At 45.4% G+C, this 144,179-nt stretch overlaps 1 protein-coding gene across 2 annotated transcripts; it reads left to right on the top strand.

The window, feature by feature from the left end:
- The first annotated feature begins 23,431 nt into the window (after positions 1–23,431).
- GHRH (growth hormone releasing hormone) lies at positions 23,432–121,500 on the top strand. Of its 2 annotated transcripts, none has more exons than XM_086928978.1 (5): positions 23,432–23,511; positions 103,395–103,520; positions 109,037–109,141; positions 121,209–121,340; positions 121,431–121,500. In XM_086928978.1, exons 1-5 carry the CDS (start codon positions 23,432–23,434, stop codon positions 121,498–121,500), a joined length of 513 nt encoding a protein of 170 aa, XP_086785104.1. The 2 variants fall into 2 exon arrangements, with proteins under 2 accessions (XP_086785104.1, XP_086785103.1); XM_086928977.1 differs by having other exon boundaries at positions 121,206–121,340.
- The last annotated feature ends 22,679 nt before the right edge of the window (positions 121,501–144,179 follow it).

Genomic DNA, 144,179 nt, shown 5'->3' with positions numbered 1-144,179 from the left:
ACCCCACTCATCAGTACACTCATCCAGCCACTCTGACTCATCCATCTGTTTACTCATCCATCCAGCCATTTACCCTTTCACCCATCCAGCCATCCATTCACTTATTCACCCATCCACCCAAGCATTTATCTTTCCTCCCATTCACCCTTTCAGTCATTCATCCTCCTGTTCTCTCTCCATCCCCCTTTCACTTATCCATCCTTCCTTCCACCCACCCACCCATCTACTCATCCATTTATGAATCCATCCATTGACCCTATCACTCATCTATCCCTTTACTCATCTATCCATCCGTGCTCTCATCCATCCACCCTTTTACTTCTTCACTCGTTTATCCATCTTTCTGTCCATCTACCCCCTTTCACTCACTCATCAATACTTACATCCACCGGTTTACTCATCCATCCATCCATTCACTCTTTCACCTATCAATTCATCAATCCATCCATCCTTTCACTCATCTATCCACCCATCCACTCACCCATCATCTACCCTTTTGCTCATCCATCCATACTTTCACTCACCCATCCACACTTTTACTCATCCATCTACCCTTCCACCCATACATCCATCTATCCATCTATTTACCTTTTCTCTCATCCATCCTTCCACTCACTCACTCATCCATCCGTCCTTTCTTTCATTATCTATCCATTCATCCTTTCATTCATCCATTCTTCCTTTCACTAATCCATCCAGCCATTCACACATTCCTTCACTTATTTACTCACCCACCTTTTCACATTTTTTTTTTAAAGAAATTTTTATTGAGTTTTAGCAAAAACACAAACAAAGCCATACAATAATGTAAGTGATTATAATAATTTAAGACAGGAGACAGTCAAGTTAATAAAAAATAAAAAAACCTTTTCACATTATGAGCTGAGCCTTTGTCTGCAGGGTTGCAGACAGAAGAGGCCCATCAAGAACTTCACCTTGATGTAGTTCCTAAAGGGGTGCGGGAGGATTACGAGAGCTTTAAGTGGGGTCAAAAAACTGGGGGGTCTCTTCAAAGGGGGTGTTCGAAGTAATTATGGGCGTTGCTTTAAACACCTAGGCAAAAAATCTGTGCTTAGCTTAGTGTTCTGCCCAACTGGTATTATGTTGTTTCTGTCATTGCATCCAGATATATAATACAGCAAGTATCAGTACACCAACAACACGCCAGGACTACTGGCTTTGTCAATGGTTGTTAGTTGCTTAAAATACAAAAGCAGCAACCATGGCTTTGTTGAATATAATATTGAAAATGAGTCAGTTCTAAAATGATGAGACAGTGAAAGAAGTATAACCCGTTCTTTTTAACTTGTTTCACAGGCTTCTTTATATAAACAGTTTCTCACATTGCAGCATGGGCGTTTTACCTTTTATCCATCTAACAGAATGCCCTGCTGTACACTGAGGCAGGAGGAGGCCACCACATGCTGTAAGAGCCTAAACAGGCCCATTTTCATTCTGTATGTGGCAATTAGCCTCAGACAGAATGAAAATGGGCAGGTTGGGACTGCTCTTGTGCTCGAGGAGGAGTGCGAGGCGGCCCCATCAGTGAGCTGAGGCTTCATGCAGGGAACAGTGCTGCTCCCTGTGATGGCCATAATTACGGACAAAAGGCGTCCGTAAAAGGGATCCTCACTGACAACGGATGTGAGGTCCAAATTACAGATGGTCCGTGAAATTTACGGAAGGTTGGTCACCCTAGCCACATTATCTCACCGTCTGGTGGCGACGGAGTCCCCGGTCAGGCTGGCGAGTGCTCTTTAATTGGTTTGGGTGTTTTCGTCGGTAGCTAAAGACGACTTCAAAGACCGTGTTCAAGAAAAGCCAGTAGCGAATTGAGAAACAGACATGATTTATTAATTCCAAGATAAACTCTGCAGGGACCCAACCGAATAAAAAATATATTCATATTTGCATATTCTTAAATGTGTATCCAGGTCATTAAAACTGTTACTGAAGAACACAAGTTTATCAGGAAACTTACTCAATTTCAAAGCGACGTGCCCATTCCCAGTGCGATTAAAAAAAGACTCTACCGTTAAAATTCGTCAGGTCAAGCCACTGGAATTTAGGAGGAAAAGCGCCAGATAATTTTCTAAAGATGGAGCTTTTTCGTGTGGTAATGCCAAATCTGCATGTTGTTAGCCCAAAACTCCTAATATGTGTTGACTATTGCACCTGATAACTTTCTAACACCTCAGTGTTGGCTTTTATTAATGAGAAAAATATTGCATCCAGGGACAGGCCACTCGAAATGAGTGCTTAGTGGCCCTCATTTAATCGACAAGATGTCTCACTGACTTAACTATCTCCGCTAACATTTTTTGTCTTGTCTGCACATCTTGATAAGACAACCCCATGTCCCAGTCTTCAACGGACGGTAATTTGAGTACCATACAATTGCATATAAGCGACACATGAATTTTACTAGCAAGAGAAACCTCAGACGTGCCATATAGAATCACGCTAATTTTTGTTTAATAATAATAATAACAATAATAACAACAAAAATAATAATAATAATAATAATAATAATAATAATAATATTAATAATAATAATAATAATAATAATAAAATTAAACCGAAAGGCTATCAATTGTTGTTCCCTTTGCAATGTTCAGTTTAGGAGCTGTAGGTGCTTGTGCATAGGTGTATCCTCTGGAACCCCTGGTTAAAACAGTGCTGCTACAGACATGTCCATCTAATGAGTCTACAGGACAAGATCCTCAAGTACAGGTCACATTCAATGGGAAGCTTCACAAATGAGAGGGCAACATTACCTGGTCTACACAGAGTGGAGTGACAAAGTCCAGACATAACTGGATCCCAGAATACTGATAAATAAAGATTACACCTCAAAAGATAACTTGATTCGATTCCCTGGGCTTAAATTGTGCCAGTAGTTGTAGGTGATTCGCACCAGCACTCATTTTTGGGGACCAGGGCATATTTTTCATCATCATTTGAAAAAGACCAAGAGGGTGAAAGGAAGAAAGAGGGGGGAGAGAAAGATAGGAAAAAGAGACAAAGGGAGAAAGCAAGGATGACAAAGAACCAGGCAAAGTGTGTATTGTGGTGGATGAAAGAGGCATGTGGTGAATTCAAGACTAGGCAGCCATGGTTATTGCCAACCCTGTCATTCAGCAGCACTAGCAGTGAGCAGCTAAAAAGACCATTTTTTTATGTTTTAAAAATTAGGCACTAGAATCCTTTCTGCAACTTGTGTCAAAACATCACAAGACAGATCAAAGTATACTTTGCAATACACCAATAAAGTATAAGATTAGTTTCACATTTTGATTTTGGGAAGAATCTTTCATTGTGATCCATCTAGCCAGTGCTCTCGTAGCCTGTACCTCCTGTTTTCAAAGTTTCACTTTTGCTCTCTTGTAGAAAGGGACATGCTCAGTGGCGGCCGGCATGGTTTGCGGTTGGCAGGGTGGGGTCCCGATGAGGGGGAAACGGTGTGCAATGTAATAAAATATTAATAAAATAAACACTTACTTCACTGCGCCGGGTCCTGCTTCTCTGCTCCTGCTCTCCGCGTCGGACTGAGGCACAGAAAGCAAAGCCAGGCTCCCCTGACCAATCATAACACTGCTATGCAGTGTTGTGATTGGTCAGCACCTAGTCTCCCCTGATGAATCACACTGCTGCAATGCTTGCAATGGTTTTGAGCATCCTGGGAATGGGGGTTTGGGCATGTTCTCCACGCAAGCTGTATTGGAGCCTGAATTGAGAACAGGGAAAGTGCGCATGATTGGTTTGGGCGGCCAGAGAGGGCTGACCAAACATTCATTGTGCACTTAGTAGTGGGCAAACCACTCCTCCCCTGCCCTGCTCCGAGAGCAGAGCAGTCCCGCGCACCCACCTGCCCGCAAAGGTAACATAATATGATAATAACCATGGGCCCGATTCACAGAACTAACTTAAGACAAAATACTAAACTTACTACTTTTGGTATTCACAGAAGTTAGGATTTTGTCTTAAATTTGTCTTAAGACAGACTTAAGACAAACTTAAGACAAAATCCTAACTTAAGTCTGTCTTAAGTCTGCTTTAAGACAAATTTAAGACAAAATCCTAACTTCTGTGAATACCAAAAGTAGTAAGTTTAGGATTTTGTCGTAAGTTAGTTCTGTGAATCGGGCCCAAAGTTCTTATCATTTTATGTTTCATTTACTTTGCAGTGCACTGCTTAAAAGCAGTGGAGTGACGCTCCAACGCCATTCTGGAGGAGCCAACCCTGGACAAGCTGCAGTAGATGTTTTTGTCCCATAATATTGACCTACCAAAAAATTCAGGCCAGAAGGTTGAGTAGGTAAATATCTTGAAGAAGTTTATATATACGTTACCTCCTTTAGATTCACAGATATGTAGCTTGATGATATATATATACCTAAAAGATATGTAGATGTGGACTAAATAACAAGAAGTGTAAACTTACCTTTAGATACTTACATTCATAATATTGTGGTACTCCGTATTTGACCACGATGTTATGGCAGGTCTATCATTTTGTTATAAATATTCTGAAATAAAGCCACTATAGGTGCTCTTGTCTACCCTAACATTTCTTTCTGATATACATCCACTTTATAATGTCATACTTGCCAACATTCTGTGCGCAAAAAGAGGTAGGATTTTCAGGTGTCAAAATATCTATATAGCATACTAATAACACAACCGTAAATACCATCTCAAGACCACTGTGCAACAATGCTCTGAGAGGAAATCGAATGACATGAAATCGGATCTAGATCAGGGAATGATCATGTGATTTCAAATAAAAATGATATCACAAAAAATAAATGATGAGCCATAAATCAGCTGTGATCCTCGTGAAGAGCCTGTATTTTCATAAGGCTGGTTCAGTTAGTAACTAGGCAACAACTGCAAGACTGCCACATTGGTCTCTGCATTCCTAAATATTCAGAAAAAAATCCTTCCTAGCGAAGGTTTTGAAAGCTGAAACATTTTTCCAATTTTCTTTTTGAAGGCAGTAATGGGAAACATTCAGAAGCAGAGATAAAATCATAACTGTAATATGGCATGAAAAAAGACTATTTTAAATAAAAAGGCCTCTCTTTTTTTGCAGCTGAAAGGAGCTCACAGCACAGGCATGTAAGACAATATTATCTGATCTAATCGTAGACTGGTAGAAGCATTAAAATCCTGAAGGATTGTCTTGAATAAACAGTAGGATAACACTTCAATCAGTATGAATGGCTAGGATGTGGACCTCTGGGCTTCCGTGAAGCCTACTCAGGGGGGCCAGCGATATTACCAGAATGATAAAGTACATATGAATTAATCCCTCCGCCGCGGGAATTCTGCGCCTGTGCGGCACATTCCGATCGCGGGCGTGGTCATGACGGCCCCCAGCTTTCATCAGCACACGCTCATCGTGATGCATTACGACCGGGGGCCGCCATCAGCATGGAAGGGGTTAAATAAAGTAGAATTTGAAATTGGGAGCTAAAAAATTAAGTTGGTACTCGTATCTTGATTCGTGGGAGCAGCACAAGTGCAGCAAACCATCTAGCAAAGCCGACTGGTGGCCTCAATTGAAGCACCCCAGGCATGCACCGACAAAAAGAGAGAATATATTTGGAGCAAAAAACCAAAACTAAATGCCAGAATTTACCATATTGCTTCGTCGTTTATCAATAAAACATGCTGCATAATTCTCATTAAAATTAAAGTTTAGATTTTTCCGTATTTTTTGTTTATACATTTTTTAAAAAAATCATCATTTTGAATGTTTGATGCGTATTTGTTTCTGTATTTTTGTGTATTGTTTTGAGGTTCGAATAGTAGACATTTCTTAGACTGGGGTCCCCAGTTTCCTGTACTTACTTAGTGGGGTCCTCAGAAGTCAAAAGATTAAGAACCGCTGTTCTAGAGCCTACATCCGTTGTTCCATTTGATAATGTATTCTTGGTTCTTTCTTCTTGAAACATAACTTAATAATAAAAAGTAAAATCATTATTTAAGCATCTCCAATCTGAAATGGTTGCAGTGCCAACTGTATTTGCATAACTTGCTGCTTCTCGAATAAATATTCAAGGTAGATAAGTTTATCTTCCAAAGCTATTCTATTAATGAAGTTGAGAGAGACTCTTATATTTTTAATTTTATTTTCTTGAACTCGTTCTATCTCTGTTTTCTGTAATGTGATTAAATCAGCCATGTGCACAGAGCCATGAGGCTGGCCTCTGTTCCATGTTGTCAGGAATTCACATGTGCATTCTAGGGCAGTGAGCCGTTTAAGCCTCATTTAATGTCTGAATCATTTCAATTACATTAGCTCAGTACCCAGAGCTCCATTTCTGAAGTCTCTGAAATGAATTTTTTATCACAATCTTCTCTTTTCTGTTTAAATACTGTGACAGCTTCATTCAAATGAGAAAACGTAACATTATGTATTATTATCCAATCTACCAGCTTTGAAATCCTGAATGAGGGTGAGGTGAACTAAAACATTTTTTGCTACATTTATAAAAACCACCGATCCTTCCTAGTTCCCTGCAGTGTGATCTGTCAGTATAACCCTTTTTGACTAGAGAAAACCTCACTTTTAAATATTAGTAAATCACCCCTTTGTAGGTCTTTTAGCCCACAAGCCAGGGTTCGTGGTATTTAAAAGTGGGACATGAAAAAAATGTATGTTACCATGTCCGTACAATGAAAAAACCCAAAAGCTTATTTCACTGTGGCAGGCCTAGTTGTCCTATGTAAAAAACTAGAGTGCATAATAAAGTACCAATTCAGATAATTTGGGAAAGGGAACAGATAGAAAAATAATTAAACCTCTATTTTTAATAGTTATAACAAATGCAATTCAATGGTGAAGTCAGATTGATAATAAATATTAAGGAAAAGTATTTTTAAGAAAGCCACCCTTTGGGGGCGTGGCCTGAGGCGTCAAGATGGCGGTCACACTCTAAATGTGCTCCGGACCCCTCCGTCATCTGCCTCCTATCCGCCCGTTTGTAGCTGCCATCCGATCCTCCTACCTGCCCGCGGAATTTCCTGTCCCACCACCACTGCTCCGATCTCCTTCGTTGTTGGTTCTGGGCTCTCGCCGCCCTGTTTGGCCTTCTCCTCTCAAAGCCTGGAGACTGAAAAATGGCGGCCTCCACTGCGTCCCGTCTCCGGGCCTGATGTCTCTGCCTTGACAGCCCGCTGCCCTGCTCTCCTCTCTGCTGCGGGATAGCGGTCGTGCCTAGCCTGGGTCCGCTTGCTACCCCTCTGTCTGCGATCCATCCTGGGGTTGGGCCCCAGGACATCACCTGCCTGCGGCACGTCGGCACCCGGGACCGCGACTGGGGGGCATGAGGGCCTGCTCCTCTTCCTGACTGGTCCGGAGAGAGATGGGATGTGGATGTGACTCCCTCCTGGCCCCAGCAGAGACTTCAACGACCATCTGGTGACTCCGGGCGGGGACTGGCTCCGGACCTAAGTGGCAATGTCCGCCCGTTGAGTGGGGCTGTGCCGGGTTTGGCTACCATTGTCGGGTAGCGGCGCGAGGGGTCGAGCACCTGCCCCCCTCCCCCTCAATGAATTTGTGCCCTCCACCCTTGTGCTGAGACAACCCATTCCCCTATGGCTGGGGTTGAGGAGTCACCCTTGCCCTCCCAGAAGCTGCGTCCTGCCTTCCACTGTGCTGGGGTGGTGGACTCGGCACTCACAGCGGCCTCTCATTTCACCTGAGGCCCCCCTCACATTGCTGGCGCCACACTACTTACATGAAGACAGCGAGCCCGGCCCTGCCTGGGCCCCTACTCTTTATCGGCTGCAGCGGTGCTCCAGCCTCACCCCGGCTCCTAAGCTCCACCGGCTCCTCAGGACAACAGGGGGCGCCTGTGGCCTCCATCTGCAAGCTCTCGGTGAGTGGGGTTGGAGTTGGGGATCGGATGCCGTGTCGGGTGGCGGTGCGGAGGGACGATGCTGGCATTCCCGGCCCCCTCTCCCTCCTCACTGACCTACCCTGCCTCCCCCTACGCCATGTATCCTGCCTGGGGACGCTTCTCTGCTTATGTCTATCTCGATCTGTGGGCTTGAGGCGGGCCTGCCTGACAATCCCTGCCTCATGCTGGCCCCCTGCCAATGCTGGGCTCCGCATGGGGCTTGGGTCTTGCCCTGCGGCCTCGCACCCCCAATATCTAGAGTTGCCTTCCTCCCCACCCCCTTGAACTTCTGCACTGATCGACTGTCGGACGGTGAAGGACCTTGATATCAGTCTCCCCTCCCACTACCCACCCACTTGAGTCCTGTCCCTGCTCCACCCTGGTGATCAGAGCCTGGTGTCCGCCTTCGGCCACAACCATCGAGCGGCGCCAGACCCCTGCACTTTGCAGGTTCGGGGTGGTGGGAATAGATCTTGGCTGATTGCAATGGGGAGTGAAGGACTGGTTCCCCCTGCTCCCCCCCATTGATCCACTAACACCCATTTCGGGCCGAGGGGTGGTGCTTCCCTACCACCGACCGTCACATCGGACGGAAGAGAGAAGGAGGTACCCAGATTAGTGCTGGTTGGTCACTCTGGATCGGGGGACCTGGGAGGAGCGACCTCGGGCGCCTGGGCCCGAGTATTGACAGCTTGGGTGCTGACCCCCTCCCGGCCTGAGACTGTTGATCGCCCCCCGCCCTATTAGACACCAAGGGCCTGTGTTCACGGTCGAGATGGGTAGGGATCGTTCCCCGAAGACACCTGCCCCACAGACCCAAACCAAAATAGACCAATACACCATCAGTGACTGGAATCCCGGAGGGGGGTATTGGGTGCCCCCGCTTTCGCTATGGGGGACCTCTCCACTATTCTCCAGGCAATTGGCGCCTCTCAGGCCTCGGTGGAGAACAAGATTGGCGAGGTGCGGGTGGACATGGCCCTTATTTGCCAGGACCTGCGGTAATGCCACAGCCCGGATCTCGGAGGCAGAATCGCGCATCTCCACAGCCGAGGACGAGATAGGCCAACTTAAGACCCATGTGGCCCGGCTGCAGACTCAGACCTGAGAACTACACTGACGGGCCAAAGATGCAGAAAACAGGTCAAGAAGGAATAACCTGTGCCTCATCGGCTTTCCCAAGGGGGTTGAACAGGGCTGAGCAGAAACATTTGTGGAAACCTGGGTGAGATCCTGGATACCTAAAGAGGCCCTCTTTCCATGGTTTGCGGTCGGGAGCGCCCATCGCTCCCTAGCCCCCCAGCCTCCTCCTGGGGGTCCATCCCGGCCCATCACCATGAGGATCCTCAACTTCTGTGACAGGGACGCCATCCTTAGGGCCGTTGGCTTCTGGTTGTTCCTTACATTTGGCCTTGCTCGGGCCACTGTTTTTTATTTTCCATGACAGCTTATTGCACACATACGCCACTACCAATGACAAGAGACCTACCACAACACACGAGCCATACCCTTACAATCAGACTCTGATGTGTCACCTTCTCTGGGACCCGGGACCCTCCACACTTGTCCCCCCATACACCACCCACTCCTTTGATGCTACCTATTAGTAGACCCCTCCACATTCTGTCGTGGAATGTCAATGGCTTATTAGACTGTATAAAACGAACCGCAGACCTTCGTAGTGCCCAACCCCATGCACCCGATATTCTCTTCCTACAAGAAACACACCTCCCGGGACCTCACTGCACCTTTCTCGCCCGGTACAGGTTTGATAGGATCTGGCACTCTGGTTTCACACGAGGCTCCCGAGGAGCGGCCATACTGATCCGTACAGGTCTCCCCTTCACTCTGGTATATGTAGAGACTGACACACAGGGAGGATACGTGGCCTTAACTGGTAGGCTTGAGGGTCACTCCTCTGTGCATAGATCCCACATGCCACACTGTCCTCTTCTCTTATGAGCCTCACAATGTTAATTTCTATTTTCCCTCAGGGTCTTATGGTCATTAAGGGCGACTTCAACGCAGTTATGCAGCCTTCTCTTGACACAAAAGGTGTTCCCTCTAACACCTGCCTTGCCTCTGCTAAGCGCCTTTCTGATTGGTCCTCTGCCCTAGATCTCTGCGATCCTTGGAGGGTCTGGAACACACACACACCTCCGTGGCTCACCATACCCACTCCCACATTGATTTGGTCCTGTTGCCGGCAACTGATTGCCAGTTGGTATCTGGCGTCACTATCCTTCCCCGAGGTATCTCCGATCACTCCCCTATCTCCCTCCATCAGGGGCGTGACCCCGATGAAGTGCACACGATTTGGTGAATGAACGCACGGTTCTTACGAGATGCGGAGTTCGTCGAGTCTCTCGGGCAGGAACTGAAGCAATACTTACTGATCAACAAGGGATCGGTTCCCTACCTGGGCACACTGTGGGAAGCTGGCAAGGCTAAAATGCGGGGCATGGCTAGAGGTCTGGTCCAGGCAAAGCGAGCAGCCCAGACCGGGCGCCTGATACAGCTCGAGGCTCAGGCCGCACAGTTGGAATCAACTCCTGCCACTGCAGAGGGCGCTCGCTTTCCGTCACACTGGCGGGCGCATAGGGAATCTGCAACATTGCGGCGGGCGGTGCAGAGAGCACATCCCCGCCACAATGCCACAGAGGCAGGTTGTGCATTTCAATGCACAACGTGACAGGCACTGCGCGGTGCCTGCCACGTTGTTCTTTGAAAGGTAGGGGGGTACCATAGGCACCCCCCATGCGCACCCCCCACCCCCCCAGAGTCCCCGGGGGCCAGCAAAGGGCCCTCCAAGCAGACTCTGCATGCCTTTCCAAAGGCATTTCCAGGGTCACATTCTAATATGGCTGCCGGTGTCTTTCAGACACCTCCACAATATTGAACCCTTTTCCGCCCGGCCGACATGTCGACCGGGCGGAAAAGCAGCGGATGGTCTTTCCGTCTGCCGCGGACCCCCCAGCCATTGTAATATGGTGGGGGGTCATTTCTGCAAGGATGGCGGGCGGATCACCCCCGCCATCCTAATGGGGCCCTTAGACTTAATTCCACCCATAACCAATACTTTCTGTTTCCTTGTCTTAATCTTGCAAGTTCTTTTTTATTCCCCATTTCTCCCATTACCACTGCTGTAGTGCCTTTTTCTTAGTCCGTCTATCTGCCTTTTCCAACGTTATCTCTTTTGTTCCAAGGCCACATTCTAATATGGCTGCCGGTGTCTTTCAGACACCGCCACCTTATTGAACCCTTTTTCGCCCGGTCGACATATAGACCAGGTGGAATAGCAGCGGACAGTCTATCCGTCCGCCGCGGACCCCCCAGCCATTGTAATATGGTGGGGGGCCATTTCTGCAAGGATGGCGGGCGGATCGCCCCGCCGGGCCGGCGGTGACTACATCCGGCCCAGCGGGGGCGATGCACCCGCCATCCTAATGGGGCCCTTAGACTTAATTCCACCCATAACCAATAATTTCTGTTTCCTTGTCTTACTCTTGCAAGTTCTTTTTTATTCCCCATTTCTCCCATTACCACTGCGTTAGTGCCTTTTTCTTAGTCCGTCTATCTGCCTTTTCCAACGTTATCTCTTTCGTTCCAAGGCCACATTCTAATATGGCTGCCGGTGTCTTTCAGACACTGCCGCCATATTGAACCCTTTTTCGCCCGGTCGACATGTCGACCGGGCGGAATAGCAGCGGACAGTCTATCCGTCTGCCGCGGACCTCCCAGCCATCGTAATATGGTGGGGGGTCATTTCTGCAAGGATGGCGGGTGGATCGCCCCCGCCGGGCCGGCGGTGACTACCGCCGGCCCGGCGGGGGCGATCCACCCGCCATCCTAATGGGGCCCTTAGTCTTAATTCCACCCATAACCAATATTTCTGTTTCCTTGTCTTACTCTTGCAAGTTATTTTTTATTCCCCAGTTCTCCCATTACCACTGCGTTAGAGCCTTTTTCTTAGTTCGTCTATCTGCCTTTTCCAACGTTATCTCTTTCGTTCTGGGTCCAAGTCAGACTGATGGACAGTAAGGCCCGGCCCCAAAAATGCCTGCCGGTACAGCATAGGAACATGAGGCCCGTTAACCCATTTAATAGAAACGGTCTGATAAACAATAGATGAACTAAAATATGCAATAAATTATGCATAAGAATGTTCATTGATGGTCTTCATGAATGCCCAGTTGTGACAATATTACAGATCCTATGGGACCATTTAGATTAGTTCTAGTCTCCACATCAAACATAGAATAATTAATTTCTTGCAGGATAGTGTCTTATTCAGAACCGGTAGAGAATACTGAGTGGCATATTTACAAGACAATGATGCAGCGCGGTGCTGCAAGCCATCTTGCTGCGCCGAGCTGCGTCATTAGGAATGTGCAGGGATGTGTAGTATTTACAACAATATGATACATCCCTGTGCTTTCCTCTGCTCTGGCGCACAATTTGCTGCCTATCGCTAATGCAGGCACCCTTGCATCCCAATGCAAGGGTGCCTGTGTTGCAGGGATGATTGTTTTTGTTCAGGAAGGGACATCTTCCTCCACAAAAACAATCACTGATGGTGTTTTCATTTTTCTATGTGTGCTGCACAATGCAGCACACATGTAGGAACAAACTAGGAGAAATAAAAGTATTTCTCCTCATTGCACCAGTTTTACGCTTCCCCTGGGGAGGTGTTAGATTTTGATTCATTCTCAGGGTTACAAAACATTGTAAATCTGCGAATACATCAGAATCCATGGGTGTTGCATGGGAATACCCAATGCAACACCCATGGAACGCCCTTTTCATGCAGTGTAATGCGTAAAGAAGGTCATATTTATAAAGCCATTAAAAGCCAGGTAGGGTGGATCTTCATTTCCTTGTAAATATCCAGTGGGGTGAGAGAAATGTTACACAAAAGTCTGTTCCATCTACCAGGGTATACCAGGCCTGAGCTTGTCATGGTGCAGGCCTCATGCAGCTCTTTCTGAGCCTCTATTAGCTAATAAGGCTTCTCCCGCCATTTTGTGCACCACCGTGACACCACTTACTGCTAACAACAAAGGACTGATCAAAAAGTATTCAAAAAGTTTAAGAAGCTTTGATAGTCTTATGTTGATTCATTCCATTCATGCCCCAATGCTGGCACACCAAACACCCCAAATAAACGGACGATTAGGCTGCAGTCCCTCTGTGTCCTGATTAGCAGCTCTTTCCAATGGCCTTTGGGCGCTATGTGTTCTATATAAAGAACCAATAACACAACATGCGTGTCTGCTATTGCAGGAAAGGTGCCTGCAGTGTTGCTTTTTACACCTCTTACCCTGTCTTTCTGCCATTGTGGCTGTGACTCACCTGCACGCCTCCTGCTTTCTGCTGGGGCCCAGAGGCCTTTTACAGTCTATCAGGCGATTCACTGTCAATCGAAATGAACATGTAATTTAATGGTGACATCAATGTAGGGCACACTGTGATATCAATTACCTTTACACACCTGGAGTGACTCACCCACTTAACAAGCAGCCCCCAGGGGATCACTGCTTTAAATGTTTTCCATGAAAAGACCAAGGAGAATGACACGTGTATGAAATCAAAGTGTACGAGGGAATCACTTAAGAAGTTTGGAGCTCTTTTTGTATAGAAATGCACCTGATACGAGGGATGATAGTGAAAAAATAGCTTTTATTTTGAGACTGTCAGAGATGGGTAACCAATGTGATGTCTCAGAATGCGTATAGGTATGAATGTATGCTCACTTCAGGCAATGGTTGCAAAGGAAAGCATATCTGCTTACTGTCCCTGAGAACCTGTGTGCTATTGAGAAGTGTCAGTACTCTCCCACTGAAAGTATTAAAACCCTGCTAAGAAGTGCTGGTACTCTCCCTTTTAAAATTAAGGACGGCATATACATAGGACCCTATTTACGAGAAACTAACCCAGGACGGTGCCGCAAGTCATTTTGCTGAGTCGTGCTGCCCCTTTTTTCGAGGCACAGGCATTCAACATATTTACGACAACATGTCACCTCTATGTGCTTTTCCCTGCGCTGGTGCACAAACTGCTGCCATGCGCCGGCACCCTTGCTCCATGGTGCAAGGATGCCTGCGTAGTGGGGAGATTGTTTTTGTGCAGGAAGGGGCACCTTCCGGCACAAAAACAATCAATTGAGGTGATTTCCTCTTCCAATGCGTGCTGTAGAATGCAGCACACATTGAAAGAGGAAAAATACGAGGAGAAATGAAAACATTTCTCCTTGTTGCACCTCGTAACGTTACCGCTGGGGGTGGCGTAGCATTGTGACGCATTTCCAGGTTTACGATTGCTCGTAAATCTAGAAATGCATTAGTGGAGATGGGTGTTGCGTGCAAACACCCACAGCAACACCCATGCCACGACCCTAACACGCAAAGTGTTGCCTGAAAAGGGGCAATATTTACAAGCACATGTGAAGCCATGCAGGGTGGCTTTACGCGTGCTAGTAAATATCACGCAGCAGGTTGCGCCACGGGTTAGTCACGCACCGTGATGCACCGGCGGCGCAAGGGGCTTTTAAATAAGCCCATGGTACCTATGAGTCCCGCCTCTTTAAAGCACTGACTTCAGGTGGAAATCAAAAAGCGTACATACTAACTTATATTCTGGACAGAAATTAAAACATGATCATGTCACCGATCTTTGACATTGGCAGCCATTTAGTACCACAAGGCTATAATGATAGCAGGTGCTCAAACCACACACATTGACCACCACTCCAGTAGGCTACCAGTAGTGTCATGGTTACAGCAATAAGATTGTTGCACCGCTCTGAGCCTCACACACCCCATCAACTCTTCTCACTAGGCACTATACATATGTCTGATAACATAACATTTAGATAGAGTGCAAACCTAGCTGGCAGGCAGCAGCATGATGCAGGTAGTGAAGAAGGAGGACAGAGGGTTTTGAGATATGACTATGGATCTTCTTTACAGTTTCGAAACAGGATAGTCCACCACAAATGTGGCAGATATCCCGTCCGCTGTATTACAAATGCTTTAATCCTCATATTACATGTAATATGGCGGATCTGCCATCCGCCATTTTTGGATGAAGTATTGCATCCTACAAACTCTAAATAAGGCCTATAACTCTTTACATGCTTTGTGGTCCCACTAAGAGAAGTAACAGAAGTATGAGTGAATGGGAAGTGTTTGTCCCCTTGCAAACATTGTACCCAGACACAGGCAAATTCCAATCTGCCATCCTATGTCAAGATCATAAATGGTGACTCAATATAGGCCACAAAGTTATAATATGAAACCCACTGTATTTGGTGCAGTAGAGCTGGTTGTGGGTTTATTGGGGAATAGGGTGGGAAGTAATTTAATTGTAATTAAGTAATTATTGAAATTCTTTTTGTGTATTGATAATTAATGTATTGTTAATTAATTATTAATTGATATTTATTTAATACTTATTACATTTTTGGTATTGAAAATAAATTTGTTGTTAATGAATTAACAATATGTCATTCATTTTTAATACATAATATTAATTCGGATTTATAATGTATTATTTATTACATATTTGGTAATTGGTAATTCATTTCAACTAAGTTTTGTATTGTTATTGATAATTATTCTATTTTTATTTAAATATTAAATCATTACTTTCCCTACTGTTGCACTCTCTGGAGTGGGAATAGTAATTTTTACCCCTACGCTATCCAACGCTTTCCCTACTGTTGCACTCTCAGGAGTGGGAATAGCAATTTTTACCCTCCTTCTTTCCTACGCTTTCCCTACTGTTGCATTCTCTGGAGTGGGAATAGTAATTTTTACCCTCTCGCTATCCAACGTTTTTCCTATTGTGGAACTCTCTGGAGTGGGAATAGTAATTTTTACCCCTACGCTATCCAAAGCTTTCCCTACTATTGCACTCTCTGGAGTGGGAATAGTAATTTTTATCCTTACGCTATCCAACGCTTTCCCCATTGTTGCACTCACTGGAGTGGGAATAGTAAATTTTACCCCTACGCTATCTAAAGCTCTCCCTACTCTTGCACTCACTGGAGTGGGAATTGTAATTTTTACCCTCCCTGTATCCAACGCTTTCTCTACTGATGCACTCACTGGAGTGGGAATAGTAAATTTTACCCTCCCACTATCCTATGATAAAAATATTGAATATTTTTTTTAAATATTAAATTAATATATATATGTATTAAAAAAGAAAAATGCATGTTCATTTATTCTAACTTACATTAATTATTTATTAATTTTAAGGTTAAGTATGTTTTATTCAATTATATTTATTATTTTATTAATTTTACATTACTTTTAATACATTTAACAAATTCGATACTTTAACAAACTATATTATTTACAACAGTATTTTGGATTCGATATTTTTGTACTTACCTGTTTGTAAATAGGAATTCAATATTTTCGCATTCTATATTTTGTCCACGATATTTTGGCAGGTCGATATTTTCTTCCTCGATATTCTGTCAGTGATCCGCCGGAGTAGGTTGCAAAAGAGATTGGAGTCCTTTAGCCTAACCTATATCGCAAAGCGAAGATAACGCTAACTTTCTTCTGAATTCCCTAGTCTAAGCTTCTGTTCCATAGTTAAAAAAAAACAGGACCATGCTAACATTATTGAATTTTTTTAAGTGATGTCTATGTCTAGATACAACTAACGTCATTAAATAACCACTCGACCTCGTTGGCCTCTGTTCAGCATCATACAATCCGATTCTCTAAAGCATGGGTGATCGCAAACATTTGCCCAGGGGCAACAAAGTAGAGTGGAGCAAGGCCCGTACTGATGCCAGCAGAGTGTCGGGAGATGGTCTGGACGGCTTAGGTATTGTGTAAGAAGGTCTAAAAAAATATGTTAAATAAAGGGGCAAGCATGTATTTGCATGTACACTAAAGTTAAGTGGTGCAGGACACCATCGTAGTTACCTCATTACTTCATTTAACCGTATAAATAAATGCCAGTTTATTTAACATTTTAATGAATATTAGTGCAGCTCCTGTAAAGATCAAGAGGGCCACAAGCGTCCCCGGGCCATACTTTGAGTACCACTGCTCTAGAGCCATTCACCTATGGGTGTAGTTCACATGCTGCCCTGAGGTAGTGTTCTACCCCAGACATGCTGAACATGATGTCTCCTCCTTGACCATCATCAATAATCAATTAATTACTTAAAGCTACCAAACCCACCAAGGCAACCAGGCACTTCAGAAGATGGCATGGAATCAGACGAGCTGAGGCGATCAGTCAATCCCTGTCAGCTGTAAAGAGTTCCTTCTCGCATTCCTCGCTGTGCTGGAGACAGGAATTGGCACAAGCCACACCCCCTCCCTCGTCTAGTCCCTCCCCCAAGCGCCCCCAGTGTTCAGCCTTTGGCTCTGCTGCCACTGGGCTGTTTCCATTCCCTTCCCCTTCATTTCAGGCTAAGGTCATGTTTATAAGTGAGCTGATACATTCTGACATCTGTTAGTGCACATATCGGAATTTTGAGTTTTGCGTTAAATATTTACAGGCCAAACCTGCCAATGTTTAATAGTGATAAACTGTCCGCTATCTACTGAAACATGAGGAGTTGGGTTCTGTAAGCATCAGAGTGTGTATTTTATTCCCCCAAAACTTGTAATAGGCGATAATTATAGCCCCTGATAAATAGGGAACACCTCAGTGTGATTTAATGTAATAAATATCAGGTGCAATAATGGACAACTCTTAATGGGGGCATTGGGCAACTGAACCCAAGCAAAACGGTAGACAAAGTCAAAATACTGTGGAAGAATCCATGGACCAAACAGCCACGCCACTCAGTTGTAGCCCAGTGGCGTAACGAAACTTGAAGGGGCCCCCCTGCAAAATACATGGAGGGGGCCCCCCTCCCATCCTCCGTGCCAGTCTAGAGCTCTCAGGCCAGCGACCCGCCATACTGCGGGGGATGCGGGCGATTGTTACGCCACTGTCACCAATCCAGCCGTTATAAGTAAAACTGGATGGTGGAGTTAAAGGTTGGGCTTAGTCTGCCAGCAGGCTATCATAGGTGGTGGTCCATTCATTACAGGGCCCTGCCATCAGTATGCCGGGGAAGTTTTCCCAATTCTAGGTGGGTTTCCTGATGCAGACTCCTGTCATGATATAAAACAGCCGGCCCACTCATCGTTCAGTTTTGACAAAAGTGCATCCACTACTCCTTTTCATTTCCGTTTTAAAACATTAGACAATGCGACAATGCAGTATTTCAAAAGCAGATGTAACTACAAAGAGCAAATTTTGATAATAATTTTTTATTAGTAGACAATAGCAATCTTAAGAGGCATTGCATAGCTTCATACACACCGTGACCCCAATTCCATCACAGTCTCTCTCTCAGTGAGTCAGTTTCTCTATCAGTCAGTCAGTCTCTCTCTCTCTCTCTCTCTCTCTGTCATTCAGTCTCTCAGTCAGTCAGTCTCTCTCAGTCAGTCAGTCAGTCTGTCAGTTAGTCAGTCAGTCTCTCTTTCTGTCAGTCTGTCAGTCAGTCAGTCTCTCTCTCTCTCTCAGTTAGTCATTCAGTCTCTCTCTCTCTCTCTGTCATTTTCTCAGCCAGTCAGTCTCTCAGTCAGTCAGTCTTCAGTCTCTGAGTCAGTCAGTCTCGTCTCTCTCTCCACTCTCTCTCTCTCCATTCTATCTCTCAACTCTGTCAACTCTATCTCTACTCTCTCTCTCTCCACTCTCTCTCTACTGTCTCTCCCTCCACTGTCTCCATCTCCACTTTCTCTCTCTCTATTCTCTCTCCACTCTCTCACTCTCCCTCTCTCTCTCTCCACTCTCTCTCCACTCTCGCTCCACTCTCTATTCTCTCTCTTCACTGTCTCCCTCCACTCTATCTCTCCACTCTCTCTCCACTCTCTATTCACTCTCTCTCTCTCCCTCCACTCTCTCTCTCCACTGTCTCTCTCTACACTCTCCACACTCTCTCCACTCTCTCCCTCCACTCTCTCTACTATCTCGCCACTCTCTCTCCACTGTCTCTTTCTCCACTCTCTCTCTTTCCACTCTCTCCCTCTCCACTCTCTCTCCACTGTCTCCCTACACTCTCTCTCCACTCTCTCTCCACTTTCTCTCCACTGTCTCTCTCTCTCCACTGTCTATCTCCACCCTCTTTCTCTACTCTCTTTCTCTCTCCACTCTCTTTCTCCACTCTCTCTCTACTCTCTCTCTCACTCCACTCTCTCTCCCACTCTCTCTCACACAGTAGTGTGTGTTGCCATGGGCGTACGCAGAAATATTTCCGAGGGGGGGGGCACATTTTTAACGTCATCACCACCCCCCTTGCACCCTTCTCCCCTCTGCCTTACACCCTTCTCGCCCTCCCCCTTGCATCCTTCTCCCCCTTCCCCTTGCACCCTTCTCCCCCTCTGCCTTGCACCCTTTTCTACCTTGCACCATTCTCGCCTCTGCCTTGCACCATTCTCCCCTCTGCCATGCACCCTTTTCCCATCTGCCTTGCACCCTTCTCCCCTCCCCATTGCACTCTTCTCTCCTCTGCCTTGCACCCTTCTCCTCTGTACCTTGCACCTTTCTCTCCTCTGCCTTGCACCCTTCGGCCTTGTACCCTTCTCCCCTCTGCCTTGCACCCTGCTCCCCTCTGCCTTGCACCCTGCTCAACTCTGCCTTGCACCCTGCTTCCCTTCTCCCCTCCGCCTTGCACCCTTCTCCCCTCCGCTTTGCACCCTTCTCCTCTCTGCCTTACACCCATCTCCTCTCTGCCTTGCACCCTTCTCCCCTCTGCCTTGCACCCTTCTCCCCTCCCCCTTGCACCCTTCTGCCCTTCTCCCCTCCGCTTTGCACCCTTCTCCTCTCTGCTTGCACCCTTCTCCCCTCTGCCTTGCACCGATCTCCTCTCTACCTTGCGCCCATCTCCCCTCTGCCTTGCACCCTTCTCCCCTCTGCCTTGCACCCTTCTCCCCTCCACCTTGCACCCTTCTCCTCTCTGCCTTGCACCCTTATCCCCTCTGCCTTGCACCCTTCTTCCCTCCCCCTTGCACTCTTCTCCCTTCTGCCTTGCACCCTTCTCCTCTCTGCCTTGCACCCTTCTCCCCTCTGCCTTGAACCCTTCTCCCCTCCCCCTTCACTCTTCTCCCCTCTGCCTTGCACCCTTCTCCTCTCTACCTTGCACCCTTCTCCCCTCTACCTTGCACCCGTCTCCCCTCTGCCTTGCACCATCTCCTCTCCGCCTTGCACCCATCTCCTCTCCGCCTTGCACTCTTCTCCCCTGTGCCTTGCACCCTTCTCCTCTCTACCTTGCACCCTTCTCCCCTCTACCTTGCACCCGTCTCCCCTCTGCCTTGCACCATCTCCTCTCCGCCTTGCACCCATCTCCTCTCCGCCTTGCACTCTTCTCCCCTGTGCCTTGCACCCTTCTCCTCTCTACCTTGCACCCTTTTCCCCTCTGCCTTGCACCCATCTCCTGTCCGCCGTGCACCCTTCTCTCCTCCGCCTTGCACCCTTCTCCCCTCCACCTTGCACCCTTCTCCCCTCCACCTTGCACCCTTCTCCCCTCCGCCCTGCTTCCCTTCTCCCCTCTACCATGCACCCAACTCCCCTCTGCCTTACACCATTCTCCCCTCTACCTTGCACCCTTCTCCCATCTACCTTGCACCCATCTCCTCTCTGCCTTGCACCCTTCTCCTCTCTGCCTTGCACCCTTCTCCCCTCTGCCTTGCACCCTTCTCCCCTCCCCCTTGCACCCTTCTGCCCTTCTCCCCTCCGCTTTGCACCCTTCTCCTCTCTGCTTGCACCCTTCTCCCCTCTGCCTTGCACCGATCTCCTCTCTACCTTGCGCCCATCTCCCCTCTGCCTTGCACCCTTCTCCCCTCTGCCTTGCACCCTTCTCCCCTCCACCTTGCACCCTTCTCCTCTCTGCCTTGCACCCTTATCCCCTCTGCCTTGCACCCTTCTTCCCTCCCCCTTGCACTCTTCTCCCTTCTGCCTTGCACCCTTCTCCTCTCTGCCTTGCACCCTTCTCCCCTCTGCCTTGAACCCTTCTCCCCTCCCCCTTCACTCTTCTCCCCTCTGCCTTGCACCCTTCTCCTCTCTACCTTGCACCCTTCTCCCCTCTACCTTGCACCCGTCTCCCCTCTGCCTTGCACCATCTCCTCTCCGCCTTGCACCCATCTCCTCTCCGCCTTGCACTCTTCTCCCCTGTGCCTTGCACCCTTCTCCTCTCTACCTTGCACCCTTTTCCCCTCTGCCTTGCACCCATCTCCTGTCCGCCGTGCACCCTTCTCTCCTCCGCCTTGCACCCTTCTCCCCTCCACCTTGCACCCTTCTCCCCTCCACCTTGCACCCTTCTCCCCTCCGCCTTGCACCCTTCTCCCCTCTGCCTTGCACCCATCTCCTCTCTGCCTTGCACCCTTCTCCTCTCTACCTTGCACCCTTCTCCCCTCCGCCTTGCACCCTTCTCCCCTCCGCCTTGCACCCATCTTCTCTTTGCCTTGCACCCTTCTCTTCTCTACCTTGCACCCTTCTCCCTTCCCCCTTGCACCCTTCTCCCCTCCGCCTTGCACCCATCTCCTCTCTGCCTTCCACCCTTCTCCTCTCTACCTTGCACCCTTCTCCCCTCCCCCTTGCATCCTTCTCACAAGACCTGGAACCCATCTCCTCTCTGCCTTGCACCCTTCTCCTCTCTGCCTTGCACTCATCTCCTCTATACCTTGCACCCTTTTCCCCTCTGCCTTGCACCCTTCTCAGCCCTCCCTTACGAACCCCCCTGCGGACGCCCACATGGTGCGTTCTAACAAGAGTGCTTACCTGAGGGCACCATTTTGCTGCCTCCATCCCTTATCATATGAGCTTTGCCCTTGAGCATGCTGACAGTCTGACTCTGAGGGCCCCCATTCCCAAAGGGTATACCGACTCAAGACATACTCCACCTTTCTCACAGTTTAAATTCAGAGAAACAATATACTGATGTTATAGAGGCAAATTCACTAAAGAATACAAACTTTCCACACCACCTTCACCAGAAAGCTCGAAAATATCCAACCCAAAGATTTCCTATAGGAATCAAGCTATTGTTTAAAATACTTCACACTGGAGAGCTACAGCTAAAGGTGCGGTGTTACATGACAACCAAAGTTGTGAAATAGTACTACAATATTTGACAACATTGAGAAGATAGGATCTTGAAACCATTAATTCAAAACATAGTCTTGTGAGTGTGTGGGACAGCGTGTTACCCGTCTGCCCATTCTTCCTTAGGAAATGGCAACCAGTTCATGAATAACATGCATATTTGCATCCATACTCTTGTCATGAGCGTGGTATGTGCCTTCAAAACTGGGAAGAACACCATCTCCATTTCCCTTCTCACAACTAGGTAGACCTGACCTAATGACTTGTTCTGCGTCTTAATTGCTCTGTGCTGCCTCCTGCTCGGGGCCCCCACCCACCCCATCCTCTTTCTGCTCGCTCTGACTGAAGAGAAGCATTGCAACTTGTTACTTTGTTTCTCTTCAGTCAGAGGGAGGGGGCAAGGGGCGAGGGGCTCGGAGCAGGCTGCAGACAGCCTGCACCTGCTTTAGAGGGAGAGAGGCTTGCTTCAGCGCAAGCCTCTCTCACAGCTCTCTGAAGAGCTGAGGGGCTAGGGGCCCCCTTCGTTTACTGAAGAGAGTGGGGCCCCCACGCACTGCAGGGGCTGCGGGGGTGTTTGTTACGCCCCTGTTGTAGCCGAAAACCTGTATTGGAATTCGTAGAAGCGGTACAGAATTCAGGCCATATAAAATGGTGTGTGCCTGTGCATAGATTACCGTGTGTATTAAGAACATATCACGGGTGTAGTCGCTGAATGTAAGTTTCACGTGGGTTCAGGGGCAGACTGCTGTAAGTGTAAAGGACATGCTGGTGACCAAAGGTAGCTTTAAGGAGCAAGTAAGCTATCACGGGCATGCAAAACGTGCTTCTGGGGTCCACGACACCCACAAATGTTAAGCTAAGATTGTCTTAAAAGGTTTTATCGCAAAGGCCTTACAAGAGAAATGTTCCTGTTCGTCATGTTTTTCACAAAATAACAATGTGAGCATTTTCCAAGGCCAGGCCAATGTAACTGTCACCTTAAAGGTGTGCTGTCCAACTCACAGAAGGACATGGGCATCTCTGTGTCCAACCTTAAATTACTCTCAATTAAACTGAGGTGTCTGCCCCCACCAGAGTGGAGTGAAGGAAAGTCCAACAGGTCTAAAGGCTGGCAAGAAGGTCGAAATATGACATTTTACAAATTGATTGTAAAAAAGTTAATTGAAGATTTTTGATTTTGGGGGCGGAGGTGACCAATTGTTTTTTTTCTTCATTTTTTTAAACTCAAAGGCATAAAAGCCTAAAGAGCTTATCATAGGTGCGGGAGGGGGCGGGGGGGGGGGGGGGGGGGGGGGTCACATCTGCCACCATTGCCCCAGAATGCTTTATCTAATTTGTATTTTTTTTGTTTGTTTGTTTTGGTTCCTAGCGTTGACGGCAGACAGACTGAGCGAAGGATGCCGGACAGGTGGCTTTGGCTGGGGCTTTTTCTTCTGGTGACAAGCTCTAACTGTTCCCCGCTCTACCCAGCATTCAGGTGAGACCATCAACCTTTTTCCTACCGCTCTTCTCATATCTCTCTCATCAGGTACCTCCTGCCATTGGGAGGACCAGGACCATTTTCCTATGCAAGTGTTAAAAGAAGGAAGTGGATTTATAGACCAAAATATCATAAAGGGTTTGTATTTCTTATAGAGATAAACTTCTAGAGAAGTCTGTAGAAGGGGGTGCTGTGAGTCCAAGTGGCAGTCACTATTGTTTATTGGTCAATACTGTGTCTTACCTTGAACAGTCGGGATTGCCGTGCCTAACTTGCAATAAATAAATTAGGGCAGGGACTTAAAAAGGTTTTCTTAGAAATCGAAGGCTACAAAGTTTTCATTCACCGCACGCTTCTTTCTTCCACCTCCCTACATTTTCTGTCTCTTTACCTCATTCTTGTAGGTTCTTTTTCACCTCTGCTTTCTGCTTTCCTATCTTTCTCTATCTCATGCACTCTCCCTTCCCTGCCATTTTTTCTCTTGACCTGGGTTAAAGTCTGATGATGAAATATAAGTTCCGGTCCCATCTGGCTGCTATCACCAGCATAAATTAAGCACTAGAGATTTGTGGCCTGTATTTTAGAGCTGGCCATTTGTGGGGATGCTGCATCATTCATTCTCCACATTCACTATGGTAAGCATAGCATTAGATAGAGCAGTGGTACCCAATGAGCACTGAGCAAGGCATGAACTAAAGTCATCAAGAGGGACAGTGTGGCTCAGGGGTTAGAGGCGGCAGACCCGGAAGCTGAGATCGGCCCTGGACCAGGGTTCAATTCCCCGCCTCGGCGGGTCTTGGGCTAAAAAATTCCACGGTCTCGATAATTCTCGCTCCGGTGCCTTCTCGACTCACGGGTTCACGCTCTGCGACTCTGGGCAATAGCTTGCTTAATCTCCACAACGGCCCCTCGCGGCGGGATGCCTGGCTTTCACCTTGTGGATACCCTGCCGGGGCCTCTCACAGGGGAATACCAGGACGGGTTCCCTAGGCAAGCGCCAGGATGCCCTTTGTGGTGACAGGTCGCGCTATATAAGTATACCTACATTTACATTTACATTTACAGCAACACTCCACATATCCACTTGAGTGATGGCTGCCTGGGTCTCTGTGAGAACTATGGTGAAGCACCAGCATGACAAAGTGAGTGCTGAACCAGAGTACATTGCTCTACCTTGCACATGTGCAGCAAGTAGAAACCTTGGTTCAAAAGTCTTTCATACAATGAAGGTGTCACAGATGCTGCTCCTTTGTCACCGGACTATGATAGACAGCCCAGGGCATCACCTTATTCTGCCTAACTCGACCTTATTTGTAATTAGGGTTCCCAGTTTACCGTTTTTACTGATTTTTACAGATAAATACAGACAGAAAACTATTTATTTTCCTGTCTGTATTTTGTTTTAAATAATGAAAAATACGAAAAATAGGCTTTCTTTGGGTGATTTATTTCCAATGTCAATCATGAGAGCCAGGGCAGTAGCTGTACAGATTGAGAGAGGTAGGGGAGCTGAAAAAAGACGATAGATTTCCCGATTAAGCTTAATTAAGTGCAGATCTACAGTAATTTATGCTATTCTACACGGCAGATAACGCTAATGCACTGTATAACGCTGAAACCATTAGGACATTTAAATGCGAGCATACATTTATCATTTGAATAAATGTGGAAAAATACCCATTACAGCTTCATTTATATAGTAAACACAAAATAAAAATGGATAAATACAGACAAAATTAGCAAGCAATAAATATGGATAGATACAAACGGAAATGTTGAAAAATAAGTACCATAAAACCGGGAACCCTATTTGTAATTAATGGTGGTAGTAGAATACAATCTGATTTAGTTCAATTTATAACACTATTTCAACAACATGTTTTCAAGAAAGTCTTATTAACAAGATTTTGTAATATTTCTTCACTGTTATCTTCACCCATTGAAGCCGGTATGGCACATCCCGTGGTTAGCGCTGGTTTGAGTGCAGTCATAGCCAACTTCCTTTTTGGTAAGAAGGCAACTCCCTTGAGAAAGTTCCCATAAAGGCAGTATGTTGATGTATACTTTAGAGACATTCCCTTGATACTTCAAATCCTTTCAATTTCACTAACCACATTAAAGGAATAACCCTTATGATGCCAGAATGTGTAGCTGAATAGCTTTAAACTCCAGAATCCTCCTTTATAAAGAATTAAATAGTCTTCTGTTGGTCGCAGACGCTTCTGGAATAAGCCTGCTTGTCTCCAGACTGATCGTAGATCCTGTGACTTTGACATAAAAGTGTAAGTCTGTTGTAAACTTGAAGATGCAGGTACCTGGAATCCTGTAATGGCCTGCTTGTTAGCTGTGATTCCAAACTCATCTGTTAGTGAGGTGGAAGAAACCATAAACTGAGAACTGATGGTCACTGAGGTGGACTCGACAGCAGCAAAGTTCTCTAAATCCCACTGACTTTAGTTCAAGGTTCCACGTGCCTAGAATGATACAGGGAAAACTGCATGTTTGGACTGACTTCAAGGTTTTCTGCATACACCACCTGAAAGCACTCTCTGAAGATGACTGTCCAGTCTATCTGTTCATTCTAGAGTACCTCACCACTGGATAATGAACCAAGGGTGAGCAATCATAGGTAATCAAAAGATTTGATCCTAGACCTTATTAACTCTTCACTTTCTTCAGGGGTAGTGCTCCTTTGTGGAAGGAAGCTATGGTAAAGGCTCTGATAAAAAAAATCAAGCCTTGACCCTTTAGATCTGGGAAAATATCACCCTATTTCGTTGCTCCCCGGAGTTAGTAAAATTACAGAAAAATATTTTAATCTAATACTATCATCGCACCTAGAGACCCATAATCTTCTCCACCGGACTCAGACCGGCTTCCGCCCATTACAAGGAACGAAGCTGGCCCTTCTTTCTGTGGTGGAAGAGTCAAGAAGGATAGTGGACGCTGGTGGCACTGCTGTGGTCCTCCTTCTGGACCTCAGCGCGTCCTTTGATACCGTTAACCATCAGATTCTGATCCATAGGCTCTGTAAATTAGGTATCACTGGAAGTGCCCTGGCTTGGCTAAAGTCTTTTTTGAACAACAGATCCTTCCAAGTTTTTGACAAAGAAATCACGTCCAAACAGACACCCCTCCGCCGTGGAGTGCCGCATGGATCTTCTTTAAGTCCCACTTTGTTTAATGTTTATACCCGTACTCTTGCGGAGGCAGTTTTACCTTCAGGAGTCCACATAGTCACCTATGCCGATGCCGATGATACACAATTGGTGATTGGGCTCAACAAAACTGATAGCTCGTCTTTGCATGGAAGAAATTACAAGATGGATGAGCGATTTCTTCCTAAAATTGAATGGGGGAAAGAGTGAAATCATGATTCTGGGTAACCATTCCCCCTTGATCTGACCGTAATTTGTCCTATTTCCATGGGCCCTCAACCCACCCCTAAAACTCAGTTAAAGAGTCTGGGCGTTTGGTTGGACCATGACCTTACATTTAAATCTCAGGCTCGGAAGATATCTGCCTCATGTTACTGGATCCTCAAAATGATCCGGAAAGTCCTTCCTCTCCTCCCTTTCCAGGCCAGAAAAATAATGGTCCAAGCGCTGGTGTTGTCCAGATTGGACTATGCTAATGCCCTTTACCTGGCCCCCCTGCTGCCACTATTTCCAAATTACAGACGATTCAAAACTGGGCAGCAAGACTTCTTGTGGGCATTCCCAACCATCACTCGGCCAAACCTGCCCTCAAATCACTCCACTGGCTGCCAGTCCAGGAGAGAGTTAAGTTCAAAGACCTGTGTATCGCTCATAAGTCCATGTTTAAAACCGGGACACTGTCCTTCAGGGCATCATTCAGCCCTATGAGCCCAATAGATCCCGCCGCTCCAAAACTAAGAACTTGGCCACTATTCCTAGAATTAGGAAGGCAAGAAGCGGAGGTCAATCCTTCTCATTTAACGCTGCCAGACTCTGGAACTCCCTCCCTCTTCATCTCCGCACAGAATCCAACCACCTTTCCTTCCGTAGATCCCTAAAAACATTCCTCTTTCCAATCTGAATTGAGTAACAACTCCCACTTGCCACTGTAAGCGCTGGGATGCCTCCGGGTAGCCATGCGCTATATAAATGTTCTTACAATTACAATTTAAAATGTACACCTTTTTCAAACAATCAAAGTAACTGCGAAGGCCAAGAATTTCACATCAACATGAGGTTAGAGAATCCGTCTGATTTAGGCTTAAGATCACTGAAAAAACATGGGTCTCCTTTGAGCCATGGATCAAATGGGCGAATGGTCTTGGAGTTCCACCTTCCACAGCAGTAAGGTCAAGACAGTGGAAGTAACCATGAACACAAAACTGCCTTTCATCTGGCAACGTATCTTCCCTTATTCTCGAGACCCTCCCAGATGTCCTGATATTCAGGCCTTCTTTCTGTCTATATCAAGAACTTTTAATCTTGCACTTCCCCCCCTAGCCTGTGCCAATGTCATGAAGTCGGGAACGTTCCTTTCTTCTTGCATTCTCCAATGGAGCTCGATTACAAAAGCTAGGCTGCTTCTTCACCTCTGGCTATGAGCCCACACCAGCATGCCAGAAGTTGTTGCGGGGTTCAGACTTTTTGTGAACATACACTACAACTGAGATTTCATTATATCTTAGGTACACAAGACCCCGATTAATCCCCCATTCAGACAGAGGCCCCGGTCCTTCCAAATTATATGTAAGTCAAATCTTTATTTGTTCGTAGGTGATTGCGAGAGAATGAGAACAATGTTGGTTTTCCCTAGTGCTAAGTTCTAATGCATTGACTGTACTTTCCTTACAGTGTGTGACGGAATCTTTTGAGACATACACAAATGTAGACAGGTAAGAGATGTTTTAGATTAGAAGAGAGGGGTAGAAGGCTCACATGAACATTGGTACTAATTAGGTCACTATTCCCTCTTCCTACAGCTTGTCCTTTTGGTCCTGATGAGAACTCTATAAGCCAGCTAGAGTTCGAAACGCGTAGACCAGTCTTTCTACAGCCATAAGAGTGAAAAACTTGAAACCCAAAAATATTCTTGAAAATTAAATTGTATTGGATTTATTATTGTTCTATGGCTTTGGAATAAGATTTGTTTTTTAAAAAACTGACTATTGTAAATATATTGGTTGTTGTATGTGGTGAATGTGTTGAGTGGGTACGATTGAAGATGTGAAAAATCCGGACTTTGGAGTGTATGTAAATGTATTGATTGTTTTGAATTTGTAGATTTATGTGTTTTTAATGGTGCAATTTTGTGAAAAATGGAAAACACAAAAAATTGAACAAGAAAAACATGATACTTGAATAAATATAATTTCATTTTGATAAATTCAGACAGAAAAAGGAGTCAACGTCACTTTTTGTTTTGTGTCATTTAGTGTACAGTTATTAAGAAAAGGAACTATTGTACAGTATTGGCAGTTATTTTGCTATTTAGTTCTTAGAGGCTTTGCCTTGCTGTTGGGAGCCCAACCCAGTGGTGTTATTGTAGTTCATAGCAGGCATTGGTCTGCGAGGTTACCCTCTCAAGTAGTGATTTTTCTAGAGTTGGTCTAAAAAGGTTTGTCTGCCAGGTGTCAGTACTTGTCCCGCGACGCGAGAGTAACGTTAGGTTGAATTGCATAGTTTGACTGTTTTGTTGATTGTTTGTCGAATGAGAGAATGTCAGAGAAGGGTACTTTTTCATACAGCGAAGAGCATATTTAAAAATTGATAGCAGCCCCCCCCCCCCTATTCGCGTCTGCATCTCTAAGCCTTACAGCCCAAAACCAAAACGAAACAGATAAATTGATCAGATTAAAAAAGAAGCAAATAAGAACTGACCTGCATGGCCATTTCTTAATCCAACACCTAAGAGCGGGCACAATTCCAGGAGGACTCCAGATAAAAAACGTTCCAGTGATTTTCACTGAAGACCCTATTTATAAGAAAGGGTACAGTTTTATAGAAACAAAGTGCAGTAGGGACCTGATGGTCCTTACTGTTGAAACAGTTCAAAGATTGTCAACAATTAGAGGAGATTCAAATTCTGGAAAAAGCAATCTCGACAAATCAATTAATAACAGGCGCTAAAACATTACTTGATAAAGTCGAAAAATAAATCGCTGATTTTAAGGGTTATACCATCACTCAGAAGGGAAATCAATTTGAAAAAGATAAAAAAAACTTCAACTTAGATAAAGTTTATCCCTATCTACAGTCAGATTTCTATCAAAGACCAGAATCAAGGAGACACCTTCAGGAATATCAAGGAAGGTAAAAAAACAACTGTTTAACCTTCTCGGAAACTTCATCATCAGAGAGTAATAGCGAAGGAGAAAATGTAATGTAATGTAATGTAATGTAATGTAAAATGTTATTTATATCGCGCAGCAATCGCTCCAATGGAGCATCTAGGCGCTACCTCCGGCAAATTACCAGATGACAAAGTGACTCAGAGTTGGACCAAAAACAGAGGCAAGCATCAAACTAGAGTTCTGGCCATGCTATCTTGCAGTTTAAATATCCAAGTTTTTAATTCTTTGCGGAACTCTGTTTCTTTATCCAGAGTTCTCAGGGCAAGAGGCAGAGTATTCCAAGCCTTTGCACCCAGTACTGCCAGGGACTTTCCTCCACGGGTTTTTAAACGAAACCTAGGAATCACCAGAGTATTGGAATTTGATGATCGTAGGCTTCTGGTTGGGCAGTATCTCTTGAATTTTTTCTGTAGATATAATGGTCCTGTTTTGTGCATTGCTCGAAATGTTATAATCAAAACCTTGAACAGGATCCTTTTTACAATGGGAAGCCAATGAAGAGCTTTTAATGCCCCTGAGGCTGATGATCTTTTTGGCCATTTTAGCACCAATCTGGCAGCAGCGCTTTGCACTAGCTGAAGCCTGTAAGTTACTTCTTTATTTGTGCCAGCATACAAACTGTTGCAATAATCTAAGCGCGACGTTACCAACGCTACTGCAACAGTGAAATAATGAAAAATACGAAAAATAGGCTTTCTTTGGGTGATTTATTTCCAATGTCAATCATGAGAGCCAGGGCAGTAGCTGTACAGATTGAGAGAGGTAGGGGAGCTGAAAAAAGACGATAGATTTCCCGATTAAGCTTAATTAAGTGCAGATCTACAGTAATTTATGCTATTCTACACGGCAGATAACGCTAATGCACTGTATAACGCTGAAACCATTAGGACATTTAAATGCGAGCATACATTTATCATTTGAATAAATGTGGAAAAATACCCATTACAGCTTCATTTATATAGTAAACACAAAATAAAAATGGATAAATACAGACAAAATTAGCAAGCAATAAATATGGATAGATACAAACGGAAATGTTGAAAAATAAGTACCATAAAACCGGGAACCCTATTTGTAATTAATGGTGGTAGTAGAATACAATCTGATTTAGTTCAATTTATAACACTATTTCAACAACATGTTTTCAAGAAAGTCTTATTAACAAGATTTTGTAATATTTCTTCACTGTTATCTTCACCCATTGAAGCCGGTATGGCACATCCCGTGGTTAGCGCTGGTTTGAGTGCAGTCATAGCCAACTTCCTTTTTGGTAAGAAGGCAACTCCCTTGAGAAAGTTCCCATAAAGGCAGTATGTTGATGTATACTTTAGAGACATTCCCTTGATACTTCAAATCCTTTCAATTTCACTAACCACATTAAAGGAATAACCCTTATGATGCCAGAATGTGTAGCTGAATAGCTTTAAACTCCAGAATCCTCCTTTATAAAGAATTAAATAGTCTTCTGTTGGTCGCAGACGCTTCTGGAATAAGCCTGCTTGTCTCCAGACTGATCGTAGATCCTGTGACTTTGACATAAAAGTGTAAGTCTGTTGTAAACTTGAAGATGCAGGTACCTGGAATCCTGTAATGGCCTGCTTGTTAGCTGTGATTCCAAACTCATCTGTTAGTGAGGTGGAAGAAACCATAAACTGAGAACTGATGGTCACTGAGGTGGACTCGACAGCAGCAAAGTTCTCTAAATCCCACTGACTTTAGTTCAAGGTTCCACGTGCCTAGAATGATACAGGGAAAACTGCATGTTTGGACTGACTTCAAGGTTTTCTGCATACACCACCTGAAAGCACTCTCTGAAGATGACTGTCCAGTCTATCTGTTCATTCTAGAGTACCTCACCACTGGATAATGAACCAAGGGTGAGCAATCATAGGTAATCAAAAGATTTGATCCTAGACCTTATTAACTCTTCACTTTCTTCAGGGGTAGTGCTCCTTTGTGGAAGGAAGCTATGGTAAAGGCTCTGATAAAAAAAATCAAGCCTTGACCCTTTAGATCTGGGAAAATATCACCCTATTTCGTTGCTCCCCGGAGTTAGTAAAATTACAGAAAAATATTTTAATCTAATACTATCATCGCACCTAGAGACCCATAATCTTCTCCACCGGACTCAGACCGGCTTCCGCCCATTACAAGGAACGAAGCTGGCCCTTCTTTCTGTGGTGGAAGAGTCAAGAAGGATAGTGGACGCTGGTGGCACTGCTGTGGTCCTCCTTCTGGACCTCAGCGCGTCCTTTGATACCGTTAACCATCAGATTCTGATCCATAGGCTCTGTAAATTAGGTATCACTGGAAGTGCCCTGGCTTGGCTAAAGTCTTTTTTGAACAACAGATCCTTCCAAGTTTTTGACAAAGAAATCACGTCCAAACAGACACCCCTCCGCCGTGGAGTGCCGCATGGATCTTCTTTAAGTCCCACTTTGTTTAATGTTTATACCCGTACTCTTGCGGAGGCAGTTTTACCTTCAGGAGTCCACATAGTCACCTATGCCGATGCCGATGATACACAATTGGTGATTGGGCTCAACAAAACTGATAGCTCGTCTTTGCATGGAAGAAATTACAAGATGGATGAGCGATTTCTTCCTAAAATTGAATGGGGGAAAGAGTGAAATCATGATTCTGGGTAACCATTCCCCCTTGATCTGACCGTAATTTGTCCTATTTCCATGGGCCCTCAACCCACCCCTAAAACTCAGTTAAAGAGTCTGGGCGTTTGGTTGGACCATGACCTTACATTTAAATCTCAGGCTCGGAAGATATCTGCCTCATGTTACTGGATCCTCAAAATGATCCGGAAAGTCCTTCCTCTCCTCCCTTTCCAGGCCAGAAAAATAATGGTCCAAGCGCTGGTGTTGTCCAGATTGGACTATGCTAATGCCCTTTACCTGGCCCCCCTGCTGCCACTATTTCCAAATTACAGACGATTCAAAACTGGGCAGCAAGACTTCTTGTGGGCATTCCCAACCATCACTCGGCCAAACCTGCCCTCAAATCACTCCACTGGCTGCCAGTCCAGGAGAGAGTTAAGTTCAAAGACCTGTGTATCGCTCATAAGTCCATGTTTAAAACCGGGACACTGTCCTTCAGGGCATCATTCAGCCCTATGAGCCCAATAGATCCCGCCGCTCCAAAACTAAGAACTTGGCCACTATTCCTAGAATTAGGAAGGCAAGAAGCGGAGGTCAATCCTTCTCATTTAACGCTGCCAGACTCTGGAACTCCCTCCCTCTTCATCTCCGCACAGAATCCAACCACCTTTCCTTCCGTAGATCCCTAAAAACATTCCTCTTTCCAATCTGAATTGAGTAACAACTCCCACTTGCCACTGTAAGCGCTGGGATGCCTCCGGGTAGCCATGCGCTATATAAATGTTCTTACAATTACAATTTAAAATGTACACCTTTTTCAAACAATCAAAGTAACTGCGAAGGCCAAGAATTTCACATCAACATGAGGTTAGAGAATCCGTCTGATTTAGGCTTAAGATCACTGAAAAAACATGGGTCTCCTTTGAGCCATGGATCAAATGGGCGAATGGTCTTGGAGTTCCACCTTCCACAGCAGTAAGGTCAAGACAGTGGAAGTAACCATGAACACAAAACTGCCTTTCATCTGGCAACGTATCTTCCCTTATTCTCGAGACCCTCCCAGATGTCCTGATATTCAGGCCTTCTTTCTGTCTATATCAAGAACTTTTAATCTTGCACTTCCCCCCCTAGCCTGTGCCAATGTCATGAAGTCGGGAACGTTCCTTTCTTCTTGCATTCTCCAATGGAGCTCGATTACAAAAGCTAGGCTGCTTCTTCACCTCTGGCTATGAGCCCACACCAGCATGCCAGAAGTTGTTGCGGGGTTCAGACTTTTTGTGAACATACACTACAACTGAGATTTCATTATATCTTAGGTACACAAGACCCCGATTAATCCCCCATTCAGACAGAGGCCCCGGTCCTTCCAAATTATATGTAAGTCAAATCTTTATTTGTTCGTAGGTGATTGCGAGAGAATGAGAACAATGTTGGTTTTCCCTAGTGCTAAGTTCTAATGCATTGACTGTACTTTCCTTACAGTGTGTGACGGAATCTTTTGAGACATACACAAATGTAGACAGGTAAGAGATGTTTTAGATTAGAAGAGAGGGGTAGAAGGCTCACATGAACATTGGTACTAATTAGGTCACTATTCCCTCTTCCTACAGCTTGTCCTTTTGGTCCTGATGAGAACTCTATAAGCCAGCTAGAGTTCGAAACGCGTAGACCAGTCTTTCTACAGCCATAAGAGTGAAAAACTTGAAACCCAAAAATATTCTTGAAAATTAAATTGTATTGGATTTATTATTGTTCTATGGCTTTGGAATAAGATTTGTTTTTTAAAAAACTGACTATTGTAAATATATTGGTTGTTGTATGTGGTGAATGTGTTGAGTGGGTACGATTGAAGATGTGAAAAATCCGGACTTTGGAGTGTATGTAAATGTATTGATTGTTTTGAATTTGTAGATTTATGTGTTTTTAATGGTGCAATTTTGTGAAAAATGGAAAACACAAAAAATTGAACAAGAAAAACATGATACTTGAATAAATATAATTTCATTTTGATAAATTCAGACAGAAAAAGGAGTCAACGTCACTTTTTGTTTTGTGTCATTTAGTGTACAGTTATTAAGAAAAGGAACTATTGTACAGTATTGGCAGTTATTTTGCTATTTAGTTCTTAGAGGCTTTGCCTTGCTGTTGGGAGCCCAACCCAGTGGTGTTATTGTAGTTCATAGCAGGCATTGGTCTGCGAGGTTACCCTCTCAAGTAGTGATTTTTCTAGAGTTGGTCTAAAAAGGTTTGTCTGCCAGGTGTCAGTACTTGTCCCGCGACGCGAGAGTAACGTTAGGTTGAATTGCATAGTTTGACTGTTTTGTTGATTGTTTGTCGAATGAGAGAATGTCAGAGAAGGGTACTTTTTCATACAGCGAAGAGCATATTTAAAAATTGATAGCAGCCCCCCCCCCTATTCGCGTCTGCATCTCTAAGCCTTACAGCCCAAAACCAAAACGAAACAGATAAATTGATCAGATTAAAAAAGAAGCAAATAAGAACTGACCTGCATGGCCATTTCTTAATCCAACACCTAAGAGCGGGCACAATTCCAGGAGGACTCCAGATAAAAAACGTTCCAGTGATTTTCACTGAAGACCCTATTTATAAGAAAGGGTACAGTTTTATAGAAACAAAGTGCAGTAGGGACCTGATGGTCCTTACTGTTGAAACAGTTCAAAGATTGTCAACAATTAGAGGAGATTCAAATTCTGGAAAAAGCAATCTCGACAAATCAATTAATAACAGGCGCTAAAACATTACTTGATAAAGTCGAAAAATAAATCGCTGATTTTAAGGGTTATACCATCACTCAGAAGGGAAATCAATTTGAAAAAGATAAAAAAAACTTCAACTTAGATAAAGTTTATCCCTATCTACAGTCAGATTTCTATCAAAGACCAGAATCAAGGAGACACCTTCAGGAATATCAAGGAAGGTAAAAAAACAACTGTTTAACCTTCTCGGAAACTTCATCATCAGAGAGTAATAGCGAAGGAGAAAATGTAATGTAATGTAATGTAATGTAATGTAAAATGTTATTTATATCGCGCAGCAATCGCTCCAATGGAGCATCTAGGCGCTACCTCCGGCAAATTACCAGATGACAAAGTGACTCAGAGTTGGACCAAAAACAGAGGCAAGCATCAAACTAGAGTTCTGGCCATGCTATCTTGCAGTTTAAATATCCAAGTTTTTAATTCTTTGCGGAACTCTGTTTCTTTATCCAGAGTTCTCAGGGCAAGAGGCAGAGTATTCCAAGCCTTTGCACCCAGTACTGCCAGGGACTTTCCTCCACGGGTTTTTAAACGAAACCTAGGAATCACCAGAGTATTGGAATTTGATGATCGTAGGCTTCTGGTTGGGCAGTATCTCTTGAATTTTTTCTGTAGATATAATGGTCCTGTTTTGTGCATTGCTCGAAATGTTATAATCAAAACCTTGAACAGGATCCTTTTTACAATGGGAAGCCAATGAAGAGCTTTTAATGCCCCTGAGGCTGATGATCTTTTTGGCCATTTTAGCACCAATCTGGCAGCAGCGCTTTGCCAGCGCTTTGCACTAGCTGAAGCCTGTAAGTTACTTCTTTATTTGTGCCAGCATACAAACTGTTGCAATAATCTAAGCGCGACGTTACCAACGCTACTGCAACAGTTTTCCTCGCCTCCAAAGGGAGTAAATCAAAGAATTTCCTCAGGCTTTTGATTAAGCCAAAGCACATTCCTGCCACTTTTATTGCCTGCTGCTTGAAGGCGAGATTGGAATCAAACGTGACCCCCAGGTTCCGAGCAACTATGGTTGTATGAGGCGGTATTTCTGCCCTTTCTGGCCTCCATTGCCTGGGAATAAAGTCATTATTTGGGCCTAGCGGAATGATCTCTGTTTTTCCTGTATTACATTTTAGGTGATTCTTCCGCATCCAATCAAAGGTGGCAGTTAAACATTCCTTGAATGTTTCTTCCCATGACTGGTTGTCCCTATCCGTAACCAGTATTAACTGCGTATCATCGGCATATGCTACTACCTCTATGCCAAAAGATGATATTAGTTTAATCAGAGGCGCAGTGTAGACATTGAATAATGTCGGGCTGAGGCTGGACCCCTGGGGTACTCCCATCGTCTGATGTTTTTCCGTGGAGGTAAATTCCCCCAGGGTTATCACCTGTCTCCTGTCCCTTAGGTAGTTATCCAACCACTCTAGTACCGTCCCCTTCACGCCCGATGTTTTTAGCCGATCTAATAGGATGGCATGAGAGACCGTGTTGAAGGCCGCCGACAGGTCTAATAAAATCAGGACGGCCTTCTTTCCTTGGTCTAGGGCAGTACGAATGGTGTCTGTCGTGTACAGTAGAGCCGATTCTGTTGAATGCTGGGCTCTAAACCCCGCCTGATTGGGATGCCATATCTCGTTGACTTCCAAGAACATGGTCAGCTGTTTGTTAACCAGTGATTCAGCGATCTTACATAATGCTGGGAGAAGTGAGATAGGTCGCAGATTGGAAAGAGTCGCAGGGTCAGGAAGGGGTTTTTTCTGTAAGGGTTTCACTGCCGCAAGTTTCCATTCCAGTGGCACATTGGCCGTGGAAAGTGAATGATTTACGATTTCGTTAATCATAGGGTTTACTTCATCTACCATGAGATGCAGGAGTCTTATGGGACAGGGGTCAAATGGGGACCCAGATTTTGTGGTTAAGATTGACTGCCTTGTTTCTTCCAGGCTAATTGGGCGGAATGTTGCTAACTGGTTCACAATTTCATCAGCACTTCCACCTTCTCTACTGGGTTCCAGAGAGGGAATTTCAAAATCTTTGGTTAGACCCTGTACTTTGTCCTCAAAATAATCAGCTATATTTTCGCAGAGGTCTTTTGAGGGTGGAATTTCCTGTGTTAAAAATGTGGGTTTATTAAAATCATTTACAATGTTAAAAATACATTTTTGTTTGTTTTTTGCAGCAACTATGGCTGATTCGTAGAATTTCCTTTTTGTTGATTTAATTCGCGCATGGTAGGTGCTTATAGCCCTTTTATATTTACCCCGCTCTTCCGTGCTATAGTTTTTTCTCCATCTGCGTTCTGCTCTACGGAGCTCCCCCTGTGCTATTTTTAATTCTTGATTGTACCATGGAGCTGATTTTTTCTTAGTATTCTGTTTTCGAGTCCTGTTTTGCCGCCCTGTCATATTTTTTAATTCAACCATCCATTCTCTGAAAGTGCTGGGGTCTGAAAACCCTGAGCCTGACCCGGTAGGCTTACAATCCCTAGCCATCTCAATCAGATTTGGATTTGCCATTAAGGCCCTCCATTCTTGTAGGTCAGCCTGGTCGTACTTAACCTTATTGTTACATTCCTTAGGGCTCTGAATGGGGAACATGAATGGTACTAGAGCATGGTCTGTCCATGTTTGAGGTATTGGGCAGTTTGTCTTAAGCGATTGCAGATTGGTAGCTATGCAGTCAAGGGCATGACCTGCGTCATGGGTAGCTTGAACTGTCCCAATCTCTAGTCCGAGGACTTCCATTAATTCTTTAAAAGAGACAGCTGCGGTATCGGTGGTAGACTCCAAGTGTATATTCACATCTCCCAATAGTGTAAAGTTGGAGTATCTGAGCACCAGAGGACTCAGTGCCTCTCCTATATTTTCCAGGAAGTCTTTACATGTACCAGGTGGTCGGTAAATGAGGGCCCCCGCAAATGTCATGGTCTCGCTGATTTTAATGCAAAAACCCATCCCCTCCGCCTCCTTTAATTCAGGGAGTTCAATCACCGAACATATATATGCCTCCTTGTGAATTATAGCTATTCCTCCTCCTCGTTTATCTCCTCCTCTGTCTCTCCTTTGCATACTGAAACCTGGTGGCAAGGAGTGTACCATATCTGGGACACAGCACGGATTTAGCCATGTCTCCGTAATAAATAAACAGTCCAAGTTGTCCTCAACCAATAGATCGAAGACATGCTGGGCGTGTCTAGGTAGAGACCTAGCATTAAGAAGACCTCCTTTAAAAGTATCATTTAATGCAGGTCTGGGAATAATCTGTGACCAAAGGAAAGTATGGCCACAGAAAATACCGATTCACGAAGAAATACAAACAGGAGAGGCTCATATCAACAACAAAATCAGAAAACTCCTTTTTTAGGGAGAGGTCAATTAAACCAGAGCACGAATAAAGTTCAACCAACCATGGGAGATGTCAACATGTCGCCACAACTACAAGAATTAACAGTGTCCCCCTTATTTAACTTGTCTAACAAAATCCTAACCAAAGAAGAAGAAAGCATTTTGAAAAAGGCTTAACTTATGTACATCTAAGCACACGGATTTGGTTAAATTAAAGATGGAGGCGATAGGATTCTGCCGAAAAATCAGATTAAAAACCTTCTTCGCTAACAACCCATTGGAAATGCCATTCGAAACAACTGGCCTAAGGAATAAATCAACCTTTTTCCCGCCAACCAAACAAAATATCAAAAGAAGTGGCCACTTTTGAAAAAACCATTCTGTCAGCAATCACTGAAATGGAAAAGAAAAAACAAAGGATTAAATATAACACTTCGAAATTGGAAATGGAGGCCTTGAATAACCTTAAAAAAGATACGTCTGTTATAATAAAACAAGCAGACAAAGGGGGTTCGATTGTTATATGGGACAAATCCAAATACATCACTGAAGTTTTGAGACAACTAGAGGACAACACATGCTACAAAAAAAATCAATAAAGATCCGTTATTGGAACTCAAAAATGAACTGTATTCCATCCTTGATGAAGGGAAAACTCAAGGTATTATTAGCAAAAAAGAATTTGAATACCTGAAAATGAAATGTCCACGCACCCCTTTATTTTACGTACTCCCTAAGGTACATAAAGATGAAACCACCCCACCGGGACGTCCAATTGTGTCTGGCTGCAAGTCGCTAATGGAGCCTATTTCCAAATTCTTTGATTTCTTCCTGAAACCATTTCTACCTGAGGTACAATCTTTTATAAGAGACACAACAGACTTCATCAACAAGTTGACTACTCTAGAATTTGACAAGAACACACACTTCCTAGTGACTCTTGATGTGGTGTCTTTATATTTCTAGATACCCCAAGACGAAGGATTAAAGGTGACTGAATCCTTCTTGGAGACACGTGAGAAACCAACGAGGGTCCCCACAGACTTTATTGTGAGCATGGCAAAATTCGCATTGAGGAAGAATTATTTCAATTTCAATGGCGATTATTATTTTCAGGTTGGCGGAGTAGCCATGGGCTGTCCATTTGCCCCGGAGCTGGCTATACTATTTATGGCAAAATACGAAGAAAAGTTCATATATTAGAACAACCTGTTTGGACAATCTATAAAAAATTGGTGTTGTTATATTGACGACGTTTTTTTAGTGTGGACAGGCACTGAAGAAGATTTAATCTTATTTCATCAATGGTTAAATAACCGGACACAGGAGATACAGTTCACCCTGAATTACTCCAAAAGGAGAATGCCTTTCCATGATGTGGAGGTGTACCCATCAGATGGGGGTTTAGTCACAACATTGTATAAAAAAAAAGACAGACAGGAATAAGGCTCTACGCTGTGCTAGCAACCACCCTCGGAGTTTGAAGGAGAATCTTCCCTTCGGGCAATACCTCCGAATTAGACGTAACTGCCATTTTAAAGATGAATATTTATTACATGCAGAACAACTATCAAAAAATTTCCAAGAACGTGGCTATCTCAAGAAACTGTTAAAGAAAGCTATGAAACACGCATGGTGGACACCACGCGAATGTCTTTTGGATAAGGGCCCCTAAAAAGAAACTGACAGGATTGTTTGCGTATCAACATTCGGTCCAAACTCCAATATGCTGAAAAAGTCATAATGTAAAATTGGCATCTGGTTAAAAACTTAGATTCAACTCTGAATAAAGCCCCAATTTTTGCTTTTAAAAAAGACTGCAGCGTGCTAATCATTTAGTCCGAGCTGGACTACCTCAAACAAACCCTATGACAGTGAGAACATTTGTCGGACTACCACCGGTCCAAGGACATCGAAAATGCGGAACGTGTTTGTGTTGCTCTACTACAAAAGAAGGGAATATTTTCGAACATCAGAACATCTTTAGGAAACACGACACGTTCACCAACTGCAAATCCAGATATATGGTATATGGGATCATATGCCCCTGCAAGATGTTGTATATTGGTAAAACCAACCAAGAGGTTCGGTCACGCATCATACAGCATAAGTCAAGGATTAAAAATAATGTTCAAACAGCACCGCTGGTCAATCACTGGCGTCTGAATGAGCATAACGAAAAGACTTGGTGTGGACTGTCAAACTGCTTTTAAAATTGTATTGTGCTTACTTGTGTTTTAGATAAGCTAATTTGCACGTTGCTCATCCGATTGCTCTGTCTCACTGCTCAGCCGAGTGAGGCGCTGAAGCAGCCAGCAGGCAACCGCCGCGACCTCCCGGGCTCCGCCCACCGAGTTAGGCCACGCCCCCTTGTCTATTTCAAGGCGCGTTTTGGTGACAGCGCTGGTTAGACTCGAGCTCTTGAGGCGGAAAGCCGAGAGCGAGGGAAACCTCTGGAAAACTGCTTTTAAAATTGTATTGTGCTTACTTGTGTTTTAGATAAGCTAATTTGCACGTTGCTCATCCGATTGCTCTGTCTCACTGCTCAGCCGAGTGAGGCGCTGAAGCAGCCAGCAGGCAACCGCCGCGACCTCCCGGGCTCCGCCCACCGAGTTAGGCCACGCCCCCTTGTCTATTTCAAGGCGCGCTTTGGTGACAGCGCTGGTTAGACTCGAGCTCTTGAGGCGGAAAGCCGAGAGCGAGGGAAACCTCTGGAAAACTGCTTTTAAAATTGTATTGTGCTTACTTGTGTTTTAGATAAGCTAATTTGCACGTTGCTCATCCGATTGCTCTGTCTCACTGCTCAGCCGAGTGAGGCGCTGAAGCAGCCAGCAGGCAACCGCCGCGACCTCCCGGGCTCCGCCCACCGAGTTAGGCCACGCCCCCTTGTCTATTTCAAGGCGCGCTTTGGTGACAGCGCTGGTTAGACTCGAGCTCTTGAGGCGGAAAGCCGAGAGCGAGGGAAACCTCTGGAAAACTGCTTTTAAAATTGTATTGTGCTTACTTGTGTTTTAGATAAGCTAATTTGCACGTTGCTCATCCGATTGCTCTGTCTCACTGCTCAGCCGAGTGAGGCGCTGAAGCAGCCAGCAGGCAACCGCCGCGACCTCCCGGGCTCCGCCCACCGAGTTAGGCCACGCCCCCTTGTCTATTTCAAGGCGCGCTTTGGTGACAGCGCTGGTTAGACTCGAGCTCTTGAGGCGGAAAGCCGAGAGCGAGGGAAACCTCTGGAAAACTGCTTTTAAAATTGTATTGTGCTTACTTGTGTTTTAGATAAGCTAATTTGCACGTTGCTCATCCGATTGCTCTGTCTCACTGCTCAGCCGAGTGAGGCGCTGAAGCAGCCAGCAGGCAACCGCCGCGACCTCCCGGGCTCCGCCCACCGAGTTAGGCCACGCCCCCTTGTCTATTTCAAGGCGCGCTTTGGTGACAGCGCTGGTTAGACTCGAGCTCTTGAGACGGAAAGCCGAGAGCGAGGGAAACCTCTGGAAAACTGCTTTTAAAATTGTATTGTGCTTACTTGTGTTTTAGATAAGCTAATTTGCACGTTGCTCATCCGATTGCTCTGTCTCACTGCTCAGCCGAGTGAGGCGCTGAAGCAGCCAGCAGGCAACCGCCGCGACCTCCCGGGCTCCGCCCACCGAGTTAGGCCACGCCCTTCCTTCCGGATATTTAAGAATGTGCTGCTTCCGGAGGCGCAGCGGACGGGCGCAGCGGGCGCGCCGGCGGTGCGCCGAAGGCGCGCCAAAGGCAAGCCCGTCTGCGCCCGTCCGCGACCTGACGGGACCAGGGGCCACAATCCCTGGTGCACCGACCTCCCAGGGCAGGCCATACAGCTCGGCAGCCCTACATAGTATAGGAAGAAAGGTCGCTGCTCAGTGTATGCATATATATGCTCCCACAGAACTTCCCCTCAGTTGTCCAGACTGTAAACATCCCTTCCGGAACAACCCCACGGTTATTGTTCCTAAATACTGTATGTATGCACTGAATTGCCGATCACTGCCCAAGCACTGTACACAAATCGCCATGCTACTTGAGGAGCACAAGCCAGATGCACTCTTTTTAACAGAGACATGGCTTACGGCCCAATCGGAGCCCGATATTGTTACAGCCTTACCAGCTAGCTATCACATCTGTAGGCTCGACAGACCAGAAGGGAGAGGGGGTGGGTTGGCCATCATCATAAAGGACCAGTATCACTGCCGCACTATAACATCGACCATCCCTGGCTGTGAGAGTCTGGAATTCTGTATAGAGTTTAACGCCAACCACTCCTTCTCTGGTACACTGATCTATCGCCCCCCTGAATCCGCAAAACCATTCCTTCGAGCACTACCAGAGATCGTAGCAAAAAGATCCCTATCGGCGGCTAGCTATACAGTATTGGGAGATCTCAATCTACACTTTAATTCGCCGTCCGACTGCTCTGCGAAAGAGTTAGCTGATGACCTCGAAGCCCTTCAACTGACCCAGTTGGTTACATCCCCAACCCACGAAAAAGGGAACCTTCTCGATCCTATTTTTAGCAACAGTATGGACTTAATAACTGCCCAACCTATCCCCCTCTTATGGTCTGACCACTACCTGGTGCCGTTTACCTGGTCCACCCATAAAGCCCCCCACTTATCCCCCCAAATCTTGCTGAGAAGAAACTGGAGAAAACTCCCCGGCGACCTCTGGAGAGGTGAGTTAGACGCTACCCGTCCGCCATCCTGCTCGGACCCTAATCTGGCATATGGAAACTATGTTAGCTGGATTACCAATTCTTTGGACTCTCTCTTGCCTCTTTGCAAAACATCCTCTAAGCGAGTGCAGACATCAGCTCCCTGGTTTTCTGACTCACTGAGAGAGCTAAAACGTCGATGTAGGCAACATGAGAGAGCCTGGCGCGTAGACTTTCTTCCAGAAAAGAAGGCAGCTTATAGAGAGACGATCAAAAGCTACAAAGAAGGGATCAAGGCAGCCCAGGCAACTTATTATTCCGGCAAAATCTTGGAAGCCAGATCAAAACCTAAAGAAATTTTTAACATAGTAAAGCAATGCGCGAGTGCCCCCACTGCTCCCCTCTTACCCAAGACCAAGGAGCAATGCAATGAATTGGCGGATTTTTTTCATGACAAAGTGCTGAACATATACTCCACCTTTCCAGCCATGGCTCTGAATCATGAGGCGTCCGACCCATCCAACTCGGAAAATTCTCCCTGTTTAGACCTGCCTACTACTGAGTTGACTCTGGATCACTTCCCTCTCCTGGATCTTGTCACCTTAGAGAAAGTGGCCCGCCAGGTCAAGTCGGGATCCCCTCGAGACCCAGCCCCCCCAGAAATCCTGATGCAGGCAGGCGATGTCATCCTCCCTGTAGTCCTGGAACTGCTAAATTCATCTCTGTCCACTTGTACAGTGCCCACTGCCTGGAAGCAAGCCTCGGTGCGGGCGCTTTTAAAAAAATCTAATTTGGACCCTAACGACCATTCCAACTATCGCCCCATCTCACTGCTTCCATGGACTGGTAAGGTGCTGGAAAAACACATAAACGCCTTTCTGGTCCAGTTTTTGGAGAATCACTCCCTACTGCACACCTCCCAGACAGGCTTCAGACCTGGCCACGGGACTGAAACCGCCTTGCTAGCAGTGACTGAAGAGTCTCGAAGGATACTGGATCAGGGGGGATCAGTGGCAGTGATCCTCCTTGATCTGAGTGCCGCCTTCGACACGGTCAGCCATATCACTCTGCTGAACCGTCTCCAGAACATCGGAGTTTCGGGAAACGCACTGAGGTGGCTTAGGTCCTTTCTGGCTGATAGATCCTTCCAGATCTTTGATGGTAACACAACATCTACCACCAAGCCTCTCAGCTGTGGAGTGCCGCAGGGCTCATCGCTGAGCCCTGTACTGTTTAACGTCTATATGAAACCGCTAGCTGGGGTAGTAGAACCGTACGGCATTAAAATCGTGTCGTACGCCGACGATACCCAGCTGGTGGTTTCACTGGCCCAGGAGAACGGTGGGCAAGCCTTGGCTGGCCTGCTGAAATGCCTGGAGAGCGTGAGGGAGTGGATGACTAACTCCTCCCTCAAACTGAACGGTGGGAAAACTGAACTCATGCTCTTAGGCCCACCCTCACCACTACCTTTCTCTTCCTTGTGGCCTGCTGGTCTAGGGGCACCTCCCACCCCTAAGGACAATGTCAAGAGTTTGGGAGTCTGGTTAGACCATAAACTCTCTTTTTCCACTCAGGCCACTAAGTTGTCTGCCACCTGTTTTGGCCTCTTAAGAACACTGAGGAAGGTCCTTTCACTTTTACCTCTGGATGCCAAGAAGGTGGCAGTACAAGGCCTTATCCAGTCCCGTCTAGACTCAAACAACGCCCTATATCTGGGGGCGCCTGAGATGACTCTTCGAAAGCTGCAGGTGGTACAAAATTGTGCAGCACGTACCATACTCCAAATCCCACGGTCTCAGTCCGTTAGACAGGGACTGAAAAGCCTACACTGGTTACCGGTGAGACAGAGAGTGGCTTTTAAGGCTCTGTGCATCACACATCGAGCTTTTTGGAAGACTGGATCAGCAATCAACACCAGCCTTGTTATCCCTTACCACCCTAACAGGAACCTCCGGTCTTCCGGTACTTTTCTGGCAGTGGTGCCCAGAGTAAGGAGAGCTAGGTCGGGGGGCAGGATGTTCTCACTGAACGCCGCCAAGCTGTGGAATTCACTTCCCTTTGATCTTCGATCCACACCCGACCTACTCCCTTTTCGCAGGAAACTGAAAACCATACTATTTAGGAAGCCTTTTTAGTTCCTCCTGTGCTCCGTCTCGGCTCTGTCTAATCTTAGCGCTTGGACGCCCCTGGGCAGCAACCGCGCTTAACAAATCGAAAAATAATATAATAATCTCAAAATTTGAGAAGGACCAACGAGGAGGCGACTTAGATCAAAAATTATCAAGAAGAGAGGCCATGTTAATCGTGAAGTACAATAATGCAGTAGATGGACTCAATGAACTTTCCGAGATTTACAACCTCATATGAATCTGAAAGAACGAAGGAACCCCTGTCGCCTAATATCTGCAGTTGGTGATATATCGATTGAGCACTTCAGTAACATAGGGCATTCAACTTGATTAATCTCCCATACATAGCCTTACGAAGAAACCACTACAATAGGTGTTCCCTTCCTAATAGCGACCACAAAGCTATGTACCAATGTTTTGCAACCGCATTTACAAAACACTCACAAATTACCACCTCCCTCAAATAGGTGGTAAAGCATTCGCAAATGGGAAGTGGTTCCCAGGGGACCCCTTCCTCTTTGCAAATGGATACAACCTGCCCTTAAAAAACTAAAAGAAAACGTTTAATTTTTATTTTTTTTAATGCATCCCATTTCCATTTAAGGAAAACTGGCTGCATTAAAAAAAAATAAGCTGCTTTATTTAAAAGCAGTTCCAGACATGGTGGTCTGCTGAGCTCAGCAGGCCACCATCTCTGGGAGGGCCTGTCTTTCCCAATGGGCTCGCAAACTGCGAGAGGCTCATTAATATTCATGAGCCTCGCAATTTGCAACCCCATTGGGAATTGCAAACAGTGCTAAACACACTGTTGTACATGCCAAATAGCGCCTCGCAAATTGCAATGCAACGCTATTTGCGAGGAACTATTTGGCAGGTCGTACATCTGGCCCTTAGTGCAGAGAATGTATAGGTTACTCTTTTGTGACCCGGTAACACCCACTCAGCTTTTCCCCTGTTGGTGGTCAATAAACTAAGCACCATCAAATTAAGTAATATTAATACGAGTTATTAACAGCGCCATAAAACTGTAAAACTGAGGGAGCAAGTGCTGTATTAAAAACACTTTTCATTAAATGAAAAAAATGAATGCCCAAAATCACTACCTCTATGAAAATGCAAACTATGGCCTGTATGGTTGAAAGAGGATGTGTGCTCCTTATATCTGACGTGTGAAAAAGTCACAACTTTAAATGCAAACCCTGGGAGACCCAATGCTGGAAGAGATGGTCCCCAATTAGACAACACTGTTATTCTACAAAGGGAATAATTTAGGCCTTTGTATAGTAATTGTAATTCTACATTGTATTCATATAGGGCTTTCTATCCCCGACAGGGCATTGACGCGCTTTACTGCGAGTATCTAGCACGCGGTAGTGGACATCTTCGTTCGAGTGCATGGCGATTCTGGGCAAAAAGAAGGGACACAGATACTCAGGTGATTGTTTCTGGAGTCTCTTCATATAAGAGGCCTCAGTTAATCGCTGCAGTCCCTACTCATTATTAAGGCTCCCAGTTTTACTGATTTTTACAGATAAATACAGACAGAAAACAATGTGTTTTCTGCCTGCTTTTTCTTTTAAATGCAAAAAAATACAGAAACAATTGCTTTTGGTGAGTGACTTTCGACACTGGTCTTCACGAATTTCAAGCCAACATCTGAGCAGCTAGAGAGCCTGGGAACTGAAGAAACAGGATAAGATTTTATTAAATACACATTCTTAACGTATAGGTATATATAATGCTAATATTTACATGTGGGTGTAGTGTTTTGCTATATTGGCTGCTTAATTTGCTAAAACATCAGAGTATGCGTGCATATTTATCACTTAAATAAATGTGAAAATGTACCATGTTACCACTCCATTTGTTCTTGAACCACAAAATAAATATGGATAAATACTAATAAGATGGCAAAAAAATAAATATGGATAAATACAGAAGTGTAAAAAAATGAAATACCATAAAACCGAGAGCCCTACTCGAGATGTGAGAGAAAGGCAATTCAGTGTTGGCATTCTCCCGAGTGTGGGCAAGGCGGTTGGAAAACCACCAGTAAGAAGTGACTGAAGAACTACTATCAGCACTTCACTGTTTCTTCTAAAACTCCTCTTCAGAAAATAATGACCGACGCACCAGCTTCAGAGCTGAGACAATGGTTGAAAGGAAGCACTTGAGTTCACTCTGTGGTGAGGTCTTTGAAGATGTTAGTGCCCGAGGTCTCTTGGGGTCAGCTCCCTCTTTGATGTAGCAGGTGACTCAGAGTGTGCCTACCTTTGCCAGGCTCCATTTGCAGACCCTGGTTTCAAACCCCCTATTCTCACAGGTATCTCATCCCTGTGATACAGGGAGTCAACAGATGCCCAATTCCTAGGCTTGGCTGCTTCTCTGCTTTCTTTTCTTCGGAAGGCTGATTTTGTGAGGACCTCTGATGAGGACGTGAAGAACCACGTATGTGCAGCACGACATGGCCTGGAGCAGGGGTCTCCAACCATTTCTGTAATAAGAACTACTTATTATTCTCAATGAAATTCCTTCAGAGCTACTAACGTTATTAGAGATCTAACAGTAACCACATCAGAAAAGGTAGCATTAGCGGTCATCATTTTCAAAATTAAAAGCAGTGATCACCTCAGTGCATCAGGCAGTGTTACTAGCAATAATTTTACAAATAAGGTAGAGGAGTTGGCCTAAGGGCTAGGGCGATCAACCTCAAATCTGGGGAACTATGTTCTAATCTCGGCAAGGACGAGTGACATCCTGTGATTCTGGGCAAATCACTTAATCTCCCTGTGCCTAGCAAAGATGAATGTGTCCTCATGTAATGCAACTGGTGCTTGTGTAAAGCCCTCTGATACCCGATACCTTCAGGTCCAGTTCGCCCTATATAAAAGTCCGTAAAAAAAACCACAATGATTTGTCAATGTAAAATGCCTCTGTATGGATAGTAAATAACAGCCACAGCTGCAGTACCCCCAGCACCAAGTTAATAATATTAGTTATGCATCATTTTATATCACTCAAACATCAGCTTTAACTATAGATTGGAAATTCAACAATTTTTCTCCAAACTTCATTTTATGAGTTCTGAAATTACACACATTTCATCTCAAATCAATGCTTTTCAATTTTGGTATACAGATATTCATTCAACAAAGCAAAAGCTTTTGATTTAGTTCAAAGGCTGCACAAAGGAAAGAGATCTACAGGCAGTGGAAGAACTACAAAAAGCTCACAAGCTACTCGTCGGACAAGCCCGGTCTGGAGTGAGGTTGAGGTGCAATGCAGCAAATGCTGGAAACATCTCCTGCGACTTCTTAGGGCTGATGCCTCTCCGGTTTTTGTACACACCTGTAGTGTCCTGCTTTACACGTTCTAGTTGTTTTAATTTGTAACCCACACTGATACACCCACCCACCACCAGCGTCACGAGTCAGGTGACCTGGTTAATAAAGGGGGCCGAGCGCACGTGCTCAAGGCCGGTTAGCAGACTATCTACCCTGTGTCAGCGTCCCTCATTAACCGTCATGTGGGCCTGAGGCCCAACACCACACTGGCGGTGAGGCGGGTCGCTAACCCCGCATGCCTGCCGCCACTCTCTTTTGTCTCTCGTGGGGGAAGACATGAGCCGAACGGGTGGCAACCGCCACTGCTGTCCATGGACACCAATAGTCGCAGTGGTGATCGAGTGCGACACCACTCTCCAGAGAGGCAGCCAAGCCTAGCCGCATCTCTCCCCCACACCCCCATACCAGTAACGGAGGAGGGTGAACGGGCGATCCTGATGTAAGCGAGAACAACCGAACATTGGCCATTCTTCTCGCCAGTTCAGCGGACCATCCGCTGCCGCCTCCTGGACCCCAGAGATATCGGCAACTCTCACGAGTGCATAACCGGCCCGACAGCCAAAGTCGTGCCAAGGAGGAGAGAGGCCGCCCGGTGACCCTACTGTCACCCCGGGCGCCACTACAGCACTGCTGCCACATCCCTGGAATCGGCCGGCCTAGCTACGTAAGGTCAGTGGGGGAAACTGCAAAAGCGCTTCTGCTGGCGCCGTCCCGGAGGCCGCTGCGACTCCGCCCACTGGAGCACCCCGCCACGGGACCTCCACAGACTGTCCCGCCTGCCGTCCCTGCACCAGGCGAAGAGAAGAGGAGTCCTCCCGCCTCCCCTCGGCATGCCACAGAGCCGCCCCCCCTTACTCCGGTCTGACACAGCTGTCCATGGACCTGGGTGTCTCCCTGCAACCACCCGCATGCACATGTTCCGCGATCTCCTACCGGCCAGAGCCCCGCAAGGATACGGCAGTCGGTGAGCAGCCACAGCGCGTAAGGACACAGCCCCTGCCTGTGGCGCTCAGTGGACTAGGATCGCCCCAGTCAAACAGGAAGAAGAGAAACTCCTACCTTGCCCCTGCGGCTCTCTGCACGGCACTCCTCCCCGCCAGCCTTCAGACCCGCAAGAGCGGCCCAGAAAAGACTGCAAGCACCATTTGCCACTGTCATAATACAGCGCGCCACCTGGTGGCCTGACGACGCAGCGCACCAGCAATACTACGATCGGTGATCCCCGAGGGAGCCGGCAGCTCGGCGAAAGAAGGCATCCACGTGGGAGGACAACGGCACCACCTAGCTGCTGCGCTGTGCACCACGCCACGTACAGAGACTGCCATGGGCATGCACAAGCGGTCCAGACAGAGCGTGAACAGACACACACCAAGGGACCCAACTAGAGGCCACCAAGGCTGCCACCAGCCCAGTCTACATGCAACGGGTGCACTCTGTCTCTCTCGCCATCTCCCAGAGCCAGCACACAAGGCTGATCAAAGTCGGGCTGCACAGAAATGCCCAGGGCCCCCCTTCCCAGCACCAAAGGACTTACCAGGCACCCTCGAAGCCTGCAACCAGGACACAGCACCACCTGCACGTTGCCCGCTGCACCCAGCACACCGGCAGAGCCAGAGTGGCTGCAGCACCACCTGCACCCACGCAGCACACAGCCCAGCACCAGCAGCTTCATCAGACGGAGCTGAGGAAAGCTCTAGGAAAGCACAAAACGACATGGACTGCCAACAAAACCATACAATGCTGCCATCTAGTGGCTGTTTGTAAAAAGTGCAGAGGAGGAAGCAGCAAACAAGCATTGGGCAAGCCAATCACAGAACTCAACCTATAGCAAGCCTGCAGCAACACAGACGGAGGACTACAACTACCACAGCCACTACACAGTGACGTAAGGCATCACAGACGGGTTGAGAAATCTGAGGACAGCACAACACTGTGCAGCAATGCGCCAGGAACGCAAGAAACACGCCCGAATGGCGCCAAGTCGCCATCCAGCCCTTAAGGACAAAGGGGGGCGGTGCACGAACCCGCCAGAAACGTGAGGAATGCGCCAGGAGTGAAGGAACTCCCCACAGAACACTTAAGAGTACGCAAAACAAGTGCGCCCAAGAAAAGCAAAAGCACCGCAAGCAGCAAAGTACAAGAACCACACAGCGCCCGCTAACTGATCGGCAACTGCAGCCAGCAGATCTCAGAGGACGCCCGCCATCACTAGGAAGACTGCCTGCTCACGCCCAGTAGCTGAAACGGACTGCACACAGGACACGCAGCAGAACGCACAGCAAAGTGCGCCCAAGGAATCCAAAGCGCGCCAACGCTAAAGCATTGCAACGGAATTAAGTGACAATCCCAAGGATCACGGACAGCATGAAGACGCAAGACCACGCAAAGCCAGAAGCACACAGGAGGTCGCGCCAGTGAACCTGACTGCAGTCGGCACCCAGGAAAACCTCTCCACACAGAAACACTGCTGAACGCAGGTCGGAGAGCATACACATCTCCACCGCCACAGCGAAGCCCTACAGAAGGCCGAAGGCCACCCACGGTGTCCTCCCTCACACTGCCTCAAGACGGAGTCAGCCACGACCCAAGATCGGCAAGAGAGGAGTCGCACACCCCACGTGGCAGGCCGCCACAGCACCATGTGCTCCAACGAACAACGACACAAGACTGGATGTCATGTCGCCCAGCAAACAAGAACATCACCAAGTGACTAGCCAGCCAAGCACGCCAGAGCAAAAGTAGAAGTCGGCACCACGACAGCGCCGATTCGAGGTCCAAACGCAACGCCCTCGAAGAAAAGAAGAGTGACAGCTCTGTCACCCCGAAGACCGGATGAGCACAGGTGGGCTGAACAAGCCAACAAAGGGAGACGACCGAGGACGCACAGCCAGCCAAGAAGCACACCCTGACACGCCAGTCAGCCACCAAGGCGGACCGATGTCCCAGGACACAGCCCCACGGATGAACCAAACATAAGCCGCTGCAAGCGCAGTCCACGTCTCATCCCAACGCTTCCCCAGGCGACCGTCCATCCCAGAGCGTCGGCAGTGTGAGTCAGTCGGCATCCCTGCTCCTGTCCGCAGATGCCACCGGTGAAGATCGGCACTGAGCGGCCGCCCTTTCACCGCCTCAAGATGGAGTCGGCAGTGGCCCCACAACGAGCAAGAGAGGAACCGTACACTCTTCGTGTCAAGCCGCCATCCAAGGTAAACATCAACAAAGTGGAAGCACATGGCTGCCAAATCTCTCCAAACATCCAACACTCCCAGCGAGTCACCAACACCTATCATCCCGAGTCTTTACATGGCTGGCAACCACCATCACCCCAGCCATCAGCACCTGCGCCAAACAACACCACTGCCAGAGACCGGCAGTGCGGACCGGCAAGAGGTCCGAAAAGTTCAAGTCAGACGAGTTCCGCGAACAGGGACCTACGTACTTCAACATACTCAAGAACCAGAAGTAAAACCATCAACAGGAGAAGGTCGCGGCGACTGGTCCAGTCACAGAGTGAAAAAAAAACAGTGTCCTAGAGCCAGGACAAGACCAGAGGGAAACGAGTGGAGTGCACGCCGCTCGGAGAAGCCTGGTCAGGGGACAAGAGCGGCAAGATGACCGGACCGCGTCACGAAGAAGAAAAGAGGATGGAGAACGAGTGGCGCAATGCCACGAAAGGAAGGAGAAAGGTGAGGAGAGGTGTGACGAGTCTGCACACCCACCAGAAGAGAAGGTGACACGCACCACAACATCGAATACAAGAGCCTACAAGTCCAGGGGAACATTGGTAGCACTAGGTGAAGAACAGGCCCCTACCTACAAGTCCTCTGACAACCCGTCGACTGCAGCAATGAACAGGCTGGACCATTGGCAACACCCACCTTTGGGATTGAGCGGATGTCTGGATGGGGAGAATGCTCAGACGCCCGGCAGAGGAAGAACTGACCACCCCACACCAGCCCGTGGATATCCAAGGGGCAAAGGCCTCAGGGACACCGGTGGCAGAGGGTCCCGACACGAGAGATGGATCCGTCACCGTCTACCCTGCACGTCCCAGGAAGAAGAGGAACTTGTGCGCAAAGGAAAGAGTCAACAACCACCCTCCAGGCGGAGCTACGAATGCATGGTAGTAATCTCATTGCCTCCTCCATTCACACCGGCTTGTGGAGTTGGAGCAACGCTGCAGAGAACACCCTGCCCAGCGGAAACCTGAAGAAGAGGGCCTCCGGGACATCTCGTGTGAGGAGAACACCCGCGAGAGGGGCGTCCCAGTGAGAGGGATACCCTTCAGCCACTCCCTCCTTTGCAATGTGAAGCCAAGAAATCAGACGGACTAGTAGAAGATAACATCCCTCAAGGCTACCATCTGGCATCCTGTGCGGTGTCACCCCTAAAGCAAGATCTCAATGGACTGAAGAGCACACTGCCAGGGCGCAAGTTCAGAAGAGCACACCCACCGAGAACCAGGACGTCGAGCCCAGGAGGATTAGCATTTCAGCAGCAATTTCCACCGTCGTCGTCTAGCAAGCAGCTGAAGAGACTCCTATTAAATTTACGATGATTGCATATTTATGTTTTTCCTCCCACAGGTTCGGACTGTTGTTTAGTCTCAACTTTTATTAAAGTTGGGGAGGAATGTAGTGTCCTGCTGGACACGTTCTAGTTGTTTTAATTTGTAACCCACACTGATACACCCACCCACCACCAGCGTCACGAGTCAGGTGACCTGGTTAATAAAGGGGGCCGAGCGAACATGCTCAAGGCCGGTTAGCAGACTATCTACCCTGTGTCAGCGTCCCTCATTAACCGTCATGCGGGCCTGAGGCCCAACACCACAACACCTATGAGCGGACTCCCGGCCGTGCAGAGTGATATATCCACTGAAGATACCAGTAACATTACTAGTTTACCAGGGGCATATTTGCACCCAGTAAGAATGCCCTCATTCCTACTCACAAATTTCACTTGCTGAAATTCGGGGAATACTGTGGGTTTTTTAAAGGTTTGGAAAAAACAACACTAGTTCATATAAAATTCTGTGTTACAATCAAGCTTTAGGAAATACTGGCACAGAACAGAAACAAATACAACAAAGTAGGGAGTGAAACGTCATTATTCTTTTTCAGCTGGTGTAGTCAATTTCTTGTGATGTAAATTGATACTTGTGTAGCGCACTACTCACCCGCAAGGGTCTTAAGGCGCTTGTACGAATACCACTGTGGAACCCGTCCTGGCTTTACCTGTGAGGCATCCACTCCTGGGCACCGCCAGGGTGAAGGCCAGGCATCCTTAGCGTTGTGGGGGCCGTTGTGGAGATTAAGCAAGCTATTGCCCAGAGTTGCAGAGTGGGACTCCATGATTAGAATAGGCACCGAGGCGAGAATTATCAGGTCCATGGAATTTTGAGCCCAAGAGGGAATTGAACCCTGGTCCCGGGCTAGACCTCGGCATCAGGTTCTGCCGCTCTAACCATTGAGCCACACTTCTACTGATGTGCAGCTGACACATGTTTCCTCCTTTATTGGTGTGCAGGCCTGGGGCTTTTTCAAGGCAAGAGTTGGTATTAAGATCTGTATGCTGGTTATTTCATGTTTTTGAGAAAGCGTGCTAATATCTTTCCTAGAAAGTCTGCCGGGATACCCCCATTGGTGTTCGAGTGTGTAAAATGATGGTTCCTGGAAGGCATTGGTCGGCCTCCAAACGAACCTTGGAAGTGTCTGCTTGTTCCCCAATGGGTGAATGGTGCTCTGCGGTATGAGCCAGATTCAGAATTTAGGAGTTCTGCCTGTTTATTTTGAGGACTGCATGTTATTCCCCTTTCAGAGCCTGATCATATATAATTTCCCAATACAGAGGCGGGAATTCCAACTAGAAAATGTAATTGCGGCCGTAGTTTTCCCATCCCCCTATTCTGTGCCACTCGGAACTCACTTGGTATGAACCAGCTTCATCAGCATAGACCTAATCCTTAAATTCAAATCCACTGTTGATTTGAATGAATCGATGGTTGATTATTTACAGTAATTAAGTATTTTTATGGTCATTGGTTTTAAACTTTTACAAAGCATTTTTTAAATACATTTTAAATGCAATCTTATTGCGTTAATGGCATATTGTAAGGTCCCCTTCCCCTAGAATTGAAATACTCTGGATTTTACGGAAATAAAATGAAAATAATGAAAGACGTACGGATTTTAATACGTTTTCACAATATCTTTACTGTTTTATTGCATATTTTGTGCAGTACTCTTTCCTTGCAATTTTAAAAAACTTTTGACCTCATTGGATCCATATCCCAAAGATCAGCAGCACCCTTCCTTTACCCTCTCCAACACCCTAAGACCACAGTGGCTCTTCTGCTGTTAAGCACTTTACCCATCCAGTAGGGAGCTTAAAATTTGGTTCATATCACAGTGTAAGAGGGAGGATGGAGGTAGGTATACGTAATGTTTTATGAAAATATAGGGAATGAGTTAGTAAAATACCCTTTATTATGCAAAGTACCCTGTTGAATTTTACTTGTTGCGGATGTCATCCAAGCCCTCCTTTTATTTCAAGCGTGAGAGAGAATTAGTCACATGTGTGTCTAGGCTTTCCTCGATCATTGCTTGCTCCGAGACAACCAACCACTGGGTTGGACGAGAACAGAAAATAGGCCCTGTCATTAAAATAATAGTGGCCTCCGTTAGCGAATCAGATAGCTAAAAAAGTGACCCATAATTGAAAATCGGGAGAGTTTTGACTTGTAAAGACACGCTGTATAGGTGTTTTGCAGGGTACTCATTTGTGATGGCATTGTTTGTGGCCAAGTGAGCGAAATAACAAGTAAATACGGCCCACACAGACCATAAACAGGCCCACTACCAGCCCAATAAATGGTCCAAACACTGCCATGTCAGACCAGGCCCTTGGTACTGCCAGATTTCCCTATAGGCCAGTCCGACCCCAGCCAACCACTGTCAAAGGTGACAGTGCCGGTGTTCCCCACCAACACGGACCTTGACTATTCGTTCTGTGAAAAGAAATCTGGCCTACCAATCCTCATTCACTCTCCAGCTAGACGTGGGTGAACAATCCTGGCTTGGGGCTAAGGGGCGTATCAATTTTTGAAAAGAGGCAACCCTTTCATGCAACTTAAAAATATGTTAAAATACGTCTACACATTCTCAATATAAATTAAGTTGAAATATAGTTTTTTTTAAAGCACACACTGAAAAAACACAGTAAAACAAAATGAAATAGCCTCGGTATTGGCTTCCATATAGACTTTTTGTTAGAGATGGGGTCTCTAGCTTGGCACAGTATCCAAGTAGGGGCCCTCACTTTCGTCCGGGTAAGAGAGTCACACAGTTAAGATAACCCCCGCTCACTCCCTTGGTAGATTGGCATGAACAGTCAGGCTTATCTCAGAAGCATTTATACATACACACACATAGCACAGTGAAAACACTACAAAAGTAGTCCACAACAGTTTAGAAAAATAGCCAATATTTATCTGAATAAATTAAGACCAAAATGCCAATAATCGAACATACACAAGTCAGGATATCACTTTTCGAAGATTAAGTAAATTTAGTCCATAGAAATCAATGGATGTGCTTCTTTTAGCACAAAGTACCTTGGATGCGTCAAATAGACAAAGCAGGTGCAGGGGAGGTGAGGCGCTAGAAAAGCAAAGCAATGCATTGGTTCTTTAATCCACAGGGGAGGTGATGTATCGATTCCGTACTGTCAAGGAGGGACGTGATGCGCTGGTTCCTTATTGGAAGGGGAGGTGATGTGAGGTGATGTGCCTAGACAGGCAGCCTCAGTTCCTTACTGGGGTGCAACACCGGTGAATAGTCAGCATTGAAGGACGATTCGTCAAGCGTCAATGCGATGGCAGCGATGCAGGTGCTGCGTTAATTTCCCAGCCGCAAAGCTCCGACTGCGCTGATTCTTCAGCGGTAAAGCAGGGGCTACACCAAAGTCGGAGTGGGTGCCACAGATGTCGGTGCAAAAATGGAGTCTGGTCCTGGGACGGGGGGCAGCTGGACCAATTATTGCAAGTGAACAGAAAAAATTGCTGGCCCTCCCACTAGTTGAGTCTCTCTTTACTTTGCGACTACAAATACAAACCGAGTCAATTTGTTTGTATGGGTAATTTTATTTAACCCTTTTACTATTTCTTTTGATCAGATTTATCTTTTTCATAGGCCAGAAGAACACTTTATATACACCTATACACAATACAAAAGACATTTATACATATTTACAACTACTGTACAAATAACACATATACAATGAATCAAACGGTTTATCCACAAACTTCTTTTGTAAAAAATATAGCAATCCTCTATCCACAAATAATTAATCTTTGTGAGATAATTGAACCACTAATGAACCCATAAGGTAAGAAAAAGGCAACAGAAATTGAGTTCAATTCACAAACAATTCCAACGACATGAATGCACCCATCAAGGGCAGATATTTTGTGGTGTCTGCTTGCCGCTTTGCCAAACGGCAAACAGACACCACATGGGTTGAACTTATGGGTTCATTAGTGGTTCAATTATCTCACAAAGATTAATTATTTGTGGATAGAGGATTGCTATATTTTTTACAAAAGAAGTTTGTGGATAAACCGTTTGATTAATTGTATATGTGTTATTTGTACAGTAGTTGTAAATATGTATAAATGTCTTTTGTATTGTGTATAGGTGTATATAAAGTGTTCTTCTGGCCTATGAAAAAGATAAATCTGATCAAAAGAAATAGTAAAAGGGTTAAATAAAATTACCCATACAAACAAATTTACTCGGTTTGTATTTGTAGTCTCAAAGTAAAGAGAGACTCAACTAGTGGGAGGGCCAGCAATTTTTTCTGTTCACTTACAGATGTCGGTGGCAGGGTGCCTCGGAATCAAGCTGCTGCAATTCTTCAGCCGCAAAGCAAGTGCTGCATCGAGAAAACAGGCGCTGAGAGTCGATGCATGGATTTTCTCACCAGGTTACACTTCCAAGGTCCCAAGTACTGGATTTGGCAGCACTTAGTAAGTCAGGGCTCTCAGCAGAAGAGCCCAGGCCCTGGTAGGTGAAGTCTTTGATGGCCCAGAGACTTCTCAACAGGAGACAGGCACACACAATTCCTTAGAGAACCTTGGATGCAGGATGTGGAGGGCAAAGTCCAGTCCTTTCACTCCCAGGATAGAAGCAGTAAGCAACAGGCCAGCACAACAAAGCAACAGCCAGAGTGGAAGTCCATCCTACAGCATCCAGCTCTTCTTCCTGGAAGAATGTCCTCAGTCCAGATATGTTTTGATTTTGGGGTGTCAGAGGTCCAATACGTATACCCCTTTCTGCCTTATAAGTAGGCAAACTTCAAAGGAAAGTCTTTAAAGAGCACAAGAACCTGCCTCTTCCTGAACTGGCTCCAGGCACACTACAGGGGGGTGGAGACCGTTTTGTGTGAGGACAGGCACAGCCCTATTCAGATGTCAGTGACAACTCTTTCCACCACTCTAGCTCAGGAAGGCCCATCAGCCTGGTAATGGCCCATTAGGGTATACAAGGCACACCTCAGCTTCCTTTGTGCGACTGTCTAGAGTGAATGCGCAAGAACTCAACTGTCAGCCAACCCAGACGCGCATTCGACAGACAGGCAGATGCACAGAATTGTTAGGTAAGAAAAGTCCCACTTTCGAAAAGTGGCATTTTCAAACATGCAATTTAAAAATCAACCGCACCAAAAGCTGTATTTTTAAATTGTGAGCCCAGAGACCCCAAACTCTAAATCTCTATCTACTGCCAATAGGAAATTACACTTAAAAGATATTTCAAGGCAATCCCCATGTTACCCTAAGAGAGAAATAGTCCTTGCAAATAGTGAACAAACAAAATTTGCAGTATTTCACTATTACGACATGTAAAACACAACAATACATATCCTACCTCTAACACTTACAGCAAACTTGATCGGGATCCAACACCAGAAATGGTATCACTTTTGGATCAAATCTTAGACAAAGCACTTGACATTCAGTGGATTTCCACCAATACTCGAAGTTTTTTTACAAGTTAAACATCCATAGCGACCAAGCCTTTATATGTTGCTCAAAGTGCACAAAACTTTAGACAACTCTCCCTTCAGACCCATTGATCCAATCCAATCCAATCCAAAAATTCTTTATTTCGGCCATTTGAGACCATAAAAGAGTCATTAAAACATTTAAAACACATCAAACGCACAATAAAAACATGGCAGGGTGCATTTCAAAAGTAGTTCATTTCCCTGTGGAGTCTGGGCTTGAGGAGGCGATTAACTCTTCTATTTCATAACAGTTCATAACACTTTTGCAGAAAATCAATCTTTTAGTATTTTCTCCTTATCTGCCAAATAGCCATTAGAAACTTAGCAACTGCAAAAACTATATGGGTCAGGGTAGTTGTATTCAGAATTCTGTATGAGTGTAAATAGTTTCTTATGCCCAAATTCCTACACAATGGCACTAGCCTGTATTTCCTCGGTCTAGTGTAGGTAGGGCAAAAAAACAACACGTGTGTATCGTCCTCGTCATTCTTGTTGCACCCGGGACAGATTTTATCATCCCACACTGTCCATTTGCAAGTGAAAGTTTTGAGGGGCAGGGTGCCTAGCCTCCATTGAATGAACAGTTTCCTTGCTAATATGGGAAATATAATGTCCATAAAACCTTCAAAATGGTAAGAATTTTTGGTGTCCAGGAATTTTTCAGTTAAGGTGCCGACTTTGGCTGCACACACAAGAGAACCTAGACTTTTCTCCTTGAATATTTCCACGAGCCTTTTGCGTGGCACCCTTTGGCATCCTCTTTCAGGAACCTCCCACAACTCGGGAAGTCCCAGGCGATAAAATTCTCTTTTGATGTAAGCCAACCACGGGATTCTGTCACGCTGGTTAAGATTCATGACGTGCTTAAGGTCTTCCCTGTAGTGGTCATGGATACTTCCTTTTATGAAACCAAAGTCTCTGAACATCTACAGGACTCTAACACTTACAGCAAACTTGATTGGGATCCAACACCAGAAATTGTATCACTTTTGGATCAAATTTTAGACAAAGCACTTGACATTCAGTGGATTTCCACGAATACTCGAAGTTTTTTACAAGGTAAACATCCATAGCGACCAAGCCTATATATGTTGCTCAAAGTGCACAAAACTTTAGACAACTCTCCCTTCAGACCCATTGTGTCTGGGTGTGTTTCTGTCTTCGAACCTGCTGGCAAATATGTTGATCACTTTCTACATGCTTTTGTTCAGAACTGGAAGAGTTATATAAAATACACAACTCATTTTCTTCAATTGTTAAATGAGGTTGACACTAAACACCATGAAGATTGACTTCTTTGTTCCATTGATGTTACAGCATTGTACACCTTGATACCTTTACAAGAAGGTTTAGATGCCTGCGAGTGAGCTGTGCTCCAAATGCCTGAGATAGGAGTGAACACGATATTAATTTTGGAACTATTGCATATCTGCCTCCAACATAGGGATTTGGAGTGGAAAATCAATTTTTCTTGCAAATAAGTGGGACATCAATGGGCTTTTCTGAGGCACCAGCCCATGTGAATATCTTTATGGCCAAATTTCAACAAGATCACATTTTCTCCAATGCACAATGGCATCCAAATTTAATTTTCTATGGTAGATTCATAGATGGCATTTTCTTAATTTGGAATGACTCATCGGCCCAATTGGAACAACGAATTCAAGAGCTGAATCAGAAGAATCCACGCATCCAGTTTACCCATTCCATCAGCACTACCAGCATACCGTTTCTGGATGTGTTAATAACCAATGGCCTTAACAGATTGGAAACCACTGTGTTAAAAAAATTGACCTACTTGAACAATTTGTTACTAGTTTCAAGCTGCCACCCACATCCTTTGTGACAGAATTTACCATTCTCCCAGATGTTGAGAACCAAGAGAATAGCATCTACTGAAGAAGCACTCTCTGTAGCCATGAACAGCCATTTTGTTAATTTTCAACAGAGGGGGTACCCAGTCTCTATTTTGTCAAAAGCAGTGGCAAAAGTCACCAATATGCTAAGACAGGATTTACTTTCAACTAAAACCAAGTCCTCTCACAATCAGATGGTCTTTGTTTCTAAATACTCAACAAAATCAGAGGCAATCCAGATAATTATCAAGTCAAGATGGGAGCTTTTGAGGACTGAACCAAATTTCAATGGAGTATTGAAAAGTCTTTTTACCATCTCATCTCTCAGATATGATGGGAGGTAATTGAATTTTGGGGACCTAAAAACACAACTAACATCCAACACAGATCTGAACACAATAAATGTGTTCAAAAACCCTATGAGTTGCTCCGGGAAGTTTTTATATCCTAAAGACCCTGAAAACAACAAAACACGGGGCGTGGCCTAGCGGGCGAAGATGGTGGACGCAGCTTACTAGAGCTCCCACCGGCCCGACATTTATCCGAGTCAATTATCCTGGCTCCCGGACCCACAAGACGGTACACTGGCCTTGACTTGTGGCGGAAGGTGTGCGGTACCATCCGGTGTGCCTGACGGAGCTCCTGTGCCGCCTGGAACTGAGAAAACGGCCGCAGCTCTTCGAGGCCTAGTCCCGGCGTGCGCAGCCGGGGCCTTAATTTTGGTGGTGACCGAGACGGGTGTCCCTGGAGCGGACCTTCGGCGATTGCATCTGGTGCCGCCTGGCTCGGCGCCGGAGTGGGAGTCAGAGACCTCAATACACCCCCCTGCCTCCTAAGTGGCTGTGCGAGAGGTGGGGGCACAGGGAGGCGGCGGTGGCCTGAGCGGAGGCCTAGAGACCGGGGACTGGATTTCCGCGCTCCCCGGCCGCGAGTGGTGGGACCCGGACCGGCCCGGACAACGGCCTGGGCGGCCCTGCTTGCGGTCTTGGGGCGACGCTGACGCACTGATTGTGCTCCCTGCCCGGTGGCCGACAGTGGGTTCTGCTGGAGTGGTATCTGGGTCCCTGGAAGAGCTGTGGGACGGCGGCTGAGGTGTCGTGGCGCAAACTGTGAGTACCCACGGGCCCAGTGGGGGTGAACATTAGACTCAGGTGCAGGTGCGGGACATGAGTTGTGGCGTGCTGGGATTCCCCCTGCTGAGGAGCCTGGACGTGACTGACCACTCCGGCCAGGGACTTGACCCGGAGCAGAAGGGGCCTAGTGCCTGGGTCCTGGATTACATTGATTCCCAACTGTGTGTGTTGAGGCCTGGGCTGACCCGGACGCTCTGGAGCACTGGCTGGAGGGGTAGGGGACCCCTGGAACCCGGAGTGGACTCTTGGGAAGGGTATGGCCAGCGACGAAACAGTGCACCCAGTATAGCGGAGCCGAGTGGAACTACTGCCGCCTCTCTTGATGCGCCCTCGGAGTTGAGCTTGGGTCCGGTGCGCTCCGAATAGTGGTGAAGGACCCCATTGTGGACCTATTTACTCTGGGGTAGGGACATCAGCGTGGGGACGTGGACCAACTGGATCCGGGCTATCCTGCTGCTAACTGAGAAGAGCTCTGCTGGCTGCTGGTGGGGGACTGCCCCCCCTGAGTGACCCAGCCATGACCAGGGGCGGAGGAGGGAGCGGGTCCACCAAGCAGGGGCCCATCGACAAATTTACCGGGCCTAGTGGAGGGCCTGTGCTTCCGGAGGTGGCCAAAGTGCAGGACCCGATAATGCGGCATTGATGGCGGCGATTACCCAATCTAGGGACATGCTGGACGCCAAAATAGGAGGGGTGGGGGCTGATGTCACTTTACTGCGACAGGATCTTCGCAATGCTGTGGCCCGCCTCACGGAGGCAGAGACTAGGATCACTGGAGTGGAAGGCGATGTGGGGACACTGAAACAGAAGGTGGCGGCAATAGAAAGAATCCAAAAGGGCCTGGCGCTCCGGGTGGAAGACGCAGAAGGGCGGGCGTGCAGAAACAACCTGCGCTTCGTGGGCTTTCCGGAGGATTGCGAGAAAGGACACATGGACCGCTTTTTGACACAATGGCTGGAGAGCTGGCTCCCCCCGGACGCCCTGTCACGATGCTTTGTGGTAGAGCGCGCTCACAGAGCCCTGACGCAGAAGCCACCCGCCGGAGAACGACCTCGACCGGTCATAGCCAGACTATTGAATTTCCATGACAGAGACGTCATTTTACGGGAAGCAAGAGCCAAGGAGACACTCATGTTTGAAAGTCATAAAATCATAATCTTCCCTGACTATACTAAACTTGTGCAGCAGCAACGCCACTCCTTCATGGCAGCGAAAGCTAAGCTGCGTGGCCTGAAGATACAGTACTCCCTGCTCTATCCGGCCCGTCTCCGGCTCATCTTTCAGTCGAAGACTCACTTCTTTGATACTCCGGAAGAGGTTTTCAGATGGACTGATGAGACAGTCAGGGTCCGGCCGCACGCCCAGCCGGGCTTGGGCTCTGGCCCATTGCGTGGATCCTCGCAGGAGAGGGGCGACCCTGCTACCAGGAGTAAGCGACACAAGAAATCCAGGTCACGGAAGCGATCCTTCTCTCGTAGCGGCCAGCCTGATGAGACACAACTCGATACCGATCAGTCTGGGAAAGAAAACACTTACCTTGAGAGTACAAGTGTCTACTAGTTCCGAGGACTCACCGAGGGGATAGCTCGAAGATGGTTTGTGCCTACCTGGCCAGCTGAACATTGAGCGCATGGTGCCGAAGCACATCATGGATAATGGCCAGGGCCTTCCCCGGCTTGTGACAATGAAACTGAGTTGCCATGATGTCACGGGCTAATGCTGAGGGGAGGTGGTGGTGTGGGGTTCGGGGTGCTGGTTTTATGGGGCTGCCTAATTCCCCCACGGGTGGGGGTTGGCCCTGAGGGGAGGGTTCTTAGTTAGAGGGAATAGTTGGGATTCATTGGCATGGTTGGCCTTGGGCGCTCCGTTTTGAGCCTGAGGTTCCCCATACCGCGACAGATGCTTCAGAGTTCCGTGAAGTATAGGGGTGGGGGTGGGCTCCAGGGGTTGGGATGTTGGAGAGATGGTGTTGGGGGGGGGTCTGGGGTGGTCAGAGGGGTTTGCACGTGATTCCTAATGCCTTACAGTTACTTGAGCGGTGTGCCTGGACCGGGTGCTGGGGTCCTCAGGGTCCTTTCCACTTTGACTATGGTTGATTTACCACCTTCGGGACTCCCTAGAGAGTCCATGCGAATATTAAGCTGGAATGTCAGGGGGATGTTGGACAAAATTAAGAGAGGAGCGATCTTGCGATGGGGTAAACGGGAAGCCGCAGATGTTTTGCTGCTGCAGGAGACGCACATGATGGGGACAAAGGTGCTTAGCCTGCAGAGATTTGGCTACTAACAGGTGTTTCATGCTGGGTTCTCCAGGGGCTCGAGGGGTGTTGCTAATCTGGTTCACCGTAGGCTGGCCTACATTCATGAGCGACAATGGCTTGACCCGCAGGGCCGTTATGTCTTTATCAAAGGTAAGATTGGTGCTGAACCGGTGGTGTTTGGGAGTGTGTATGCTCCTCCCCCGCTGCAGTGGTCCCTGGCTGAGAGGCTATTTGAAGTGTGGGCGGACATCCCGGAATCCCTGGCTGTTTTGGGAGGTGACTGGAACGATGTTATGGACGTGTACATGGACCGTAAGAGGCTGCAGGGTACGATGGCGGCTGCTGCCCCTACCAGATTGAGTGCGGCGGTGGAAGGGTTGGGCTGGGTGGATGTGTGGAGACACATGCATGCCACAGTGAGAGAGTACACGTATATATCTGCCGTGCATGGCTCCTTTTCTCGACTGGATTAAGTTTTCATGCCGGGAGCATTCCTTGATAGGGTGAGGGAGGCCAGAATTCTGCCTAGAGGACTGTCCGATCATTCTCCTGTCACAGTAAGGATAGAATTACATAGGAAACGTCAACCGTTCCGATGGAGGATGTCCTCGTGGCACCTTCAACAGGCAGACTATGTTCAGCACATGCGCGGAGCGATAGCCCATTACTGGCAGGAAAATCTGGTCGAGGATGTAGACGCAGTGGCGATATGGGAGGCCATGAAGCCTACACTGAGAGGCGTAGACATAGCGTGGTGCGCGGCTGCCCGTCGTCGTCGCCGGGAGGCTCTTGTTGCGGCAGCGGCGCAGGTTGAGCAACTAGAACAGCGGTGCCAGAGAGGAGGAGACGGGGTGGCGGTGCGGCTGCTCCTGCAGGCACAACAGTCCTACGCATCTGTTTTGATGGACGAGGCTCGGCAAGCATGGCTGGCCACGCGGAGCAGGATATATCAGTGGGGAGATAAGTCCTGTACTATGCTCCATAGGTTATGTCAGCACATCATGCAACCAATCACATTGCCGGGTCTCATGGACGGGGAGGGAGTTGCTATCACAGATCCATCCGCTCTGGCGGCGAGTTTTGCCCATTATTATGCAAACCAATATGCTCAACGGGACTGCCTCCCAGCTGATGCAATCGACAAATTCATTGCGGACCTGCCCCCCCCCGGGCAGTTTCCGATGAAGCAAGGAAGTCTCTGGACCTCCCCCTCACAGCGGAGGAGCTGGGTGAGGCATTGGGGCAACTCAACACGGGGAAGGCACCCGGACCAAGTGGCTTTCCTTGTGAATTTTATAAAAAATTTCATCTTCAACTGGGGTCCCATTATAGGAAGGCGCTGGAGTCGGCACGGGAATGGGGTTGCTTGCCAGCTGACTGGCGACACGCCGAGGTTGTGGTTTTTCAGAAGCCAGGTAGACCCCCGGACCGACACGAATTATATCGCCCCATATCCTTACTCAATTTTGAGGCTAAATTGCTGGCCAAGGCACTGGCGAATCGCCTCCTCCCATATGTGGCTGATCTAGTACACCGAGATCAGGCGGGCTTCATGCCGCATAGGGCAACACGACACAACATCAGGCGAGCGCAGATGGCCATCGACGCCATAGGGGCCTCAGGGGAGCGGGCGGCCTTATTGTTAGCGGACATCGACAGGGCATTTGACTCGGTCAGCTGGACATACCTATTTGCTCTCATACCTCGCCTCAACCTGGGCCCGGTGTTTATCTCGTATGTCAAACTACTATACACAGATATAACTGCATCCGTGGGATTGTCCGGGGCGATCTCGGAGAAATTCTCGGTTGGCCGGGGGTCCCGGCAGGGGTGCCCATTTTCCCCCTATCTTTTTGCGTTGGCCATGGAGCCCCTGGCCTCTTGGGTGCGTATCGACGCGCAGCTTCGCGGATTTGTGTGGGGTAGGGGGCTCTCCGATAGAATCGCACTCTATGCGGATGACGTTCTCTTCTTCCTTACAGATCTTAACCGGTCCGGCCCCCGTATCCTAGAGATTATGCGCATATTTGGTGAGGTGTCGGGGCTCTTTCTCAACCCGCGTATGTCAACCCTTTGGGTGCTGGGCGGGGGAGCAGGTGTGTACCCCTGGGCGTCGGCCTTGCAGGTAGCAGTTGGGGGACTGAAATATCTGGGAGTCTTCCTGTCCGAATCCGCTGACATAGCGTGGGAGCGCAACGTGTTGCCGGTATGGGAGAAGGTTCAGGCAGACATCAAGACGTGGTCCCGGATGCCTCTTACTATCTTTGGTAGGTCTGCGATTTTCAAAATGGTCGCACTCCCGCACATGTTGTACCAATTGCAGAATCACCCACATAGGATTGAACCACAGTGGTTTTTGTCGGGTCAACTCGGTGTTGGGCCGTTTCCTGTGGGCTGGGGGCACCGCCAGGGTGGCACTACGGGCATGTTTCCTGTCCACGTATTGTGGGGGTCTGGCCACATCAGATCTCTTGTCTTACTATCAGGCCTCGCACCTCTTAGTTCTTAACGAATGGTGGTATGGAGACAGAGGAGACCCTGCATACGCCCTCGAGCGCTCGTTGATGGGAGACACCACGCTACACACACAACTGTATTCGGCCAGGCTGCGGAAGGGGCTGCCTCGGGCCACACAGGTGGTCTTCATGATTTGGCGCCAGGCGCTGCGTCGCATGGGATGGTGAGGTAGATTGACAGCGGAGACCCCACTGTGGAAGAACGGACTGCTTCCCGCTTTGTCCTTGCTGACGGGGTTTGGGGGCTGGGATTCAATTGGAATCTCTTCACTTGGACACGTTCTGACCGGGGTCACTCTCAAGTCCTTCCAGGACCTTAGCACAGAATTTCATATGCCTAAGTCCCAATTCTTCCAGTACTTACAATTTCGCCATGCGCTTGCGCCTAGCTTGGTTGGCTTGGAACAACTACCAGAGTTTAGCCCAGTAGAAGCAGAAATCTTTATGGGAGACCTTGGGGACAAGAAGGTGTCCCGAATTTATCAAACCCTAGTCACTCACTGCTCCGCTTCTTTACTCCCGCTGAAAGACACCTGGGAAAAGGATGTTGGCTTCTTGGACGAGGACGACTGGAGGGAGGCCTTGGAATCCCCACGTGGGGCTGCAATCGCAGTGCGTCTCCGATTGATCCAGTTTAAATATTTGCACAGGGCATACTATACCCGAGAGAGATTGTGGAGGGCGGGCCTGATTGCATCCCCAGAGTGCCTGCGCTGTGGGACTGAGAGAGGAACTCTGTTGCATATGGTGTGGTCTTGTGTTGGTCTGACCCGGTTCTGGAATGGGGTTTGGAGCTGTTTGTCGGAGGTACTGGGGTGGGATCTCCCCCGCACTCCCCGGCTGAGACTTCTACATGTTTTGGAGAATGTAGGTGGGAACATCTACAAGCGTCACCTCCTACTGTTGGGTCTGGTGGTAGCCAAGCGGGACCTGGCGAGGGCTTGGAAGGGTGAACGGGCTCCTCCACTGGGGGCCTGGAAGGCAGGCCTTGACTACTTCATGGGATTGGAGCGACCTGTGTTTGAGGCCAGAGGATGCCCATGGAAACATTTTAAAATCTGGAAACGGTGGGCGGATTACAGGGGCTTGACTCTGGAGCCTCCAGCAGCCCCGGACGATGGGTTGCCTACAGTGGAGGACCTCCAGGCCTAGGGTGGCACTCGACGATTGTTGTACTATGTTCAATTGCTGGGGCTATTGTGATCACGTGCACCGGGTTAGGGTGGGATAAGGGGTGGGTAGTTGGGTCACTGGGTAGTTGGGGTGGCTGGGGGGGGCAGGAGGGGTATGTCCTTTAATTGATTGGGTTGTAAGAATATCGACATGTGCCTTGCCTCTTGACAGTACCTTCCTGATTGTGGAAAACTGTATTTATGCCTTGCCTAATCGATCAATAAAACCAGTTGTGAAAACAACAAAACACAATCAAAGAAAACAAGCTCCTAGGTTGAATGCAGAACTAAAAAATATAAAACACCAAATTGCAAAGCTTGAACGCACTCAAAAGTAACAATATTCAACAAAAACTTTGCCCACTCAAACATAACAGGGTGTACAAGTCATCTATCCAAAACAGCTTTAAAAAGCTACTTTTCAAACAGAATTCACAATGGTAAATGTGCCATGAAGAATTTCATAAAAATCTCATAACATTTCATAAATCTAAATGCACAGAAGGAACCCATCGCATTTTGCAAGAATTTTCTAACAAACTGTCAAATCATTACACAAACAAAGGAGGAATGTTGGGTTCTTATTTAAAACAAACATAAACCCCCAGCATTGACCTATTTCTAACAATCAACCATAATGGTAGGTTAATACAGCCTCTGCAATCCTTCAAACATGGATCTTATTAAAATAAGCAGGACAGCTGGCTGCCCCTCTGAGCCTTGTCCACCACAAATCTTCAAGAACATACCTTTAACAATCCTCATCAGGTCACCTCATTCACTCCCTCAAGTAGAGACTTACTCGACTATTGGCATGCTTGGAAGCTTGGGAGAAGAATGGAAGTAACCACCTAACAGGAAGTTCAAATCGTAAACACAGCATTGGTCGGAGGTAGGGTCTCTCAGCAACTTCATTTGCTTTAGAGGAAAGAACCTTTTTTTTTAAAACTATCATTCGGGGAAAACGTCTTTTGAAGGGCATGAAAGGTACATGAAAATGTTGTACTCAATGAGAAGATGGATACTTCAAGTAGGATAGATTAAGTTACTTTATTTAAGTTAGTTAGTTAAGATAGAAAGGAAACCCCATCAGGAGCAGCTGTCCTGCTGCTCAGCCCTCACTCAACTGACATTCACAGCACAGCAACATTCCAATCATCCAACAATCCATATGACATACATACCAGCTGAGCAGCAGGGAAACACAAGTTATAACATATCTCACTTCGTTATGGGTACAATTGCAAATAGGCAATAAAATGGTTGTCAATAGAATGCACTCTAGTACAAATAGTCAGTAATATTAACACAATGCACCAAAGTACAAATTAACAACACATACAATAAATTTTAACACATCCCGCACCGCATTACTTCCTGAAATGAACAACTATCTTCATCCTACATCCTTATGCCACTAATTATACAAGCTGGCCAGACCAGTATAACAAGCACGACACAAAGGAACCAACTTAATGCAACAAATATCAGGAAACAACGCGCACACCATAAGTAACAGTACTCGCATGACTCATCCATACTACGGGAAAACACACATTCACAACAAGCACACCTCAGCACCACACGTGCACACAACAAGCACTTGGGTAGCCGGGAAACCATGTGCCCACAACGAACCTAAACTGGACATATGCGGCAAACAACTTGTGCACAAGCTAATGAGTGGCTCAACAACCTGACGCCAACTCATACACAACATCCATTGTGAACAAACACAACCAAAGGGTGACCATATACCACATAGCCCCCACAAACATGAGTAATGAGTCGCCTAACATCCAGAGACACTCACACACAACACCAGTTGTGTAACAACTCTTGGTGAAACAATCACCAACACCAAAACAAAATAACCAATGAGTGACCATATACAGCATAGCCCTCAAATAACCAAGTGACCACATACCACATAGCCACTACAAACATGAGTTAATGAGTCGCCAAACATCCAGACACACTCACACACAAAGTAAGTTGTGGAACAACTCTTGCTAAATTAGCATCAACACCCAAACAACACAACCAAGGGGTGACCATATACTACATAGCCCCCACAAACATGAGTAATGAGTCGCCTAACATCTAGAGACACTCACACACAACACCAGTTGTGTAACAACTCTTGGTGAAACAATCACCGACACCCAAACCAAATAACCAATGAGTGACCATATACAGCATAGCCCTCAAATAACCAAGTGACCACATACTACATAGCCACTACAAACCCACGATATGCACAACACCAAATGTGAAACAGCTCCTAGATCTCCACTCACACACAAAACCAAATGTGAAACAGCTCCTAAATCTCCACTCACACACAACAACAAACTACACCCATCCTCAAGCACCCTCAGCATTGCACTGTAAGTCAAATTCAGCGACAATTGTCTCATCAAAGTGTCCGCAGCGTCGTAATGACAATATGGTTCTCCATTGCAGTTGCAGTTTTGTTGTCTTCTAAAGTGATAATCCTGAGATTATACCACAGGTAATGTCTCTTGTTGCACGCTCGCAGTTTATTTTTTTTTTTTTTTTAAAACAGACACTTGAGTAATCTCCTTGTATAAGGTACTTTTCCTTTTCCATTCAAGAGATGAGTCTTGCACTCTTTACAACGTTGTGCACGCAGCTTCCAATAAGACTCTTTGTAAAACACTGCTTGATGCTACTTCACTCACCGAGTTGAGATTCAAAATAAGACGCATTGTTCCACCAAAACGCGTTGCTTACTTCAGCACTTGCTACTGCTCAACTCGCCCGTTTCCAATAAAAACAGTGTTCTTTCACTGAAACGTGATGTACACGTGATGTTGCTCCGCTAAAACGGGTTGCTTAGACACTATAAACTGACCCAAAATGGCCGCCACGTAGCGTCGTTACGTCACTGCCGCTTCCTGGCGTGACGCTCGCTTCCTCTTCCTGCTTCCAGTTGCCTAGCGACACCTTAACCAAGATGTCCGCCACGTTCCTTTGTGATATGATCACGCGCCGCTTCTGCTTCCTGCAACGCCGCTCTCAGATGCTTCCACGCACAGCACCATTCCAGGGAATCAACCGTGAGTTCCTTTTTGACACGCGCCTCTCCGCTCGAGCCACGCTTCTTCTTTACTTTTGAAATAAATATTCGAAATCACGATACATCTAATGTGCCGAATTCTTCCTTTTTAGAAATAATCACACACTGCCAACACGCCGATCCAAGTTCCTAAACTCAAAGCGCTAATCACAGTTTGATGTTCCTTTTTAACAGTCACAGCATTCCCCTATTGGCCAAATTAATCGAGAAATGCGTGCAGGGCCAACTGAGCCAACACATCTCTAAGTTCTCACTACTAGATGAATGCCAATCAGGATTCAGATCAGGGCATAGCACGGAAACAGCGATCCTCCATATTGTGGATGACGCACTACAGGCACTTGATCGAAATCAAGCATGCTTACTAATTCTCCTTGACCTGTCATCTGCATTCGACACAGTTAACCACGAAGCTTTACTAGCCAGGCTAAAGGACAGAATGGGACTATCCGGAAATGTGTTGAAATGGTTCGACTCGTTCCTACGAAACAGAACACAACGTTTCCTGGTCAACCAAGCCATATCACCACCATGCCCCAGCTCGATTGGGGTTCCACAAGGATCAACATTATCCCCGGACTTGTTCAACCTGTATGTAGAACCCCTTACAGCAATTCTCAGCAACTCAAACATATCATACCATATGTATGCGGATGACACGCAGATATATCTAAAGATATCCTCCCTTAAAGACATTGAGCGTATGAATGAAACACTAAAAATGACAACGGAATGGTTGACTAAAAACCACTTGAAGCTAAATGCTCAGAAAACTGAATTCTTACTAGTCTCTCCACCAAGAAGCGGTACAGAAATAAAAGAGTGGACCAAACTGGTGACGGCGCTCAACTGCACCCCGACGCTCGTCAAATCAGCCAAATCACTGGGAATCACTTTAGATGAGAATCTTGACATGAAAGCTCACATTAATTCAATGGCAAAAAGCGCCCGCTTCCACCTGAACTACCTAAGAAAACTGAAACCATTTATCTCGGAATTCGATCTGAAACTAGCAACCCAATCCTTAGTCATCTCGAGAATTGAATACGGTTGCACTACCTTAGCGGGTTTACCAAAAACATCCACAGCGCCACTAAAAGCCTGCCTCAACGCTGCAGCGAGACTCATCTTAGGTTCAAGGAAGTTTGACCACATATCCCCGCACTTGAAAGCTCTAAACTGGCTACCCTATGAGGCCAGGATTCAACTAAAGATCGCATGTATCACCCATAGAGCTCTTCACCACAATACTCCTGGATACCTATCCAAGAAAATTGAGCTGTCAGGAGGAAACAGACCGGCCAGGAGCGCCAAGGAGTTGGTGCTGAGACCAGCCATCTTCAAAAAGAAAAAAACTTATGACAGAGCGTTCTCCGGAGCAGCTCCTAGAATCTGGAACTCACTCCCCCCTAGCATTAGGAAGATTCCGAACACAGCAACATTTAAGCGGGAAGCGAAGAGCTTCTTAATGAGTAAATACCTTACATAGAAAATTGCATGGAACGTTGTATGCTACACTCCTGTACTCAAACTAAACACTTACGTCCTCGTAAGGAAATGTTCGACTGGAATCAGATGAAAGAGAAACAATGAGGCATAACCGATGACACCTCCTGTGATTAATCTGAACACCTACTGCTACCTCGTGTTATTTGAACTTATACCACTATCTGAAACCTTATAACCTACTACCTCTTATATACGACGAAAATGACTATGCTAATATCTTATGCTTTATAGTACGGTATAATGTAATAGATAACCTCTCTAATAGAAGGTAGTTATCTATGCAGTCACTTGAGCCTTATAATTATCTACCTCACACCATATATGTTCGAATGGAAGGTGGCTATTTATGCATTCACTAAAAGCCTTATAACTATCTACCTCATACTTATATGCTGTTTAATGGACTTCATCTTATTATTAATTTGCTTAGCTTACCTCTATGTAAAGCGCTCTGATACCCACGGGTCTTGTTCGCGCTATATAAAACTTTTCAATAAATAAATACAGCGCTAATCTCTTCTGCCTTGACAAAGTTTCATTTTCTTTTTAACAGTGACAGTGCTAATCTCACAGCGCTAATCTCTTCTTTTTTTTGACAGTTACAGCGCTAATCTCTTGTGCTATGCCAAAGTTTCATTTTCCTTTTTAACAGTCACAGAGCTAATGTCTTTTGCCTTATCAAGATGCCTTATACTGATAATCATGCAGACTACAGTGATACTCCACACTGCCGCTGGTAAATTAAACAAATCCAATCTGGCAAACCTTGGTTTCAGGGCGACCGATGTCTGGGTCACTGATGGGGTTTGTTTGCCAGGTAGGGTTACACACGCACTTTTCATCCAAACTTAAAGTTTTTTTTTTACCTTTAGTCTTCTTTCTTCCTCTTCATCAGTACCTTTGTGCTACCGTTTCTTTATTCCTTTTTCCTTCTTTCCTTGGTCAGAATGAAGTTTTCATTATATAGTCTTTTTCCTTTGCACGCGTTGATTCTTTACAAAACAGTACCCAAATGTCGCCAAAATGTTGTACTCAATGAGAAGATGGATACTTCAAGTAGGATAGATTAAGTTACTTTATTTAAGTTAGTTAGTTAAGATAGAAAGGAAACCCCATCAGGAGCAGCTGTCCTGCTGCTCAGCCCTCACTCAACTGACATTCACAGCACAGCAACATTCCAATCATCCAACAATCCATATGACATACATACCAGCTGAGCAGCAGGGAAACACAAGTTATAACAGAAAACCTCAGCCATTATAAGACCTTCCATTTTTATGGCTCATTAATGATCCCCTCCTATATTATGAGAGGCTTGAATAGATATTTTTGAATAGTATATATTATCTCTTGATGGACATAATTTTAAGGCAGAAAGGAAAAAAGCATTGCTCTTGAGAGTTTTGAGAAAGGAGGGACACATATTTTTATGTTTCTGCCAGTTGTACTAGATGCTGTGGATCAACCCATATGAGACGTGTATGAAGAAGCAAAGTTATGCTTGGAGCGCAGGTTCACCAAAGAGACTAATATAGCAATGACAAGATACAAGTTCTACACACACACCACCAAAAGCCAGAGGGATCTATTGAGGATTTTGTTACAAGGTTGAAAGAGTTGACCACAAAACGACAATTTGGTCAAATGACCGAAAACTTTAGCTGAGACCAATCAATTGCTCAATGTAGAAGTAAAAAAATTAAAGAACAGTTGTGGACAGCAACAAATTCCTCATTGAAAGATACTATTCAAATTTCAAAAACAGTAGAGGAATCAAAGTTTTACATGCGTGAAATGAGCAAGAGAAACATGACAGAACTGGGTGAGGGAGTGCCCACAGTACACAATGATGAGTGGGATCAAAAGAGTGTGAGTGCATTGAACAACAATAGTAAGAATGAGAAGAAATTTCTGAAAAATGGTCATACGTAAACAACCTCCCAAATGTTTTTGTAAGTGTGGCAATGATTTTCATTTAGGAGATTTCAAGCCCTGCTTTGCGACAAACTAACAGTGTAGGAGGTGTACACATAGAAGATGTTTTGCACGCATATGCAAAGAGAGATTTAGGTCAAGGGTAAAAGTGACAGAGATTGGAAAGTTCTCTCAAGTTCAAGAGGAGCAAGAAGATGGCATTCTTGATGTGGAGCATGATGGGAATGATTGCAACGGAAGAAGAACTCGACCCAAAGCTTTATTTTAAATCATGGTTAGAGAGTGAAACTTATGGTAGATTCAAGTTCCATGTTCACAATTATCCCCAAGGCAATCTTTCAGAAAAATGGCCTAATGTAGAACTGTCTCCAAAGGATATAAATCCTATGGGTTATCAGGGAGAGAAGATCGATACTATGGGAAATCTTTCTACCCCCATAAAGTTTATATCAAGAGAGGTAATGGCTGAAGATGGTCAGAAAAACAGAGGAAAACTGGATATGAAAATATTTATTTTTATTAGTATAGAAAAATATTTTAGTTCTAAAACGTTAATAAAGATTGACACAAATATCATTCACTCTTCCTGTCAAACTATTCACACAATCACAATCACACAACAACCAAGAACAGCGCTGTTCTTGGTTGTTGTGTGATTGTGATTGTGTGAATAGGTTGTGTTTGACTGGAAGAGTGAATGATATTTGTGTCAATCTTTTAATGCCCCTTTGTGTCCTTAGGCTGTTATCATTAATCTCTATGTATGTGCTTTTTATAAAGAAACTTGATAGGAAGAAAATTATGAAAAAGAAATTGACTATGTATTAACGTTTTAGAACTAAAATATTTTTCTATACTAATAAAAATAAATATTTTCATATCCAGCTTTCCTCTGGGCTTTTCCTGCTTATTTTGGAATTATTCCTCCCTATTATTAGGAACTCCCCATTTTCATGTTTTTCTGACAATTATCTCGCCCTGGCGGGTTGTTCCCTACTGAGTGATTCCTTGATCTCAGGGCCCCTCTCATGTTTTTTGCAATGGCTGAAGATGGACCACAAATTTTAGGTTGTATTCACCAACATGATTTACATATTGCTATAAATCAATGGGCACCCAACCAAGCGATGGTGGTCGGGGAGGTCAGCATAGATGAAATAGATGCATTCAAAGATGAGTTTGGCCAGTTACCTGGTTACGTGAATGAGATTTTACTTAAAAAAGGACCATACCTGTGAAACACAAGGTGAGGAGGGTACCGGTAGTAATAAGGAGTAAAGTAAAAAAAAATGCTGGAAGACATGCTCAAAGGAGGTAAAATTGAGCCAGTAGAAGCCATAAGTTGGGTGTCACCTTTGGTTATAGCAGAAAAAAGCAGATGACCGTTTGCACTTTTGTGTGGACTTGAGGCTTGTGCATCATGAAATAGTTAGAGACATTTTCCCATTGCCAAACATAAATGAGATGATTCTGTTGTTAAATGGGGGATTTTGTTCTCGAAATTGGACCTTAAGCATCCCTATTCGACAGTGGCATAGTGAACCCCCACTTTTACAGCTTAAGCAGGGGTGTTAACACATACATATGTATGAGCCTTGTCTGTCTGCACCTTTCTAGACAGAAACTCTCAAAAACACAATGTAAAGGAAACTGAATCATAGGTCCAGGATCCAAATTCAATCAGAAAAAAAGAGGTCCAAAAGGTGAAACGATGAGGGAAAGAGAGGAAAAGCTTCACTGCAGCGCGAAGAGCGTAAGGGACTCAGGAATACCCCAATATCCCTAGACTGGAACAGTATGGTGAAGGCCTTCACTGCGGGTGCTGACACTACGCCCACCCCTTCCACCACAAATGGTTAGACACAGGAGAGGTATGCTTGAAATACATGGACTCCCCCCTCACCCCTGCTATTATTGCAGCACCGCAGTTGGACGATGACTTTGGTTGTAACATGAGAACTACGTGTGAGCAATGCATTGTGTATAGTCCTGTATTGGTTTGTATAAAAACGGACGCTGTTAACTAGAAACGCCCATATAAGCTACATACTGTATATAACTGATGTATCCGAATGAGTGCCGGGGACGGGAGGGAAGGGGCGGGGGGAGTTGGGGAGGAACTTAATGGTTATATATACAATTGAAAATGTTTGACAAATGACCTAACACGGCTAAATTGTAAGAACCATGAGACTTATGCTGAATACTGTTCTTGGAACTGATGTAACTGTTCTTACCTAATTGCTAATAAAACACATTTTTCAAAAAAAAAAGAGAGGAAAAGCTTCAATAGGATCAGCAGGTGTAGTGCTGTATTTTACCATTTAAAGGCCAGATGGGAGGCGTTTTTCCCTTGCATTTGGGCCCACAATTCACTGGCTATGCTTCTCAGACTGTGATAGAGAGAGGGCTGGAAGGAAGAGTGAAATGAATGGGATATAAAAAAAAGAAACTAACAAGAAGGAAAGAAGGAAGGAGAATATGCATAAACATGAATACACATGAAAAGATACATGCAAGGAGGAAAGGACTAATAGTTTGAAGTTGGAAACAACATTTCCTTGTGTGGGTGAAAGAATGGCTGGGATTATGAAAGGATGGATCAATGAGTGGATGGACAAATGGAAGCTGGATGGATAGGTGGATTGATTAAAAAGAGGGTGAAATGATGGATGGATGAAAAAGAATGGATGTATGGATGGTATGATGGATGAATGACCGGAAGTAGGAGTGGAAGGACAGACGGATTGATGGCAAATGAAGGATGGAATGGTGAAAGGATGGTTGTATGGATTGATGGATGGAAGCATGAAAGTCAAGAAAGGCTGTGTGTTAGGGAATGTGCACATGTAAATTCATGTGTGGTGGTGCGATGATAATAATTCAAAAGGCATACATGCTGTTGGACTTGGCCCTTCTGGCAGGTTCACCCCTGAACTTTTTGCCTTGTAAGGTTACCTCATTATAGTGATTTCTGGTCTTTGCGCACTTTAGCACTGTGGCGCGGTGTAAAGTGCGTGTGCTCGCTGAGTGCGTGGGTGAGAGTGGCCTGTCCTCCCATAGGAATGCATGGGTAATATGTGTGTCCATGGTAATTCCTGATGCGTGGGTAGTGCAAGGTTGAGTTTGATATGTGCGGACTCGTGTGATTAAATGCTGCACAATGATGTGTGCGGCATAAATGTGTCTAGTGTGGAAGTGGCACTTCTAGAAGTTGGAATGGCTGTGTAAATTATGTGAATTGGCTGTCTGGCTTGTGTTTGGCTGGAGCTGGCTGGTGGGCCGGGCTCCAGGAGTCAGGATGGGTCTGCCCCGGTGGTGAGTGGAGAGATCTGCATGATTGATCTGAGGGAGGAGTGCACCTAGGACCTGAATAGGGCTGAGCTTTCCTCACACTGCTGGCTCCGCCCCCTGTAGTGCGACTGATGACCCTAGCCTGGCCAGTGAATAGTGAGAGGGGCTGAGCACATCAGAGTGCTCCAAAACCAGCTGCAACTGGTTTTCCCCCACCCTGCAGACACAGACAAAGGGATTTAGTGTATAAAAAGAGGCTATGACCTCATGTAAGATGTTCTTGTTCCTGACTTGAATCTACCAGGGGCGTGCTGCTGCTGGGGCCCAGGGGAAGGCTTACCTCCCTGGGCCCTGCCCAGCCCCTGGATTGCTAATGGACTTTGTGCTGGGACCCCTCTGCCTTGCCTGGGGACTGGAGGACTTCTTTTGGACCCTCCTGTCCTCTGCTTCTAGGAGGACCTTTGTGCTGGGGCCCTGGTTGCTGAAGGGGGTCATTCCTGAGAGGCCTGGTGCTGTCTGTGCCCCCAGCGCCTTGAGAGCGCTTTACTTTTCATTGGTGGGCAGAGCGCTGTCGTTTTCCCGAAGAGGGAAGTGCTCCAGCCCTATGGATGCCCCCGAGTGCGCAGGTGCCCACCCTGCGTCTTCATTTTCATTTTTATCCTTATGTACGGGTCCCCACCCTGTTTATGTGTGCCTTAACGGGTGCCCACCCCGTTTCTACTTTTATTTTTGAATTCGACGGTGCCTACCCCTCATTCTGCCCCCGTGATCCACCGCCGCGGCCCGTAGCGAAACTGGAAGTCAGGCAGCTTTTCGCCTGGCCGCAGGCGGGACTTCCGGCTTGTCGGAGGAAGTCCCACCCGCCGCTGCCGCCTCTGGAAGGAGCAGGAGAAAGAGCCCGGAGCCTCGCAGGCTCCATTCCTAAGTCCCGGTCACGAGATGGCGGGCCGGGTGAAGCAGGGCAGCTGGTAAGGCGGGGCTCCCATGGCCAGGGAGAGCCCCGCAGACCGCCACGAAGAAGAGGGAAGCGAAAGTCAGACGAGTCATGGCCTACCGCGGCCCGGGGCTCCCGTGAGTTAGGGAGAGCCCCGGGGCCACCAACAGAACCGAGCACCAGTGTTGCGGGGCTCCCCTGCAGTGGAAGGGAGCCCCGGCGACAGAGAGCCCCGCCGGCCTGCACCGAGCCAAAGGAGGAGCCGCCCGAGACAAGCGACCCGGTGAGTGTTCTGGGGGCTCCGGGCGTGTGTTGGTGCCTGTATAAGGTGCAGCTTCAGGGGTACCTTCAGGGCGGCCCCGGATGGCAGTGGGCCGCCCCAATGTGTTCGTAATGATATTTCCCAGAGCCTAGAAGGCTCCAACGATTGGGGGACATTTTCTAAAAGGGCCCTGTAGGGTCCTCAGGGCTCAGTGATACCCCAGTTTGGGCATAGTTTTTCTTTAAGAGCCCCGTGAGGAGCATGGGGCATAGGTACTTTGTGGGCATATATAAGAGCCCCGTATGGCCCCACCACGTGCCTCTTTTTTTCTAAAAATGCCAGAGTGCTCCACAGTGGTTGAAGGCATTTAGTTATTTTTGCAGAGCCTTGATGGCTCCACCATTTTGTGCAGTTCATTTAAAGGGCTACTGAGAGCCCATGCCACATTTCTTACATCCCAGCTGCCTAGCAATTAGTGGGCAGCTGCACCATTTAGGTCCTTTTCTTTTTAGGGGACTTGCTCTCGGGACCCAGGAGTGAGTCGCACTCCCTCATCCCTACTTTGGCCTTCCCACAGCTGCGCAGTACTTAGTGCCAGCTGCAGCGTTTAGGCCCCTTGCTATTGTCCTCAGCTGCCCAGCAATTAGTGGGCAGCTGCTAAGTTTAGGTTTTGGCGCAGTGGCGCAAACTGGACCCTAATGTGATTTATACGCTAATGTGATTCATGTGCTAACTGTGATTTACCCGCTAATATGATTCATGTGCTATTGCTTTTTGGGTGTTAGGAAATGTACGGTGTGTAGTATGTTTTGCGCACCCTGTGTTCTGTTGCCACTGAATGTGTTTTTATGCATCATGTGTGAAGCTTCTTACCTACACCGCTGAAGGTGTTTTTATGCATCATGTGTCATCCCTACACCGCTGAATGTGTCTTCATGCATCATGTGTCTTACCTACACCGCTGAATGTGTTTTTATGCATCATGTGTGAAGCTTTTGTGCCTAAAACTATCTCCAAGGGCTTGATACTGAGCTCGCCCCCTGAACAGAGTCCCAGGACCAGTGGACTCTATTGTGCCTTCCCTGCCAAGTTGCTGGGACTTGTCTGACCTCCTTGTGCCGCTGGAGCCCCGCCTGAAGTGTGCCTCACTCGCCCCCCTTTGCAGCCCATGCCGGGCCGCCCCCGCCTCGAGCTGCGCCGCTCTCCTCTGAGTCGCGTCCGCTTCGCTGGGCCACCCGCACCCTGCCCACGTTTGCAGCCCGTGCCTTGCTGCCCCCGCCTTGAGCTGCGCCGCTCTCCTCTGAGCCGTGTCCGCTTCGCTGGGCCGCCCGCACCCTGCCCCCCTCCTCCTCTGAGCCGCACACCTTTGGGTCACCCCAGCCGCTGGAAAAGCCCGAGCCCCCTTTAGGAGGCGAGAAACGCCTGCACGCTGGTAGTGTATCGGTCGTCTCCCACCCGCTCCGGCCTCCTGAGGAGATCACCCGCATTGTCCCGCGCAACCAGAACGGAAGGTACGGTCCGCATCCGCCGCCAGTTATTATATGTTCTACGTTCTAAGCGCTATTCCTACAAGTATTCTATTTCTACAAAGTGCTATTCCTACAAAGTGCTATTTCTAACAAGTGCTAGTTCTACCAAGTGCTTATTCCTGACAGTGGTCCACGTTGCCCTGTCCTGTGTATATAATCCCTTGTAAATTCTGTCCGTGCCTGTGGCACATTGTAAAGTGTGTATTTATTATCTAATGTGTTTGGTATAATACAAAGGCTATTTTTTATATAACCTTGTGTGGAGTTCCTTTTGTGGGGGGCCTGGGATGTTGTTGCTGGTGGGTGTGTGCGCAAATGCTTTACACATCGCCTCTGAGACAATCCTGTCTGCTCGTGCGAAGCTACCGAGGGGGTGAGCAGGGGTTATCTTGGCGGGTGACTTCCTTGCCCTGGCATAGAATGGTGGTTTCTGCCTGGCTTTGGCGCAAGCCTCAGCCAACCAGAAATTCCCATTTCTAACACATGCTTTATATGTTTCTGTGCCCGGGTAGGTGGAAGTGTAGTCCTTGCCTGTTTTATGACATGGTTTCCTAGATGCAACAGCCCTTCATATGTGGCGAACTTCGTCCTATAGAATAAACTGTATTGGTATGCCATGGTTATTACTAGAGAGAGGGCCAAAACATGCATAATGGCAGCTCTGTGACTCAGGGTAGCATGCATGTGCATGCATGGAGGCTAAAATGTGATTTGGCTTGACAGGCAGTCACCAGGGAGTGCCGTGAGCAGTTCTCGTTGTTTTTATACATCTCTTCGTGCATGTTGTGGTTTTGCACAAGAAAAATAAATAAAATGTGCAAGGTCCAGTTTACTCAAAATGCATCAGTGTGGAGAAAAAGCTGTTTTTATTATGCTGTAATGTTGTATGTTTTGTATATATTTATTTGCAATGTGATGTCTATGTAAAGTTGTCACTGGAGCGTATTATTTGTTTGTCGCACCGTATAGCATGCACTAAAGGTGGTGTCTGAAGTAAAGATACTCATCAAAGTGAAAAGCATTTGCAACATGCCATCTCTTTTTTTCGTCTGAGGTGGTGATGCACTGATTCGCACAAAATATACACGTGTGAGCTGAGTGGACATAGGTTTGAGAAAGAATAAGAAGCCATCATTGTCTATTACAGATACGGATTAATTGATGTAATCTGTGTCAAGTTACAAAAGAATCTACGGTGTACATTTTCAATACATTAGTTGGATGCCCACCCCTCATTACCTCAACTGGAACACTCCCCATCATGATACACACCTACTGAGTTGAGCCACTCATGAGCCCTGTGGAACAGTTACAATGATGCCAAAAATCCTGGAGGGCTGAAAACAAATTACCTTATCAAGACAAAAGCCCTTTTGAAGGCCCTGAAAGGACCTGTGATCCTGACAACATTCTGAGAACATTATCTTACTTTTACTGAGAAGTTTCAAAGATGAAGCGGACAACTGAGCAATCTTCATGACAGGCAAAATGGCTTTTGAAGTTTGGCATTGGCTGTGAATCAGCCAGTAGCATGACATGTGGCTTACCATTTAATAGTCGTAGCAGACTGCTTGTCAATCTTTACGTTTTCTTCAGGGCAGAGATCTTTTTTTTGGTGTTTATTGACACTAAGCTCAGTGCTCTATACTTTCTGTTCTATAGAGGCCATAGTTCAGAACAAATATATTCAAATATATGAATTGTGGTATGATGTAACACGTTAAAGAGGATAGTGTATTGACATTTTGATCTTTTAGGTCATAAAAGTAGTTTAGACTATCTTCAGGACAATGTGAAGAGGAAGTCATTTGCACTTTGTAGCAGTATAGGCTGCTGGGTGTCTGGTTCCCCATGACCGCGTTATCCTTGTATTTGACTCAAATACTGGTTGTTGATTCGGTACTTTGCATTGTATTAGATTAGATTCACTGCATTGGTCAGTGCGGGCATTTAATAAGCATTTGCAATGCAATAGGTCTCGCATTAACGAGAATTTAAGCTATTGGCAATGCAATAACTTAAACTCCCGCAAATGTGGGACCTATTGCATTGAAAAAAAATGTAGGTTTTTTACTAGCGCCCATGCGGCACTTTCACATTCATGAAGGGCGTGTCCTACATAAAAGTGAAACCAGGTCATGGGGGTTTAAAAAAATAAAAGCATCTGTTTGTCAAGTTGACAAACAGATTTTTTTGTTGTTGATAAAATTGCCCATGTCACGCTTTCATTTTAATGCCAGCCTAGCACCTTTCGTGGTTTGTATAAAGAAAGGGGTGTGGCCTCTATGAATGTGAAAGCGCCGCATGAGCGCCAATAACAAATTAAATAAATGAAAAAATAAGCGCGGCCACCAAATGCAGACCTATAGTTAAAGCGGACCACCATTAGTAAACATTAAAATAAAAGCGTGTGAGGTAGTGGGTGGAATAGGGGAAGAGCATTAAATAAATAGTGCTCTCCAACTTATATATGTAACAACACCAGTAAAAGGTCCAGTCATTATTGAATTCATCTAAAACGGAGGTTCTGTTGATTGGTAAGGAAACACACAAGTGGGATGAACACTGGTGGCCCTCCACCTTAGGTTCTTCCCCCACCCCTGAGTTGGAAGTAAAGAACCTGGGTGTGACTATGGACAACTCCCTCACCCTAGAGTCACACGCAAAAAAAGTGGCTGGCGTGTGTTATGGTCGCCTCCGGTCGCTAAAGCCCATTTTGGGCTTTTTCGACCCATCGGTACGTCAGACAATAGTCCAAGCCCTTGTTTTATCACATATAGACTATTGTAACGTCCTATTGTTAGGTTCTAATCGGACAGCTATCAATAGACTCCAAAGGGCCCAAAATGCAGCTGCCCGTATTCTGTTTGCTCTACCCAAACACTGCCATGTGTCTCATATTCTGCGGCGTTTACACTGGCTTCCGGTGACACAGTTCAAGGCGCTATGCCTAGTTCATAAAATCCTCCATCGCTCTGGCCCTCCGATCCTGCAGGGTTTGTGTTCCTCCTATGTTCCCACACGCGCTCTCCGCTCAGCGGACCTCCACCTTGCCTGTACCATCAAAATCAGAAGGAGTAGAGCAGGCGGCCGTTCCTTCAGGTATCTGGCTCCGAAACTGTGGAACTCAATCCCCCTGGAGATGCGTGCCACTAACAATTACCTGTCATTTAGAAAGCTAATTAAAACATGGCTGTTTCCGCCTACTTAAGGCCCACTAGTACTGCCACACGTTTTATCCACGCCTAGTTGTTTTGTTTCTAATCGTCTGCAAGCGCTGGGACGCCCTGTTGCTGGGGTAGCCATGCGCTATATAAGCGTTTTTAACATAACATAACATTATGAGCGGTGACAAATGCAGACAAGGTGGAACCAAGGAGGGACTAACAAGCCTAATAATGCATCGGAATCCCGCTTTTACGAAGGACAATGATGCAAGCCAATTACAAATATGGGTGGAGAGTGTGCAGGGCTTCTATTCCGTGCTCCACTACTGCATACCCCGCGGCAGCACATGCGCTGGCCAGGCTCGAACTAAAAATGGCCTGTAATTTATGTTTTTACGACTCCCAGTCCTGAAAATGGTCTGTGTACTTCTTGACTTAAGAGAGCGAAACGTTGACAAACTATCTACTACAGCTTGTTACATCATACCACAACTCATCAATCAGAAAGAAAACAAAGGATTCCTATAGGGACATTTTATGGCTGATTGGAATCCCCATGGACTGAGGCCCGACCACATGAACTGTGACAAACATTACTGTGGTAATATGTCAGTGCAGGTGCTATCACAATGACCCTGTAATATGATATGAATGAAAATTGAAACAACTGTTCAGGATAAACATTCCCTCATTGAATGCAACTTAAAAAAGAGCTCGCCTTGGTGCACCCTATATGTGTAAATAACACATTGTTTTATTATTCTTTAATTATAACTAATGGTTTGATTCCTTCAATGCCAATCATCATTTTATTGAATTCCTTGTGAACCTACTCCTTTAGGATTTGCTTGTGGTTTTGAAAATAGTTGATACTAACTCTCCTTGGGGATTATTGGGTTGCCTTGTTGGGCATTACATAGTTCAGAGAAAGACATGGGCAGTATAGGAAGTGCGATACCACAATATAGTTGGCAGAATCAGAATAGTGTCTCACATGAATATTGCAGATCTACAAACTTAGAAACATTTTTCAACCTGTGAGAGTGAATGAGGTTCCTCAGAGTCAGCCAGGCCTGAAAAAGCTGGCTGAACTTTCAGGATGTCACAGCTTGAGCTGCCATTAAGGATATTGGAGGGTTTAGAGCCCTGAGATGGTGTGATGGCCACTCATAACATGGACCAAAACACAAAGGTATTCTGAGGGTGACTACTGTATGTGTCCTGAGAAGGTTTCAAAATCCATAAAGGAAAGGGAAAGTACAGATCCTCGGCAAACAAGCTGAAAAGCCACTCTGAGTAGGAGTTTCCAACTAACATAGTGCTCACCTTGTGATATCTATTGTATAAAAAAGCAGTTGCCAACCTCACATTACTTTTCGCCTCGCAATTGAGGAAAACAAACCAAAATTACTATATAGTCTGTTTGGTATATCTACTTGATACCTTTTTACTTTTTATTTCATTATTTTCAAGTATTTTTTGTTTGAAAAAGACACATAAATACATAAAACACTTTCAACATAAATTCACTGAACGAACAATTGCATTCCACATTACATATATAAACACTATATACATTTTTGTCAACAATTAATTTATATTCACAAAATGATCTCTAATTCTAAAAAACCAAAGGACAAAGTAAACATTTGGGTACTTATTGTTCAACAAACAGCAACTTAATGCATTTCAATTGATAAATATCATTTGATATGCTGCAATTTGATGCATTTCTGATTTAAATGCCGACGCGTTTCAAACCCATTCTGTCACTTTATGGGTTCTCATCAGGGCTCTGTCTCTTTTGTTTGTCTGAATTCCAGCGTGTCGCCGGTCGTCTGCTTTACAATTCACTTGCTAGCTCATATGTTTCTTTATCTTTTTAGATCTTTATCTTCGTGTGTGCACCCTTATCAATTGTTTGTTTCGTAGTATATTCAATTGCTTTTCTCAGTTTAGCGCATTCATGCGCGGGGTGCTGCACGTCTCGGCTTGTTAGGTTAAAAGGTTGTCACTGTGTTTCCCTGTTTTCTTTAATAGCGCGATCCCGCGCTGAGCGCTTCGTGCGTCTGTGAGACACTTGTTCTGCTTCACTACTCCACTAAGCGGATCCAAACTCGGCACCCAAGAGAAGCAGGAGACTAGTGGAGAGGACGAAAAGGGAGTAGTGAAGCAGAACAAGTGTCTCACAGACGCACGAAGCGCTCAGCGCGGGATCGCGCTATTAAAGAAAACAGGGAAACAGAGTGACAACCTTTTAACCTAACAAGCCGAGACGTGCAGCACCCCGCGCATGAATGCGCTAAACTGAGAAAAGCAATTGGATATACTACGAAACAAACAATTGATAAGGGTGCACACACGAAGATAGAGATTTGAAAAGATAAAGAAACATATGAGCTAGCAAGTGAATTGTAAAGCAGACGACCGGCGACACGCTGGAATTCAGACAAACAAAAGAGACAGAGCCCTGATGAGAACCCATAAAGTGACAGAATGGGTTTGAAACGCGTCGGCATTTAAATCAGGAATGCATCAAATTGCAGCATATCAAATGATATTTATAAATTGAAATGCATTAAGTTGCTGTTTGTTGAACAATAAGTACCCAAATGTTTACTTTGTCCTTTGGTTTTTTAGAATCAGAGATCATTTTGTGAATATAAATTAATTGCTGACAAAAATGTATTTAGTGTTTATATATGTAATGTGGAATGTAATTGTTCGTTCAGTGAATTTATGTTGAAAGTGTTTTATGTATTTATGTGTCTTTTTCAAACAAAATATACTTGAAAATATTGAAATAAAAAGTGAAAAGGTATCAAGTAGATATACCAAACAGACTATATAGTAATTTTGGTTTGTTTTCCTCAATTGTGAGGCGAAAAGTAATGTGAGGTTGGCAACTGCTTTTGTATACAATTGATTGATGGTCCAGCCAACTTCATGCCCCAGGACCTAACTCCTTATTGTAAGAAACACCTTGTGATATCAGCTCTTCACCAGATGACCATGTGAAAAGAGTTAATAATATGTGACGTATAATGACACTGTGTCAGTTGTCAGGTCTTATATTGTTGTCCAACTATTGTCAATAAACACATTGGGCCACTGGAGTTAACAATAAGTTATCTACACACATTGGAGTGATATTTGTTTTAACAATATTTAGGAGAAAATATTTTTGTTAGATGCTATTTCTCTATACAGTAGTCTGACATACAGTCAGACAAGGATACAACCAGCAGCCCAGGACGAAGAAAGTCCTCTGCCCAGGATCTAAACTTGTATTATGTTCCCATTGTTTACATGGCTGGTTAACTGTGGGATTGAGAAGGAGCAGCCTAGTTGGTGCTGAGCACTATTCAGGTACAGCAGCATTTATTTTCGTTTTGCTACTACGGTATTAGTATATTGTTTCTGTGTTGAGGCTGCCAATGGATTAGTGCTGGTACAAATGTAGTGGTAGTGATCACATGCTGTTCTGCAGTTCTAAGGCACCAGAGGAGCATCCCTGCTGGCGTTTATGCAGCCAGTCAACTAAGCAAATTGCTTTGTAAGGTTATTGGCCCGTCCAGCCCTAAACATTTGCGTTATTATTAGATAAGCAAGTACTAGAACAGCAGGAGAGTTTGCAAGCCAGATACATTGTGCAGCATAGTTACTTTAGCACAGAGAATGCCACATGTAACACCACTGATGAATTGGTAGAACTGCGAGGAGTCCCAGTATTGGATGATTTATTTAAGAGCCTTTGTTCAATGTTAACATTTTTCCTTTTCAGCCACTTCGGAGTGTAAGTTGGTGTTAGCTATTAAGTATATAGTTTATACCAGGAATATCAGGCAGGGCTTGCTTTAGCACTGGTGGTACCGAGTGCAACAATATTTTTGGCACCCCTCGTGACCTCCTTCTCCACGGTTTTCCTCACTACCACCCACCACCACCATTGGCCTGTAGCTCTCCATAGCCATCTCTCACACTCATTTAATTTGTTATAGGTGCTAGTTGGGGGTTGAATTTATTCATGGTGGCTGGTACATAAGAAAGTGGTGGCCAAGCGAAGTGCTCCACCAAACCCCAAAACACATATAAATAAAAAAAGCATGCAAAATAAAAATACTTGCATGCATTACAATTTAATGTAATTTAATTGATTTGTAGAGCACATAGCTGCCCAAAGGCTTCCCAGCGCTAAGAGACCAATAGCGTAGAAAGGATAGAGGTGGATTTTCTTTTTTTTTTTTTGTCCTCATCTCACCTTGGCACGTGCAAATGAACACTCGCAACCCTGATCCATCCTGGGCGCCCCGGGTTGAAGTTCTTGCTGTACCCAGAGCCGACCTGGCTACCCCTTTATTCCGGGGCCAGGTGTAATCATTGGACTATTTCTGGATTTGTTGGATTAGTTACCAGCCTCATTTCTTTAGCCCATTCCAACAAAGGTTGCCAAACCATACTATTCCTATTATGTGGTTTACCCATTTCAAAACGTACAGTTCTGAGCACAGATTGAAGCCATGTTTCATGTAGGGGAGGGGTTACATCCTTCCAAACTTTACATATTTCCCTGCGTGCAATAAGAACTAAAGTAAAAAATAAGGCCACCTGTGTCCCCATTAGCCCAGAGATGAGATCAATGTCTAGGCCAAAAAAAACCCTCACAACATTGAGACTAAGTTTCATCTTAAAAACAGTCTCCAATGTCCTCTCAATACTGGCCCAAAAGGGGCTGATCATAGGGCAGTCATAGAAAACATGGATGTCGTCGGCCTCTAGCATGTCACATCTGGGGCATACAGGAGGTGTGCTGGCAAATTTTGCGATTTTTTTGGGGGTGTAATAAAGCCTGTTTATGACGTAGTAATGATTCTTTTTAAGTGAAGCAGATTTAACAAATTTATATAGATAGTAAAGGGATAGATTATAGAGGTCCGCTGATGGTGCTTCCAAGACGGAGAGTCTCCAGACAGAATATAACGGTGGAGCTAAGATTTCATTCGCCTCAATCAGTTCCCTATATAGGAAACCCACTTCCTTCTTCCTACAGGCTGGGGCCAAAAGCGCCGACTCTATGTCCCAATTTCCACCGATGTTATTTTTCTCAGTTTGATACCACAAACAGAGTTGGATGTATGTGAATCTTGATAGGGAGTCCCCAATCCTAGACCGTAAGACCTCCCAAGGAAGTACCCCATCCAAAGATACTAAATCTGACCATATTGTTATTCCGGCTCTTCTAACTGATAGAGACAGGCTATCCTGGAGACATAGTGGAGTACCTGGGGAGTCCCAAATAGGGGCAAAATCCGAGTAATATTTTATACCCCAACATCCCTTAGCTCTATTCCAAAGAATCAAGGCAGATTTTAAAACCTTTAGGCGAACCTTTTTGTAATATCTTGGTGCACCAAATTTATACAAAAAACCAGGACCACCCCCTTCCTGATCTAACATTGTACTCAAAATGTACCCCCAGTGCGAATTGTCTGGACTGCTTAACAGGGTACGGATATTTTTTAGCTCGAAAGCAAAAGCATACCACACAAGATCAGGGAGTGCCAGCCCCCCTTTAACAGTCTCCTTCTGAGTTTTTTCCAAGACATCAGGGCGTTCTTATTTGCCCATATAAAACTGCCTATCTTCCCCTGTATCTTCCTCAAGATTTTATCATGGAATGTTAAGGGTATCGTGTTGAAAAGATAGGTTAGCTTAGGCAAGATGACCATTTTAACCAGGTTAACGCGGCCATATATTGTTAACGGAAGGTTCTGCCATCTCGAAAATAGATGATCAATATCTTTAGCCACCTTTTCCAGATTTACTTTCACAATGTTGTCAAGGTCAGATGTAATAAACATACCTAAATACCTAAACTGGCTAGTTGTTACTCTCTCCCACTGGTCGACTCCCCAGCACATTATTTCTGTTTTTGTGTTATTAATTAAATACCCAGAGTATCGACCATATTCTGCCATAATCTCCTCAGCTCTGGGAAAAACCTCTGCCGGATTACTGGTATAAAGCAATAGGTCGTCTGCATATAAGGCCAGCTGACAACAATAGTCCTTTATTCTGAAGGGTGTAATTTGATCATCTAGCCTCAATGCTTGTGCCAGAGGCTCGATATAGAGATCGAACAAGAGGGGCAAGATGGGACACCCCTGCCTTGTGCCCCTCATGTTATTAAAACGCAGTGATAGAGGACCATTCAATAAGATCGCCGCCGTGGCACCCTCATAGCATCCCCTTATAGTCTGTATAAAGGTTTCTCCAAATCCCATAATGGTAAGAACATCCCACAAAAACCCCCAGTTAACACTGTCGAATGCCTTCGCCGCGTCATAAACTGCCACCGCTAAAGGCTCCGACCATGTCACGGCAAGATCAATATTACCGATCAGCTGTAAGGTTAATTCGTGGATATGTCTCCCCGGAATGAAACCCTTCTGCTCCGGATTGATCAAGAGCGGGACCAGCTTGGCCAATCTCCCTGCCAAAACACTAGTAAAGATCTTATAATCTGCGTTCAGCAGGGAGATTGGTCTGTAAGAGTCCGCCCTGAGGGGGTCCTTTCCCGGTTTTAAGATTAACACAATGGTAGATTCTTTCCAAGACGGCGGAATTCTACCCTGGGAGCTATAAATATAATTAAACAGCTCACAAAGTTTCAGGGCCAGAAGATCCTGGAATGTTTTATAGACTTCGCCGGGGAGAGCATCCGGCCCTGCTGCTTTATTATTTTTGATTTTTTTTATATATAGTTTTATTTCTTCTTCTGTGAAACGGCTATTAAGCATATTACGGCCGTCCTCCGCCAGGCCTGGAAGGGCCTTACTTTTCAGCCACCGTAAGGTCTCAATAGAATCTAAAGAGGCCTCTTCAAGATATAATTACGAGAAGAGGGGAAAAAAACATTTTTCCATGTCTTCCTGAAGGTAGGATATAGTTCCCTGGCCATCAATTATTAACCTGTTAACGTTGTTCCTAACCGGGTCTGCTCTTATCTTTCCTGCCAATACAGCACCGGCCTTCTCGCCAAACTCATAATTTTCCATTGAATATACAGCCCACTGAGCTTTCACTTTTTGGTCCAATAGTCCTCGGTATTCTAGGCGTAGACATTCAATTTCAGCGATCAACTGTGCCAAGACATCCTCTTGCGCAACTAGTCTTCGAGCCTCCAAGGATGACATTTTCTCTTCTATTATCCTAAATTTAGCTGCCTCTTTTTTATTACTAAGGCTGGTCAAATTAAGAAACTGACCTCGGAAATGGGCCTTATAGGCGTCCCAAACAAATTCGAACGGGGCAGAACCTATGTTATCCAAAAAAAAGTTGATGGAAGAAGCGCCGACCGCTGTAACAATGGCGTAATCATTCAGAGCTGCTCTTTTTAGGGTCCATCTACATACTATTGGAGTCCTAGCCCTTCCCATATTTATTGAGAAGGATATAGGGGCATGATCAGACAGAATACTGGGCAGAATTTTAATGTCTATCAGGGCCTCTAAACAGACTCTATCAGTCAAGATATAGTCCAGTCTTGATGCATGCCCATGTTATTTGCTGAAGTATGTGAAGCCTGATGCCGAGCCTTTCTTGGCTCTCCAGATGTCAATTAAGCCAAGGTCGTGTAACATATTCGTCATGGCACGGCGAGATCTCGGAGTGGTAATTGCCCGATGGTAATTTGAACGATCTTGCAGAGGATCAAGAAGTACATTAAAATCACCCCCGATGATCATCGGGGAGCGCACTTCTGCCAAATTGAATTGTACCTTCTGCAGGCAGGCTGGGTCCTCTATATTTGGACATAATAAGAGACGACAGTCATGGCGTTTCCTCTAAAATCAACTAACTAACAATTGAACCCATCTTCCTGACTGGTCTGATATAGATGACCTTACAGAGCCTCCAGAGCCAGCTTTAATTAAAATTGCTACGCCTTTATTTACTGACGACTGCTCCGAACAACAGAAGGCTCCAATCCATTTAAGTCTTCCAAATACCTCTTTACTCTCACCAGAGCTCAAGTGGGTTTCCTGAAGTAGGATTAATTTTGCAGAAGGTTGTTCCAAATACTTTAAAATCATCCTACGTCTTCTTGTACAACGAAGACCATTAACATTCCAGGATATAAAATCAATACTATTGTAAGTCACATGGGAGTCTATATCTCCTCCCCACTGTCTTTATGATGATATAGGCCTCTACACACTGTTGTTTAATTAAGGATCTATGTGAGTGTCTATAAGATGAGGACATATTTCTTTTTCTTTTGGCCCCCTGCTCCCTCCCCCCACCCAACCCCCCCCCCCCCCCCCCCCAGGTTTGCAACCCCAAACCCTCTATGCCTCCCCGGGGAGCCCTCCTTTTCTTCCTGAGCATTCCGCTCTTAGACGGATCCTCCCCCACCCCATGCACTTTCTAAGAAGAAAATGTGAAGAAGAATTATATAAAATCAAATTAACCGTAACAGGTGTTACCTGGAATAAATGTGAAACACACTATGGGTCTAACTATTAGTTGCCCAACTAAATTCTCCCTACGTTCCTGCAACTGTATCTCTCACCCCTTATCTGCTGCCCCGACTAACTGCACCTCCTTTCCGCTTGACCCTTTATTGTCAGTTCTTATTTTCTCAATCAGGCTGTCCGCTTCCTCCACGTGTCGAATGATATGCATGTGATTATTTCACATAACCCGGAGTGAAGCGGGAAATTTCAGCTGAGCACGTGCCCCCAAAGAGTTAAAGATTGCGAGCCTCTTGCCCATTTCCCACTGCCTTAATGCTGTGATATGTGACACATCAGATTGAACTGTAAAGGAAAATGGTTTTAAAAGGGACACTGATTTTATAGAGCCAGCCTTAAGTGCCAATGACAAAATCCTCTCCTTGGTGGCATAAGTAAGAAAATTGACCAAGATTTTTCTTGGACGTTCTTTCGCTGTATTTCGCCTATAAGGATCGCGGTGGACTCTCTGGATGTCATTCATTAGTTCTTGATCTGAGTCAGAGGAGTCTTTTAACAGTGTTGTTTTAAGCACCGCAACAATGAATGATTTAATGTCATTCCCTTCAAGGTCCTCAGGGATATTAAAAAATTTTAGGTTATTTTTCCTCGAATGATTTTCGAGTCTCTCGAGATCTTCTCTCATTTTCCGATTCTGCTGGACCAATTTATCGATGTTGACTACTGATGTAGAGAGGGCTTCTTTGATCTTAGGCATTTCTGCCTCTAGGGCATCTGTCCTCATTGAAACTTCTTCCACCTTTTGAGGGAGTGCCTCGCACGAGGCCTGGATGGCCGTCTGGTTGGCTTCTGATGTTGTGAATCGTCTCCCTATATCATCTCTTAAGCCTAAAAGGATATCTAACAGAGTTTGTGGATTAGATGGTGTAAATGCTGTGATATCCAGGGAGGCACCATTAGGGACATCTTCTTTGTTTCCAGATGTTTCCTCTGACTGCTCTGTATCTTGGATATCCAAGGCTGAGAAGCTATTAGAGAGCTCTACTGCGGTATGCACCATCTCAAGCATATTGGTTTTAGAGGGTGAGGACAGTGAGGATGGTTGCAAGAGCGGGCTAGACTGGGTCGGTGTGGATGAAGGAATTACCTTAGCTATCTCCTCTGTGGGAGACTCTCCTGTATCTTCACTTATTGGGATTGTTGTGTCCTTCACCGCCTTCGCCGCCATCCCTTTTGCTCCACTTGATGTGCTAGCAGAGAGAACCTTATAGAACGATTTTAATGATGGAGTTACTCTCACAGCAGCTGGTGGCTCTTTTGTCGCCTTTTTCTTGTCTTTTTCTTTCCCTGGCGGTGTGACCAGCCTGCTGTGGTTTCCTTTCCCCTTCACCTTCCTTTTCTGTGGTATAGTTTTAATAAGGGTAACAGGTGGGGGAATTGACGGGTTAGAAAGACCTAAAGCTAGATTAGAGGCCCGATTGCGGAGAGTATATCTACCAACTGGGGAAGGATAGAGGTGGATTAATAATACTGATGAAACAGATGAGTTTTAATCGAACTCCGGAAGGCTGCTTCCGTTTTCAGGAGTCTAGATTCGAGTGGCAGTGAATTCCACAGCTTGGGTGCCAGATGAATGAAGGATCTGCCTCCCCATCTGGCTCTCCTATTCTGGCAGTTTCTACCAGCTGTCCGGAGCTGGATCAGAGGCTTCTGTTTGTCACATAGGGGTTCAACAGGTTTCTGATTTTATTCGGGACCTTGTTGTGTAAAGCTCTGTGTGTCACACAGAGTGCCTTGAACTTAATTCTGACCTCCATCGGGAGCCCGTGAAGTGCTTCTAGATGCTTCCTGGATTGGGATCTTGCACAGCAACGTTGCTGCCGCATTCTGACCCACATGGAGTCTATTGGTAACATATTTTGGTGCCCCTAGGAAGAGTGAATTTCCATAGTCCAAACGTGATGTGACCAAGGAATGGGCTACTGTCTTTCTGAGCTGTATGGGGATATGCTCCAGGACTTTGCGGAGCATTCTAAGTAGTCCAAAACATGTGCTTGCTAGTTTCTTGATTTGGATCACCATTGTTAGATCCTTGTCAAGCCTGAACCCAAGATTTTTGATTGACACTTTAGGAGTAGGTGGGCTACCTAGGCAATTGGGACGGCTGATCAGAGGCCTGTGGATGGCCTTGTTCCCAAGGACCATCTGCTCCATTTTATTCCCGTTCAACTTTAGACAGCTCTTCAACATCCAACCCAGAACCCTTTCTATGCAGGGTGCTAAACTTTCGGACTAACTGTTGGATCTGGGATTTGGGATCTAGGGACATCACCAACTGAGTATCACCAGTGTAAGATATCATGGAGACAACAAACTCTTGCACAATCCTTGCTAGTGGTACCATGTAAACATTAAACAGTGTGGGACTCAGCGCGGAGCCCTGAGGGACCTTGCAAGTCAGAGGCATCGTCTTAGAGAGGAGGTTAGTTTCCATAACTTGGACAATGAAATAACATTTTAAAAAAATTACTTATCTGGACTGCGTTCTCTTTGTCCTTCAAAATCTGTGGCTCAGATGGTCACGAGTGGAAGAGGTAACTTCCCGAAACAATCCAGGCGCTGAGCTCATGCTATTAACCAGCATGAGAGCAGCACCAGGATTGGATAGAGTGGGCTGGCTAGATGCTCCTCCTGGCCCTGTAGGCCTGTGCTTGGTCTCCACCCAGCTGTCTAAGGCAGCTGAGTTGAGAGCTTCAAAGTGCGATTGTCAGTTTGGCCGGTGCAAGACAGCTGGCAAAATTGACTTGTGCTGACAGCTGTGGCGCAACTTGTGAAAAAAAATCATTTGATGGACATTTTATTGTTTACATTGTTTTAGAGTGGCTGGCAATGGGCCGGGAGGTTACGCTCCCATGTCGTCATAAAGAAACAGCTAATGGTTTCACTAATAAGAATGTATTTCTACCCAAGTGAAACCTTTAGGCAACATTAAGAATGGATAATGAAAGAATTGGGGATAAACGTAGCATCATAACTTATATTTTACTGTTTGTATGCTGCTCTTGCATGACAGTTCATAGGTCACTGTGCTATATTAGACATTTAACTTATGAACTGCAATGAACAAAAGGATCTCTGAAAAAAGCAGTAACCCACTGAGCTATCCACATAAAATATAGTTCTTTTATCTGAATGGTGCATGTTCTTTCTCCGCTACTTTATGATTGGTCAAACTGCCAGTATACAAAACTCCAATCTCCCACCAGCAGGAACATGCCTGAAATCTGCTGGACACACAGGAAATTCTGCAGCAGGTACTTGTAAACCCATAAGTTATTTCCAAACACCACGCCCACAAAGGTCAGCTCCAAATGTGGCTGCACCAGACGCACTGCCCTAAAGCTGGTCCTGATACCAGATGACTGGGAGATTCCTTAGATGTTTCCTGGGAACAATCAGAGTCATCGGATATCCGTACAAAGGGTCCTGTTGGCAGAAGGGGCCAGGTCCCTCCTGGGATAGGGAATGGTGGTGCTTTTCCGACAGATAGGTGCAGATGGCATAGTTAATGACAGTTTTATTCTGATTGTTGATAACCAGAGTTGTGTAGAGTGTAGTGGGGTAGAGTTGCATGAGAGGCTGCTGGCCAGGGCTGGGTGAATGTGTTAGTGATGCATGATGTGTCCTGACTTAATGAGGTTGTAGTCTAAAATTGAGACAGTACAGGAGAGCTTATGGTGTCCTGGTCATAGATTGCCGAAGAGTCCTTCTCAAAGATGGCCCGCCATGGAGGAGTTTGTGAGACCTACCATCCTTAGGGTGGTCTTTCCCCAACCTTTTGGTGTGCACCCAATAGGTATATTTAGTTTAGTTATCAGTTCCTTGTAAAGTAGTTTACCATATACCCAGGGCCTAAAATCTAAATGCTACTAGTGGGCCTGCAGCACTTAGTGTGCCACCCACACCAGTAGCATTTCAAACCTGTCTCAGGCCTGTCATTGCAGGGAATGTGTGTGCAGTTTACTGCCACTTCGACCTTGGCATTTAAAACTACTTGCCAAGCCTTAAATTCCCCTTTTATTACACATGTCACCCCTAATTAGGCCCTAGGTAGCCCTAAGGGCAGAGTGCTGTGCAAGTAACAGGTAGAACATGTACTTTAAGTTTTACATGTCCTGGTAGTGGCAGACCGCTAAATTAGTTTTTCACAACTGTAAGCCCTACTACTCTCATAGGCTAACATTGGGAATTCCTTAAAACACATTTAAGTTGTAATTCCTGATAAGAAAGGAGTAGCTGATTCATGTTTCATATTTTTGGAATGGTAATGATAAATCATCTTTACTTGTAAAGTTGGATTTAACATTACTGATTTAAAAATGGCACTTTTAGAAAGTGGACAATTCTCTTCTCTTACTGCTTTACGGGCCTTGCAGCTTGTCTTCAATACACATCTGGGGTTGGGGTGAGGGGTGACAGCTACGCTTTGTCATTCCCTCTATACAGCCACAAACACAGGAAGGGTGGATGTGACAGAGAACTCATCTGCATTCATTTGCATTCTGATAGCTCTTTCTGGAGAATAAAGAATGAGGGGGAGCTGACACATCTGAATAGGCAGTGTCTTGTAGCCCCCACAGATAGCCTGGCAGACAGGGCTGGGATGAAAGAAAACCAACACCGATCGACAGCGCGGTTCGACAATGACGCAACACGTGCATTGTAAAGGCGTCCATCGATGAAGCCTTCATCAACTGCATGGATTAGCACTGACTCTTCACCCCTATCCTTGGGATCAACGCTGGCGCATTGACTCCACGCGTCGAGTCTTCAACGTTGATGCTTGCTCCGTCCAAAGCACTTTTTCAGCAGAACCTGCATGAGTCCTGTTGCTGGCCTACCCTCCATCCTAGTCGGCCTGAATTTTGGATTTACCTCGGTCCAGTGCGACATCAAGTAACACCTAAATTCTAATTGCTTCTAAGCACTACTTTTTGATTTTTTCTTCAAAAATTCATAACTCCAGTTCAATGTATAAGATTTTTGTCATTTCAGTCTTGATTTACTCACAACATGATGTTTTATTTTCCTATACCTATGTGGAGTATTTTTGTGGTGTTTTAACTGTGTTACTGTGTGCATGTTTCACAAATACTTTACACATTGGCTCTTTAGATAAGTCTGACTTTTCTGTGCCAAGCTATGAGAGCGTGAGCACAGGTTATGTTTTAGTGTGTGTCTAGCTTATCCTGACTATGATTGTGGTCCCTACCTGAACAGGGTTCATACTTCTGCCAACTAGAAGCTCAATTTCCAATAAGGTACAGGTAGAAATTGTGTTTCCGGTTGACAGAGGTATGCAATCTGTCCAAGCAGGAATCACAAACACACCCTAAATTAACCTTTGCTCACCCTCTGGTAGCTTGGCACGGAGCAGCCAGGCTTAACTTAAGAGACGATGTGTAAAGTATTTTTTTTTAAAACAATTGTTATTGAGAAAGTGAAAGAAAGGGTACAGTGCATTGTTAGAACTATCTTTGGGTCCACAGTAAAAGTTTACCAAATGCAGCTCATAAAGTGCACTGCCCACCTCCCCACATCCCCATGGAAATATAAGGAACATCTCAGCCCGGTAGCAACTTGCATCTAGACAGAATACTGTACTTCGTGTGAGTCCACCCCACTCGGCTTTGTGCAATAGAACAGGCATATCAGTCTCGTTTGGGCGGGAGTGTGTCATCAAAACCAGAGACTTCCAATAATTGGCGTCTATCACGCTGTAATTCAATGGTAGGGGATACACAGATGTCGCCTCTATATTTGTTTCACCTCCCCAACTTATTGTCCCATTTCTTGGGGCACCCTCTATGCGTAAAGATGTCTTTCTCAGCGATCATTGCCCTGTCCATGTCGATCGCCCAGTCCCTCAAGCCTGGGGCCATCGCCACCCCTCCATTTCTGCGCTATATTTCGTTTTGCGATGGACCACCCAGTTGAAGCCCATGTTTGTTCAGCCTGTGTGAGGTCCGTGGCTTCCCACATGTTGAGGAGACATAGCTGGGGGGTAGCCTTTAGAGATTTACCAACACGCTCTCCCCATCTGCTTTGTGATCTTTTCCCAATATTGTCGCATCTTGTTGCACTCCCACAGTATGTGAAAGAAGGTGCCCGGTAGGTTACAGTGCCGTAGGCACAGAGGGTCAGGCTTCTACTAATTTTAATCAAGGTTCGAGCGTCGAAGTAGACGCGGTGTAGGTTTTTTAGTTGGACCAAGCGCAGTCTTAGTGGGATGGCCACCTCTTTAGGGGAAGCCAGCGCATCGCGCCAGTCCTCATCTTCAATGTCTCCCAGGGCACCCTCCCAGCTCTGGCGCAAACGGATCATGGGATCAGGAGGGTTGTTTAGTAATTTCTTATAGGTGAGGGATATGGCTTTTGTGGGCATAGGGTCGAGTACCAACCTATCCTCCAACCGGGTGGATGCGGGCAAAGGACAGCCCCTAGGTAAGGCAGTGGCAATTGCATGGCTGATCTGTGGGTACCTGAAGGCCTCAGACTGAGCTAGTTGATACTTAGCCTGCATATCGGCAAATGTTGCTAGTTTACCCCTCACCCACATATCCCCTACTGTTGAAATCCCTATCATGTTCCACCTGTCAAAGCCAGGGCATTTGCTAAGCTGATCCAATATGTCGGGCTCCCAGAGTGGCATGGCCTTGGTGAGTGTGTTGTTCCAATCCCATTTTTTGTTAACCCCATGCCATAATGGGTCCTGTGAGGTGAAGTTTGCGAGGGTTTGTGTAGAGTGCCCTGTTGTATACACCCTGTCCCAGGAGCCAACAGTCCGTGCGAAAGTTCGGGTCATCATACTCACTGTGCGCCCACTTATTAATTGCGATCAATTGAGAAGCTTGGTAATACAGCTTTATATCTGGCAATGCAATGCCTCCATCATACCATCCCATCGTTAACTTTTTTATCACTATGCGAGGGGCACGTCCCTCCCATAGTAACTCTCGCACTGTGGCCTCCACACCGGTGAAGTAGGTGTCAGGGATCGCATTTGCGGAGTTCTGCAGCACATAGAGGAAGCGCAGCAGCGCCAGCATTTTAAAAAGAGCGGCCCATCCCAGGAGAGTAAGGGAGAGAGACTGCCAATGCTTGACGTCAGATCAAAGGCGGGTCAAGGGCATGAGCAAGTTGGACTCGTGGAATTAGACCATGTATGGGGTGATGAAGCTACTGAGGTATTTGAAGCCTTGTGAAGCCACTGGTATGCTATATCCCTTAGGGTTACGCGGTGGATCGCCCCATAGGACATAAAGCTGTTACTTAGCCCAATTGATAGTGTAGCCCGAGTGGGCACCAAATATACGGAAAATATGGAGGACTTGATTAAGAGACCGCGCAGGCGAAGCTAGATAAAGGAGGATATCTTCCGCATATAGGGAGATGCGGTCTTCATGGTCCTCTGTCCATTTCAGACCTCTAATCACCGGATCCCCCTGATCCAAGTCGCCAAGGGATCCAGCACTAGCGCAAAGAGAAGGGGTGACAGGGAGCACCCCTGTCTAGTGCCCAGCCGCAGTGTAAATGATCCAGATATGTGGTTGTTGACAACCATCTGCGCAGAAGGTTGTGATTAGAGTAGTCGGATCCACTTGACAAACTTGGGACCGAACCGCATCCGGGCCAAAATAGCAAAGAGACAGTCCCCTTCAATGGTGTCAAAAGCCATTGATGCATCTAGGGACAGAAATATTGCATTCTCCCTAATGGTGTCTATTCTGCCCAGGACCTCATTTAAACTGCGCAAATTCAAAGCTGTGCTCCTTCCTGGCATGAACCCGGATTGATCTGGATGCACCAAGCCCATCGGAAAGGGGAGAAGCCTATAGGCCAATAGATTTGCCAGAATTTTCGCCTCAACCGTGAGGAGGGAAATAGGACGGTATGACTTACAGTCCTCTGCAGGTTTGCCAGGTTTATGTATAACCACAATTGACGCCATCCTGACTTCAGGTGGTAGAACCCCTGCATCAAAACTTTCAGTATACATGTGTAATAGATGGGGCGAGAGATTGGATGCCGTTGGTTTAAAAAGTTCAATTGGGAGCCCGTTGGGTCCCATGGCTTTACCGGAGCGCAAATCTTGAATAGCTTTCTGAATTTCAGTGTCAGTGATGTCACCCTCAAGGGAGTCCCTGTCTTTTGTGGACAGGCAGGCGACTTTAATAGTCGACAGAAGTTCTGTAGCCATGGCAGACTGGGACGTCTCGGCAGGTGTATACACTGATGAGAAATAAGAGGCAAATGCGTCAGTAATCTTTTGGGGGTCAGTGACCAAATCCCCGTCAGCCCCATGGATCGAGTGCACCCACCTAGATGCTCTTTCCTTTTCTCCAAAACAAATGCCAATACTGCTCAAAATTTTCTTAACCTGTAAGAAGATAAGCAGCAAATATCTTATCTCAATAGACCACTTGTTCAGTCCAGATATATCACAAAAACATTTTATTATAATCATCAATTGAAATGTAGTTTCATTTCTCTACTTTTACTATAGCCTTCAATATTTGACACTTTATTTAAGTCAAATCGGCCACCACTTGCAGACATAGGGAGGGGAGGAGAAGTCCTTCTTCTAAAATCTGTATGTGAATATGTACAAGAATGTGATAAAAAGGTGAAAAAAATTGAAAAGTCGAACATCCATGTTTTCAGCATCTAACTCAACATTCGCTATCATCCAGTGATTCATTCACAACATGCATTCAATAATCGTCAAGCACTCAGGAAGGGAAAGAAAAGTGGGAAAGTCTGTGTGTGAGTGTCCCTGCACTAATTCTTATTTTTATAATGCGGGGAACAGAACACAATGAAAATTTAAAACAAAAACATTCCTTATTCAAGAAACTATCTGATAGGCCATCATACAATTCTTCCAAGTTATAACAATTTACACATGATTGGCCTAAAAATAAGAAAAGGTCATGAAAATTTAAAACAAAAACATTCCTCATTCAAGAAACTATCTGATAGGCCATCATACAATTCTTCCAAGTTATAACAATTTAAACATGATTGGCCTAATAATAAGAAAAGGTCGACACGTTTTGAATCCCAAAAGCTAGTGGGATTCTCCTCAGGACCAAACGTAAAATAAATCTGTTAAACTTGTATTGTCTTGCCATGCATGGCGTGTTGATCCATTCACTGCCCAAAGGAGACTCCAAAAGCTGTGTTCGAGAAACCGAATGATGGATATACCTACCCTGGACTAAGCAGCATGTTGCGCCCACTCAAAAGTCTGCAATACAACTATTGCACCTAGGAGCCAAAGGCATCTTTAATTTCTTCAGAGATTGTCCTCGACTACTAAAACTCTTCCTAGAAGACAAGACAATACAAGTTTAACAGATTTATTTTAAGTTTGGTCCTGAGGAGAATCCCACTAGCTTTTGGGATTCGAAACGCGTCGACCTTTTCTTATTTTTAGGCCAATCATGTGTAAATTGTTATAAAACAAAGTGCAATCCTATAGATAAGGTAAACCACATATCATTTTCCTTGATATATTTTTAAATTGAGCATACTACATAATCACTAAATTTCCTAGGAAGGTCTATGCATCTTTTTCCAACTGATCTTATCCTAGGCTCTCCAGATGGTTCATCCAGGAACTACACCAATCTAATTTACACAATAACATTTGGGAAGCTGAAACACCAGAGTGTTGTGAATGTGCAATGCAAATCAATTTCTACCAACCCATCTCTGGTGCTATAAGCAACCCCTGCCATAACACTACATCAGCTTCAATAGAAAGTTCAGGAGCAATCTAGGCAAAGCTAAATAACCTCTTACACATTTCTATCTGGAGGTCATCCATTTACAATATATTTTTGTACTTCTCAATAAACCGAATCGCTTTGACGTGCTTTCAACCTTTCACGATTCCTACACAGCATCTACAGCGGCCACAACGCATTCCTGTTCTTGTTCAAATGCACCCTACTCACCCTCCACAGATTTCTCATCATGCAACTTAGAAAGGCAATCCACCCACACACTGTTCCCACCAGCACATTTGTTAAAGTTAAACTACTACAGACGTGAAATCAGTCGTGTCAATCTGATCGATGCCTTAGCAATACCATTACCATCCTTCATGTACACCAATGGTTCATGATCAGTAAAAAGATCGAAACATGACCCTCATAGGTGTGTTTTTAATGTCTCTACACCCCACGTGCATGCTAATATTCAAACACAATGGTGTGGTGCTGTTTCTCTGAAACAAGCAATGCATATGATATAAATGTTATAGTGTGTTCTCTACCATTAATCAATTAATTAGCATAACAGAGCCCCAAGACTGAAGCCTTAATACTCACTAAGGCTACAGAAAATATCTCAGCGCATCCTTATCCTAAGGTAGAGCAGCAGTCTTAATTGCTTCAAGTAAATCTGCTTTAGGCTTGCTCCCATCAGGTGTGATAGGGAGAGGTTGTGGCCTAACAGCTAGGGCGGTCAAACTCAAGCCTGGGGAACCAGGTTTGAGTCTCGGCAATGACGCTCAACATCCAGTTATTCTGGGCAAATCACTTATTCTCTCTGTGCCTAACAAAAATGAATGTGTCCTTGTGTAACATAACGTGGTGCTCATGTAAAGCGCTCTGATACCTTCGGGTTAAGTTCGAGTTATATAAAACTCCGAAGGAAAAAAAATAGTGCGTATCAAGTTATCGACTGCGTCAGTCATATATCTATGCCTTTCCTTTTTAACTGTCATGCCAGTCTCTATCAAGATCTTAGACACTTGGAATGCCCTTTCATTTTGCTGTTCTGGTGATGCAGTAAACACCAGCATATCACCCTTAAAAGATTGAACCCACTTAGTTTCCCCAAAAAGTGTAATGATATTCTATCGGAACACACTAGCAATCATGGCTAACCTAAAAGGAAATCTCAGATACTTAAATCGTCCAAAGGGTATTCCAAATGTGGTTAAATCTTGGGATTATGGACACAGACTCCCTTGATTGTTTGATTATTTTTGACCAATAGTTACTGAGCAATAGAGAGAGCTATCATCATGGCCATCTCATTCACTCTAGAAGCTTGTTCATTGAGAAGTATGAAAATGATGCAATGTCCTGCAGAACTGAGGGCCATATTATCAAGAAAGGGCGATACATTATCGCCGCTTTTATCATCAGGAAACTGCCGCTAAAGCGGCAAGAATGGGCTTGATAATACGTCCTTGTGAATTCCCATAGAAGCCCCGGTTAACACCAGAACCTGGGCTTCTATGGGAATTCACAAGGGCATATTATCAAGCCCATTATTGCCGCTTTGCGGGAGTTTCCTGCCGATAAAAGCGGCGATAATGTATCGCCCTTTCTTGTTAATTTGGCCCTGAGAGTTTACATGGTTTCCTTCTTAAAGCACTAGCCTGAGTTCTTTTTTCAGCTATGACCAGCTCCCCATCTCCGGGAAGGCCATGAGCTTCCAGCTTCGGGAGAGAGACCCGGTGCAGAGTCGAGACCTCTCATTGGAAGAGCAGGAGCACTTCCTCAGTGACCCTACAGAGAAAAGGTGAGTTCACTCTCTGCATACTCCGGCAACATATGTATGCATGGAAAGAATGGCAGTGGTTGTTCATGGATATCTATTGTTGTAGAAAAATCTAATTAGTGGGTCAGCAAGGCAGTAGATGGATAGCTTAGGATGTGGATGAATGAGGAAAACGTGGCTGGATAAGTGAGGATAGCAGTGTATGAAAGAAAGTCAAGGTTGACTGAACCAAAAAGTGGCTGGATGAAGAGACTGGAGCAGCATGATGATGGGTATGCTGAATTAGGAAGTTCATGGTAGGTAAGTAGGATAAGTAAGCCCAAGAAAGACCTGAGTGCAGTGTCAAATCCAGAGTCTAATTTGTGCCTGTAACTTTTCATCACTATATTTAAACCCATAGCAAGAGATACAAAAAAACAGAAAAGGGAAAAAGAAAGAGAAACATAGAGAAAAGCTGAAAAGGAAACAAAGCGAGGTTGAGAAAGAACTTGTAATAGTGAGATAAAGAGATAGGAAGTGACTGATGGTGGAAAGAGCAATGAAATTAATTAAAAAGTAGATGAATTTGGTATTAAGCAATGCTAGCATTTAATAACACTGATGGTGGGCACCTTAAAAAAGAGTTTTGGGTCCTTGTGTATTTTTATTGTCAAGTACTGATAAAGGCCCATGTAAACGACTTCCCAAAGCCAAAGGTACGTATAGCAACCTGTACCCAGATAAAGACATCTCGACTGAAAAAGGAAACAAGACCTTGGAGGAAAAATGGGAGAATTCATGTAGCAGACCTAAAGCATCATGAGAATGAGGAATATGATGGTTGCAGGAGAAACTGAAGAGTTATCTCACAAACGCCTTTGCTGAACACGACAACTGTGGGAAGATCAGGTGAACTATGAGCAATAAGCAGTGTCTGAAAAGATAATGCTTCATCATGGACTCGATGACAGAGGAACCTTAATACATCTCCCTTCCACTGGCAAAGATGATGCCAGTCTGATGTCACCGTGGGTGCATGAAGTAGGCTGTAGTGCACCATATTGAAACACGAGTAAGAAGAGGGAAGAGATGTGGCCTGAGGTACCGACTTTAGGACCATAGAATTAGTTTCGAGTCCTGGCCTTGGCTAAATATCCTATTAGCCTGGGCAAATCGTTTAATCTCGCCATGCCTAAAACAATTAGTAATGTAACCTGGTCCCAAGTAACGAACTAGAATGCCTTTGGGCCAAATTCACGATATAATAAATAAAATAAAGCTTGGAGAAAGTTTCACACATGTCTCATCTCGGTTGAAGAAGGAAATATGAGCACTCCAAGAACTATTACCGTTCCTGAAAATAGCCTCTACATTCAATATCATCCATTTTAAGATCTTTCAGATAGAAAAAGAATGTTGATGTTTTTTTTACCAAGAAATCATAATCCTTATGAAGGGAAATTGATAAAGAGCTGTAAGCTTTTGTGGGATCAAGGGAGAGGCTTAGATGAAGTGTTGGTGATATGGCGGGTTGCCTGACAATCAATAATCAAAGCCACTGATATCGATGCAGCAGAATGCTTGAGGTAGGACTTCATAGGATTACATTAGAACTCATGATGGTGAAGAGATTTGCTAGAGCTGGAATGATCTTTGTGAAATATTTGGTAGAGGAGCGACTACCTTCAAGCAACACTGTGATGGCCGTGTCTGCTCCTAGAGTCTGCAGAGCTGTGATCAGTTGGAAGGCACTTGGTATCTGGCACTTGCCTCTGCAGTTTTGCCATTTGGAGGTTACAGCCATGAACATAAATGGGGAAATCTACCTTAATAGTAGGTAGGGTTCTAGAAATGGATGGTACCCTTTCTAATTATCCTTACTGACCTTTAACATATGCGATACATCACCTGCTCTGTAAACTCTATAAGTTGAGAATAGGTAGGCAAAACCTTGGTCTTCTTTCTGCCTCTGTCAACATCAAAGGGAAATGACCTATTGACCAAACTGGAAGTTTTGGACCGAGAGCATGGGCCTTAAAAATATAAGGAGGTTGAGTGAGGATAGGCAGTGATAAATTGACAGTCATATTGTTCATTTTTAGAGGTCAGGCCACAACTAAGACAAAAACAGATACTAACAGAGGAATTTGCTACACAGAACCCAGACAAATCCCAGACTCGAAGATTTAAAAATTAAAAGACAATGCATCAAGTACTCATTCAGTATTGGAACAGAAACAATTCCTGACTAGGTGAGGTGCGGGCAAAGGATTTAAGGAATAAAACCACAAAGAAGGTCTTGTGGGAAGCAATACCCTCTCAAATCAATTTTCTCACCATCCTTTTAAAGTCTCTCCAAACGTTCTGAAGAGACAATACAATAAATCAACATCGCTAACAAGGGTGTAACTAACATTACAGCAGCAGGTTCACTGACACTGGAGCCCAGGGATCTTAGGTGCCACTCCAACCACAATTGTGGTTATTATTTATTATTATTAGTATTTCCTAGGCGCAAAACGAATCATCCCCAAGGGGATCTCTCGGCGCCACATTATCAGAAGAGCAGAGAGGAGACAACTGATTAGTGACTAAACAACCAGGTTTTAAGACGTACTTTAAACTGCCCTAAGTTAGGGTAGGCACGAATGTCGTCTGGCAGTTTGTTTCAGTGGGAGGGAGCAAGATACCACCCATTCTGATTTATTAATCCTCATAGGGCACAACAGCCACCGATCACTCAATCTCAGTTGCCGGGAAGAAATATAAGGTTTTAGCTTTTTTTCTGAGGTAAACTGGACCATTCCCCTGTAGTGTTTTAAATACCAGACACAAAAGCTTAAATACTGCTCGTTTCCTAATGGGCAGCCAGTGGAGTAGTCGCAGGAGAGGTTCGGATGGTGATCAAGAGGGCCGATAGAGGGCCAGACGTTTGGCTGTGTTCTGCACAAACGGCAGCCTAGAGAGCAGAACTTCCCTGATCCCTACCAGTAGGGAGTTACTGTAGTCTAGCCTACTTACTTGCAGTGCCTGTATGAGAGACTTTCTTGCTGAAAGAGGAAGCCAAGGAAAAATCTTTGAGCATTCGCATCAGGCTGAAACAGGTGCCTGAGATGCTTTTCACGTGTTCTTCGATGGAGAGTTTGTCATCCACAAGAACACCCAGATTTTCGCCCATTTTTTGGGGATGGTGGTTCACCCAGCTCAGAAGGCCACCAATCAGTAGACCAGAGCTCCTCAGCTTTTCCAAAAAGCAGAATCTCGGTTTTGCTAGTGTACAGCTGTAAAAAATTCACCATCATCCAAGCCGCAGTCTTTAACATACAACTTTTTCTCTGATCCGTGTCAATGGTAACGATATATATTGTGTATCGTTCACCTACGATACAGTGTCAAATCCACAAGATCTATTAATGGAGGCCAGAGAGGACCCCTTTGTCTACAGCCAAAGTCTGAGAAGTAAACGACTCAAGTTGTACTCGCTGTGTTCGGTCAGCAAGGAAGCTTTCAAACCATTTCAGTGCCATTCAGCTGACACCAATCTCTCATAACCTGTGCACCAGGATGCAATGAGAGATGGTGTTGAACGCTACAGACAGGTCGAGAAGAATCAGCATAGTTGGTGTCCCTTCATCACGTAAGCCTGACTGTTAAGGGTCAAGTAAGTCATTCAGTTCAAGATATTCAGGTAACTGTTTATTAAGTAAAGCTTCCTTAACTTTTGAGAACAAAGGAAGAAAAGATATGGGTCTATAATTTTGAAAATCCAGGGGATCGGCCAAGTTTTCTTTTACTATAGGTCCTATTAGAGCCATCTTCCATTTCTGAGGGAAGGAGGCTAAGGCCAAAGCTGAGATGATGAAAGGAGGGTCCAGGTCAAGAGGGGAACCAGATTTTATGTGTGTCAGTAAGGACTGGACTTGCTCCAAAGTGATGCCTTAAAAAAGCTTCCAATGTTGGAGAGATGGAATCATCAAAGTTTCGTGATGCCACGATATGTTCCGCCTGTATGCTAAAAGAGCTACAGATTTTTATCAATCTTTAGCTTAAAATGGTTTGCCAGATCATCACAGAACTTTTGAGTCTGCGAGATGGAATGATTATCAACCCTCGAGTTGGTGAAATCTTTTAGAATTTTAAACAGTACTTTGGAAGAATTTTTAGCTTCAGTAATTCTGGTTCCAATTTGAGATCTTCTAGCAATGTTACATTTTTTCAAATATGTTCTAAGAGCCTTTCTATGCGCTAGTTTGCAAGCCTCCTGTTTTGATTTTCTCCATTTCCTTTCCCATTTCCTTCAAGCAGCTTAACTGGGGTAGGAGGCCCATTTACCGTGCTAGTTTTAGGTAACCTTGGACAGTGAACTCCGCTCCATTTTCACCTCCCAGCTAGATTCTTCCTCGCTCGCGCTCGCCAAGGTCTAGTTGCGAGTGAGTAAAATCAACCTTCTGGTGAGATTTCTCTACTCAGGGGGTCGGATTTCTCAATGCGACTTCTCGCATTGAGAAACCTGTTCACACTGAGCAAGTTTCTGATCGAGTAGAAAATCTACTCAAGCAGCAGGAAGGGAGCTGCGCCCTCTCACGCTGCGCATGGTGCCATTTGCAATGATTTTACAGCGCGGAACAAACACCCGGGGCTCAAAATCACCACAACGGTATGACCCTAACGCACTCTGCCGCTCACGGAAATCCGGCTAGAGCTGCAGAGTTTTTTTGTCACTTCACTCGTTACGCTAAATCCGCCCAGGCCTAATTTTAGGTCTCATTACCCCTTTGCTACTTGAGTGACCCCTAGAACATTAGAACATTTTGTTGTTAGGAATTCTCTCTTAATCCATTTTGTCCAATTCTCTTTGACCAGTTTGTGAATCTATGTCTAAACCGGTTGTCCTCTTACTGTCATATTCATGTAATTTAACATCTTCAAAGCAAAATGTGTGCTTTTGACATCTTATTAGCAAGATGAAGCATTATTTAATTTTCTCCTAGAAAACGCCACACAAATGATGGGTGCAATCAATATATAAAGTATATATATAATATATGAAGTAATAAATAAATACATAAATATATAAATATAAATATATATATATTATGAATATATATATATATATAAATATATATATATTATATATATAATATATATATATATTATATATATAATATATATATATATTATATACATAATATATATATATTATATATATATATATATATATATATATATATATATATATATATATATATATATATATATATATATATATATATATATATATATATATATATATATATATAGATAAAAAATGTTTTCCCCTTGGGCAACTAGTGACCCCTTAATGTCTTTCTAGTTTAGAAGTGTCCCCTTCCTGAACATAGAAATTAGTTACTTCACGACTATGGTGGAATAAATTATCCGACTATGCCCAGAGTGGTAAGGGGGTGTGTTCAAAGTTTGTGAATGCCCACAAATGTATGTTTTCCAAAACTGTGGGACTTGCTTTGCAGGTTCAAGTATAACACAAAGACGGTAAGCCTGCTTCTTGTTGCTTCCAGGGCAGAACGCCATGCCGACGCCATCTTTACCAACACATACAGGAAGTTCCTGGGTCAGATTTCGGCTAGGAAATTTTTACAAACGATTATGGGAAAACGGCTCGGGTACGTCATTGCCTTTACTTATCCACTACAGTTTGACATGTATCTAGTCTGTATTGCCCTTTAAATTACATAGGTAAGGTCATCTAATTGGACATCCTTTCAGTTTGCTCCAAAATAGATTCAACAAAAAGCAGTATCTTACAGCAGAAACATCTTTTACATGGGGAACATAATTTAGCATACCATGCACAACCATTAAATACAATGCAATAATTGGCCTAAAAGAGCAGGATACTAAACTTTGGTAACATTCTTTATGATGGATACATATATTCCAGCTGATTCCATTTGTGACTCTTTCCCAGGCTCCAGATTGGACCTGATGTGTATTTCCTAGCAATGCCTGGTTTTCAGCTTTATTTGGTGCTCCATTTCCTGTCTGGGAAATGTAAGGCTGATCAAGCACGCCCTATATATTGCTGCAAAAAACGTTCTGGATCACAAAGGGAATCTGCAGGAAACAGTATACATTAGGAAAGGCCTTTTTGTTAGGCGAGCTGGAGCTTCCAAATGACAAAGGGCCATAAGTATGAAGCTCAAATGGGTTCACAAACGCCGAAATTCGCAGAATTTCGCCGTTTGCGAAATTATTTTTGCAAAATGGTATGTATGTAGCAAATTTGAGTGCAAAATAAGGAATCGCAAATTTGCGATTCCTTATTTTACGATTGCATTTAAGGAATCGGAAATTTTGCGATTCCTTAAATACAATGTATGAAGCACCCAAGTTGTGCGACTTCTCATTAAGAAATTGCAAATTACCACCAACTACAAGTTGGTGGTAATTTGCGATTTCTGTCACAAAAGCACTTTTTTGCATTTGGGAAGGTGCCATGTGGCGCACATACATGCCCTTAGGGCATGTATGTGCACCATATGCGCACACATGTGAATTTCAGGGGTGCATCAGGGTGTCCTTATGACACCCTTGCAACCTTAAAATTATTCTCAATTTGTGATTCGCAAATTGCGAATCGCAAATTGAGAATAACTTCACATTCATTCCTATGGGCCTCCTGGCCCATAGAATGAATGAAATGAAATTTGATTTGTAGAGCGCATGGCTGCCCGAAAGCGTCCCAGCGCTTGCTTAGGGAACCCGTCCTGGTATTCCCCTGCGAGATAACCCATTACTGGGCATCCCCAAGGTGAAAGCCAGGCATCCCGCTGCGAGGGGCCGTTGTGGAGATTAAGCAAGCTATTGCCCAGAGTTACAGAGTGGGACTCCATGATTGGAATAGGCACCGAGGCGAGAAGTGTCAGGTCCGGGGAAATTTGAGCCCAAGACCCACCGAGGCGGGGAATTGAACCCTGGTCCGGGCCAGACCTCTGCATCAGGGTCCGCCGCTCCAACCACTTGAGCCACACTTCTCCTAGAAAGGAATAGGAAATTATTCCTTAATTGCGATTCGCAATTTGCTAATCGCAATTAAGGAATTTTAAGAAATTGCAAAAAAAGCGAATTTCTACATACATATCATTTTGCAAATCTCAAATAGCGATTTCTAAAAAAATCGCTATTTGAGAATCGCAAATCTAGATGTTAATACATCTGCCTCAAAGTGCTGTGTTTTCTGAGACTCTGAAACATGCTGCACAGAAGCTGGCAAACTCCACACCAGTGATCTATTTTGTTTCTAATATAAAAGTATGAATAGACTTCTTTAATATTTTAATATTCCTCCGCCTCTTGAAGGAGAAGAAGGTGAGTGTAAAATATTCCTTTTCAAGGGGTTTACCTGGTCAGTAACAGGCATAGTCCAAGGGTCTGCTTGAATTAGTGGAAATCACAGCACACTGTTCTACAAGTAAATATTACCTTTAGTGGAGAAGTGTGGTTCAATGGTTAGAGCAGCAGACCCTGATGCAGAGGTCTAGCCCGGGACCCGGGTTCAATTCCCCGCCTCGGCGGGTCTTGGGCTAAAAAATTCCACGGACCTGATAATTCTCGCCTCAGTGCCTATTCCAATCATGGAGTGCAACTCTGGGCAATAGCTTGCTTAATCCCCACAACGCTAAGGATGCCTGGCCTCCACCTTGGAGGTGCCCAGGAGTGAATGCCTCACAGGGAAAGCCAGGATGGGTTCCACAGCGGTATTCGTACAAGCGCCTTGAGACCCTTGCAGGTGAGTAGTGCGCTATACAAGTATCAATTTACATTTACCTTCATTTATTAAGGGTATCATGTAGAAGTGCCATGTTACCATCCTCCTCCCCACTTTACAACATCTCCAATTGTTTAGTTATGGCACGGCTGCAAACATGATAGGCTCCTCTTTTAGCAGGACATGTTTTGACTCATTCCTGTCTTAGACAATATTCCAAGCACACATGGTTGGTACTGTTTCTATCTGGTGATGTTTTGGATGCAGGACGACATGACATTTGATAGTAGCAGGTCATGTTAGTCTTTTACAGCAAGTAAAAGTAAGGAAATCTTTTCCAATCTGTAGACTGAAGTTGCAGTGTTTTGTGAGTAACAAAATGTAGTGTTATCAGTACTTTACACCTCCTTGGATATCCTTGGGTCTCTAATTTACAAAATGAGGTCAACAGGGATACCTGGATGGTGGGCAACCGTGGGGTCTAATACTGTAGCCATCCATCAAGGCAAATTGCTGTGAACTATCCCCTGAAAAACGTACTCAACATTGTCGCGGTATGGGCGTGTTCCTCTCCTGTATGCCATACCCATACATACATATTCACTCACATATTCATTCACTTTAAGTGCACAAAAAGCTACGGATGGAATTCCTCAATTATTAATTTTAACCTCCTCTGTGTTATAGGAACCAGCCAAATGTAAGTCAGTAATTTCATAGGCCCAAAGGTGCGGCTGAGATAAAATCTGTAAGCACTGTCCCCTCTGAATAGGAACCCAGGCACGCGTATACCAGCTCCAGCCTTGTTGAGCCTCATCAGTGAGTGTAGCTAGAGTTCTGTAGTGCCATTTTAATGAAGTTTTGACTCATTCCTAGCTTCTACGATATGCCCACAAAGACATGTGGAGCATTGCTCTATTGGGAGGCATGTTGAATCAGTGATGGGAAGACTTGTGCATTTGCCATGAATTTCCTGTCTTTTGCAGTCATAAATGAGTGAAGATTGTGTGTTTTACCCCTAACTTGAAGATTTCAGTTGGATCCGGGAAACAAATCCACTCTTGTCAAAGATCACAGGAAACCACTGGGGGCCATATAAATATATTTTTTTTACCCAACGCAGCGAGACAACTTGCTGAACAGCTGTGGCTCCTCCGTTTTGGTGGAGGAGTGTCGCCCCACCTCCTGCGAGCGCAGCAGGCACACACATTAAAAAAATGGTAATAAATACCATTTCATTTTGGTCGCAAGCACACACTGTTACAGCGTGAGGGCAGGAGGCAGGGCTCATTCGTGCACTGCTGCACTATTACTGCAGGCCCTGCCAATGCACATGTCAGTTTGGCCAGCTGCCTCCAGCCAGCCAATCTGACATGCGCACTTCAACCTGCACAATCCCAGGGCTGAGAAACAGCCGAGGGATTGCAGCCACACACCCCCATATTCAAAATGAGCACTGGGTTACCCTGCTCCAACCAATCCGGTTGGAATCACGTTCCACAAGAGAAGAAGTCCTTCCCTTTCTTGCTGCCTGCTGGAGTCACCTTCGAGGATAGAGAGACATCGAACGTGGCTCCGTGCAACAAATGTGGTGAGTTTTTTGGGCATCGTGCCTCACCATATTTTAATGTTGGCGGCCGCCACTGTTGCTGAGCTGTGATACGTAAATGGGAGAGTGCAGGCATGCGCCGTATCTATCAAGATATTGGCATTCCTGATGGTATGTTACTGTTACATCGCAACTTTTACATCGGAATGCTGTTACAACGCAACTTTTACAACGCTGGTTCCATTACATCGTATGCCATTACAACGCAGTACATTACATAGCAGATGCTATTACAACGCATGCCATTACATCGTAAGTATTGGTAAGTATATCTTTTTTTTAAAATTTTATTTAATATTATTTAATTAATTTAATTAATTTTAATTATAAATAAATATATTTATTTATGTTATTTAATATTATAAATTAAATATATTAATTTAAGTAATTTTTAAAATAAGTATGAGTATAGGGGTATATGTTTTGGGGTACTGAGGTATATGTTTTGGGGTGTTTGGGTATTTTTATGTTTTAGGGCTGGGTTTGTGTTTTGGGGTACAGGGGTATTTTTAGGTTTTAGGACTGGGTTTGTGTTTTGGGGTACAGGGGTATTTTTAGGTTTTAGGGCTGGGTTTGGGTTTTGGGGTACAGGGGTATTTTTAGGTTTTAGGGCTGGGTTTGGGTTTTGGGGTACAGGGGTATTTTTAGGTTTTAGGGCTGGGTTTGGGTTTTGGGGTACAGGGGTATTTTTAGGTTTTAGGGCTGGGTTTGGGTTTTGGGGTACAGGGGTGTTTTTAGGTTTTAGGGCTGGGTTTGGGTTTTGGGGTACAGGGGTGTTTTTAGGTTTTAGGGCTGGGTTTGGGTTTTGGGGTACAGGGGTATTTTTAGGTTTTAGGGCTGGGTTTGGGTTTTGGGGTACAGGGATATTTTTAGGTTTTAGGGCTGAGTTTGGGTTTTGGGGTACAGGGGTATTTTTAGGTTTTAGGGCTGGGTTTTGGGGTACAGGGGTATTTTTAGGTTTTAGGGCTGGGTTTGGGTTTTGGGGTACAGGGATATTTTTAGGTTTTAGGGCTGGGTTTGGGTTTTGGGGTACAGGGGTATTTTTAGGTTTTAGGGCTGGGCTTGGGTTTTGGGGTACAGGGGAGATTTTAGGTTTTAGGGCTGGGTTTGGGTTTTGGGGTACAGGGGTATTTTTAGGTTTAATGGCTGGGTTTGGGTTTTGGGGTACAGGGGTATTTTTAGGTTTTAGGGCTGGGTTTGGGTTTTGGGGTACAGGGGTATTTTTAGGGTTTATTTTTTAAAGTACGACTTTAATTAAATTAAATTAATTAAATTAATTACATTTAGTTACATTTATTTAATTATATTAATTACAATTTTAAGATTAATTCAATTATAATAATTAAATAAAATAATTAAATTAAAATAATTACAATTATAAAATGTAATAAATTAAATTAATAAAATTATATTAAATTAATTAAATTACATTTATTCCATTTTTAAATTTAATTAAACTAAATTAAATAAATTAAATTATTTACAATTTTAAAATTAATTTCATTATATTTGTTAAATTAAATTATTAAAATTAACTTAATTTCCTTTTTTTTAAAAAGATATACTTACCTATACTTACGATGTAATGGTATGCGTTGTAATAGCATCTGCTATGTAATGTCCTGCGTTGTAATGGCATCCGATGTAATGGAACCTGCGTTGTAAAAGTTGCGATGTTACAGCCTGCGTTGTAAAGTAACGCGTTGTAACATCATAGATCCATTCCTGATATCTTTCGATGCTGGAAAAATTGCTGAACTGGTTAAGAAGGGTCCCCTATATGTGGTATTCTTGGTTGCTATTTAGTTCCATTCCCTCCCCCCTGGGCTATTCCTAGCCAAGTGTGAGGATTATTGTTTGTTTCGGGAAGTGTGTGGTAAGACAAGATAGTAGGTCATTTACAACCATCATTTGATTTTTGTAAAGTCCCAGTGTCAAGAAAAACAAATTAGGAAGGTTTAAGTGTGCACTGTCCCGAGTATCAAAAAGTAGATACTGCTGAGGTTGGAGAAAAGCATTAGCATTTCAGGAAATAAAATGGCAATGCTTAACCCCATGGCTGCTCAGCATATTCCCCTGCTGTGCTGAGAAATCGCTATTCCCATTATATATGACGAGCTGGGCTCGTCATCAGCGTGCGAGGAGGCTACTCCATGACGAGCCCAGCTCGTCATGAGCCTGGAAGGGGTTAATTTATGAACCTTCTAGGCTAGAGAATTTCTGGAAAATTGTCGCAAATATTAGTTATTTCTGAACCAAGTTGTGCACACACGTTGTCACTGCACAACTGGTTTGTTAACAGATTGTAAACCTCAATGCACATATCAACACAACACAGAGATATGGCTCTCTGCTCCCCTCTCCCTTGTGCCGGGCTGATTTTAGCTGCTGTGCACCTCGCCCACACCTTAGTGCCATAGCGCTGGGGTGTGTGTGTGAGTCTAGCATAGGTTTTGTAAAGGGAGGGTACCCGTCTTGTACAAAATACTATGCTTAGATTAGTTTAAAAGCTTTTCCCACTCTGTATGTGTGCTACACAATGCAGCACGCTTGCAACGTCAAACAAGCATTTACAATGCAATGGTCTCTGCATTATTAAAGGTAGAGCTATTGGCATTGCTCATGATTTTTTTATTTTTTAAATCATAAATAAATGGCATTGTCATTTACATTGCCAATAGCTTAATCGCTTGCATATGCGAGACCTATTGCATTAGCACCCACACACAGAGTAAGAAGTAGAGTAGTAGAGTGAGTAGTTGTTAGTGAATAGGATAGAGTTATTAGTAAAGAGAGTATTAGAGAGCGAGTAGTAAAAAGTGAAAGAGTGAGTATTATATAGTGAGAGAGTGAGTAGTAAAGAGTCCTAGAGCCACACACATTTACATGCACAGCCACACCTTTACATATACAAAGTGTATTTTTATTTTTAGTAGTAAAGAGTGAGGAGTATAGTGACTAATTATGAGTGAGTAATGTTGAGTAGTAGAGAGTGTAGCAGAGTGTGTAGTACAGTATTACAGTAAGTACTATACATTAGATGCCATTTAGTATAGTGAGTAGTAGCGAGTAGTTGATATTGAGTATTACAGTGAGTAGAGAGTGTTATGGAGTCGTATAGTAAGTATTCGAGTGAGTATTGATAATATTTGATAGTGAGTATTATAGAGTGACTATTTGAGTGGGTATTTGTTAGTAGTAGAGAGCGTAGTAAAGGGTGTGTAGTAGAGTGTGTAATAGAGCGTTATAGTGAGTACTGTAGAGTATTTATTTATGTACTAAAGTGAGTAGGGAGTATTAGAGTGTTGTTGAGTAAGTACTTTAGTAGTAGAGTGAGTAGTAGTGAGTAGTTGATATTGAGTAGTACAGTGCCTATAGAGTATTAGATATTTGTTGTGTAACTAGTACAGTGAGGAGTGAGAATATTAGAGAGTGAGTAGTAAAGAGAGAGTAGTAGTGTGTAGTAAGTTGTGTGAAGTTGATAGTTTTTGGTAGAGTATTAGAGTGAGTACCTTACAGCATTTTTTCTCATTAGTAAATCTATTAGGTAGTATTAGAGAGTTGTAGAGTAAGTAGTACAGTATTAGAGTGAGTAGTAGAGAGTGATTAGTAGAGAGTATTTGAGAGCGCGTAGTCTAGAGTGTAATATTTAGTATTAAGGAGTGAAAGAGTGAGTAGTAAACAGTCTTAGAGTTACACACATTTACATGCACAACCATACTCTTACATATACAAAGTGTGTTTTTTCTTTTAGTAGTAAAGAGTGAGTAGTATATAGTGACTAATTATGAGTGAGTAATGTTCGGTAGTCGAGAGTGTAACAGAGTGTGTAGTACAGTCTTATAGTAAGTACTATACATTAGATGCTATTTAGTACAGTGCGTAGTAGCGAGTAGTTGATATTGAGTTTTACAGCGAGTAGAGAGTGTTATGGAGTTGTATAGTAAGTATTCGAGATGTAGTGATAATATTTGAGAGTGAGTAGTATAGAGTGAGCATTTGAGTGAGTATTGTGAGTAGTAGAGAGTGTAGTAAAGGGTGTTATAGTAGAGTGTGTAATAGAGTGTTGTAGTGAGTACTGTAGAGTATTTTTGTGTACTAAAGTTAGTAGGGAGTATTAGAGAGTTGTAGAGTACGTATTTTAGTAGTAGAGTGAGTAGTAGCGAGTAGTTGATATTTAGTAGTACAGTGAGTAATGGCAATAGGTGAGCATTAGAGAGTAGTAGAGTATTAGAGGACACAGAGCCACACACACAGAAAGCCACACACACACACACCGAGCCACACACACACACACACAGAGAGTCACACACACACACACAGACCACAGACACACACATAGAGCCACACACACAGAGCCACACACACAGAGCCACACACGCAGAGAGCCAAACACACACAGAGCCCAACACACACAGAGCCCAACACACATAGAGCCCAACACACACAGAGCCACACACACACAGAGCCACACACACACAGAACCCAACACACACGCATAGAGCCCAACACACAAAGACACACAGAGCCCAACACACAAAGACACACGGAGCGCCACACACACACACAGAGCGCCACAAAGACACACACACAGAGTGCCACACACACACACACACAGAGCGCCACACACACACACAGAGCACCACACACACACACAGAGCGCCACACACACACACACATGGCACCACACACACACAGAGTGCCACACACACACAGAGCGCCACACACACACACAGACAGAGCGCCACACACACAGAGTGCCACACACACACAGAGTGCCACACACACACACACAGAGCGCCACACACACACACAGAGCGCCACAAACACACACAGAGTGCCACACTCACACACAGAGCGCCACACACACAGAGCGCCACAGACAGAGCGCTACACACACACAAACACACACAGAGCCCCACACACACACACACAGAGCCAAACAATGGAAACAATGTGATTGAAGAGTGAGGTGGTCCCCTGAAGTCTGTTCTTCAGAGCCCTGGCTGTCATCACCATTCCTGCTTGGGGGTGGTGGGGGGGGGGGGGGGTTGGCGGAGGCTAAAAAACACAACAAATGCACCAGGCCATTAATTGATCTATTCGCTGGGGTTACTCAAAGGCCTCACATACTGCCACTGCCCAGCCCGGGACAAACTGTACACACTCTGCATTTCAGAACAGTCCATCGTTACTCTCCTTTATGTTTAGTAGTGAGCAATGTCTAGAGTGTGAACCATCCGCATGAATGAATGTGTCAAATGTGCAAGATAATTTCATTTTTCCCCAACATCGCCAAACCCCCTCTCTGGATAATGTTCTTCCTAATTGACAAATCCGTTCTCCTAAACCTCCTGATACTATGGGGTCTTTTTCACAACAGTCAACAATTAAAATGGCCTTTTTTTACACCACGTTCAAGTGCGAAGAAGCTGTGAAAATACACCTTCTAGGTTTGGGAATACCCACGCATTTATAAAAATGCAAATGACGTTCACCCACACACGAGATGTGGGGTGTGTTTCTCTCTTTATCTTAAATGTCTGACGGGTGCATCCCCTTTAACCTGGAATAGTCCCACAGACATGCCTTTAAACTAGCGGTGCCACCGCCTGCTACTTAAAGCGGCCTAAAGCAGTTTTCGGCAACACCAAGGCACTGGCGCCCACAGGAGCAGGCCTCTCTCTTCTCCCTCTCGAGGGCTGCACACTCATGAACCCAGCTAGGAGGGGGCTAGTGACTAAACCGAGGGGCCACTGCCAATTAGGAAGACTCGACTGCCCCGCAGCATGAGGTGAAGCGCGCCACTTCCGGTGCGTGTGGCCTGACAGAACTGCGGAAAACCGGCAACCGCGGATACAAAAGTTTACACACTTTAATCCATAGGCACTTCGAGTCTGACTCTTACGTGCTTCCACTAACGGGAATAGCAGACATTGGTGCAGCAGGTGCAGTGGCACAAGCGCCCTGAGGGGGGCTACTGAACCCTTATTATTGCTCCACTTCAGAGTTCAACACTCAGTCAGGAGAAACATTTCCTTCCTGACACTAGGGCCCATGTCACACTGGTTACGCCACTGATTCTCCAACAATTAGCCCTTCCCTGAATCTAATACCCATGTAACAATAACAAATAATGCCATAGTTAACAAACATGATTTAACAGATTCCGCGGTCTCCAAACACATTATCAAAGGGGATCGGTGCTTTTAGAATTAAAGCCACAGCAGCAGTGTTACATTTCACCACAATACTATTAAGTGATTCGCTAGCACTGTTCTATTTGGGCCTTTTAATTGTACCAGCTCGTGACTTTTAAATTAACCGAGTTGTTTCTTTTCGCTTTTTACAATGATTGAGCCTTTTACTTCTAATGGGAGTATTTTATTATTTTGGATATGTGGCTTGTTTTTAACTTTTTGTAATTACTGGTATTTTCATTGTAGGGAATTTAGTACCACTACTTATACTGGTTCTAGCTTCCACTTTAAACAACTATAATTTTCACTTGCTTTATGGCTTCCATTTATATTGCTAGTCAATTTTACATTTTAATAAATTGTGTTTTATAGGAATTTACGTTTGGTTTTCTTTTTACTACATTGCTGCTTAAACTGTGGTTGTTATGTACTTGATCTCCATTCCGAGTTCTGTTTATTTTTCAGCTGGGTTTCAGCATTACAGTACATGAGTGATGCTCTGGAGGTTTCAACTCCTGCTACTGCCTTGTCATGTTAAGTATTGTCATAAGGCTGAAAGGATGGAACTGTGTAGGTTACATAATGTGGTTGTTATGGGAGAGTTCGGATAAAAAAGTGGAGAGGAGCGATTGGCAGGACTCGGGCAAAAGGGAAAACGAACCTATTAAAAGTTTGGTAAATAGGTGTATGTATGCTCTGTGAACTCTTTATCCATCTGGAGCACCTTCTCGGAGATACACTCAAAAGTAAACACACTCACTTACAGATACATTTTTAGAGCTCATCATTTTTCCAGTTTCATGCACAGCTAAGCGTATTTCTTGTTTGCAGGATGGTACTTACAATCCAGCAAGTATACTCGGATAAAGAGATCTGTAAATTAAATACCAAAATTCAAATAAAAGAACGTGGCCCTAGTGAGCTACACAGGCATGGAACAGGGAAGCTCGGCATCTGTGCACTCTAACGTTCCCACTTCTAACACACAGACACTCGCAGAAACACACTTTCACCAAGTCTGTCTGGGCACATACTTAAACTCGATGAGCGCCATGCTCCTGCCCGGATGCACTGACAGACAGACGCTCACTTTCTCTAACGGTCACAAGTCTGACACTCTTTACAGACAGCTAGCCCCCGGGCGCATGGCTCTCCCGAGTGACTCCCACGTTCGTCTGTCTGTTCTGCTGTGCTGAATGCCGGAAGAGTGGCATACATGGAGTTTTGGAATGAAAGAGCAGAGAGTGGAGGGCTCGGAGAGTACAGGAATGTTGCATCATAAGGCATAGGAGATACAGGGAGGGGAGAGTCTCTGTCTGTTGTGCGGCCGGTCAGACTTTTTCCGAGGCGAAGCAGAAATGCCTCGGAGAAAGCATCGTCATTTTGGGATTCGAGGGCGTGGTTTTTGTTCTCTCCTCTTCCCATTGGCTGGAAGGTAAAATTCCTGCCAATGGGAAGAGGAGAGAACGAAAACAAGAAAGAAGAGAAAAAACACGCCCCCGAATCTGGAAAAGACGGGGCTTGAACCGAGTGACACCCCTCTCCTCCAATGGCTGGCCTCCGTTTAGGAAGCCAGCCAATGGAGGAGAAAGGCGGGTTCAAGCCCCCTACTAAGAGACATTAATTCTCGGCTGCGCGAGCACTGCTGCGCAGTGCAACGCTAGTCCGAGACCTAAAAAAGAAAGGAGAACTAAAAACATTTCTCCTGTTGGCGCCTCCTTTGAAGTGGTGTTAACTTCTGGAGCTAAACCCTGTCTACAACTGTTTCTATATAGGGTTTAGCGCCAAAAGGCATGGGTGGTTGCATGGGAATGCCCACGTACCCCCCCCATGTAACGCCTCTCCTTGGAGCTAAGTAACACAACGCAGTGCTTTGCACTACTTTTAGGGTACTTTCCAGACCAAAACAAGTTTTGCACTGGAAAGTAAATTCCCCAATAAGGTTTTGTGCTGGTTAGCCTCACTTTTGTGACGCTAACCCAGTGCAAAATGTTTGAAAATCTACCACTAAACGTATTAAAAATTGCATTATTAAAATGTCATCAATGCCAAATATCTATTTGACAGTATAGGGGAATGATATAGACCTGTATAACGGTCACTGATCCGCCTTTCTGTCCCATCTATTTCCTTTTCCCACATGTCTGGAGCAGACTGGGGATCCAAGGTGAAAACGGGCAGGAGGTCCTGACCAGGCGCCAGCTGGACAGCATTTCGATGGACAGACACTTCCACAAGCAAATGGCCATTAAGAATGTCCTAGCTGCCATTCTGAGTAACCTCAGGTAGAAGAAGAGTTGAATATCCAGTGAGGTGAGAGGTAGATTCATCGCGTGACTGAAAATCTAACACTATGTCTGTTTCCTTCCAACTAGAATCCAAGACATCAACAGTGACCGCGAAGGAGACTACACCCCCAGTTTGTCAGGACTCCTTAATCTTTAAATAAAGGTACGCATAGTACTCAAAAGGCTTCCTATTTTCCGTGCATTTGATGTGTTCATTATTTCAGGCAAAGGACGGCGTGGATGACTGTGAAAATGAAGAATGAACTAGGTTCATTTTTAGGTCTGGCAAGAAAGTTTTATTTTTCGCTTCAACAAATTTGTTGTAAATTAATCACAAAGGGGTCTCCTGGGAAGGGCTCTATACGACAAGTGCTATACAGCAACATTTCTAGCAGATAGGATTCCACACTTTAAGCCTACACTAACCAAAAGATACACACAGTTCTGCGTTTTCAGTCTGTCCGGTCTTCTAGATATAGAAGAAATTGATGCAGCCAGTTGGGCATGACTAAAAGAAATGTATGAAGGCAAAGTTAAACTAATTAACTTTGTAAATGCTTGCTTTTTTTCGTTGTCTTCTGATCAGCCAACTCTGACTAATCACTCATAAGAACTACCATGGAAAGCCAAAGGACAGTGAAAGGACCATTGTGGCAAGTTCTGTGTCTTAATGGCTCAACCTTCCAACTGTATAGACTCCACTGAGTTCACTCTTATAACAGATCCGAGAAACGTTGTTACTCGAAGTCCAAGATGACTGGTGGTTTGAAATCCCAGGCCCACTTTTCTAACAGTCAACAGACCCACCTTTCAAAGGTAGGGAAAGGTCTCCCTGCTTGTCAGGCAGTGAGTAATGTGGTCTCTGCGTCTGTGCCCCTACCTGTGCAAAGGCAACAATTTCCCTCATTTACGTGGGGCTGCACCCTCAGAGTAAATGAGGGAATGCCACCTTTGGATCTCACTGGCGCAAATGTAACACTTGTGCTATCTCTATTATGGATGGGCCTGTGTACGCATCTGCTACCATTTCTGTAATACCAAAGTGTTCCAGAGGCACAAAAAACAGGCATACACACACGCACTGTACCCCAGTGGCACGTTTTATAATAGAGCCCCAAGTGTCTTGCTTGCACTACTCACTCTGTGGGAATCTTGCTTTTTTTGTGGCCTGACTTCACCATCCTTACAGGCTGCAGAAGATATACTGTGCTAATGTTGATAGCACTTACTTTCATGACAGAACTGTAGCATCTTCATTAAGGGGCATATTTAGGAGGGCCTTGCGTCATGCTCCCACCACGACCTAAAGCCCCAAGTCATATTTAAGAACCCAAGCAAATCTACCTTGATTGGCTTTGAATAGCTTCACAAATATGGAGTAATGCAATGCAGCGCAAATCGCGGTGTGGCCTTACTCTGCGTTAGGTAGGTGTTCCATGAGGATGTACGTTGTTACGACGCGTGGTATTACCACGCGGACCGTTACAACGCGTATTTTACAACGCAAGTCTTTACTACGACTTGCGCTGTAGGGGTGCGGACTTAGGAATAATTTAATTTACTATTCCAACACCAGCCCACGTACAGTAGGGAAGGTGTTGGAATAGTAAATCTACTATTCCTTGTCCTTTAGCGCCCTCCAGCGCAAGTCGTGGTTACGACTTGCGTTCTAAAATACGCGTTGTAACGGTACTGCGGGGTAACATCCGCGTCGTAAAGGATGTTCCCCGTTCCATGAGTGTTGCTGTGTGTGTTCCCATGCATCTCCCATGGGTTTTGACGCTTTCGCAGATGTACAAGGACTTTTTTTTTTTTTAAACCTTTATTGATGACAAAGGAAAGGTTAGTACACAGCTTCACACCTACAACCTGCGGGGACAGGCCGGCAGCTATAATGGAAGTAGCCCAGGGTGGGCTCAACATCAGCAAGGCTAGTCAACAGAATTTAGGCACAGCATGCCGCCTACAACCCCGCAGGGCCGGCCGCGATATAAAAAAGGTATAGTCAGATGACATGTGCATTATAATTACAGTAAGGAAGCAATATGTGTACAAGCAGTATACCTTTGAGGTTTCATTTATCATTTTTTTAAACCAACTGCAAAGAACCAAGCAAAACTGCCCCCTCCCATGATATACCACCATACAGTGTATGTGGATTAAAGAACCTTGAGGTGAGGAGCCATAAGGTGGAGACAAGTAGTAGGTGGATCAACCATCAGCAAGGTAAGTGTTGCTCCGCACCCGTTGAATAAGCCTGTATGAACTGGGAGGGGGAGGGCAGAGGGGGGGACGGGGGGAAGGGAGGAGGGGACATTCGAAATCAAATCTGTGAGCAAAATAAAAGTGCTAGGGCCATTGAGGAAGTGATACGCATAACATGCAAGTGAAGTAAGAAAGCAGTCTGGTAGTAGGAGCAAATCCCAGAGCAGCCTAAAGCCGGGAAATAGAAGCTGGCTAGATATGCAGTTAGGACGTCTATTAGTTCATAGAGCATGTGGAAGGCCTAGGTGAGTCGCCATAGGCAATAGTGCGCATACACACCTGTATGTAGGATGATACCCGGGGGGGAGGGGAGGGGGGGAGAGAGAGGAGTGGGGTGAGGGAGAGGGGGTGGGTTTAGAGAATTACAGTGTAATTTCATGCGTCCGAAGAGTCCTCACCCTGCTCACGGTGGAGATAGGCAGTGAGGGGTCCCCAGAGATCTTTGGGACGTGACTTGTGTGGCAAGAGGTCGGCATAGTTGTGAAGGTGTTCTTGCCAAGTAACCATGGTATTGAGCCAAAGCTTAAATGTAGGCGCGCGGCCCCAGCCCCATTTGCATGCCACATGGCGTTTAGCCAATAAGAGGCCCAGTGCAAAAAATTTCCTGTGTGACTTCAGCGCTGGGGCATTATGGCCCAACAGGGCAACCCTGGGGCAGGGATCCACATCCGCCCGACCATGTCAGATAACGCTCTAAAAACTGCATGCCAATATTTTGCCACAGCAGGGCACGTCCATGCCAGGTGAAAGAAGTCGGCTCCCTCGCCCTTACATCTGAGGCATTTGTCGTTATCGCGAAGACCAAGCCGGAATAGTTTAGAAGGAGTAAAGTAGATTCGGTGCAAGAATTTGAAATGAATCAGCCGAAGACTGGCATTACCGGTCACCGCATTAGTGTGAGAGCAGCTTTCCTCCCATTGTTCGTCCGACAGCGGGGTGTCTAGGTCATCGTCCCAGTGGTTGCGGGCTCTGAGCGGAAGGGGCGATGGGGCCGGCTGTACATGTTTGTATAGCATAGACACCACATGTTTTGGGGTGTCCGCTTGTAGGAGCGTGTGTAGGGGGGCCAGGGTGGCCGGCTCGTCTGGGAAGTTAGGAGTAACAGCTTTAACATTCTGACGTAGCCGTACATAAAGGAACGTGTCCATTACGGATGGAGTGTACTCCCCAAAGAATTGCGCCGATGTCCGAAATTGTCCCTGGAGGTATAGATCGCCTCACGTACGCATCGCCAATTTTGTGAGCAATCTACGTCCGATCTCCTCACAGGCTACACGTAGTCTCGGATCATGCGCTAAGGGCATGAGTGGAGAATAGAAAAACCCAACCTCCATGCGGTCTGCCAGGCGCTTCCAAGCCTGAACCGTGAAGTCAACTGTGGTTGGGTCCCGGTCAGTGATACGAGGCGTAGTGTATAAATATCCCGACGGTTGCACGGGCCTCATATACCCATCCTCCACCGCTAAGTGGGCCATGAAGGGGGGAGGGTGAAGCCAGTAAGCGACAAAGTGGCCCTGGTCACAGTCATAATAGCGTTGGAAGTTTGGGACATCAAACCCACCACGATGGTAAGGTAACATGAGCGTCTGCAGGCTAATCCTGGCCTGTTTACCACCCCATATAAGGCGTGATAGTTGGGAATTAAGGGAACGGAAGAAGTGGGACCCCGGACTGTACGGTATGTTGGTGAAGAGGTAGAGCAGCTTGGGAAGGACAACCATCTTGAGGGAAATTCGCCCCGCCATTGAAAGTGGAAGATGGATCCACCTAGTAATGGTATCGGTCAGTTTATCTAGGACAGTGCCATAGTTAGCCCTGATGAGGGCCTCCCAGTTTCGTGAGACAATGATGCCGAGGTATTTTAGTTCCTCTGTTTCCCATATCAGGGGATAGTCCAGGGGAAAGTGGACAGTCTTATCTGTTAAGGGGAATAGAGCAGACTTTGACCAATTGATCTGTATTCCCGATATGGCTCCAAATTTAGTAATTTCGCGCAGAATGGGATTGAGATTCTCTTGCGGTTTGTGTACGTATAGGGTCATGTCGTCAGCATACAGTGCTACTAGCAACTGGCGCTCCGGGTATATTAGAGAGCGGTGGTTATGATGCTGACAAAGTTTAGCCGCTAATGGCTCGATGGCGATAGCAAAAAGGACAGGGGAAAGAGGGCAACCCTGTCTGGTGCCTCTGTGGATGTCAAAGGGAGCTGACCTAGCGCCATTGAGTAGTACTGAAGCACACGGGTTGCTATATAGCAGTTTTATCCAATCTAGGAAACTGTATGGGATCCCCATGCGTTCAAGAAGGGCCAAGAGGTAATCCCATTCGAGGGAATCGAACGCTTTAGTAGCGTCGAGGAACACAGCTGCCGCTTCACAGTGAGGATTAATATCCTGCAGTACAGCCTGAAGGGTGCGCAAATTATGAGAAGTCGCCCTATTGGGGACAAATCCTGCCTGGTCTGGCAGGACTAGGCGTTCCATCAGTAGGTTAAGACGGGACGCCAGCACCTTCGCCAAGATTTTTACGTCAGTATTAAGCAACGAGAGGGGCCTGTAGGAGTCACAATGCTCCGGCGGCTTGCCCGGCTTCAAGAGGGATGTTATAAGGGCTTCGCGCATGGAGGACGGTAGAGTTCCTTCCTCAAGGGCCGAATAATAAACTTGTTGCAATATTGGGGCGAGGATATGAATGTAGGCTTTGTAAAAGTCGATGGGCAACCCGTGGGACCCGGGCGATTTGCCTGATTTCATGGACATGATAGCGTCCTTTATTTCATCGATCTCAAGAATGTGGTGGAGGAATTTTTGCTGGGTTGGGCCGAGCCATGCAATGGCGGTGTCGTCAAGATAGGGATGTAGATTAATAGGCGCCGACCTCTAGGATGTGTAGAGAGTGGAATAGTGATTTGTGAGGATACGGAGTTGTTCTGTGAGATCTCGCTGTGGGATTTGATGTTCGTCCAGCAAGGTGGTGACATAGCTATTATATCTAGGGGTGCTGACAGCTGAGGCCAGGGCTCTGCCGGGCCTATCTCCCTCCCCGAAGATGCGGGCAGTATACTGTTTGCCGAGGAACTTGCACTCTCTATCTGCCGCCTCCGTATATTCATTCAGCTTTTCCCTGAGTAGGGCTTTAGAAGCGTGGTCTCGGGCGCCGCGAGTTCTACTCTGTTCCAGGTCCGGAGTTCGGATTCAAGTTTACGCAATTCACCGCGCAGTGATTTGAGGACACCGCCCCCTTTAGCAATACACCAACCCCGCACCGTGACTTTAAAGGCCTTCCAGACCGTAGTGAGGTTTGACACTGACCCCACGTTCCGTTCAAAGAAGTCGTGTATGTCCTGTTCAAGTTCCGCCCTGAAGGCAGAGTCAGTGAGGTGAGCAGGGTTAAGGCGCCAACTCAAGTAAGGGGAGGTCTCGGTGGGAATGCACAGCGATATCAGGACCGGGGAATGGTCAGAGAAAGTCCTGGCAAGGTGTAGGGCCTTGACCAGCCAGGGAGTGAGGCCAGCCGATAGGAACACGTAGTCTAAACGTGCCCATGAAGAGTGTACTGCAGAGTAATGAGTGCCCTGCTTGAGGGAAGGGTGCAAGTGCCTCCAGGCATCAATATAGCGGTGTTTGACAATAACAGAGGAGAGAACCCGTTGTGTGTGGGAGTAGTGCGCGGCTTGGGGGTGAGACCTGTCAAGGGCCGGAGTGATTGCGGTATTGAAGTCCCCTCCCAATATGACGTGGTCTACGCCCAGTGTTTGAATCTTACCCCACATCGTGAGAAGCGGGGAGGTATTCGTCAGTGTTGGGACCATAATAGCATGCAAATAGGACAGTATGCGAGTACAATTTCCCCCAGACCATGCAGTATCTGCCACCTGAATCCACCTCCGTCCCGGCAGGTGTAAACCTCATTCCACGTCTGACCAAGATCGTGACCCCCCTGGCATAGTTGGAGTAGGAAGAGAAAACCTTGCAGGAGGCCTACCTGGATGCAAAGAGGGGAGAGCTATCTGGCAACAGATGAGTTTCTTGGAGCATGGCAATCGACACACCCTGCCTATCAAGATATCCCAGAATTTGCCTCTTTTTCCTAGGATTATTCAGGCCACGAATGTTCCATGATACCAACTGAAACTGCTGTGATTGTCGCGTATCCTCTACGTCACCCATTCAGACATAGAACCAATCCTGTAGCATATAATGACGTAAGTATGGGCCATAGCACGATTGACGTTATAAAAGTAACATTTCCCCCCAGAAATCCCCCCATAAAACCACCCCAGGGAGCATTAAAAAGTCAGCAGCATCAGTACTAAGTTTCTTCCCACCCACACCGGCAACCCCAACTAGCCGGGAATACAGCCCCCACCCGCCATCCCAGAAACAAAACGAAACAATAACTAGAAATGACATGACATATGCCCCTTCCCTCAGAGGGGACGGGGTGTTCAGGGGCTCGCCCATTGGGGGACAGAAACTAGGGGCACCAGACCTACCAACCACCTCCCTACTTACACCCACAGACACCGGGTTCTTACCGGGCGTCTATCGTGGGACGGAGGTGGGCGACCGAGCACTTAGGTACATCATAGACCGGAACGTTTTGTGCAGTTCAAGTACCTAAAAAACAATATGCAAGAACACAGGCTCCGTTAGGTGACGGACAGAGCACGCTGGGCGATGAGGGCTCAAGTCGAAATGCATACACTCAGTCTTGTTGCGACATCGGTGAATGAGACCTGGAGCGGCGGCGAGCAGCTACGTCACTGTCCTGTTCTTTCCTATAGTGTTTAAGAAAGTCTTCCACTTGTTGCGGATTTTGAAAGAAATGATGCCTGCCCTGGAGAGATATTTTCAATTTGGCTGGGTATAACATGGCGTATGGGATCTCCTGCGTCTGGAGTTTCTTTTTCACCACTGCAAATTTGCGCCTGGCTTCTTGGACTGAGGGGGTGAAATCTGGGAAAAAGGAGAGAGTCGTGTTGCCATATTTCACGGTACCCAGTTCTCTTGAGCGTTTTAACACTGCATCTCGGTCTCTGTAGTTCAGTTTAGCGCACGATGACAGGGCGAGGTTGAGCGGGCCGCCAGAGATTTATGAGCCCTTTCGATGATGAAGTGTGGAGAGAAGGATTCTTTTCCGAGTAGTTCCACGAGAAGGTTCTCCACAAAGGTCTCCATTTTACCTGTGTTGGTGGACTCCGCAAAGCCTAAAATACGGACATTATTGCGACGGGACCTCGCTTCCAAGTCCTCATTCTTGTCTGCTATGAGTTTGAGCAGCCTGTCCATTTGGGTGACCTGTTTACTCGTGTTTGTCGCGCCATCTTCCAGAACAGATATCCTGTCTTCTGTCTCTTTTATGTTGGTATCATGTTGCTCCAGCCTGGCCACTACGCTGTCCATTCGCATGTTCATGGTATCTATTTTGGCGTCTATTGTGGAGAGGCTTTGTTTCATGCCCAGCAGCAGCGTCTTCATGTCCTCCTCCTGAGGGGCCGAGGCAACAGGGCTTTCCTCAGTCGTTTTAGAAGATTTTTTGGTTTTGAACGGTATTTTGGACTGACGTGCATCGCTGCGGCCCATGTCTCGTCTGGGCGTTCGCGATGTATTAGGAGAAATGGATGCCAGTTCGTAGTAGTGTCAAGGCAAAAGAGGGGAGGGACCTCCTTGAGTAGGGCCGTTGGGGCAAATAGTGGTTAAGAGCCACTGCAGCTGTAGGCACCGAGTGGATGGGGGTTCTAGGCAGAAAAGAAAACGTGAGGCGCAGGTCCGGGGAACAGCGACACCGCGGAACGACTTCCCACGCAGTGTCTGCTTGCGGTGCTGGCCTTGTGCTGTGTAGCATTTCCAGCCCCCCACTGGATGAATCTGCGGGCTAAGGCCAAGAAGTTGCGTGGTCCTTCACCTAGGGGGTGTGGGGGGAGGATTGCAACAGTCCAGTTCGCCGCAGGACGGAAAGGGCACAGTATGATGCGATGCTGGCCGGTGCCCCCACGTGCTCCTGTTAGTGGGGCGGTCAAGCGGGTGCCAGGCAATAGCGTAGGCTCTGGGGGTGCCTCAAGAGGAATGGCAGGTAGTCGGCTGGGTACTGACTTCCGCGAAGGCCCATGCGGCGGCAACAGCCAGAGCAGGGCAGCCGCCGCAGGTAATGAGGTACAAAGTCACCCTGGGGCATCAGCAGAAAAGACGGGGAAGTGAGGGCATCTCTCGAGCATGTGGCAGTTGGGAAAACAGCAGAGTAGTCGCAGCTCCACAGAAGGAACTATAGCGCCGGGAGGCTAGGCGCGAGGCAGCCGGTCCGTGAAGCAGGAGAACCTAAGATGGCGGATGGCGGGCACTCCAGCAAGGTCGCCGACAAGACAATGGGCGCTCACAGCTCCGGGGGGACAGTGACGAGGTGAGGCGGCAGGCTACGTGTGGCGCTCACCTGAGATTGCAGCTGGGGTACCCCTGGGCTCGTCGGACCTTCCAAATCGTCCAGCGGTGAGGCCTCCTCCTGTTTCCAAGTCCGCTCCGGCGGCGCCGGTTAGGCTGCAAAGCACCGGCCTGTCCTGATAAAGCAATCCGGCGCGCGCGAGCCTCCTCCGCAGCTCCGCAGCCCGCCCGGATCTCCGCGGCAATCAGCGACACTCCGGATGGAGCCCACGGGACAATCGAGGCACCGCTGTGAACAGCACAATGATGCAGAGGTGAAGGGACAATGTAGGAGCCAATCTGCCCGGTCAGGATCCCTATAGCATGATAGAAAGCACTCGGTCGGTCGGGAGCCTCACTCCAGTGCGGCCATCTTGGTCCGGCGCCACCTAGCACCCCCGCAGATGTACAAGGACTTGTAAACCTGGGAATGCTTCAAAATATTACACCTCTCGCGGTGAGGTGTAACGAGGAGAGAGATCTCTTTTTCTCCTCTTTTTTCCCATTTCTCTGTGTGCTGTGGACATAGATAGAGGAAAACGCCTCTATGGATTGTTTTTGTGCAGGAAGGTGCACCTTCCTGCATAAAAACAATCTTGCTGACAACACAGGCACCTTTGCATCATGGTGCAAGGGTGTCTGCATTGGCACTAAACTGCTAAACCTGCACCAGCGCAGGGGGAAAGACAGTGCACTGTATTGGATAAATAGGGTGCATCGCAGCCCTTTCACTGTGGTGTAGTGCTGCAAGGTAACCTGCTGTGCTACCCTTCACCACCAATCCCATAAACATGCCCCTTAGTTCTTTAAGAAGCATCGGTACTTGCACGTTTCTTTTGTTTCACAACTCAATTTTTAATTGCTCAGTGATTATCAACCGGTAAGTTTCCAGTGATAAAACTATCTTCATCAGGGTTTAAATGCCTCTGGCAGCAACAGCAACCATGTGCCTTTTGAGAACTTCCTTTGTGTATTTAGCCACCACAAACACAGTGGATGGCTTGAGCATGCATGCAGCACATTCCTCAAAATGACAATAGGCAGTGGTAGCCATGCACAATTTCATTGCACCAAAGTCAGCTGCCAACAACACCTAGTCATGTGACCCAGGAACAGGCTGCAGGCACTTAATTGTTTGGAGAAGAAAATGCCAACTTTCTAAAGGTAGAGTTTTCAGAATTGGGACTTAAAATTTGACTTTAGCATCAAAGACGGTTTTAGATTACAATTCCTCAGGTACCAAACATGAACTTCCTACTTGCTCTCAATCAAAATATATTACTTAATAAATGTAAAAAGTAGCACAATATTATCCTATAGGAGAGGTAGGACTTGCAATAGTGAAAAAAAATTGAGAGTTTGTCACCAGGATATGTAAAACTTAAGAGTGCATGTGCCACTTTTTAAATATAACACACCCTTCCTATGGGTGACATATGTTTTAACAAGGAAGACTTAGGCCCGACAAAAGGTTTACTTTGCCAGGATAAAATGGCAGTTTAAAACTGCACACAGGCTGTAATGATAGACCTGGGGCATTTTACAAAAGGCCACTTATGTGGGTGGCACAATCAGTGCTGCAGTCACACTAGTACCATTTAATTTACAGACCCTGGTCACCAGTAGTGCCACTTTACTAGGGACTTTCAAGTAAATTAAGTGTGTAAATTGGGTGTAAGCCAATTTCAATATGTTTACATTAGCATTGGTAAAATGCACAGACTCAAATTCGGTAAAACAGGAGAAGGAAAGGCAAAACGTTTGGGGGAAGATTGACAGGTTCAACACCTTTGTGGAGAAGTGTGGCTCACTGGTTAGAGCAGGCAGACCCTGAAGCAGAGGTCAGACCCAGGACCAGGGTTCAATTCCCGACGCGGCAGGGTCTTGAGCTCAAATGTCCATGGACTCGATAATTCTCGCTTCGGTGCCTGACCTAATCATGGGTTCACACTCTGCAACTCTAGGCATTAAGCTTGCTTAATCTCCACAACGGCCTCCCTGCGGCGGGATGCCTGGCTTTCACCTTGGGGATGCCCTGTAGGGGCTATCTCACAGGGAAAAAGCCAGGACGGGTTCCCAAGGCAAGCGCGGAGATACCCCTTCGGGGGTCGATTCTGGCGCTATATAAGAAACATAATAAAAAAAATAATAATAATAATTTGTCATTTTCTCGTCACCATAACCATCCCAGCCCTATTATATCGAGCAGCAGCCTTACAAAAAGGCAAACCCACAATCTTATTAAGGAAGTTCACATCTTCTGGCAAGTTAGAAACTTGTAGAGAGGTAAATCAACGTGTTGGTGGAATAAAAGTCCCTCCCAGTAATGCTTCTTATAGTTCTTAAGATCTGAGACCTAAAAAGAAACGATGGCTGTACCATACCATTACTCAGTTTACTGCACAAGTCTTGCAATGTAAAAACATAAAAGAGCCACTATGAGTGTATCCTAAAAGTTGTTTAAAGACACACAGCCAAGGATACTGAGCATTACAGAGTAGATCTGAGAGACAGTGGAGTGGGTGAGTTTAATCTTTCTCTGATTCCTTTTAAATGTTGATGCAGGAAACATTACACTATCTCAAATACTATAATGGCCTTTGACTGAGCTTTTCAGCATTTTGGTCATGCACCAAATGAGAGCAATGTATGAATATGCATAATATTCAAGATACATCTCTTAATGTTCAGCCTTAATATGCAGACAGATACTGTTTTATATTAGTACTGAGATTTATAATAGGACCATCTCCTATATCAATATGGATGCTATATTCAAAAAAGGAAAACAGGCCAGCCAAGACGTTTCACCTCATAGTCAGTGCTTTTTCATGGCAACTGGTCCACTTTCAATAGTGAGCAACTGGTAAGCTTGTTGCTAGTCTTGTATCCTACCATGTCAATCTCCACTGGACCGCAGCGACCTGCTTATGAACTCCGATTAAGGAACAGTCTGGATCACGAGGACAATTTTATTGTTGGGCTAACTTCATACCGCTACCCTAGAATACCTGAGTACTGAACTCCGCTCCCCCATGGGAGGATTATACCAGCTAAAACACACGAGAACCAGGCATAGCCTACATGACCAGCAATACACTTGAGCCTACCAGTTGCTGCTGAGGGCTCACAACAGCCTGCTTCCTGGAGACAGCTGGAGTAGGTGGAGGAGAGGCATTGCGCTGCATAGAGCCTTCATCTTTCCCGCTGCACTGGAGTAAGATGCTGGTGAGAGCTCGCTACAGTGCTCACAGGAAACTGCTACCTGGAGACGGCTGGAGGTGGTGGTGGAGGAGCGCCATAGCGATACGCACCACCATTGCATTTCCTGCTGCCACGGATCAAGCTACTGTTGAGGGCTCACTATAGTGCCCAAAACGCCCTGCTTTCTGGAGACAGGTGGATGAGGAGCATAGAGATAGATAGCGCCATCTTGATCCAGCTGCTAGGGACGCACCAGGGCTGTGCCTGGGCGAAGACCGGGTCAAGTGGGGCCAAACTGCGTCCATCGGCGGCCAGAGGAGGCTGGGCTAGGCCATCCCTCATTCTCCATACTAACAAGAAAGGGAAAACAGAAAGCAGCAGGTACTGTAAACGCACAATTGATCGTTTTCTAAAGCAGGCTGTAAGGATTCTTTGAAAAACAATTAAGCTCACTGAATGGCACCTATCAGTTGATAACACTATTATTACCAGTTATATTTCCTTCCCATCTTCGCATCTGGCTGGTACTGATGCTCTTAATTTTTCCCAGGTTTGTATCACTTTTGACTGTAGCCCTTCTAGTGCTATTTGGCAAAATGGCCCTGCTCAAAGTGTAAGAAAGGTGTGGGAATCCTGCCAGACATTATGACAGACGTACAAATACCAATGACTTAATATCAAACCAAATCAAATCAAATCAGGGGCATTTGTTTAGAGCTCATATCACCCGAAAGTCTCATAGGGCTCACAGGCAGCTCCAACTAAAAAACAGTTATTGAAACAGGGGAGTCAGTTGTCAAAAGACCATGTTTTTTATTCCCTACGAAAACGGTAGTGATCGGCAATAGTACGAAGGTATAATGGCAGTTTATTCCAGAGGGTAGGAGCCAACAAATTTTTATAGGGGTGAGAAGGTACCTGTTGCTGGATCTGAGGGTTCTACTGGCTGATACCAACTGAGCTTCTTTGTCCAATAGCAAGGGCCCCTACAGTACATATTTTTATGCACCAAGCCAAGGATCTTAAAGCTCGTTCTCTTTCTGACAGGTAACCAATGGAGCTGTCTCAAGTTGAGCGCAGAGGGAGAGCCCGACGGAAGGTTTAGGACCAACCTAGCTGCAGTATCCTGTATCCAGTATCCTGTAGAACCTGCAGTCTGGGTGAAAGGTCCTCATTTATTGTAGATAGAAGAGCGTTTCCATCGTCCATGCGATTAATAATCAGTCCCTGGACTAATGGTTTCCTGGCTTCCATAGGAATCCATTTGAAAACTTTGCACAGATTGCGCATGATGCCAAAGCAGGAACCAATTATGTGGTTCACCTGATTTTTCATCGATAGAGGATTATCAATTTGGATTCCAAAATTGCGAACCGATTGCTTGGGTAATGGACTTGGGCCGAGAGTTGCAAGCCACCAGTCATCAGTCCAGTGTTTTTGCTCATTACTGAAAAGTACTATCTCCGTTTTATCACCATTTAGTTGTAGATGGCTCTCATTCATCCACATATTGATGCGGGTAATACAGAGCTTAAAATGTACCTTGGTGTCTGTAGGGTTCGGACCAAGGGTGACCAGAATTTGAGTATCATCAGCATATGACATTACGTCAAAGCCATATATCACCCTAGCCAGATGTGTCATGTAAAGATTGAAGAGTGTAGGGCTCAATATAGAGCCCTGTGGCACTCCCATCAAAACTGGCCTGCTACAAGAGATAATGTCACCAACCTGAACAGTGGTGACCCGGTCGGTTAGGGAACTCCTAAACCACCTTAGGGCATTCCCCTGACACCAATCTCCCCCAGTCGTTGTACTAAAATGCTGTGAGAGATGGTGTCAAAAGCCGCTGACAGGTCTAGTAGGATAAGAATAGAAGATTGTCCTTTATCTAGTGATAGTCTGATGTTGTTAATTACCTCTACTAACGCTGTTTCGGTGCTATGGGCAGCCCTAAAACCAGACTGTGAGGGGTCCAGTAGATGGTTACTCTCAAATTGGAGGACAAGTTGTTTATTGACCACCGATTTGAGTACCTTCCAAAATAAGGTAGCAATGAAATAGGGCGATAGTAATCCAAGAGATTTGGGTCTGCAGCAGATTTTTTTAGAATAGGTCTGACTCTGGCGGCTTTCCATATTTTGGGAACTGTTGCATGAGCTAATGAACGATTAAATAGTTCAGTGAGGCTTTCAAGGAGCGTGGGAGCAATAGTTGGTAGGAAACGTGGTGGTACAGGGTCAGCTGGTGAACCAGGTTTTATTTTCAGCATGGCTTCGGTTACTTCCATAGAATTACACTGAGAGAATTCCTCCAGAACAGGGGGGAAGCCTGTTTGTAAAGTGGAGTAAATTTCCAAGTTTTTGTTTGGAGCTTCTTGTGGTGGAAAGGAGCTGTGAATTGTAATAATTTTGTCTTCAAAGAATTTGGAGAGAGAATCTCAATATTTGGTTGGGGGGACATAAATTCTTTTAGGACTTTATAGAGCTCCTTATTAGAGTTTACCGCTTTTTCAATTCCGTTAAGTAGTAACGCTTTTTTTGACTGTCAAATGCTCTCCATGTAATTTCGATGGATGCATTTATATTTTCTGTGATCTGTTGGAAACTTACTCTTTCTCCATTTACGTTCTGCTACTATACAGAAGTGTTTTATTATTTTCAGTTGCTCCGTAAACCACGGAGCATTTCTAGATCTTATTTTTACTTTGGTAAGAAGAGCGATTTTATTTCAAGCATTAGCTATTTCTTCCTCAAATGTAGTTACCACCAAATCTATGTTTTCAGCCTGATCTTTTAGGAGTAGCCTACAGAGAGCAGAAAAAGAGCTGCCCGTAACCTTTCGCCAGGACCTATGCCATATTAATTCATTTCTGTGCTCAATTTTACCATTATATGCTGGGATAGAAAACTTTAGAATGTTATGGTCTGACCATAGTAAAGGGAGGGACGGTTCAACGATAACACCTGAAGAATTGGTGAATAGTACATCAAGAGTGAGTCCATCAGAGTGAGTTGGACCTTTCACTATTTGGATTAGCCCCAGAGAGTTCATTTCTGTAATGAATTGGTTGGTGTCTGGGTCAGACAGGATCTCAGCATGATAATTAAGATCTCCTAACAGAAGGAATTGGTCGGTGGCCAGTACATGTGGGGCTGTTTGTTCACACAAAATATGCGTGGTCTTTCTTAGGGCCAGGTGGACTGTATACAAGAGCTCCTCTCCATGGACTTTGAGATGTACCGTCAATTCTAAAATACATAATTCAAGCTGTTCGGTACTCATCAATTCCAAAGAGGTTATCTTAGTACCAGAACCGGTGGCTATAAGTAGACCCCCACCTCTCTTCCCCTTTCTATCAACTCTAGTTATTTCATATTGTGATGGAAAAGCTATTGCTACATCCGGTAAAGCATATTCATGCAGCCAAGATTCTGTTATAAAACAGATGTCAGGTGATTCTGCATCCAAGAGGCCCCATATTTCCACAGTATGTTTTGGTATAGAGCAGGCATTAAAATACATTCCTTTTAAGAATGTAGGGGATTTTATATTATGGATGTTACATGGTATTTGAGGAATGGTTGGGGACACATGCGTTGTTGGGCTAATATAGACCTGTCGACATGTATAATCAGTGTCTCCTGAGGTTACTAGCTGCTCCAGGTAGTCATGATTAAAAATTCTAAGATCTTGACTAGAGTACTGTTTTATAAACATTTTACAGACTCACCCAGAGCGTATCTTGAGGAGCGATGATAAGAGCGTAGGGTGTCGACTGTCGGCGGACTGGCGCAGACGGGCTTGCCTTTGGCACGCGTTGCGCTCTAACTTAAGCATGGGCGAATTTTGCGAATCTGGCGTTCGCGAATTTTGCGAATTTGCGAACTCGCAATCCGCAAAATCCGCGAATCCTCGCGAATTTGTGGATTTTTTTTTTTTTGTGTTCGCAAGGATTTCTGCCAGTTCGCAAGGATTTCTGCCAGTTCGCGAGGGTTTTGTACCAGTTCGCAATTGCAAACTTACATGTCGGCTCGCAACTGTCACGATTATGTTGTTTCTACGTCTGGTTCATCATCACAGGTTCCCAGCACCCTCTGTTTCACCCCTGCCACCCTCTGTTTCACCCATGCCACCCTCTGGTACATCAATGCCACCCTCTGGTTCATCATCACTGTAGATTATGGGGGGGGAAAAGCAAGCACACCTGCCTGCTTCAACTGACATGAATTAATTTGGGGTTGATTTATTAATGTGTCACTGTTTTAAAATTCCAGTCTGGCACCTGCTTCCTTATCTGTAATTTGCTTTCTGTTGCAGTGCAATTTTTTTTTCCAGGACCTTTGTGGCCTACTTGTAGCTATTCTATGAGCCTGCTGTGAGGGTCAGAGCAGGGTCATACAATTGATGCAACTAGCAACTGAACTCTGGAGGGGCCCTTGTCAGGAAGCACTACAGGGATTGGTTACTAATGATGAGTTTGAACTTTTGAACCTGCTGAATGCTTTTTTTGTGTTCGCAAGGAATTCTGCCAGTTCGCAAGGATTTCTGCCAGTTCGCAAGGGTTTTGTACCAGTTCGCAATTGCGAACTTACTTGTCGGCTCGCAACGGTCACGATTATGTTGTTTCTACGTCTGGTTCATCATCACAGGTTCCCAGCACCCTCTGTTTCACCCCTGCCACCCTCTGTTTCACCCATGCCACCCTCTGGTACATCAATGCCACCCTCTGGTCCATCATCACTGTAGATTATGGGGGGAAAAAGCAAGCACACCTGCCTGCTTCAACTGACATGAATTAATTTGGGGTTGATTTATTAATGTGTCACTGTTTTAAAATTCCAGTCTGGCACCTGCTTCCTTATCTGTAATTTGCTTTCTGTTGCAGTGCAATTTTTTTTTCCAGGACCTTTGTGGCCTACTTGTAGCTATTCTATGAGCCTGCTGTGAGGGTCAGAGCAGGGTCATACAATTGTTGCAACTAGCAACTGAACTCTGGAGGGGCCCTTGTCAGGAAGCACTACAGGGAATGGTTACTAATGATGAGTTTGAACTTTTGAACCTGCTGAATGCTTTTTTTGTGTTCGCAAGGATTTCTGCCAGTTCGCAAGGATTTCTGCCAGTTCGCGAGGGTTTTGTACCAGTTCGCAATTGCGAACTTACACCGCATGCCGCAAAATTGTATCACCAAGAAAAGAAAATCCGCTGCGTGCGAATTTGTGGATTTTCGGTAAATTTGCGAGTGTTCGCGGATTGCGAATTTACCGAAAATCCGCAAAATCCGCGAGCGTAACGGATTTTCCGCCCATGCTTAGCTCTAACCCGCCTTAAGTAGCCCTGCAGGAGTCTGATAGCTAGAGTGCTGACTTTGCTTCCGGTCTAGAGTACCGGGAGCGCTAATGAGAGCCTGTTTGCGTCCCTCTGCTCAATCGGCACAGGCCGTGGCGGAACGGGGACTGAGGCTGCAGTGTGGGATGGGAGGTGAAAGATATTTATTAACAGTGCAATAAAATCAGTAAATGAAGCCAGAAGAGCACAAAAGCGAAAAGTTTAAAAACAATAGCCCTCTGGCTGTTTTTACTTGCGAGATGCCCACTGCGTGTGTCGCTCTTTAACCCGCCTTAAGTAGTCCTGCAGGAGTCTGATAACTAGAGAGCTGACTTTGATTCCGGTTTAGAATACTCAGGGGCATATTACCAAGCAATAGCGATAATTATCGCTATTGCTTGGTTAGAGACAAAAATTTACCGCTGCACTGCGGCGATTTTTACCGCAAATAAACCTTGGTATTACCAAGGTTTATCGCAAATGCGATAAAAATCGCCGCAATGCATGAATATCGCTGAAAAGTCCGCGATATTCATGCATTACAGAGCTAATGCTCTTAGCCATGTTATCCACCTCCCATTGGATATCATGGCTAAGAACTGCTCAGGGCAGGTGTTAGCTTTTGGAGATATTCGCGCTTAGCGCGAATATCTCCAAAAGTTGGTAATAGGAGATAGCGATGTTAGCAACTGTTTTCAGTCGCTAACATCTTGGCACGCCCACTTTGCATATCATTAGTGATAAATATCACTGACATGAAAAGTGGGGCCCAAGATGGTCGCTATCTCCTACTAGCTGTCGGTAACTGGTGTTAGCGACAGCTAGGTAATAGGGAGATAATTTTATCTCCGCTTTCTTGGCTTTTAAAGCCAAAAAAGCGGAGATAAACCCCCTTGATAATATGCCCCTCAATCGGCACAGGCCGTGGCGGAACAGGGACTGAGGCTGCAGTGTGGGATGGGAGGTGAAATATATTTATTAACGGCACAATATCATCTGATGTTTTGTTAGAGCAAGCCTTTACTGATACTATGTCTACTAAATTGAGCTCGGCCATTAAGGGGTTTTTAAATCCTTTTGTTGAGAGGAATGGGAGGATGGAGCAACTCCTGGAGCAAGCATTAAATAAATTGTCAGATCTCTCAGAATTGTCTACTCCCACGATCAATCAGCTATTGTCTGCCATGGGATCTAACTTGCAGTCTGCCTCACAACCTCAAATTCAATTAATACTGTTCTCGATCCTATCAGTCCTCTCTACAAAGTCTGCACTAGCAACAGCAACCAATGCTGTTGGGGGCAACACTGTGCCTTTCACTGAAGGTTTTTGAGTGGGATTGTATGGTTGCTAATTTTAGGCAACTCTTTAGCAGAGACTTCAAACTATGGGGAGCTCGACCGCCAGGAGGGCTGTGAAGTCATGGGAAGGGGGGGCGTGCATTCCGCAGCCTTAATGTCGGCACACACAAACATCCCAGTGCATGTGTTCTTTTTGACCTTATTTATTTTATTTATTTATTTATTTACTGATTTTATACAGTGCATAGCTGCCGCAGCAACGGGGCGTCCTAGTGCTACCCAGGAATACATAGTTAGAAGCAGATCCGAAAAAAGTATTAGAGTTACCCCTGTAAAAGCCATGTCTTTATGGCTTTGCGGAACTCTAAATGATTCTGGAGTCCTCTAATTACAGAGGGGAGAAAGTTCCAAAGTTTGGCCGCCTGCACCTTAAAAGACAGGCCGCCGGCTCTGACTCTGTGAACACGGGGAATACAGACCAACCTTTAAATCGAGGAGCGAAGTGGTCGGATCGGAATATACGGCACTAACATATTAGCTAGGACAGTGGGAGCTTGATGAGACAACATTTTATGAGCTATGTGGAGATTATTGAACTGAATTCTACTCTCTATTGGCAACCAGTGTAGTTTGGATAGGGACTTAGACACTGAGCATGATTTATGAAGTGCAAGCAGAATCTGGGCTGCTGCGTTTTGTATTCTTTGAAGAGGCAGAGTACAAGATTTGCCGGCCCCTAAGTATAAAAAATTTCCGTAGTCCAGCCTAGACAGAATCGTGGCCTGTAGGATGGTCTGACGAACAGAGGGATCAAAGAAACCCAATAGAGGTTTCAGTCCTCTCAGTAGCGCAAAGCAGGTACCTGCAACTGCCTTAGATTGAATATTAAAGGACAGACTTCTATAAATCTAGATGCCTAAGTTGTTAACCGCCTCCTTAGGTATGGGTGCAGGTTTGAGTTTATCTGGACACAACTGCTCTGACCACATATCGCTGTCTCTCGCAAGCAGAAGTATTTCTGACTTGATTGCATTTAGCTGCAAGCAATTTGCTTTCATCTAATCGGAAATTGCCAGCATGTCATCCTTAAATTTAACGAGATTTGATTAATGTTTCTTAGAGAAGGCGATGACTAATTGGGTGTCATCGGCATATGACATCAGTGACATCCCTCTACTCCTGGCTACCAATGCCAATGATTGTACAAAGATATTGAAGAACAAAGGGCTGAGAATCGAGCCCTGAGGCACCCCGTGTTTGAAAGCATGCTCCTGAGAGTGAAAAGGTGGCATAGTGACCTTGAAGGTTCTGTCCTCCAGAAAGGATTGAAACCATGTTAAGGCCGGGCCCCCAATCTCCTTTAGCCGATGCAATAACATCTCATGTGATACCGTATCAAATGCGGCTCTTACATCAAGAAGAATCAGTGCCGCCGAGTTTCCCTCATCAAGACTGTCACGGATTTCTTCTGTCACCACCATTAAAGCAGATTCAGTACTGTGGCGGGACCTAAAACCGTTTTGTGAGGCATCCAGTACATCCTTTTGTTCTACAAACTCTGTAAGAATGGTGTTTACATGAGATTCAGTGGCTTTAGCTAGAAAAGGGAGCTGAGAAATTGGACGATAATTACCCGGTTCGGATGGATCTAAAGACGTTTTCTTTAAAAGAGGGATTACTTCAGCATGTTTCCAGGCTGATGGTAGAGACGCTGAGGACAGAGATAGATTAATCAATTCCCGGGCTACTGGTAAGATGACATTGTGAAATTGGTGGAACTGAGCTGGTCTCAGAGGGTCAACTGAGGAGCCGGATTTGATCTTCCAACATAGAGATTCAGTCTCAGTGAGGGATAATGGAGAAAGGAAACACAGTGTATTATTTTCCTTGTTAGGTCCTTTATCTTCATAACAATCCCCCCTGTCACAATTGACAGTGGGGGCAAAGTTTTCATAGATTTTTTCCATCTTATGCACAAAATACCTAGCCAATTCATGGCATTAAGTATTAGAGGTGATAAGGGGAGTCGGCTTTCAGGTTAGAGCGTTTCATGAAATTGAGAAGGGAGAAGATTGTTTTTGGGGAATTATTGCTCTCCAAGATTTTATTGGCAATGTACTCTGCTCTGGCTCTCCGGACTAATTTATGATATGTCTTAATTGACATACGATAATTATTTTTAACTTCAGTGTCGTAAGCACGTCTCCAAGCCCGCTCTAACTGTTTACAGTTTGTTTTTGCCTTACTGAGAGACTCATTAAACCAGGGATAGGATTGCTCTCTTTTTTTAGTCGGGCAGAGTTTAGCAGGAATACAGCTATCCAAAGTATGAGACAGCCAATCGAGGAAAAGGGTGGAAGCGGATTCTATATTAGGTGGATTCTGGGGATTAACAGCTAGATTCATGAAAGGAAATTGCGCTGCAAAAGGCCAGATTCTGAGAATCTGGCCCTTTGCGAGCCCAATTTTTGCATTTGGGATTCATCATCCCAAATGCAAAAATCGCTATTCGCGAAATCGCATATTTGCGAGGAATTGCATTTAAGGAATCTCTATTAGAGATTCCTTAAATGCAATTCATTAACCAATTTTAAATTGCGAATTCGCAATATTTGGCCGCTATTTACCACGAAGTCTGACTTCTAGGTAAATAGCGAAAAAATAGAAAAAAGCACTTTAGTGCATTTTTCTCAGTTGCATGTTACACACACACATGTCCTTTGGACATGTGTGTGCGCAACACCTGTGTAAATTTGCATTTCAGGGGTACTACAGGGTGTCCTTTGGACACCGCTGGCACCCTTGAAATGCCCATAGGAATGAATGGGGAGTTATTCCTTATTTGCGATTAGCAATTTGATAATAGCAAATAAGGAATATATAGGAATCACAATTCATTTCGCGATTCCTACATGAATCCCATTTTGCAAGTTCTTAATAGCGATTCCTTAATAATCGTTATTAAGGACTCGCAAAACGGCTATTTCATGAATCTAGCTGTAAGCCTTAATAGTAAATCAGTGAACCTTGAGCAGTGCCCTTGAATCTTGACGCGTCTGCATGCCTATGGGACATGGAATCAGTTCTAAAATTCTTTTAATAGACCTTTTTATCTCTTCATGCTAAATATTTTCCTTGAGATTACTTTCCTTTCTACAGTCGCCTGTGACAGTGTGAAATATTTGTACACCGTCCATGCATTGAGCACTAGGTTCACCAGCCCATCAGGTGGGGAATGCATTCCATAGTGTTGTGCCTACAAGCTTGTTTATGAACGTGGTTGTTCACCCCTGGCCCTCAGGTGCACATGCATAAATTACTCACAGGTGACACCTTCACATCTGTAACATAGGCATTTTTGCTTTTGTGGACTTACATTGCCACATGTGACGTGAGGCTATTTTTCCACAATGAAGGTACCTTGTGAGACGAAGCAGCGAGGTAGTGTTGTGAGACTCCGCTCTCCACTGGGCCTGGCAATGTCAAGTGTGAACATATTTGGCAAGTGTTGTGGATTGGGCAAACTTGAGGTCATGTTTATTTTTTGTTTATTAATATCGAGGACTGAACACAAGAGCTGGGAAACCGGGCAGCCCCAGGCTGGTTACCCTATCAGGTGGGGTTTAACCCTCAGGTCGAATTGGTTGGGATCAGATGGAACTGTTTGCCCAAACTTTTCTAATTTGTGAAAAACCGTGCCCCTACTTTTTTTGTAAAAAGACAATAGTCCCTGGACTGTTATTATTATTATTATTATTATTATTATGTTTCTTATATAGCGCCTGAATCGACCCCCGAAGGGGTATCTCCGCGCTTGCCTTGGGAACCCGTCCTGGCTTTTCCCTGTGAGATAGCCCCTACAGGGCATCCCCAAGGTGAAAGCCAGGCATCCCGCCGCAGGGGGCCGTTGTGGAGATTAAGCAAGCTTAATGCCCAGAGTTGCAGAGTGTGAACCCATGATTAGGTCAGGCACCGAAGCGAGAATTATCGAGTCCATGGACATTTGAGCTCAAGACCCTGCCGCGTCGGGAATTGAACCCTGGTCCCGGGTCTGACCTCTGCTTCAGGGTCTGCCTGCTCTAACCAGTGAGCCACACTTCTCCACATGTTAATTTTGATAGTTTAAATACTTTAGATGAAGTGCCATTCAGTGCAGCTCTTTTGCTGTGAAACCAAGGGGCATATTTACAAGGATTTAACTCTGCCATAGCGTCATTTATTAGACGCTCCAGATACTTTTTTTTGTCGCTATATTTACAAGTTGCGCAAAGCCTCATTATTAACAGTTTTACAGATTTAGCTGCAATTTCTCACAGCACCAATT

Source organism: Lissotriton vulgaris, chromosome 7, assembly GCF_964263255.1.
Source record: "Lissotriton vulgaris chromosome 7, aLisVul1.2, whole genome shotgun sequence".
Taxonomy (NCBI): domain Eukaryota; kingdom Metazoa; phylum Chordata; class Amphibia; order Caudata; family Salamandridae; genus Lissotriton; species Lissotriton vulgaris.
The sequence above is the reverse complement of the archived record's forward strand: the minus strand, read 5'-3'. Positions and strand labels throughout refer to the sequence as shown.

What these genes read in the sequence shown, in the direction of transcription:
- GHRH (XM_086928977.1), top strand. Translation starts at nt 23,432, where the DNA reads ATGCCGGACAGGTGGCTTTGGCTGGGGCTTTTTCTTCTGGTGACAAGC. An exon ending in CCGCTCTACCCAGCATTCAG is followed by an intron (nt 23,512 to 103,394) that starts GTGAGACCATCA and finishes TTCTTTTTTCAG; the next exon opens with CTATGACCAGCTCCCCATCT. An exon ending in AGTGACCCTACAGAGAAAAG is followed by an intron (nt 103,521 to 109,036) that starts GTGAGTTCACTC and finishes TGTTGCTTCCAG; the next exon opens with GGCAGAACGCCATGCCGACG.